Source organism: Streptopelia decaocto, assembly GCF_964273445.1.
Source record: "Streptopelia decaocto genome assembly, chromosome: 2".
In the NCBI taxonomy this organism is placed as follows: Eukaryota; Metazoa; Chordata; class Aves; order Columbiformes; family Columbidae; genus Streptopelia; species Streptopelia decaocto.
This window is the reverse complement of record NC_138655.1, coordinates 46,136,623-46,258,518: the sequence shown is the minus strand read 5'-3', so window position 1 is coordinate 46,258,518 and position 121,896 is coordinate 46,136,623. Positions and strand designations below refer to the sequence as shown.

The 121,896-nt window shown below is 38.0% G+C and overlaps 4 protein-coding genes across 4 annotated transcripts in view; 2 read left to right on the top strand and 2 right to left on the bottom strand.

Moving 5' to 3' along the window:
- Nucleotides 1-7,759: 7,759 nt before the first annotated feature.
- Nucleotides 7,760-15,024, top strand: LOC309436538 (transthyretin; the record flags this gene model as incomplete). The annotated part of the gene is made up of 4 exons (XM_082045797.1): nt 7,760-7,828; nt 8,628-8,767; nt 13,326-13,461; nt 14,917-15,024. The coding sequence occupies 4 exons, from the start codon at nt 7,760-7,762 to the stop codon at nt 15,022-15,024; spliced, it is 453 nt and encodes a 150-aa protein (XP_081901923.1).
- Nucleotides 15,025-17,254: 2,230 nt separating this feature from the next.
- On the top strand, nt 17,255-23,499 carry LOC309436539 (transthyretin-like; the record flags this gene model as incomplete). Its single annotated transcript, XM_082045798.1, has 4 exons — nt 17,255-17,323; nt 19,104-19,234; nt 21,476-21,611; nt 23,392-23,499. 4 exons carry the CDS (start codon nt 17,255-17,257, stop codon nt 23,497-23,499), a joined length of 444 nt encoding a protein of 147 aa, XP_081901924.1.
- A 4,601-nt stretch (nt 23,500-28,100) lies between these two features.
- Nucleotides 28,101-59,303, bottom strand: B4GALT6 (beta-1,4-galactosyltransferase 6; the record flags this gene model as incomplete). Its single annotated transcript, XM_082044669.1, has 9 exons — nt 28,101-28,340; nt 29,552-29,653; nt 30,537-30,659; nt 32,974-33,161; nt 34,348-34,464; nt 35,003-35,127; nt 41,096-41,209; nt 41,603-41,719; nt 59,189-59,303. 9 exons carry the CDS (start codon nt 59,301-59,303, stop codon nt 28,193-28,195), a joined length of 1,149 nt encoding a protein of 382 aa, XP_081900795.1. The 3' UTR covers nt 28,101-28,192.
- A 59,056-nt stretch (nt 59,304-118,359) lies between these two features.
- The window catches only part of LOC309435816 (opsin-5-like), a gene marked incomplete at its 3' end in the record, with an annotated part of 27,303 nt that continues 23,766 nt past the window's right edge, over nt 118,360-121,896 (bottom strand). Inside the window, exon 7 of the mRNA XM_082044560.1 lies at nt 118,360-118,971. Within this exon, the coding sequence (XP_081900686.1) occupies nt 118,360-118,971 (612 nt within the window). The remainder of the gene's footprint in view (nt 118,972-121,896) is intronic.

Genomic DNA, 121,896 nt, shown 5'->3' with positions numbered 1-121,896 from the left:
GGCAGAATGCCAACTCGAAGTGTGGTAACAATTCTGCTAGGTGTGAGCAAGCTGCTAGCTGCGGGGCCTTCTCTGGCCTGCATGGAAGAGGATTAAAATTCCTTCGAAACACGCTTAGAGGGGAAAATCACAGAGATGAAGGGGATTAAATGAATTTAGTTTACCAGTACATATTTTCCTAAGCTGGTTTCCAGTGGCTCCAACACTATGGGCTGTGATGCAGTTTCAGGAAGACATGGGATGCTGTGCACTGCATCCTGCAGTAGTGAAGGGACCGTAGTGCTGACCTGCAAACAGGAGGGCACTACCTGGCAGACGCCTTTGGGTAGAAGTGCTTGTGGGGCCCCAGATCAGCTCTGCACCAACACTGAGGCGATGAGGAGCAGGAGTGGTCCACAAGTTCTGGTCTGGGAACTGCTGTACGAAGGGCCACTACAACAATCACAGCTTATACTATAAGGATCTCAGATTTTCTTGGATTACTCTCATCAGGCAGCACAGAATTCCTCAGAGATTTGAAAACCCAAACTCAACCTCTGTACAAAAGACATCTCAAAAGGTAAAACACAACCTAGGCAATTTTTTCTGGTATGTTCTACAGCACAATCTGCATTATAGAATTTATAGATTCTAGACCCAAGCAAGGAAAAGGGTTTTAGACTAATTGCCTGAATATGAAAGACCTGTGGCTTATATTGAAGTTAAGTCATTGGTATTTAGCACTCACTGGACAAACACCCAGTGTCAAGGGATCCTTTGGACAGCTCTGCTACTAACTTGAATTGCTGCATGCAAGGAAAACAAGCTTTTATAGAAAGTTGCTTGGACCTTCACATCCCATGACAGTGAGCAGTGGAAATAATTCCACAATAGCCCCATGCTCATCCAGCGCTGTTGATCACTCCATTTCCACAGCAGGTTTTTTTACACAATATTTAAAATCACTATTGGACTCCAGATTTGTAAAACAAGATGCTGGAGTCAGGAACTCAAACTTCCTACCTCTCTGACTGAAGTGCAGATATACATCTTTTTCCCTAACTATAGGAGAGCGCCGACTGGCTGCTGTAAGCCAGCTACTGTTTCACTCCCTGGACACTACATACTGCATGACACATAGAGGGACTGCTCAATAAAGTGATCGTTGTTCTGCCTGAGTTTGTCCTAAACACACAGCAGGCCTCTGCTTCTTTATTATTATTATTATTAATGCATCCCTAGAAGCAGAACAAGTCCTGAACAGTCCTATGACCAAACAGTTTCTCAGCAATGGTATGCAGTGGGCCCACACAATAAGCAGACCAAGAAAGAGAAGCTATATGCTTCCCAGGAGGAACATACAGAGACACAGAGCAGGGATAAAATGCATACACTGACTACAAAAAGCAGATTTCAGATCTAAAACAGTGGCACAACGGTCACACATACTGCTAAGTTGTAGCCTCAGCTGATACAAATTTTATTTTTGTGCTACAAGAGGCATTCTGAACCTAGTTCAGAGATACTGAGCTAAGAAAATGCTATTTTTATCCTCAGCAAGTATTGCACTGAACTATTTACAAGCTTGCACTCTATAAACCTGAGCATGTACCTGTTAAGTGATTAGAATTCAGCCTCCCAGCTTGGCTGGCAGTAGGCAATGCAGTTATAACTGCAGAGGCTTCATCAGAAAGAAGCATACACTTGTTGCATTTGTTCATCCGTTTAAAGCAGCAATCTGTGTTTGCAACTATGTAAGGTCAACAGCACTCCATACAGAACACATACTGGAGAGTTTGTGTATTTACATATATGAAAACATACCCAATCCAGATTTGCCCTTACAGTATACCAAGCCATAACTGCCAGTTAATCTCTTGTTGACTTATGTAGCCTACAGCATTTCAAAGTGTACAAATGATTTTTTGACCCAGGCAGTACAAACCTAGCTCAACATAGCTGGCAACATGGTGAGAAGCACTAGGAATCTCATAGCTACTCATACTTTTTTATAGTATGCCTTCAGCACATACTTCCTACTCACAGAGTTAGCTTTCAGATCTACTGCAAGTTTAACCAGCAAGAGCTTTTGGCTCAGATAAGCTGGTCTAAGAGTAGTGGCTGGTCTACAATAGCTAGTGACTCTCTTCATTTGCTTATGCACCACAGTGTTTGCTGGTTCTGCAGCACAGAAGTGTCTAGCCTTTCTTCAACAGTTTTTCTTCTTGCAATGTTGTAGCATACTTTATTCTTAAAACTTGAGGGAGACAAAAAAGACAAAAAAAAAATCTAGATGTTATTACTGTATTGTACATAAGGGTCACAATCTGCCCTGTTCGTGCCCTTTTCAGATACTTCTATCTCTCCCTCAAAAGATACAAGGTTTTTTCCTCTCTGATCCATTTTCATGCAGTACACGTTTGTTTTACCCAGACCAGTGACACTGGTAAATGTATTTGGAAGCTGATGTGAAAGCTCAGTGAAACCCATGTCACCTACAAGAACACAGTTTATGAGATAAAATGATTAGCACAGCATTTCCTGAGAGCTTTTGGCAGGAATCAGGCACCGGTTCAATTAGTAAAAAGAAAGGCATAGATGTGTGACTGTCATTGTAGCTTAGTAGCTTCCCACTCAACAGCATGCTCAGTGGATCATATTCCAGGGCATCCGGGGATCTTATTCCAAGGTGGGGCAGATTGGCAGGAGGGACATAGAGACCAGGCAGCCCAGGAAACGCGACAGGGTGTAAAGGTACCCTTGGGCACTACAGTGACAGTTCACATCTCCACTAAAGAAAGAACTGAGTCATTTAAGTGACATTATAGGATGATTAGCCATTAACTGATGGCTAATTTGGCCCTGTGCAAATTTGAAGAAGCTTTTGAGGAGACTACCCAGGTGTCCCTGCATGCTGGAAAAACAGGCATTTCCACACATCTATTTGTATTCAGGTACCAGGATGAAGTGCCTTAGACTCAGCATTTTACAATCTCGAATAGCAAGATGCTGAGCAAAGTACATAGCTGCAAAAGCTTCAGCAAATATATAGATAACCTAAGAAAATATTATAATTTAACCCTTCAGAACCTTTGTGGTGGTCATAATAGGTAGGGGAAGATTTTCATTGTCATGTCTGATCAAATTGTTCATTTGACATCTGCAGTCCACTGAGAATAAATTGAGAATTTATGGAGACTCCCTTAAAAAAATGTCACGGCCTCTGTTAATATTTTTTGTTATCTGAAACATTGCATCATGTTGTAGATTTACTGTGTATCTCTTACTGTAAGAAGGGAACAAAAAATAAATTTATAACCTAAACCATCTAAGCATTCTGCTAAGAAAGAAATTGACCTTTAAAAATATTGATCTCATGGCAAGTTCCAAGCATCTTTCAGCAACAGGAAAGTTTAGGGCATCAGGGTTGGCACAAGGTTATGCAGTCAGCATTGTGTATTAATTGATTTGTTGTTTTACTTTTTGCAGTCACTTGTCTAGACTGATGGATTTGTATGTAGGCATGAATACATATTAAAGAACAGAAGTCTGTTTTAGAGGGATCACAGGGGCTACAGCGGTAGCTAATGAAGTAGTACCTCATAGTGATCAGTACCCAGTGACCTTGGGGTTTAAACACTTCAGAGCAAAAGCCTGCTGAGTGCAGGCTGTCAGGTGAATTCATACATTACAAATGCCCCAAAGCAACAACCATCTATTTAGATGTTTCTTTTTTTTTGGACTTCGGACTATGTCCCAGGATGCTCCCTGGACATAAACTTGAAATGATCAAAAACTGTGATTTTATACCTGAAGCTCCACTCAATCCATATGTCTTTTAAATTGTTTTTTAATAGTTTACACTTCCCTTTCAAATTAAATGGATTTGCTATAGGATACAAGATAAGGATGATTTTCTTATTTTTCTGTTTAGGATCAGTAGTGTTTCCTGACTTCCCATTGAAGAAGACAGTGCTAATCTTCTGAAATAAAGATATCTGAGAATGAGTATTAAAACTCTAAATACAGACACACTCCCCACAGAAAATCAAAATGATGCACACATCACACACACCTGAAATGTCACTGGTTTTAATGTAATTCTATACAAATCGAAATTCAAGCTCAAACATGAACATCCCTGAGCACACTTTTTAATTAGAAAAGTATTATCCCTGGCTTTCCAGGGAGGGAAAATGTTGCATAATTAACAACTAGTGAAATCAACAGAAAATCTCCGACTGGCTTCATCAGTTACTGCATTGAGCACTTGCTGACATGCCAGAGCTCTGCCACAACAACTCAGCAGCAGATACCTGGAGTGAAAATCAAAGAGTTCTTGACTCTAGTTCAGAAAATTCAGGCAAACTTCTTTGAGATGTAAATCTCAAAGTCTTTTCCTGTAAGTCCCTGTGGAATGTTACTCCAGAAAAGTGAAAGAAGGTGACACATTCAGGTCTCTATACTATAGAAAGCATTTTTTCAAAGCTCAGGAATTCATTAATTCTTTGAAGAGTGCTAGGGAAATCTATCCGGATTACTGAATGCCTTACTACCTATCAGCCCCTTTCACTCCACTGTCACAGGAGAAGCTTACAGGTTTTTATGGTCGAAGTCAGATTTCCCAGCCTGTCTGAGCATTTTTGTCATGTAGAAGCAGTTTTCTTTCTAAATAAAAACAAAAAAAAGGGAATGGAGCAGAGAATAAGGAGCTTATCTATGTAAAACAAGTATAAGTGTGAGACCACATGGAAGAGAAAGAAAAATACTGTAGAGCAGTTGGAAAAATCCTTGACATAAACAAGAGTATTAGTGGGACATGTTTATTCTTGACCTGAACACTATAATGCTTCAAAGTGGGGAACATACTTTCATTAAAAATAGGCATTAATTCTAATTCTTCAGAAATGAACTTCAACTGATGTGGAATTCAGATAAGCCTTAAAGCATTTACATATTTGAGGATTATCTAATATTTTCCATAAATGGGGGTCTCATATTTCTTGGCTTCCATGAGGCTGAGGTTACTGTGTACACCATGGACTCTTTGCTCCTCTCCAGCCTCCTAATCACCCTGTATGCTGGGTGACCACCCCTTCTTCTGGGTTTTGTGTGTCCCCCTAGCCCCCAAATAGCCTTATGCTAACCCTGTATTAGCTATGTAACCCTCCTGTTTCTTCCACACCACAATTTCTCTTTCTGAGGATGACTCTGGGGTTTGTTTTGTTTTGTTTTGTTGTTTTGTTTTTTTTTGTTTTTTGGTTTTGTCTGGGTTAAGTTATTCGGTTCATGAACTTCAGAGTCCCATTGCACAGAAATGGTTTAACAACCATAGACAACACTCAATCAGTACTTGTTGGATGCTCAGCAGTTACCCATCCCCATTTCCTGCCACAATCACAGATTTTCAGTCTCCACCAAGGGAGAATCATTCTTCTCAGCCAGCTATTCCAAATTCCTGAGCCCTCACACACATTTTATGGAAAGCACTAGCATACTGTGCTAATAGATTGAGGCTAACAATGGAAGGAGGAAAATTGACCTAGCATTGGTTTCACTGGGTTGTAGTAACTTTAAATTAGGTTCATATGGGATTTTAATAGAATTCTGTATAAATTCTAGATGCTCCATGGCCTTCCAATCAGAGTAATAATAAAGACTTTTCCTTTTTTTTTTTTTTTTTTTTACCTTCTTGCTGAGTTCACTTGTATCTTAGAACTTAGAGAAATAACCTAATTATCTGCAAAATGTGTGAATGGAGATTCACAAACACACAAAGTGTGATTTCCCTTCAGAATGCTGCTCCCGCTAACAGTCAAAGCATCCCTATCTAGGCCATGTATGGGATGGCGAGAGCTGAAAATAACAGCAAATTAAGGAGAAGAAAGAAAACAAAGCAAAACAAAACAAAATGTTTGGGGTTAGAATTTTCCATGCTCCTTATTCCCTTTAAAAAACAGCTGCCAAAAGGTCAATTCTATAAAAGAGGAAAGTAAAATAGATAATATGGCCAGCTGAAATGTACTATCCCTGTAGACTTGATTTTTAAAAAACTGCTACCTTGCAGGAAAACCTAGGAAAAATAATTATTTTTTTAAGTATTTCTCCTCTCCAACAGCAATTTTACATGCAGGCAGGTGCCAATATCATTAGCTCCTTGGCATTATTTCTTTGCAGAACAGCTGACAGCAAATGACAGGACAGTCTACTTGTGTTGGAATACAGATAATTTCCTGACATACAAAGCTTTACTGCTTCAGATAAATATTTACAAACATGAGAGGAAAATAATGAAGTCAAATATCAATACACAGATCAAAGAGCAGTATTTACCTTTCCGAGATCTGAATACAACCCACAAGCACTGGATTGCAGCATGATTCCTTACTGCTGGGCACATTGCATTGACTTTTACATGCACACAAAGCAAGCATAGAATGCTATCTACACACCAGCTTACTTTGCTCTAAGTGCAAAGGGCACTTTGATCCCAGTTTAGGAGATTACTGTAATATAGATTTTTTTCAAAACCCAGCTTTGTCTGAAGAGAACAACTGCATTAAGCATATTGAAAGCATGAAAGCCACTGGAGAATACCATCTACCACTTCTCTCTATGACCTTCATGGTAATCCTGTTCAAGGTAAGAAGCAAAATTGCCTTTTGTTGGAATATTGTGAAATCAGTAAAAACTAAGTGTGCCAGCTCCTGAGAACAGAAGTGTAGCCTCAGGCTGGTTTAGGACATGGGGAGAAGGAAATGCGAAACAGGGCTGTTTCTTTGTCTTTCAACTAGCACAGGGTACAGTATGGATAATTTTTATGTGATGCAGCTGAAGAAACCCAGCTACACCATGCCTGCTCCCCCACTTGACATCTTCTCCCAACTAAGGTTGCGGCTGGGTTCATCCCTGAACAACCTTTTATCAAAATGTACATTTTAGAGCATAACAAATAACATTTCCAACATAATAAGAGTTTGGCAACTAGGACATTAGCTAGATGCTAACATAAAATACCAGTCTCTGCTAGTTGCCTTGGCTCCTTCTGGGGTACATGGAGCAAGACAGGCCTCATTTCACTTTTCTGAGACCTCTGTCTTCCCAAGGGGACAGGTATCTCCAGGTGTCTTCCCAGTGACTAAGAAGAAATGTCAATGACTACTTAAAGACTAGGCAAGATGAATCCTCAGGAACTTCTGGTGAGAGGCAGATGATGTCTAGTAGGGGAACGGCTTGGGAATGTTTCCCAGCATGGACCATTAGCATTGCTTGAGACAGGTGATGCACAAGCTCCATCACCCGTATACCAAGTCTGCATCTACATGTGGGAACTGGTCTTCAGAAAGCACTGAATACATTGAGAAGAAACATGGACCAGGCACAGAGAAAGCATTGGGGCGTTATCATGTGTAACCTGAGGGCAAGGTAATGAAGATCTCCTAGAACTGGTTGGATTTCTGGGCAAAAAAAGGTCATTTGCATTATTTCGTGGAGGGCTTTCTATGAGTCTAATCTCCCCAGGCAAGGGTCATGTTTGTGTGCGTTACTTATTCTCTTTGCTCTAGTGATCCTGTGGTCCTTCCATTGACTGTAATGGCAGTGCTATTCATTGACTGACTTTAGGATTGGACTGTTTACTAAGCAAATAATCAGAGTCAGCAGATTTGGAGTCATATGGGTACCCAGTAAGCAGCCTTTTTTTTTGTCGGATTGGCTATAAAAATCCCAAATCCCCTCAGCTCGTAGCTGCTGGCACCAAGGCTCACTAACAGCAAGCAGAATGGCCTTTCACTCTGTGCTCTTTGTTTTCTTAGCTGGACTGGTACTTTTCTCTGAAGCTGCACCACTGGTGAGTCTCTTTTTATTCAAACTCAATCATGACAAGAATGATAATCTAGATTTTCTAGATGACTAGCATCCTCCTCACCCATGAAATTCTGTAACCATTAGACTTTTCTGGAGTGTTATTTTACTACCATTTTTTAAGTAGTTTCTTCAGAATTCTTAAAACTTTTTTTTTTAATTTTTTCTACTTATACATCTATTTTAGGATATTATGAAAGGGCAATGGATCTAGGACATGTGACCTTTTATTTCTGTCTGTTTCTCTCAGTTCATTACTCACATCCCCTGTCTTCGATGTAGAGGTAGCTCAACCTTCTTCACCAAACAAGAGCTTCTCTAAAGCACTAAAAAAATGTTTTCAAAGTATGACTAGGGTTTCCTTGTAGTAAAATGAGTCTTAAGAAACTATTATTTCAGCCCTAGGAATGTCACAGGTATTTCTTCGTTGGTTTCCTATGCTAACATAGGCTGCCTGCACTTTTAATAATTTACTATTTTATTACTTTTGACCTAATTAAGAAAGGTATACTTTATAACATTTTACCAGGGCCATATGCAATTCTAAATATTTATCAACCAATCTCTTTGAGTGTGCATGTGTGCAATAAAGTTATCAGCATAAACCTCTAATAGGCTCCGCTTTAAGAAACAGATGTTTGAAAACTAGAGTTGAATACTGTTTGTCAAAGAACTTGTTTTTAAGTCAACATTAATTCTGCAATAAGAATCCAACTTTTGTTTGAAAGAAAGTTTTTGCTGAGCTGGTGAACAGCTCCTACACAACCTCTCCTGCTTTCCCCAAGGTCACCCATGGCTCTGTTGATTCCAAATGCCCTCTCATGGTGAAAGTGCTGGATGCAGTCAGAGGAAGTCCTGCCGCTAACGTGGCTGTTAAAGTCTTTAAAAAGGCTGCAGATGGAAACTGGCAGGACTTTGCTACTGGGTAAGTTATGTGGTCTTACGGAGCCATTTTCAAGGTACCTAAGGCAGACAATTGAGAAATAAAAGGAATAGAGCTCTGATCATAAAAGCAATATGTCCTCTAGCACATGCCACACTATCACTGTTAACAGCACCTGAATTGTTGTCTAAAGTGGAATCTATCCATGACTGAAATACATGTTAATTGCAAAAACATGTTGAGATGCTCATCTTGCCTTTGTAAGGGAATAGGTTTAATAATTAATTTTTCTCCTAGATTCAGTACTATCTTTCCTTTCTATAAAAAGAAAAAAATATTACTGGAATTTTGTAGGTAATCCAGACTAACCTACTGTCTTCATATGCAATGGATATAGAGCTTTACTTGCAGCAGTCATACAAAATCTTCTCTGTAAACTTTGTCTGTACACACACAAATAATAAGCACATTAGTCATCTCTTCCTGTGTAAGAAACATGCTGGTCAGAAGAAACTCCTTGACCAGAAAGTTTTAAAGAGCCTCATCATAACACACACAGAAGCACAATTTCAGCATTTTTTGTGGTAATTGCTATAGATCTGCATGTTTTTTTCTCGAATGACATCTTAATACTTACAAAGCATCCTCAGAACATGACTGAGGGATGGGCAATAATACTATTCTCTTCAGTTTGAGGAAAGAGTATGGGTAACAGAGGAATACAGTTTGCTAAAATCCAAATAGGCAAGGTATTCAGCATTTAAGTTTCATTGTAACAGCTCATTGAATCAGATTTTTAAATATGTCAAGAGAAATCTCTACAAACAGCAGGATATTCAAGCACAGAATGACAAGCATAAGCATGGACAGGAGCCACCAGAGCATCCAAGTGTCTTTTACTAGGATTTTTATCTCATTATTTAAAAATCTCCAAACAAACAAACAGACAAAAATGAAACAAACAACAACAACAACAACAAAACAAAAAAAAAAAAACAAAAAAAAAAACAAAAAAAAAAAACAAAACAAAAAAAAAAAAAACAGAGGAGAAGACTAAAAGTAGAGAGATTCCTTTCTTTCTATCTGAAGGGTTTCTTACAAAACCCAAAACACAAAATACTTTTCCTCATTGAAAGGTAGCAAGAAAAGTTAGAAGACTGACGAAGAAACAAACACTTCCCTTCCCAAATGCTGAGTGCTGATTTAGGAACAAATAACTCTCAGAACTGATTGATACACTTTACCAAACAGAGAAGCCCCATGAAAAAGAATTACACGTTGTTTTCAAGGAAAGCGAGGACCAGGATACTGTCTTGCCCTTAGTATTTCTGCCATTATTAGGAAACCCATATTATTTCAGATATTTCTTAAACATGTAGTACAAAATACAGTTCACAGAGGAATAAGATAAAAGCAACATCATTGTTAAATTTCCTCACTTTTGGGGCATAATGGTGTTTTCTTGTTCAGTTTGCAACGCTGTTATCAACAAGTCTAAGGAGAAAAATCTCGCAGTTGTTCTTAGCCAAGCTATGCTGATCCTCTATTTCGGTATACCCCTAGAAAATCAAATCACTTCTTAACTATAAGTTGAGAAGATTAACCCTAGGCAGATGAGAAGCATTTTGCTGAGGGAAAGCAGCACAGAAACATAAATCCACAATTTCTGTTGCAGGCAAAGGTTTTGACCTTTCCCTTGACTTGCACCTTAACCAAGGCTGTTTTCATCAATACCTGTGACTTCAGCTGATGACACTTCATTTGAACTGAATTTGCACATGTGATTGCAATTTTTTTTTTTTTTTTTCTCTTGGGAAAACCAGTTTCTTTGTGTTAAAAAAGATGAAAAGCTGAATGAAATCAAGGAATGCAATCTGTAATGACTACTGTCAGGTTAATAATATTTTGAAGTTACAGTATCTAGCAGATGCATTTTGTACAAATACCTATAAAAGTGGGGTTTTTTTACCTTTTGGTTTGTTTGTTTTTACTTTGCTAAAATATTAAGGGAATGAAGCAAATGCACCTGGAAGGCAGTGAATTTAGAGTAATAGTATTTAAAAAGTGGGGAGGAAACAAGCATAGTAACAGCAGACTTTATTAAGAGGCTTATTTCAAAATTAGTCTAGCCAAAAATATGCAAGAAGAGACAATTAGAGCTGGGATGTACTCTGAGGAAGGCTTTGGGGCACAGAGACCTGGGAAGCATATGATCTGAGATCTATATGAGCTCCTCTCATGCCTAGCTTTGACCTTTTTACTTATTACATTTTTGGAAAATTAGGTCTTATCACATAGTTCATTAATTGCGTTCACCAAATGTAGTTCTCATGTAACCTAGGTTGTAAATCATTTAAAAAAAAAAATCATGTTCCTGAGCTATTTCTTCAGCAGTCTCCATCTGGGAGCAGGGTTTATCGCAGTGCAGTATGTGCCCCAAGAGTTCATAAATGTCATTGCACAGACAGTACAGAATTAACCTGGTCACAATATACAGCTAAGGTCCAGACAGTGAAAAGGGGGATCAGGATTGCAGTCTAGGCTGGAGCCTTAGTAACTTAACCAGAGGCTTGCAAATTTTTTGCTGGAAAAGCACAGCTTTTTAAACTTAACTATCCATCTTACAGCAGATACTAGCAGTCTATATCCTATTGAGAATGAGCAACCATACTATATTTATTCCCACACTCAGACAGAAATATAAGTGCTCTTCAGAAGGAACCACTTGTAGCATTTTGCTACCAGGGCTGAATGCAGGGCATCCTCTGCCTTCTGCTAATCCCAGACAGGCTCTGAATTGCACACTGTCCTGTTGGCTGTCAGTGCAGCAGTAATGCTGAAGGGCTTGCTCATGAGACTACTTGCTCTGAACTTAAATTTGGAAAGTTCCGTTAGCTCTTGGTAGTGGGCAAGACTCTTCAAGTGAACACTTTTCCAGTTTTCCAGCTGCTCTGCATGGTTAACATCTGGGTCAGCACCCATTAGGGAAAGCAACATTCAAGCTGCATCCACACTTCTCTCAAACTAAATCTTGTCTGTTTACCTGAACAAAGATTTTGAGGCAGACACGATTTTTCCCTTTAATTGGTTTGTGCCTAGACTATCCAACTTGTAAGCAGATGTATGTGAATTTTAACTTGCACTCTGAACACTTCTGCAGGATCTCAGCAATTCTGTTTTCACAGTTTCAAGGACACTCACCAATTAATTATCCACGCTTTTACCTTTGGCATTTTATCAAGGCAATATAGGTTAAGCCAGGAAGTACTAAATAAAGCAAAAGAAAACAATGTGTACACTTCACAAACAACCTGTGAGCCATGTTTCAAACAGGGCAGGTTTGGTTTACCCAGAATACGGTTGATTTCATTTCTGCTGGACCAGTGAGACGTCTGTCAGTCTTCAAAGCATTGAGTTGAAATATAAGAAAACCTGAAAATTAGCATGGGGTTTTCAATTCTATTACTTCTTAATTTAAGCAAAGGCAAAATTTTGATTCACCACCATTAACCAAAGATGACAAAAAAGATGAATGAGGCAGCAGCGGCAAGGAAATAAAAGCCGCAATATCTCAACTGATTCGGTCTCAGATGAGCAGCGTGTTACCACTTTCTGACCCCCACCACCACTCTTTCTCCTCAAGCTTTTGTTTTCTGCCCAGACAACCACTCCTTTCCATAAGATGGGCAAGTTCTGCTAGTTCTTCAAGTCAGGGCTTTCTTCATTTTTCCTTCAACTACATCATCTGGTTATGAAGTTCTATAAAGTATTTTCAGCAGAGAAAAAACAACAACAACAAACACCTGGTAAAAAAAAAAAAATTACAAATAAAAGGAGGGAAAAAAGATAAATGGGGTTTAGGAGCTAAGTATGTAAACATTCAAACAGCTGTCATACAAAGGTCACTGCTTTTCAAACAAACAGGGTGCAATGCCAGCTATATTGGCTTCTTGCTTCTGGACTTCATTCATCCACGTTTTTTTGTTATAAGCTGAGTACACAATCTCTCTGAGCCGGGAATTCCTATTGCTCATTTATATGGCACCCAGTAGAAGAGGCCCCTGCTCTTTGACCAAGGCATTGTAATTCAAATTAATAAATTATTATGATGTTAAATCGCTGTTACAAGATACTACCACTCAGGGTCACATAAAAACACATAAAACCCTCCAGTATAGGGGTAAAACCTATAGCCGCAGTGATAATAACTAGATAATAAAATAATTTTCCACTAAAATATCTCTCCTCTCTTTAATTATAATTTAAGATTTGGCATCTTGCCTTTCATTATGACAGTCCTTTTCCCAAGCCACTAACATCTGTTGTCAGAGGCAACTTGGCAAAAATTAAACATGATATTAAAAGAGGAGCCTTAACTATAATCCCTGCTGTAGCAAGAGAAATCATGAAAAAAAAGCCAGCCAGCTTTGATTTGTGATGTAAATGGATGAGTTGGTAGCAAGGGCAGGCTCTGCAATATGGAAACTTACCCTATAGGAGGGAATTATTTCAGGTCTCAGAAGCTATTCAATGTAGAATTTAGCTGTGCAGCACCTCTGCTATTTAATATTCCACACTGACTGTTATTTTACTGTTACAGGAAAACCACAGAGTATGGGGAGATCCATGACCTCACAACAGATGAGAAGTTTGTAGAAGGAATATACAGGGTTGAGTTTGACACCAGCTCTTACTGGAAGGGACTTGGCCTTTCCCCGTTCCATGAATATGCAGATGTAAGTATTTGCAAAGATACTTAATAACCTATATATTGTATAGTGGCATCAGTTGGAAAGAACAAATAAGGATTTGAAAATGCTCATTTTATAGGAAATAAGCTCTTCTTTAATCAGAGGGATTTCCCTCATATCACTCAGCCGAAAATCCACAAATTCTAGTATGACCTGTAATTACAGGATAAAACAATTCTTTCTGATGGGCCCTTTATTTTTAAATGTTGCACAGTACTGAATTATGCAACAGAAAAAGAAGGCATACAAATATGAAGCAATAACTTTACAAGGAAAAGTAGGTTGTTTCATCAACACCAAAATTTCATAAGCAGGCTGGCAATATAATCATGCCTTGTGTCTCTCTTTGCTCTCAGCCCTATACTGATTCATCATGTGCTCTATTCTACCACATTTACTTAGCACTTCCAAAAATGTTGTTTAAATTCTTCAGGCTTAACCTGCTATTAAAGTTGCTCCACATTAAGTAGTCTGGAATGGCTACAGACTGTGTTGTAGTATACTTTAAAACACAAGTTTTTGGAGCTCAGTGGAAGACTAAAACGAATGACTGAGGCTTAGGTCTATAAAAGTCTGATGTGTGGCTGAGGTCATTTAGGTCAAATAAACAATCTCACAAAATATTTCCTAACCTTTTGGATGTCTGAAAGCTGCTGGGGGCTATGGAAGAACTTCACCTGAAAAGGTGCTTAAAAGCACCTAGTTAGGACTGTTCCAGCTAGGCGGTTGAAGCAACTTTCTTTTGATGTAATACCCTAGAGGTCAACAAATTAGCCTGGGAAATGGGCAGAGTTCAATGACTGTCTGTGTACAAGGTAACTGAAGCAGACAGTCCTCATATCCCAGCAGTTTAGAGTTTGGCAGGACCAGGATGACACCAAGCAGAGCGGTGCAGCTGACATGCCTAAGGGACAAGATGCCATCCAGACAGATCTGGACAAGCTTGAGAAGTGGGCCCATGCAAACCTCCTGAGGTTCAACAAGACCAAGTGCAAGGGGGTAGATTCAGGCTAGAAAAGAGGAAGAAATTTTTTATGATGAGGGTGGTGAAACACTGGCACAAGTTGCCCAGAGGGGTGGTAGATGCCCCATCCCTGGAGACATTCCAGGCCAGGCTGGACAGGGCTCTGAGCAACCTGATCTGGTAGAGGATGTCCCTGCTCATTGCAGCGGGGTTGGACTAGATGACCTTTGAAGGTCCCTTACAAACAAAACTATTATATGATTCTTTGTGGACCTGGGTCCAAATCTCACAAATTTCTCAGTCTTCGGTGAACATCACAAAGTAATAGGGAGTATTACGCTCCAAAAGGGTAAAATCATTGAATGAACAGAACTGGCAAAGTGGGCTGCAGAGGAAATGGAATGTGCTTGCTAATTCTTCATAAGGTAGCTTTGAATGTACAGTGTTCATCTGATCACAAGGTTTCTCTTTTTCAGGTGGTGTTCACCGCTAATGATTCCGGTCACCGCCACTATACCATTGCTGCTCTCCTCAGTCCTTTCTCTTATTCAACCACCGCTGTTGTCACTGTTCCCCAGGAATAAACATGTACTGTCATTACACAAATACCCTCCTCCGCTAGAACTATCATAGGCTTTTAGGAGGAAGGTTTTTCCTACTGCTAATGCATAAGTTTTTGCTACATTAGGGTTTGGATTTTTTTTCCATTTTGTAACTTGGCAAACTTCAGACAAGTAATTAAATGTTACTTCTTTAAAACAGTTTTAATTCTATCAGTGAGTTTTATTGTGTTCTAAGGTGTGATGGTTTGTGTTCAAGTGCAAAAGACAGCTGGAAACCATGCATGGCACACAGATGCAAATTAACATTTGTTTTGGGTCTGTTATCTTCCTCCACTACCTTAAAGTCTCACCAAATGCATCTGCTCTAAATAAGAAAGTTATAGAGTTGTGCTACCCCAGAAAATCTGACCAAACACACGCAAAATAAGAAAATAATCCATGCTGCTCATAGTTTAGACACAGAAGAGACAGTCCCATATCAACTAGGTCACAGGATAAATAGGAGACATTCCAAATACCTAGCAGCAGAACAAACAATGCAGAAATACTGTTGAAATATATATATATATATATACAGAGAGCTGAAAGAGTTAAAAATCTGTGTAACTTTACTTAAAATTTAAGGCAAACCTCAGCATTTTGTCCTTTCAAGAGGAAAGTTTGCTGATGATCAATCTAGGAAGTTCTGAGGCAATTTCAACTAGCACCCTTTTAACAACTTTGATCTTTAACCCAGTTGGCTACTGTATTCAAGTGCATTCCTGTTAAATCTCTAATAAGTCCAGTCTCTAGCCATTCTTAAAGAAAGTCCTAAAACAGAAGCATCATCTTAACAGTCTCTTTTTATTTTTAGAAACAGCAAAAGGTAAACTGTAGAGTGACTGTGATTCAAATAATGTTGTTGATAAACTGACAAAAGAGTTTGAGGGCTTTAGCTGTCATTTATGTAGACCGATGGCCTATTATATTTATAATACCCTGAAGGAGAGGAATTGTTGTTTAATAGGATGACAGAAACTACAGAGATTATTACTGAAATCATACCATTCAGAAAGCAGCAGCACTCATCTGCAACTGACCTTGGAGTTTATCTCTACACCTGGAGCCTGATGGAGTAACTGCATACCAAGTGAATTCACAAGTTACAAAAGCTTCCCTTTAACAATTAACTAATTGGTTGCTTCCCCCCCCCCCCCCCCCCCCCGATTTCAGGACACTACCACAGTTACACAACTCTTGTAAGCAGTGCAAATAGTTCCAAAACAGCACCCACCTTAAATCATGCAGATTTCACGGGATCCTACTATTCCTGAAGCTTGAAAACCAGTGAGTTTTGTTTGCAGTGGGCTACGCCCAGCCCTCAAAATAGGACAAATATATCCATACAGTCATGGTGTCATTATAAAAATAATCAAACAAAAAAACTGCTCTGCCTGTAGTCATCCACCTGAGGCCAGGATAAACAAGTAAAAGAGTGTATGTGCATGTGTCTAAGTAAAAAGGAGAAAGACTAAGTTTAATTTCAAGAAGTAACAGTTCCTTAAAATGAAGCACAGACTTCTGGTGAGGAGTGACTTGCCATTGTATAGGGAAGGTCCTGAAACTTGCACTGAATCTAAGGCACAAGTGATGTGACAGGACTTGGAACACTGACTGTGCTCCAGGAATAGGTATGTAGGTATCTAGTTATCATGTTGAAAACCATAAGTGACATTTTTCCCAGGTGAGTGCATAAGATAACTAGATAGCCCACACATTATCCACTTACCTTTTATCAGAGGTGGGGCTGAGGCCGCCACAGAGAGAAATCTCATAATAGATAAACGTGGGTGAGTCAGGCCGAGCTATAACCACAGAGAAATACTCACTGAAACAGAAATTGCTGAGTGGACAAGAAATTTCTATTTCTCTCAACTGTACGAGATTATTACAGCCCTATTCCTCAATGAAAAGAGAAAAATGAAACAGAATAGACACTGTTTCCAAGAAAACACATCACTGCAGTTGAGCTAGGCAATATTCACAATATTTCCACAGTCAATGGTGAAGAGACTTATTCTTGCAGACAAGGTTCATGTTTGTATGGGTTACTTATTTTCTCATTGTTTACCAAGTAAATAATATGAACCATCATGTTGAAATTCATATGGGTTTTCTGATAAGTAGCCTCAGTTTAGAGGCCTTGATATAAAAAACAGAGATCCCATCAGTTTCTACTTGCTGACACTGAGACTTCCTAGTGGTAGGCAAAATGTCTTTTCATTCTGTATTTCTTGTTTTCTTAGCTGGCCTGGCATTTTTCTCCAAAGCCACATCACCGGTAAGTGTCTCAGGATTAAGGTCCTTCATACTGATGTAGTCCCAGCCTTTTTGTTGTTGTTGTTTATATCTTAATTAGTGTAAATGAAAAATAGGACATTCCATTTTATTGCAATTATTTTGATTTTACAGTATGTGTTGACTATAGTTCTACTGCTCTTTTTTCTGGTCCTTCTTCTCCAGTGACTAGTGAAAGAGCTTTATGGTTAGAGAAGCAGCACTTGTCATTAGGCTCAGCGACTACATGAAAAACAATGTGAGAGAAGAAAGCAAAAAAAAAAAATATATCATATTTACACAAAAGCCTTGGGCCTGTTGAAAAGTAACTAATAGCCCCTATAACACAATGAACAAGCTCCTGCTGTGAGGGATTTCATTTGCTGTTGTAAGATCCATGCTGGAGAAATGCATTCTGTAGTCCTCTCTCTTCCTGCTCTACCTACTACAGCTGTTACATGTAAACAAGAAGGGATCTCCACACTCATTGACACAAGCACAGCACTGAGCCAAAGCCAGGATCCCACTTCCAGAGAGCTCATTGACTCCAGCAAAGCCAGCTAGACAGACACTTCAGCCTGAAAATCTCCTAGGACAGACTTGTTTCTCTTTCCTTCCCTACTCATTCTTTCTCTCGAGCTCTAATTTTTGGGAAAAAGAATACATGACCAGCCTTTGTGAGGAAGCAGACTTCCACTCAGCTCACAGGGTGCAAAAGCCAGGAAAACGGCTGGTGGTACTAGAGCCCCCATTGTCAATGCCTCAAAAGACACACTCACAAGGAGCCTGTGCCCTGCAGAAAGGGAGCCAGAGGAGTCATGGCCTACAGGCGGTATAGATACATGCCCATACATCCATCTGATATAGGGCAGGGTTCCTGGCCAACAGGGCAGTCAGTACATTACAGACTATGAGAGGGGAAGTAAGAGAGAGTTCTTAGTTTTTAACATGTATATCGTGATCAATTCCACAATGACTAAAAGGACATCAGTGATTGCTATTTTGACATCATGCCTGATTAGCAACATCCACAAAGCACTGTTTTCTCCCTTTTCGTATACAGAATTAGGTAATGGAAGGTCGAAGCCCTGATTCAACTCTGCCATTGCATAGGTAAAGCACAACTTTACCTACAACTTTACAAGCATAACTACTGCTTGTGACGAACATTTTGGGAGTGAAACTACCATCACCTCTTCTTTGAAGGAAGGTTTTCCTCTCCTATCCCTGCATAGCTGCCAGGGGCTGACAAATATGATCCAACATTGTGTTAGGAGAGAGTCCTTGTGTGGTGCTTATCAGGTTTACAGCAGAATTAAGGTAACTCTATGGCAACAAGATATTAGTGGCTCTCACATCCAGAAAATTGTGCTTGAATTGCCACTTCAAAATGCAGAGGAAGTGTCGCCAGGTTTTAAACATTCCTACTACTTCTGATGATTATTTCCTGTTGAGGTTACAATTTAGTTACAACTTCATGCTGGAGATGATGTGTAGCTAGACCACAACAAAGAGAAAACAGAGATATGTTCTCACACACAGCTGCAGTGCCACCTCAGTGCACATGGCTACTCTCCCCAACAACTCCTGACATCTTCCTCCCCTGTTCCATCACACCCAGCGCGCAGAAACCTCCAGGCTACATATGTCTGCAGTACACAGTGATCATGTTGAGGACAATATGGTATATTCTGCAGATCTAAAGAATAAGATTCCTTACTGCTTTATTATGCACCGCTGCTTATCTTTCTTACAATGTAAAAATTCTCTCTTCCTACCTGAAGGGCTTTGCTGACTCTAAGCATCCTCTTTTTATAAAAATTCTGGATTCAGTCCAAGGAAGTCCAGCTTCAAATGTTCCAGTTAAGTTATATAAAGAAGCTGCAGATGGATCTTGGGAGCTGTTAAATTCGAAGTAAGTCATACCAAAATAATGAGTGAAAGAAGGGAAAAGCAATGGGAAGAGGCCAAATAGTAGGAAAAACACTGTCACATTCTCTAACATGTCTTTTTCACTCAGAGGAAGGGTAACATACTATTGAATTAATTTATTGCAGACTGCCTTTTAACTGTAATACAGTTTCAACTAAATAGATGGTTTTAAAATGCTTTATAATTGTGGTGAGCACAAGAAAGTATTTTAAACTAGCCCTTAATTCAATCATCGCTTCTCTTCAATTTCATTACAAAGGATTATATTACTTTTTAGTACTCACCAATGAACTGCTGCATTATTACCAGAACAATCAGGCAGACTCTTCTAGTTTGCTTGAAACTAAGACTTTGGCTATTTTCCTTCTTTCTAAATGGATTTTCATTTCATACAACAGCACGGCTTTAAAAAGAAAACATGGAACTATTTTTAACATATACCACGTTATAATTGATAGCTGTCTTTGCTTCAAGAAAGAGGAATCAGCCAAAAGGAGAAAATTTGGGGATAAAGCCTTCTCACCTCCTCCCCCATAGAGAAGCAATTACATCTAAAATAAGAAAAAGAATCTCCTAGATATGTAAATGATGTCATGTCTTTTAAAAATATAACTGTAGGATTTCAAATGTAGATGATTTTTTTTTTTCAATTTTAGTATACATTAAGATTTTAAAAACTCAAAAGCATTTTTTAAAGTATAATCTGCAATGAAATTGAAAAACTTCTTATGGGGTACACAGAATTAAAGCTCTCTCTCTCTGTTCCACAAGCAACTTCCCACTTCCACACCTTCTCCCCATGATACTTGCAAAGTGTCACCCTCTTTCCTCTGTTAGTGGTCTATTCTACCTGAAAAAGTGAAATAGGTGCTTACTTATCATCAAATGTGAGCTTAGAGACTCAGAATATACTTATAAAAATACTTGACTGAACAGCTGGATGTTGACAGAAACCTTAAAAACATACTTAAAATGTGAAACAAAGAACAAAGTAACCTTAAGGTATGCAAAAGTCCTGATAATACTAAATCAACCTCTCCAGCCCTGGTAATTTGTAAATAACTGAGTGTTACTGAGAGACTCTGAAATAACTGTTCTCAGTTAAAGATGTGTGGTTTTAGCTGAGAAAGCTTATTGAAGAATTGAACAATTAATGATGAATCTATGTCAAAGAAAACAGAGACATCTGAACTGATAACAAGTCTGATAACTGACCACAGAGTATCTTGTAAGACACCAATTATGTTCTATGACTTCAGTTATAAGCTACATTAAAGCACAAATTCTAAGTAATGCACTGGATAATGACATTAAAATCACTCAATTATTTATTTTTTACTGCAATTTGAATAAAATATGTTCAGAAAAAGATTTGTCAGCTATAACATAAAGCAGTTGTTTGTGACTACCAAAGTCAGGTACTAGCAGCATTGTTATTTGTGGATAACCTACGCAATCAGAAACCTAGTATTATATAACTTATTTCAAAGAAATAGGCTTCAACCCAGACATGTCTGAGAGACAGCATTCAATATTGGTTCTGGAGCCCCAAACCGGTTGGTGTTCAAAGGTCTCTAGCTTCATGCCAGTACTATGGCCTTGGACAGCCCTGATAGCATCTTCAAATCAAACAAAACCATCTGTTTGTGGAGGGTGAAAAAACAACTGATTGATATAGACAACAGGGAATTCCACAAGGCTACACTGTTGGCTGACCTACAGCCACTTCAAATAGTAAATCCTATATTTCACCCATCTGTAAAAAATATTCATATTGATAAAACAACTCAATGTATTTCAATAAGAAAACAATGGAAAAAAAAAATCAAGAGTTAACCCTACTTACTACCTGCAGAATAAGTGCATCATAGAGCTTCCACTTTGCTTACAGCAGTTAAGTTCTCCCTCTGAGTGAGTTCATTTAATTAACTCCAAGAGTCCACCAAGAGTCTACAAACAACACCAGCTTTTGGCTCAGCCCTAAACCATGCAGAGCAGTGACATGGCAGGCAGCCGTCTGCTGTGGCGATCGTGGAAATAGCAAACACCAAGATAAGCTCCGAAGCATCCATAGTACAGATGGACATAAGCTATTCCAAATCAATAGAAGTATTCATCATATTACTTAAGTCACACAACATCACTCAAGTTCAGTTGCTAAGAACTGCATTTTTCTCAGGCTTTTAAACAATATATAAAAGTGCATTCTCCTGCCATCACACAGACAAACCAATGACAATGGAGAGCTTCATGAGCTCACAACTAAAGAACAATTTGCAACAGGGATATACAAAATTGAGCTTGACACAGCCTCTTACTGGAAGATACTGGGCTTGAATCCCTTCCATCACCATGCTGATGTGAGTATTCATTTTCTCCTGTACTTCAGTTGCAAAGAATAGATTTTATATGCCCAGGCTTCAATTACTAATTGCACATGTTGAACTTTCTTTTCACTTTAAAACATTTTTGAATTAACATTTTAAATGCACAATCTCAAAGCTTCATAACAACATACTCATGAGAAAATCTAGTTACCATCTTCCCCATAACTCTCAATAAACTATTAGATACATTACTTATGAGGAGGCTTTCTGTCCTTCTAGCTCTACTTAAGCCTGTGAATCTTTCTGTGATTATTTCTAGACACCTGAGGGAGAACAGGCAGAGTACTCTATTAAGTCTCCTAAGAAAATGGATTTTTCTGCTTTTGGATCCAGTATTTGGTATGGCTGAAGACAAAGTTTATAACTTAGATTTTTTTAATATAATGGAAGTATTAAGTGCATTCTGGATGCTCGAATCCTCAGTTTACAAGAGGAAAAAACAACACAAACAGGCCTTTTTAGTTTGCATGGAACAGATAAACTGGTTAGATGGTGGCCCTAACCTGGTATTGAGGCCATCTCCAGGTTTGTGACCCTGTGGGGGCTGCCCCTTTCCCCACCACAGCATCATCCCTTTCACAAGACCTTTCAGCAGCAGCAGTCCAGTGCTAGTTGCTTGCTGGACTGTGACAGATCAGTGGCACCACCAGCTGTACAGTTCGCAAATGCTGCTCAAACGGCCATTCCTCACCTCCTTTGAAAAAACATGTAAACACCTGGGTTAAATTTTGTTTCTGCCTCCCTGAAATGGATAACATTCTAGAAAGTATTGAAGGTTAATGCTGGATAGTCTTGCCTTCAGTGATAACTGAAATAAGAGTTATGGTGAAAGATTTACAGTGCAAAAGCGAACTGGTTATACATCAACACAATATTTATGTCTACATCCCAGACTAGAATTTAATCCAGGCTGCAAGAACCTCCTTTCTTAAAAACAAGCCTCAGCAGGGATCATGTTTTGCTCAGTTCACTAGTTGTTTCATATGCACCTTTTAAATTAAGGTTGAAAGAAGCACAAGCTACACATCACAGAAAGTTAAACTGTGTCTATTTTAAAAGTTGACACCCATCATCTCACAACACAAAATAATCTACTACTCTGTAGAGGGAGAAATCAAAGGACAGGACATGAGCCGATCAGGGAAATGTTAAAACTGCTGTTGTAAATGATTCATACATAAGGCTATTATCACATTGTGGCCAAAGGACTAACACAATCCTTCTCTATCTACGAAATATGTAAGCAGGATTAAAGAAAATAATTGCTTCATATTTTGACCTGACGGTATTTACTGTAGCACTATGTTATGCTTAATTCTGTTCCTCAAAGTTCAGGACTTCATAAAAGCATGAAAAATATTCAAATACTTGAAAGAATGCTTGGTTTTTGTTTTTTGTTTTTTGTTTTTTTTTTTTTAATAAAGACAATCAATGGGGTTCAATGTAGGTCTTCAACAGGGAAAAAAAAAATCTTGTTTCCTTTAATGAGTACCAACAAGGAAACACCCATTTGGATAATAAATATATTTAATAAAAGTTTAAATAATGTAAGTGACATGTATGCTTTTAACAAAGGATATTTCACCTGTGGGGAAAAAAACACAACTGTGTAAGGCAGGCAATCACAGATTACACTGGTCAAATCACCACAAGAGAAGATATTTCCATTAGATGATATGATCACAACGGTTCCATCTAGGCTCATATCTAGAGATCATTTCTCATTTGTCTTCTATGCTTTTTCTTTTTCCAGGTGGTGTTCACAGCTAATGATGTTGGTTACCGACATTACTCCATTGCTGTTCTCCTCAGTCCCTTTTCTTACTCAACCACAGCAGTAGTTAGTGAGCCAGTGGAATAGAAGCTGACATAAAGCATGAAAATTTAGATGTGTAAATTAAAATTTCCACAAGTGAGAAGAACTTAGTTTTCGACCATATCAACAGCTTTAGATTTCATATTAAATCACTAACAGTAACAGTCATTTATCCACTTTGTTAACTTCAGGAAGAATGTGTGTTGACTTTGTTTTCAAATACTCTCCTGAATAAAACTATTCTGCATGTCCGCATTCTGTAAGTATTGCTCTTCTGAATAAAAGTTTAGGTTTGAAAAAACTCATTACATTTAAAAAAAAAAAAAATGCATTGAAGCTCCATTACTGGGATTCTGAGAATAAACCGAAGTCTTCCATGAAGTTAATAAAATATATTCCTTCCTGCAAAGGAAATGAGCCAAGCACATCTGAATGGTGTCTCATGAAAAGCAAGCACACAGGAAACAAAGTCCACCACCTACCACCATCTCTACCTTATTACTGAGGCCCACAATATCTGAAGTCACATCGGACAACCACCCAGGGTCCCACATAACCACGAGAGAAACTCACCTCTCAATTCTGATTTCTAAGATGTAGAAGCAAAACAAGGTTAAAAGTGACAGAAAGGTAGAACAGCATTTAAGGATGCTACACATATTTAAAAAGCATTTTTTCCTGCTTTCTGATAAATTATAACTGGTAACACTTTCAAGGGGAGTCCATACCCAGTGTTGCAGAAAAGTATATCCATCAAACATACTTGAAAAAGTTTATTCATGTTTCTTCATAAAATCCTGCAAATACTTTTGTCCTCAGTTGAAGTGCTCCCAAAAATTACTTGTACACCTCTAACCATCAGACACTTTTGTAATGGCTATACGATACAAAGAAAAATAAGAAGGATAACTAACAATTCCTGAGAAAAGCAGCTCCCTATTTAATGCCAGAAGAAATATGGATGAATACTTTTATTTCCCATTCTTGCAATCCATATATTTGGGGAAGATTATTCCTATGTACACACAAAGAGGAGCCATTAGGAGATTCAACAGAATAGCAACCCTATCTTGGAAAATTACACAAAAATGTTGAGTCATTTAGCATAATAAAACCAAAAGCTGAAAGCATACAAATACCAAAGGAAAAACAATTTGCTAGCCTAAGACTTGATCCCATCACAGCCTAACCTGATGTATTTGCTGGCCAGGTTTCCCTTCCTTTTGTTGTTACTTTGGGATACCAAGCACTACAAAAATGAGCACTTTGTCTATGTACAAAACACATGAAGATATATTCTTCACAGAACCCCAGAATAAACAAACCAACACAATCTTTAGAACATTATATTTCATAAAAGACAATGATAAAAAAGTACAAACATTTTCATGAACAACAAAAAAAAACAAAACTATGATAGTACACAGGAAATTCCCAGCATTTGTTTCAGTGCATTTTTCATTAAGCCTGTCTTACATACCTCTACAAATAAAATAATCTTAAGTACACTTCTTGCCAATACGCAATGGATCCTTTTTATATTTTTAAATAACTGCTTCATTAGTAACCCACTACAACATAGTCATTAGTAATCATAATGATAGAAAAATAGACTGGCAAGATCCAAGAAAAAGGACATTTTGCACTTTTCAATATACTGTCTATTGCAAAATGGATTTTGTATTTTATATTCTCCTACTTAAATGTGAAATACAGCAAATGGGTTTAAGAGCATATCAACCAGATTCCACTGTTAATATTTCTGTAACATTTTTATTTGTTAATTTGAAAGACCTTCAGAATCTTGTAAAATACTCCTTTCTTTTCCCTCCACATCCACTACTTGAAGAGATGTCTTTAATTTGCCTTGTCATCAATACAAAAGCCAGTGTGATTGGCTTCTCTCTACATTTTACAATAATCATGAAAATATCAAAAGCAATGTGCACAACATTAAGTTCTGCATCACATTTATTTCATTGAAGGCACTGTCTATGTTAAAAGTCACCACAGAATAGTATTGAGTTCAAGCAGGTAGTTTGCAAACACTATTTTTGATATGATTTGAGATGGCAACTTTTATCACTTTGTTGGGAAGTTTTAAAAGGTATTTAAAGAAAAGTGTTGGTTAACAAGTCATATTTTAACATCCATCTCTTTGGGGCACCAAAATGCAAACTTTAAGAACTCAGCTATATGTCATAATCCATTCACATACTGGTTTAAGTCATATTTTTCTAAGATCATACATGATTAATCACTTAAAGCTGTAAAGTTACATTAGTTCAGCATATGTGTAATATAGTATGTATATATGTATGTATATATACATATATATGCATTAGCATTTTTTAAAATTGCACATTAATTTCACAGAATGCCTAACAAATGGGCACAAACACATGCTTCAGAAAACAGTACAGACCTACTGTATCAAAGGATGTTTCATAATCGTAAGTGTTAAATTGTAGGTGAATTTGTACTGAAAACCAGAAATCACTTGAAAATTACAGCAGGATTTAAAATTTTATTCAAGAATTGTATTAGTCTGTTATGAAATAAGACTAATTTTATTTTCAAGATGTAATTGTTCATACAGTGTATTAATAATCTCCCCCTTATCCATATGCTTCAGGATTATCTATACACTCAATTATAGAAAAATATATCAGGAGATGATCAAACCACATAAGCATAAGAAGGATATTTTGTTCACTTTATGCTCACTTTTTGTCATTTTCATTGCATTTTATCATTCCTAAAGCATATTAGAGTAACTGGTAGATTTTAAGGTAATTCCAATGTGGTTTAAAATATCCCTTACAATTGTTCTCAACTACTTAAATTAAATCATTACATTCCTACTAAATATTTGGGATGCCTACAACTAAGCTCATAACTTTACTGAAGAATGGCTAAGGGCAAAATTTGCTGCTGGGATGTCAAAAAAATAAAAGCTGTTTATGGCAAACAAACTCAAATATACAAAGCACTACACAACCTGTGGCAGCAGTTTAGGAAAGCAACACATAGTAATGAGTTCAAGTTAGTATTCTTTGTCAACTCTCTTACAGAACACTCTATGGATGAACAATCCTTATTATATACTGCTTTCCATTCTTCATGGGAGCAGAAGTCAGTCTTTGGTTCCTAAAGAGTTGAGTAACCGTGACAAACAAAACCGTTAGTGGATCTTGGTCAGTATCTTTGCATTAACATAGAAAATAAATGATCTGGTCCTTTTCCTTAGTATTAAGAAAGGGTGTAAAAAAATATTGGGAAGGGATAACAATGCTTAGCAGTGGGATACTTTAAGGTAGCATAACATTACAAGCAAACAGAAGATATGTTTTTCATTATAAGCCAAGGAAAGAGGCTAGTTACTCATACATCTAACACCACAGGAATAGAGATACAGACAGGACCAATCCTTAGTGGGACTGTGCAACCTCAATCTCATTGAAAGTCATCGACTTGAGGATACTTAGTGCATCATAGAAGCACTCAGCACTCTAGGAGAATAGACCCTAAAATAGCTATATTGATTAATATATTATGGGTGGAATTTTAAGAAGGACTTGGTATTGGCCTGCTTTCAGTTCTGCTTACGCTACTATCATCATCAAAACAGATTGATCAACACCATGTTTCTGAAAATCCCACACTGCAAGCATTAGAACTATTAGAACTATATTTTCTTATTTTCTTAAAAATCTAACTTTTATATTCTTCCAAAGAAGACACATTTTTGGCTCTTCTGATTTTGGAGGAATAAAAGTGCTGTTTACTAGAATTAAAAAAAAATAAAGAACAATACCAAAATACTGTACGCACCCAGACACATTGTTTTAGGCATTAAAATCCCTGACATTGACACTAGTGGCACACTTGGAAACAGTTAAGAGTTCCTGTAGATCATAATACGCAACAACTGCAAGATTTTCTGTAATACACATGCAATATGCATATAAATAGGATTTCAGTGACAGGCAGGGTATCATACAATTTTGCTGGCAATAAATAAAATTGAAAGCTTTCTTTCTAGCAAGTTCATATATGAAACTGATTTTTCTATATAGATATGCAGGAGGCCTAGAGCTCAAAACTAGTATAACAGTTTACAGTCATAGCTGGCCAACAATTAATATTTCCTTCATTTCACATAAGGTATAACCTTTTTAAGCATACATACATTTTACACTTGTTCTTTCATGCTAATGAAAACCATTCTATAGAATTAAAATGAGAACACACTCAAATACATACTGCAGCATAAAATATTGAGCAATTTAAAAGCAATATACACACATTAATTTACATCACATATTTACAAAACACATTTTAAAAAGAAACAAAAGCATTCATTTAAATATGAGGGGGGTGGTTTAGTATAAAAAAAATCCTGGAACAGGAGGCCTCTGTCCTTACTTCCACAGAAGCTACAAGTCTCTTTTCTGCAGTTTATTTAGTTGAGTTTTAAGACAGAGAATATGAAGAATGAAGGCTTGAACAGTAGTCTCATGCTGTAAACATCTGAGTGGTAGCTGCTGGCTTTTCTTTCAGAACAAAGCACACGGTACATACAATCACTTCACTTCTCATCCCAAATACGCATCACCAAATGGTCAAAAAATCTCTAAGCTGCTGTTTATTGTTTTTGCTTTGTTTTACAGTGTCTATTAGTAGCTTCCAGTGTTAAAAGTTTATTCTGGAAGGGTATCTTGCCATTCCACTTCCATCAATAGTCTCTAACAGGAGCAAGTTCTGGTATGAGATTAACAGTTATATTTTTATACAATCTACTGACAAGTATTTTAGGAGTATATATTAAATTGTTCAACCCATCAATATACTGACGTTCTCTGGAATACCTCAGAAGTTTATATCTGCAGAGGAAGTGGAAGAAGAAAACATAAGATTTGCAAGAAAAAATTCAATTGATGTTAGACATGATACTGTAAGTAATTTCATTTTGAAATACTATTTGAATTCTGAAACTACCTCTCAGCCCTTTGAAATTACGAAATTATCCACCTGAGGTTTAAAAGTAAGCCACATTCTGTTTTTATTACACTTCGATTTTATGTTCACATACACAATGTTAACATTAAGACTAAATAAGAAAGAAGGCATTTATTATGTATACATCTCATGGTCCCAAACTAAACTGATTTATAAAGAACATTCAATTTTTTCATGTTCTTTTGCTATAAAACTCAACTATGGAGCTCAGTGAAGACTTAGGAAACTTCCCTGTTCATCAATACATACTTTAAAGTCTGAATTGTTTTGCATGTCATCCTTGAGACTCCTGCATTTGCAAACATGTAAATTTCAGGTCATTTAAAAGAACAGTTTCCCTTCCCGTCCCCCAGAATACCTACTTACTCAGGTCTATTGTACATGTCTATTTAAAAACTCCCAGAGAAAGAGACAACTATCAAATCAATAACAGCATTGAGCAGTATTTATCATTATCTGAAAACACATACCATAAACACTTTATTTTGCATTTCACATTCTAATTTTTAGGTGTAGCTCATCTACTACATTCTGCTTGCTATTCTGACCTAGAGTAGCCAGAAGCTACTGGCCAGTTAAAGTGTTTTGCATCTTTGTAGCAAAAAAATGAACCCAAAAAGTACATGTCAATGTAAGCAAGAAATGAGAAGACTTGTATCTCAGAATAAGGAATGAAATATCATGTTAAAAAAAAAAATCTTTGAGGAGTTTTAAAATCTCTTTTCACAGAGGAGCCATTTCCCCTAGCTGTACTGCTTTCTTTTGTAAAATATCCAAATTAACCAGCTAATGGAGCACTGACAGCACTAATGCCCAAACTATAAGAGAACAATGGCATTCTGCATCAAAGATTATGACGAAAACATCTTCTGAAACACAAACTCAGTCTCTCTCATAGCTAAATAAGAAATATCTTAAGATCAAACACAGTATGTTTAAGAAAATGCAAAGTTCAGCACTAAAGAGGGAACAACAGTGATAAGCACTGACTATTTGTATGTGTGGAAGATTTGCATGTAAGAAAAAACATTACATCTTCAGCTCTAGCATTTGAACAGTTCGCTGCTTTTCTTACCGTCCTAAAAACTGGACTTCACCTCTGTGATGATGAGGAATGGATTTGTACTTCCCTAAATCTCCCTCTGGCCTTGTTACATTGTATCCAGCATAATGAACCCTGCAGTATAACACAGAGACATCTATATGAAGAGCAGTAAAAATGTTTTCATAAGTTACAGCAAAAGTGAAAAATATGCATCAAATCTTGTAGAGCTAAGTCTTTGCATTCACTGACATTCTCTCCCTAAAGAAAACTCATACCACTCCTAACACAACAACTAAAAAAGCTGACAAAAAATCAATACATTTTGAAATAATAATATTTAGTATTTCCTGTTTGGTTCTTAAAGCAAACTATCACGAAAATATGAAAATAGCAAGGAAAAATATTATAAAACAAACTCTTCCTTTAAAATCTGTCTCTCTATATAATCTCATGCAGATACTTAGTTTCAACAACTCAGCTGGAACATTTTACGGTTTTTTACTGCCAGCTATTAGTAAGACAGTGAGCATTGTTGCACATTGTCCAATTTGGGACTATTAGTATAATCACAAATTAACCTCTCTCCAAAACACTGCTCCTAAGATACAAACTATAATTAAATTCATGCTTACTCTACATGTCTGTGGGATGCTATTCCATAATGCTAGCAGCAAGAGAGTTATAAATTAAAGTAAAAAGCAACGCACAGATGACTACAAGGAATGAGACTAAATATGCTTAATACTGCTATCTGTTGTTCTATCTATTTTTTGTTGCAAGACCTCTCTCTTATAAAGCCTGTAACTGTCCTCAGGCCAAGAAAAAGAGAACATCATACTTAACCCTTCAAATGGTATGTTCCGATATTTCTAAATTGAACTCTTTAGAAACGTTAGAATTTGTTCATCTAAAACAAATTTTTAAAAAGGTAACAACTGAAAGAAAAAACACCTAGTTACTCTCCAGGAGTGGATACCACAGAACAATGAGAAAGACATAAGCACTGAACACTCACCTGTTCCAAAGATCATCATCTTCTCCACCCCATCCCCAAAAGGCATTTGGAAACCCATTGATCTTCTTGAATTGTTCCACGGTCAGTCCACTTACACCACCAAAGAACTCATTGTATGGAAGACTGAAAACAGACAAATTCTGCATTATTAGCTGAACTTTCACAGGCAGCCCCTTTCTTTGAACAGCACCTTTCAAAAAAAAAAAAAAAAAAACAAACCCCAAACTAAGGACATGAACAGATGTTGAATGCATCCACTAATGGAAACTGGTTCACAGGTCACTGGTATTAGGTAACATATAGGAAAGCTGAATAAAATGTTTGCAGTAGTGTCTGTTTTGCATAAATGGTACTCTTAGACTGTAGCTCAAATTAGTACCACCACATAAAAGTTTATCGCATATTTCAGATGGTTGATTTAGACCCAAAGGTGAAGCGTAAAGTGAAGCCCTCAAACTATTTTAACACTACTCAATGGAAATAAACCCCCTCTCTTTCATCAACTGAAAAAAAATTACAAATCAGTAATGCATCAATTCAGTAATTTTAATTCATTACTATATTCCTCAGAACTGTTAAAACTTGAGGGGAACAGTTTAACACTACATGTTAAACCACAGCAAAATACATACTTATTTAAAAAACAATTTTCCAGGTTTTACATGCTGAAGCATGTATAGCATCTATAGGCTGTTTTGTCAGCAAGCATACAGTAATTACTAACACATATTATTAAGTAATAAGCAGCTGGCCAACATAAAGAGCTGCTATTAGTATGTAACATAACATACTAAGGCCCAGGAAGTGTGATTTCCAGTTCTCAAAACAATTTGTTAATTATATTTAAAAAAAAAAAAAGGTATATTTAAGTATTTGTATTTACTTCCATCAATATTGACTTGCATCCTCAACCCTGAAGCTGCTACAGTAAAGAGTGTTCTGCTTTCAGAAACAGCACACAATTTCACCAAATAAAAGTAATCAAAACATTTCTCAGGAGATGCTTCCAAACCTGAAACCTTCAGGAGTTAGGACTATCTACAAAAAGATTTACCAACGCTTAGGACACAATTGCCACACTGAATTGCCACTCCAGCATGCAAAGGGAAAGAAAAAGAAATACAGGGTCATGTAATTTCTGATCTCTGTGGAAACACAGGATTCAAACAAATCTTAACGTTTTGGGGAAAGCTGTTACTATATATATCCCTTTTAATATTTCAATGAAATAACAGGTGTTCTCAAAACAACAAGTAAAAAAAAAAAACAAACAAAAAAACCAAAAACAAACAGAACCCAAAACCAGACCACAAACCTCAAACAAACATCACCTCCCCACCCCACCAAAACCCAACAAACCAACAACAAAAAAACAACGCAAAAACAACCCACCAAAGAAAAATAAAAACAAATGGGGTATGACAGTTTATGGAACTGTTTGTGGTTTTTATTCATATGCATGTATGTATTTTTCTGTGGTCAATGTGCCCTTTTTTGTATATATGCATAAATGTAAATAGAAATATGTATTTATACAATATAATAATAAGCATTTTGTAAATACCTGTATTTAGACATTTTATAAATTTTACAAATGTATATATAAATTCATACAGTGTTTTATAAAGAAGTATAGTAATAGATTAAATATCTTACATATTTATATGTGTTTATTTATGTACATATAAGCACTTTAAAGTATTGACTGCTAATCAGCTGAAAATGTGAAGTCCAAACATAAGAGTCATGTTTTCAATTCATTGCTTTTGATGTGTCAGGTTGACCAGGTTGTCAAGTTTATCAACTTCACAAATAAAATTTCAGGATAGCAAATAAATACATGTAGTAAGCAATAAGCTACAGTTTCACATTAAGTGATTAAAAGAGTGTCACGAGACAGCAGAATGTTAAAAAGCAAGTAAAATTTCCTTCTGCCATTCTACATTAATGATAAGAGGTAACAACATTAATCAAATTTCAACAGAGACTGAATACATGACAAAGTGGTCTAGCAGTAAGAAAATCATTTAAAAAGCTGTACAAAGCAGAAATGAACTGTACATTTATGAGAAAATTAATACTTTTTCTTGTGAAAATTTGCTGCAGATTATCTGCTTATCTTTGTTAACAGCTACCGTAAAGTCTTACATAGCCAGAAAAGATTTCTAAGCAGGGTAAGTTTTTCCCCCCTGACACATGTAGCCACCTTTTTTATTCCAACATTGAAAATGATAAATAACACCTTCAAATTAGCAACATATCAAATATAGACACTAAACTTACATCTTCCTTTTAATTACTAGATATTATGTAAATAACATGGTAGGAGACTGTTTAATTGGTTTCACCTACCATACATACCATGACAAAATTCATATACACTTTAAGAATGTTTCTGGATCTTAAAGAAACAATGTGAATAGGTCTAGCTACTTACATGTACATGTATTTGTCGAGCTTTGCTGCAAAATGGCGTGGCATTTCTCCACATCCATAATAATTTCGGTCATTTTCAGGTAAGTGATCCACATCATGAAATATTATGCAGTCCCAGGGAGCATCCTTCATGGCCTCTTTGAAGCCAACATTAAAGAGCATTGCACGATTAAAAGGTTGTGTACCTGTCTTCAAACAGAAAACAAAGCAGACATTGTAAGAATCAAGAAGAGACCAAGTTTAAACAGTATGAAAAATACATCATCTACCACATGGAAAAAAATAATAACGGACAAAGATGCCTGTTACTCCTCTAGGTTAGCAGAGCAATAGCTCCAGTTAGCACCAACTACATCTACTGTGATTTTAAAAGTCTAGATATTCTCCCATCTTACACAAAACTTAACAGCATTAGCAACTTACAGCATTAGGAACTCTGAAATAACTAAATATGGGTGGTTTGGATTAATACAGCATGACAAGTTAAAGAAATACTGATACAAACTATGAAAGAAATACTCAGTTTTGTTTATTGTTAAAACAGTCAACTACTGAAAAACTTCGAATGACGTGACAATGTCTACAACTTGGTTACATATTATAATTAACGTTAGAACTTACTTCCAGTTTCTTAAAAACTTTAAGTCAGATTGAAATATTTTTTTATCTCCAGTACAATTTAAATCTCATTTTGAACAAACAAGACAACATAAGACCTTTTGATATTGCAAATGCATCCTACATGCCTAGATAAACCATGAAAAATAAGTCCTGTAATTTGTTTAGGGATCTAGCTATTTACTATAGTCAACAATGGTGCAAATTCCTAACGCTACCCATCTGAACTGCTTTATTCCTTGATTGCGGCTTGCAGAAGGCCCCGCTTTTTTTGTTAAGTGTTTGTTTTTTTTCTTTTTACTCCATATCCACTCCCTTCTTTTTCTGAAGACACCCTTAGCCAAGAGTACTAGTTGGTAATTTTATATCGTTAATGCCTCCATTATATTTTACCTATATAAACTGGACAGTGTACATTCTAATACTATTGTCTTCAACTGGATTTCAGTGAGCACGTGCTGTAAATCTGCCTCCTACAAATGACAATTTCCGATTCTTATACATAAAACAACGATAATCAATTCAAAAAGGCCATGTTATCACCTACAAAATATCAGTCTGTATTTGAAGAAAAGCAACATGCAACTAGCCACTGCTCAAACTGGGGAATGGAATTGAACTTTCCTGTTTCATTCAAAGGATTATAACAGTAGGATAACAATTTTAAAATTCTGGATTCAACCAAGTCTTGGTAGGAGTATGAAACCCCCTTTAGCAAGGAATCTTGGAGAGTCACTTCTCAAGTAAATGCTGTTACCTGTTCAACAACATAGAAGGCAAACTCCAGCCGCTGCTTCTGTAACATGGGTATCAGATGACGGAAAAAAATTGGAAGATGCTCATGGCGATTCCGAAAAGGAATAAGGATTGCCACCTTCAAAAAATAACATATTTTAAGCTTTTATATTAGCATTTTTTAATTTTAATATTTCAATACAGACCAAGTCTCCCATGGATTACATAAGCTTCTTAACTTTTGCATGTAAGTTGGCTCACTGTTTTACACTTTTGTTCCCACTAGGAAAGTGTTGGAATTTTGTTCAAACAATTATAAACAGAAAAAAATTCTGAGTAAAATATATACAAGATTTTCCTTTTATGTTCACTTGCTTCTAATTACACTTTAAGTAACATACAAGCAAGTTTGCATCCATACAATAAAATGCTTAGTAACAAGAGCTAATGAACCTTTAGAAGTTCTTGACAATCCATTTCAAATTTTCTTTCAAGCTTTAGTCTCTTCTTGAGCACAGAGAGCATAATACATATACTGTGACATACTACCTATTACATAAGCTATATGGCAGTAAAAGACTAACTGCTTGCACCAATGAACTAACAAACAACAACAACAAAAAACAACAAACAAACAAAAAACCAGCACCCACACAAACAGAAAAGCAGCATCTCACCTTCCACCGTGGCTTACAGTCTTTTGGTTTCCAGTGTCCCCCTGGTTTAATGTCTAAATCCTTTGAAAACAGTTGCTGAATTTCATCAAAACTAATTTCACTCATATTTACCTCAATAAGGCCTCCTAAAGAGAAGAAAAAAATATTCATTCATTTCAATTAAGACAACAAATAGCATCAGAAATTTCTATTTACACTACTGTGCTGGTTTGACTGAAAACAAATTATTTTCCTTAATGCAGTTAGAAACCTTTACTTTCATAGCTAGCACGGTCATTGTTTGGACTTAGAGAAGAAGAAGATAACACCTCAGCATGGAGTTAACGTTTTTTATTGTTGATTTTGCCAAGGACTTTTTCTGAGCTCTCTGCCCACAGGTGTGAGGCAGCTGAGAAGGGGGGCATAGATGGGGCAGACATTGACTGACATCCAGACCAATCACTAAGAATATTGCATCCCATTCGCATCATGCTTTGTATTTAAGGAGAGTCAGGATCTTCTGGCTAGCTCTTGAGAGCCAGGACAGAGACCTCTCTGGGGGAGTTCTGTTCAGGACTTGTCTTTAGTTTGGCCTTTTGCCATCCTGCTGTTTTGCAGAGGCCTCTGGGCCTTTCTGCCTTTTTCTCTCTTCTCTCTCTGGGATCAGCTGTTCAGGACCAGGGTGCTGATTCCTGAGACAGGCTGCTCAGTGAGGATGGAGTTCAGGAGGAATTGCATTGAGTATCTTTTATATTCTATTTTTTATATATATACACACATATATATATGTATTTACTAGTAGTGTATTAGTATTTTATTATTTTATTAAACTGCGTTTATCTCAATCTACAAGTTTCTGCTTTCCCTTTTGATTCTCTCCCCGACTTAGGGGTGGGAGAGGTGGATAGCGAGTGAGCGCCTGTCATGGTTACATTTCCTAGTTTGAGTTAATCCCATGACAACCACCCACAGATAAAAGAAACAATTTACACTATCTGCAAATGCCTACTGATGAGACTGGAATTCAGTAAGACACTGAATAAAGATCACAACATGGTAGAAAAATGGTTAGTACTTCTTATGAGAAAATATTTACACTTAGTTGATAGCTGAAAGTTGTCAGTGTTAGCTTATGGATGTGTATAAAGTTCAAAACTGGAAATAATGATTCATAGTAAATACTCTACGCCCAAAAGCAGAAGTAGAAGCAATCAAGAAAATGTGGGCAGAACAGTGTAACAATCATCAACCAGAAGCTCAAGTTGCTCTTGGCAACTACTGTACTGGATAATCATAAAAAACACTGCAATAACTATCTGACACCATAAAATATTCTACATTTTTTTGTCTAAAAATTTAAGTCTTTTGGTGAGGGCTGTAATTTTAAAGTCAATGAAAGAAATAACATCCATTTTCTTCCCTGTGCCCATACCCAAAAGATCCTATTTGTGTCCAAAAGACTGCTTCGTGTTGTAACACTAAATTGACTACCTAGCTAAATCTCCCAGAAATATTAAAATTTTTGGAGCTTATTGGAAATAACTATTGTTTTTAGAAGAAGGCAGAAGATACTGGAAGAGCTACTTTAGTTTTGGACATGATTAAATGTAGAACTACTTGTAAATGTAGAAGGTAACATAAAAAGAAAGTTACAGGAAAAAAATCATCATGAACAGGACAATAAGGAGAAGATCTTTAAAGAGCAGATTTAAAGAAACATTTGTTTCTTTTAGAAGAAAAAGGAAATTTGGCAGTTGCTGAAAAAAGTATAAATATACACCAGAACAAACTAATCCTACATGGCCTTAAAACAAAATGAAACAAAAACCAGTTTATATGGTCATTGTGGTTGTGACTGAAACTCTTAAATAACCAATAACCTGAAAAAAAAAAAAAAACTTACAAAAAGTAGAAACCAGGACAATAAAGAAAGAACCAGTATAAAGAGTATAAACATGTAGAAATTAAACTTACAAAAATAAATCAATAAATCAGTTTCAACTACCGAAAGACAGAAGTAACAAGAACCTTTCAGTTTATTTATAGAATCTAATAGGAAAACAAAGATAAATAAAGGTCAATTAGTAGACCAGAAAAGGAAGCAAACAACACATGACACAAAGGACTCTGGTGCCTTAGTCTTCTGAGAAAAGTTTAGATGTGACCACATGCTTTCAGAGTTTAAATAAAAAATAAAATTTTAAAAAGGAAAAATGGTGAAACAGTATTTATATAAGGCAGGTGCTTCTAACTTGGTAGGACATGATGAAATTCCCTCCAGACTGTTTAAAAAAATAACTACAGTAAACCCTGAAATATTGGTATCAGAAGTGCACAGGAGATAGGCAAATATTAACAGAAATCAGCAGTATTCCCCTGTTGGGGAGGGGGGATGGGGAGAAGAAAAGGCATCTCTGTAAATATCTGGGCTTAGTATTCACTACTTCCACTAAGGTCAAGCATGCTGCAATAAAACATGTATACAACCTGCAAAAAAGAAAGCTGAGGAAGCAGAAAACATTTTGAAGAACAGAATCAGAAGAAAAAATAACTTCAACAAACCAGGATGCATACTGAAATCAAGAGAGTGAAATTAATTTTAAAAAGCATGGATTGTTACTGAAGAGGCAATGAAGCATACACACACAAAAGAAGAAATACCTGACTATGCCGCAATACACAGAAAGATATTTTGATGGTTTATAATGGATTGTTTATTAATATGAGACAAACTATATTGCAACTGCACAAAAATGGCAAGTCTCATTCTGGAACACACTAACTACTGTTATATGAAAGATAATCACTAGTTTGTTTTGTCATCAGGGTTTTAGCCAGTTGTGATGCTTCAAAAGGAAATAAAATCAGAAAGTCTACATTACAAAAATGAAGAATGACAAGAGCTTTAGAAACTATGTAGTCTAGAAAGGCTGAAGCTACTTGTTTATCTACAAAGGAAGAGACTGACAAAACCATACATCTTTGCCAAGACAGAATAATTTGGTACACAGATAGTAACCAAGTTTTTTCCAAGCACCAAGAAGGGTAAGGGAAGATCCAAATAATTTGCAAGAGGGAAGAAAAAAAAAAAAGAAGATAGTAAATGCAGGTTGAGTATTAGGAAAAGCTTAACCAGGCAGTTGAATACTATAATATACTATACTTCTGGAGACAACAGAACTTCCTCCGCTGATTACTTTTTTAAAAATACAAAATAGGTATTTCTAATATCTCTTTAAAATCGTTTAGGTATATTCAACCCCAGTGTCCTGTGGTGATCAAACTAGAAGATATTTCTTATAGCTCATTAAGAGGCAGTTTTTAGACAAACCATGAAGTGACTTGGGTAAACTGTTTATAACTTTTTAACAGGAGGGTTTTATTTCATATTAATGAAAAAAACTGATCTGCTTTCCTTTTACCTCTCAAGTCGGTATTAAAATTATGCTGATTAAATATTTTTTGTACTGCATCTATCTTGAATTAGAGGTGTCTTGCTTATGAATAAGCACAGCAGTGCTCAATCAGTGGCTTATAACCCAAAAGAGTGAGTCACACAGAAAAGGCACTAGTTGGTCCTATTTAAAAACATATGTACTTGGGACAAAATATGATTTTACCATACTCCTTCCACAATACAAAGTTGGCAAGTTGATGTAAAGAAGAGTAGTTGACTTTTATAACAACCTTAGACTATTAAACAGGTCAAAATATATGTGATTCAAGAGGCTTTCTTCCCTATCTCAGGACCACCTACAACATTTCATTGCATTAAACAATCTTTGTAGAAGTTTTATTTAGATTATAATTACATAAACAGATGGTGATTTTAAAGGTATACCTGAAAACCAAAGGGTGAGACATACATCTCTTTGCTGAATAGCAACTTATCCAGTGAATTAGTTTCCATTAAGATTATTATTTCTCTATTAATTTCAGCAGGACAGAATAAGTACAAAGATGCACCAACACAAAAGAAAGAGAGTAACAATAAGGAGATCTATAGACAAATTCTGGCAGAATTACATATAGCAAATTAAGTTGATAGCAAGGATGGCAGCATAGAATGCATCCCTACTCTGGCAATTCTAAACACCTGTTAGTTGAAACAAATCCACATCAATGACTTAAGATAACATGCTATAAGTAGGCTGACCTACTAAGACACCTTGGTGCCTTCTAACTTGCCTCATCCCTCCACTCCTGGACAGCAGACTAATACACAGGTAGAACTGGTAGCAGAAGCCAATACAGTGTTGAACTAACTAATCCAGCAGAATTCAGCTGCTAGATCCCTTGAAAGTTTCATTAAAAATACTAATTTAGATGCTTTTTTCAATCAACATAATCATCATTCTTGTTTCTCTGGTTATCCAGTGTTGACATTTTTCAAACTTCTCATTATTTCCCAAAGTAGCTAAAATATTTACTATTGGAATAATTTAGTTTTATTTGGTTACATGTGCAACATTGCAGAAAAGAACATCCACATGATTTAGAAAGTAAAACCCTCTTTCTGGAGGGAAAGAGATTGAAATAAGGGTATAATCACATTGTGGCTAATTGCTACTTGGATTATTAAGACAGTTTTCTACATTACTTAAATTCATAAGCAACAGCAACTGACATACTTTTGCCTATAGGCACGTTTGTTTATAATACAACAGACAAAGTTTAGAATTCAGCATCATTGAAAAAAAACAAAACAAGCACTGTTACTGTCCTCTTCACTGGATAAACTTATCTGTTGAGATTAAAAAGGAAACTAGAATGGAATCTCAATTAGCCTAATAAAATCCACTATTTTTCTTCGAAGAAACTATGATCAGGAATTCAGTTTGGCTGTCAGCAACATTGTTTGATATGATATGGATCTGAACTGCTATATTAAATGCTTAATTACTTGTTCATGCTGAATGACAGCCCACGGCCTAATCCAGGTGTTAGACTAAAAGACAAGAAGTTAGAATATTGGACGGTGTCACAAATATCTTCAGAAATTATTTCTAATTTTCTCTTACAATTCTGTAGTTTACTTGTTTGGTTTTAAACATAGCAAGTAAAATAAACATGTTAGCATAACAGATACTGAACAGTCACTTCTAGTAACAGACCAAGGACTGCTTTCTCTACAATACAGAGGAAAGCAAACAATGCCCAGAATTTTGGCTGAATCTGAAAAGTGGCAAGTTTGTAGAAAATTCACATGAAAATTTACAGTTCTTACCAAGAATTTTTAGGAGTGTTCCCAAACAAAACTATACTTTGTCTACAGAAAGAAGATGAAAGGGTCATACCACATCATTACATCAGAGTAAGGACACTGAATTACACCAAGGAACACCTCCAATATCAGTTTGTGTAACTGCTTTAGTTGTGCAATCCCTGCTTATAAGACCTACACACACTGGGATACTGCTGCTGAGCACAGCTGTGGTATTACAGGTTTTAGAAAAACCCAGCAAAGCAAAACAGCAATGGTGCCAAAGTACTCAACTCAGTTTCTTATTTCTGCATGAATAATCAGAAGTTTTGATTCTAGGCTTAAAGATAAAGTTACAGTTACCTAGCAAGTTCTGTTTAATAGCTTGAGACCTTAAACAGCTGGGTTTGAAAGCTTAATTTTAAAATTTCATGACTTGTTATTTAAGTACTACTTCCTCATTATGACAGGGCTTTAGCACTTCTTTATTTCCATCAGTTCTCGCTTCACCATCTTGTTCAGTTTCCTATATATTGCAGTATCTGAGATTAGCTGAAGATTTGAGAACTTGTTTCTGACTCATGAACCTTTGTAATTAAAAAAACATTTCCAAAAAAGAAATCTAACTGTTCCCCAAAATACTTTTTACAAGTTAGAGTATTCCTACACATTAATAAAAACATTTAGAAGTTAATTTGTAGAAAGTAAAATTATGTAAATAAAATTTAATTTTTTATTTAAAATTTAAAACACTTTAGGCGACTAGTAAAGAGACCAGAAGTTTTAGTAACACAACAGTTAAGGCAAAATTCTGCTAAGCATTATTGTCCATTCTCAGATGTATAAGTTTATTTTGTCTTAAGTACAATTCAATTTACTAGATAAACATTAAGGTCAGTTTAAAAACTTACTCATGTAAGGCAGCTTCTCTGGACAAGCCTGGTAAGGAGAGTAAGTGAAGTTTTCTGGAAGATACATTGTTGTTTGAGCAACACAGTCACTAGAATTGTTTCCTTCTGGATAATCTTAAAAAGATAAATTGATGTTTGTAAAAATCTGTGTTATCCACTGAAATTTGTAACATATCATGCAGGTGAGAACATTAATTTGTAAGTAACAAACTCCTAGCAGCATGATTAAAAAAAAAAAAAGCAAATAAAACCAAACCAATCCAACAAGTTTTCTGCACTAAACAAAGAATAATTTAATTAATCTTTTTCACAGCTGTAACAAATATGTCTTACCAAAGTGAATGGATAAACAGCAGCTATTCAGCCATCACTGCAGTTAGAAAGAAGTAGGACTTCAGTCTGGGTTTTCATAAGCAAGCTATGTCACTAAGGTTCAGCATGGTTTTGTTTTGTTTTCGTTTTCATAAAGCTCTTTTTAAAATGAAATTAAATAAGAAATATTCTTACCTGTGCCATTCAGTGTAGTATTTTTGTTAGTGTACAATCTGATCATGTGTCCTATTGTTTTCACATTTTCTCTCAACATTATACCACGAGCTTGCACCATAAAGAGATACGTGTTTGCTGATAAAACAAAAAGTAATTTTGAATTTGAATTAAAATAAGGTATTTTCAAATTAACATCAACTTATAATGTGTTCAATATTTTTTACTGTGTCTGAATCCATGGCTAGTGGACATTAGTCCTTCAAGATGAAGATCTACAGAGTGAAACCTAATAGCAACAAAACAAAATAAATGGATTCATAACCAGAGGTCTGTATAAAGACCAAAAATTATAAAAAGTCATTACACACTTTACATGACACTTCCTTTCTCTTTGCTTTACAAAAACACAACTGGTAGTGCCAAGAAACAACTGAATTTACCAATAAAAAGGTTTTCATATGTAGATACATCCCTCATATGCATTTACATATACATCACAGAAACACAGGACAAAAAAAAATGTATTAAAAAACATTTTAGTCCCATAGATTAGTCCCCCCTTTTACTAATAAGTTAGCACAACTTTCAGTCAAAATGTACTGCTGTTCATTCACGCCAACATCTGTTTCGTTACACAGCTGCTACAACTCATTGCCAATCTCAAACTATTCATGTTTGATAATTATATGTGAACTATTTATTGTAGGCATCAAGGGTGAGCAAATCAACATTCTGTGTAATTAAGCAACTCTCTAAAAACAAAAGCATGAAATATTCTTCTGTCTCAGCATTGCACTCGAAGCTTAAAATCTTATCTCAAAACAATTATTTGTCCTAAACAGAAGAAAGTAATTTGTAAAAGAAGGTGCATTTATGTCTGAGTAAGCAAATGTCTATTCAGGACTCACAGAGCTCCAAAAAAATAATGTAAACAACAACAAAAAAGGACAAATTTCCTCTGCAGAAGAGTTTTTACTCCGGGCCACAAAGAGGATCAAAGGGATCACCTGTCACTTCACCTATGTTAAGCATTCATGTGTCTGGCAGATACTTGGCTCACTGTAAATAGTAACCACCCTAGCCAAAAAATGCTCTGAGACTTTGGAGGAAAGGCCTAAACATACCAGGAAAAACAGCAGAATAGTCTCAATCTGACCTACAGACATTAAAGAAAGTTAGAATATTATCTCAGTAACTTTACTTCATCAGATAACCCAGCACTGGTGGCATGACATAAGTAACTCCAGATCAGCTGATACCTTCTTACAGCCCAACACAAAGAGACTAGAGATACAGAGAATTTTTTAGAAAGACTGGGGCATTTCCAGAAGAATACACAGTGACTAATTCCACATTAGTAAACAATACTACTGACACCCACAGAGATACAAATACCAACATAATCTTTTAAAGGAAATTATTTGCAAACCCTACAATAATGGTTTTGTTTTCAAAATAATACATAGGGGTTCATCCTGGCTTTCAAAGAACTCCATATTAAAACAAGAAATATTATGACTTAAAAGACAGGTTCTGAACACGTCAGGCACTATGCATGGCATGTAGTTCTCAAACTCTTGGCCAGCATGACTAGCTGTTTTGTTTAACAAGAGTTTACACTTGTGTAAAGGTTACTCAGCTGCTAGGACCCTGAAGTTGTCTCAACACCTCACAGCCACTAAACCAGAAACAAAACAAAAAAACTACAACCTTGGCCTGATGACACAGGTAGGAAATCCAACAAGAATGATTCTTACTGGAATCCAAGACAACTGGATCCAAGACAACAGATGACGTTCGGATTTTCTTACAGAAAACGACTGCAAAATCATCTCAAAATTTTAACCCATTTAACTGTAAAGCAGCACTCTGGGGTTCAAAGTATTATCTTACATATGTCATTTTCCATTCAAATTCTGGTTTTTTTAGGGTGTCTTTGTTAAACATTTCAGAGAATCTCTAAAAATCTTGAGTTCATATATGAAGTTACCTACTCAAGAAACCTTTTCCTTTAGGAATCAACATAAAAACAATTTGATCTGTTCCTCCAAGAACAATTTTTTATCTTCAAACAAACAATTTCAAAATTCAAAAGTTTTACTTTCAGGGAAGCCAAGTAGATTTGCGCCTTTCAAACAGGATAAAATTTTCCTAATTATCAAAGAATTACTTTCTTCCAGCTTTAACATATTTCAAATTGGTATCCTCCTTTCTCTTTTCCCCACATATTATTGTACAGCTTTTCTCTTTGTTATCTTTAATATAAATCAGTTAGTAAATTTTGATTTCAGAGAACTTCTGGAAGTCGGTGTGCTATATTCTCCTTTTTAATGTAATACTAAAAGCAAAAGTCACTTGCATTTTTAACACTGCAGAAGAGCAAATTTATAGAAACATAACCTTAATTCACATATAGTGGGTGTGGTGGGTTGACCCTGCTGCCAGGTAGGTCCCCACCCACTCGCGTGCTCACTCCTTTGCAGTGGGATGCAGGAAAGAATTAGAAGGGTAAAAGTGATGAAAAACAAAAACAACGAAAAAAAAACTCCAACCAAACTCACCACCGTGAGACAGATGCCCTGCCAGTCCCCAAGCAACAGCTACTTTGGGGAAAAAAAATCCACCAGTTTTATTGCTGAGCCTGACATTGCTTGCTATGCAACATCCCTGGTCACTACAGGTCAGCTGTGTCAGCAGCATCCCCTCCCAACCTCTTGCCCACCCCCGCCCTACAGTGGAACACAGAATAGCCTTGATGCTCTGCAAGCACTGTTCAGCAATTGATAAAAACAATGTTTTTATCAACACTGGTTTGGTCACAAATCCAAAGCATGAGCCTCTGGAAACCTATGCTTAAGACCTCTTTCTAATAGCCCATAAATCATTTCATTAGCTGCTGCTTCTTCCTTTTTCATCATCGACACTACAAGCCCCTATCTGCAAACTTCCTAAGAATGACACCACCTTTCTTAAGGAGAAATATCAGTGCTTTTTCTTCTAGTTACATCTTCACCAGCCTTAGAAATTTCTTTCTGGCTGCTGCAAAATCACATTGATTCCAAATACTTCAGCTGTTAGACAAACAGATGTCACTTACTACACCCCCAGTGACAGAAACTATGGACACTGTGCAGCCAGTGAGCATATTCTCCAGCATTGCTCCTGATATGGTTGACATGAAAGATTTGCCCCAGAAGTCACTGCAAGAAACGTTAGAAAAATCTACTCACATACATTACTGTTGCAGTCTTACGAATCTGATACAGTACAGAACTGAGACCTCCAAACAAGTTCACAAGGAAGTCAACACAGCCATATAACTGTTCTCAATTCCTATGGGAAAATTTAATTGTAGCCCAGATGATGCAGATATAAACCTTGATAAAATCACTTTCTCCCAAAGCATTTGCATCTCCCCTTTGCTGAAGAACAAGTTCCTTCTTCTGACAAAGCTGAGAAAAATTAGAACAAAAACATCAGACCTTTGTGAGAAACAAAGGTAGAAAAGAACCTTCTCTCTAAAGTAGGCATGCTGAAAAGGCAGAATAAAAAAAACACACACACACACACACAAAAAAAAACACACAAACCACAAACACCACACACACACCAAAAAAAAAAAAAAAAAAACCAACGACGGGCAAAGTCTGCTGCCACATTGGCCTAAGTATTGAAGAGCTGCTCTTGCTAATAGGAATATCTAGTCTTGCCATGTTTTCATCAGGCTATTCTTGTAGTCTGTCCCAGTCCAACACATCCTCTTCCTGGCTGATCTGCTTGCCAATTCTCCATCCAGCTCTACCCAAATACATAAACACAATGAAACATCTTCCTTTCTATGCACTCTTTGTCTCAGCTAGCTGAGTCTCCAGCACAATCATCGTTTCAAGGGGTACAAACCTGACCAGTTTATTCCACTGTCATTCAACAGCTGCTTAGATAGTAGCAGATGCTTGAGTAGCCAATTAATTACTTCAGAAGCTAAAAGCATCAGGCAAAAATTAGAGATAATAATTTAGCCCTAAAAACAGATCTCATCTACTGGCACAGGTTTGTCAGCAAAGACCTGTGAAAAAAAGCACAGTTCATATATCACATCAACCCACAGTGACAGCAACAAAAGATTCAAGATAATCCAGAACACCCAGAAGCATCGCAGAGAAATACATCTTTTCCTGCTAGAGTGGTGAGAGAACAAGACCGGCCATCAGAATACTAAGGGCTGGAGCTTGGTGGCTTCCACAGCAATCCTCTTTTCAGCTGTCATTGGTACTTTAATACTGTTCGTCTTCCTGAGCTTGGCATGGGTTTCCACAAACCTTACCTGTCATCAATATGCTGTCATCAATATGACCCTTAATGTATTTGGGTGCCCGTATAGTAATGCATGCAGTATGGGGAATAAACATGATGAGTTAAGAAATCTGCATGGAGTTCCAGGGCTACAGTCTTACTGGGATCACAGAGACATGGTGGGATGGTTCCCATGACTGGAATGTTACAATGGAGCGATATAGGCTGTTTATGGAGGGCAGGAAGGGAAGGTGAGGAAGAAGAGTTAACCTTTATGTGAGAGAGCAGCTGGAGTGGATGGAGCTCTGCCTGGGGATGGAAGAGGAGCCAACTGGGAGCTTCTGGTTCAGCATTAAAGGTGGCATTAAAGTGGGTGTCTTCTACAGGCCACCTGACCAGGAAGAACAAGTGAATTGTGACCTTTATAGACAGATGGGAAAACAGCTTCACATTCACAGTCCCTGGTCCTCATGGGGGACTTCAACCATGTTGATTATCTGCTGGAAGGACAACACAGTCAGATAAAAGCAGTCCAGGAGGTTCCTGGAGAGCTTTGACAATAACTTCCTGACACAAGTGATAAAGGAGCCAACAAGGAGAGGTGCTCTGCTGGACCTCATACTACTTACCAAGAAGAAGCTCACTGGAGATGTGAAGATCAAAGGCAGCCTCAGCTGCAGTGACCATGAGATGGTGGAGTTCAGGATCCTGGGAGAAGGAAGGAGAAGGAAAAGCTCACAACCCTGGACTTCAGCCTCTTCAGAGATCTGCTAAGTAGACTCCCATGGCATAAGAACCTAGAGGCAAGTGGGTACAACAAGAAAGCTGGGTAATATTCAAGGATCACCTCCAAGCTCAAGAGAGCTCCATCCCAATGAATATGAAGTCAGGCAAAAATGCCAGAAGGCCTGCATGGATGAACAGGTAGCTCCTAGCCAAACTCAAACATAAAAAGGAAGCCTACAGAAGGTGGAAGCAAAGACAGATAATGTCAGAGGAATACAGAAACAATGTCCAAGCATCCAGTGATGCAGTTAGGAAAGCTGAAGCCAAAATGGAATTGAATCTGCCCAAGAACAAAAGACAACAAGGGTTTCTATAAGTACACAGTCGGCAAAAGAAAGGCTAGGGAAAACGTGGGCCCATTGCTCAGTGAGTTGGAGGACCTGGTTACACACGACATGGAAAAGGATGCAGTATGAATGACACCTTTGCTTCAGTCTTTACTAGCAAGACCAGACTTCAGGAATCCCAGGTCCCAGAGATCAGGAAAAATGCTGGAACAAGACAATGCACCCTTGGTGGAAAAGGATCAGGTCAGGGAATACTTAAGCAAACTGGGTATATGTAAGTATACCCTGATGTTATGCACCCACGAGTGCTGAGAGGGCTGACAGATGTCTTTGAGAGGGTACTCTTGGTAATCTTTGTCCAGTAATGGTGACTTGGAGAAATGCCCGAGGACTGGAAGAAAGCAAATATCATCCCTATCTTCAAGAAGGAGGACCCAGGGAATGACAGGCCAATCAGCCTCACCTCAGTCCTTGGAAAGGTGATAAAGCAGCTAACCTTGGAAACCATTCTTCAGGTACATAACCAACAAGGAAATCATCAGGAATAGTCAGCATGACTTCACCAAGAGGAAGTCATGCTTGACCAACTTGATAAATTTCTGCAATGAAAGTACTGTCTTGATATGTGAGGAATGAGCAGTGGATACTGTCTTCTGGGACATCAGTAATGCCTTTCATACTGTGTCCCATAAGACTGTCATAGAGAAGCTGTTGATGTACAGGCTGGATGAGCAAACAGTGAGGTGGATTGAAAACTGGCTGACTGACCAGACCCAGAGGGTGGGATCAGTGGCACGAAGTCTAGCTGGAGGAGCAGGGCAACGAAGATGATTAGGGGAGTGGAGCATCTCCAGTATGAGGAAAGGCTGGGGGAGCTGGGTCTCTTTAGTTTGGAGAAGAGGAGACTGAGGGGTGACCTCATTCATGCTTACAGATATATAAAGGATGAGTGTCATGAGGATGGAGCCAGGCTCTTCTCAGTGACAACCAATGATACGACAAGGGGTAGCGGGTACAAACTGGAACACAAAAGGTTCCCCTTAAATTTGAGAAGAAACTTCTTCACAGTGAGGGTGACAGAACACTGGAACAGCCTGCCCAGGGAGGTTGTGGAGTCTCCTACTCTGGAGGCATTCAAGACCTGCCTGGACGCCTTCCTGTATAACCTCATCTAGGTGTTCCTGCTCCGCCAGGGGGATTGGCCTAGATGATCTTTCGAGGTCCCTTCCAATCCCTAACATTCTGTGATTCTGTGAGTGACCAGCAGTGTACCTCAAGGGTCAATACTGGCTCCAGTCCTGTTCAACATTTCATTAGTGATCTGGATGATGGGGCAGAATGTACCCTCAGAAAGTCTGCTTATGACACAAAACTGTGATAAGTAGCTGATATGCCAGAAGGTCATGCTACCATCCAAAGAGACCTCAACAGGCTGTAGAAATGGGCCAACAGGAACCTCATGAAGTTCAACAAGGAGGAGCACAAAGTCCTGCACCTGGGGAATAACTTCAGGCACCAATATATGGTGGGGGCCACACAGCTGGAAAGCAGCTTGGCAGAAAAGGCCTTGAAGGTCCTGGTAGACACCAAGCTGGACATTAGCCAGCAAAATGCACCTGCTGCAAAGAAGGCCAATGGCAACCTGGGTTGCATTAAGAGGAATGTTGCCAGCAGGTCCAAGTAATCCTGACTCTCTACTCAGCACTGGTGAGACCACACCTGAAGTACTGTGTCCAGTCCTGGGCTACCCAGTAGAAAAGAGAGATAGGCATACTGGAGAGAATCCAACACAGAGCCATGAAGAACATGAAGGGACTGGAGCATCTCTCCTATGAGGAAAGGCTGGGAGAGCTTGGACTGTTCAGCCTGGAGAAGGATCAGGGAGATCACATTATTCTATATAAAGGGCCGGTGTATATGTATATAATGCATATGAAGGGAGGGTGACAAGAGGACAGAGCCAGGCTCTTTTCAGTAGTGCCCAGTGACAGCACAAGACACAATGGCCACAAACTGAAACATCAGATGTTTGACCTGAACATCTGGAAACACTTCTTTACTGTGAGGGTAACAGCACTGGCACGGGTCACCCATGAAGGTTGTGGATTCTCTATCTGCAGAGATACTGAGAAGTTGTCTGGACACAGTCCTGGGCAATTGACTTGAGGTGACCCTGCTTGAGCAGGGGGGTTGGACCAGATGACATCCAGAGGCTCCATCCAATCTCAACTATTCTGTGATTTTCTTCCACTACTGTCTTTCTGTGTTTGTACCAACCATCATACCTGTCACAATGCAAGGTAATGCACAAATCAGGAAAGCAAAACTTCACATTTAGCTAAAGAAAATATCTAAAAATGTAACCACCTAGAACTAGTTGAATTCATATTCTCCAGACTTCACTGTACACGGCCCATAGTGAGTAAGAAACAGCACTTCTGATACATAATCCTGATGGTCACATTGTTTACAAGGCAAGCAAATGGGAAGCGCGATGCAAGATATAAAACAATAACACCCATATAGGACACCTTGGAATAAATACTATACTAAATGTTCCACCTAAGCAACTGCAGGGTGAGCATGAGCTCATACCTAATTCAGATGAAATTTACACTAGCAATTGATCCAGACCTGTATAGGCAATCACAGACACACAGCTTCAAGTCAGTCATCAAAAGTCCTGGTTTCAGAGTATTATTTAAAATTCATTTTGATAAAGCACATTAGGGCATTAAGGGGATCATCCTGTATTTCAGAGGAGACCCTAAAAATATCAGATGGATCATTTTTTGTCTCCAGTCTTTACAGTTCACTAGTTATTAGTAGTTTTATATGTTAGACTGAAAACAAGACCGGGAAGACTGGGGACGGGTGGGGACATGGACGGGAACAGAAAGGGGGAAATGTAGTAATCCTTATAATACAAACAAATATCTGTAAAAATGGCTCAATGTTTTACCTCAGGTAGTTTCCTGTTATTTAATCATTCACCCAAGGACTATTTACATCTTTTCTAAACAGAAAAATCCCATTCACAGATCACTCTCCATTAGGGAATCAAGCTTATTCCAAGTCATACACCAAAGATGAAAGCACTTCTTACAACACTGCATTAATCATCCTTTAGCTTCACATAAAAAGCACAAAACTCAGTTTTATACACAAACTTAATAATTTATCATGCTGTACACATACACCAAAGCAAAGCCGAAACAATGTGCCATGCACTTAGAAGCAATCCAAGTAGTAAAGTATACAACAGAACAAATAAATTTAAAACTGGATCAGACTAACATTCTGAGGAACAGTAGGAAGTTAGAACTGTGATTATTTTAATAAGAATGCCAGAATAGCATTAACAAAATTACAAACTATAATTTCTTAAATGCCAAAAAGAAAATATGAACAGACTTGGAGACTACAAAATTTCATTTTAAAATGCAGCTTTTATTAAAAAAAAACCACACACACAACACCAAAAAACACACAAAACCCACACACACACAGGAAAAAAAGACTTACATCAATAATGCTTTCAAAGCAATTAGCAAAAGACGTTAACACCCACACACTTAAAAAGCAAAAAGATCATCAGAGCACCTCTAGCAACACTATACATTGATCTACCAAGAAAACAAAAATACTGAAAAGCCCAGATAGGAGATACTTCATAGAGAATCCAGTGACACCGCTAAATTCCAATGCAATAAACAGAGCTTTGCAGCAAACAGACCTTGCCAAATGACCATTGGCCCTAACATTATTCATCTGCAAGTCAACATCTGTTTTCACAGGACTTCTGAAAAGCATGTTCAACACATTGCACAAAAATTGACAGGGACTTGAACAGGTTAATAGAAACTTCTCCACTAGTAATCGTAAATGGGGAATCATCTCATGGGGACATTTCTAGAACAAGTCCCACACGGATCTCTTCTCATCTCAAGGTTGTATGATATTCTCAGCAATACAAGAGTTATAAATATACTACTGGCAGGGTTCATACACAGCAAATTAACACAAAAGTGTTAAAGATTAAATTCTACAAACTAATCTAAATATACAGTAAGTGGAGCTCAGCTGAAGATTGCATCTAAAACATCACAGTCACGATTTTAGGAGCTAGGAATATTTTCCACAGCTACAGGGACTTTAGTCTATAAAACATTCAATAAACAATTTTGCAGTGAAGTATGATACCCAAAGTAATGTAATACTACTATAAACTGTTTCCTAGTCACAAATTAATATCTACAGAGAATATAGATAAAGCCTATTTACTACAGTAAATAAGTAAATCCTATTTACTGTAAGTGCTCAACTTCCATAGGATTTTAGTGTTACACATTAGTTGGTAATTAGAAGGTGTTTCTAAAACATATGCAACAACCAGAAAAAAGCAAAAAAATTGTATGCATTGAAACATTTTTACTTGATTTGTTGTTGAATATATAATACCAGTTTTTGTACTATTTGTAATTTAACAATAAATCCAAACTTATTTCATGGGCATGGCGAGACTGCATTTGCATCTGCATATCTATACCTCCTTGTAGGGAAAATATATTAGAAAGATAATGACTTCAATCTACTGAAAATATCAACAACTGCAGATATATCTGGAGGTTAACAGGGATCATTCATATGGTGCAGATGGATGAATCTGTATCAGCTACAATAGAGAGTCTTCAAAATTGTTTTTAGTGGTGGTGTTTTTCAATGTGCATTCACTGCCACGAAGCACATGCCAAATGGAGGAGTCCTCTGACTGCAAGTCTGAGGATTTCAACACATGTCAGTTCAGTGCTTATTTGAGCCAGTAAACGAGTAAATCTCATGGGTCAAAACCTCCGTTTATTGGTGAAAAAAAAAAAAAATCTATTTCTCTAGCCGTATTTTTAAGCATGATACATTACACAACATTCAGTATAACTTCTACTACATTCGACACTATTCTGTCCTCCAATCTGAGGCTATTAGTTGATTAATTAGCAAGTTCTAAAGAATTCCGTAGGTAATTCCGAAACAGCATCCTACAGAAATTTTTAAAAATCAGCATTGTTGTAACCACTAAAAATGCAGTTTATATATTTACGTGGGTTGTGTGGTTTTTTCTATCTTTTTTTTTTTTTTTTAACTCTACTCAAGGTAAATTCAACCAGGAAGGCAAGTATTTTTACATAAATATTTTTATTTTAATTTCTACTATTTTAGCAACATTTCAACTCCAGCTTTAAAATACTTAACTAAACTTAGTTAAAACATTGGTTCAATGAAGACTGTTCTAAACAAGATGACTTTGGACACCAATAGTTACATGACTTTATACTGACATTTTAAGCTTAAGTCTCACCAATTCTTCCAGAATTCTGTTTTAAGGAGTTCAGCCATTGAGAAAAATAGAAAACTGTAGGATCTTTAAATCAAATATTCCAAGTATTATAATAAATTAAATAAATAAAAAACACCACACACATAATAATAATGTGAAGATAAAGAAGGGCAACTGCAAATTTAAGAAGTTGAACCAACCATTGGGGATACTTTGCAAAAAGACATCTGTTGTATCTGAAAGCCCTGAAACCAATCTCTGCACTGTATTCACAGAAATATAGCACCAGACCCCACAACAATGCACAACCCATAACATCATTGCATTATTTGAATACAAAATATTACCCAAAATAGAGGAAGAGCTGTAGAAAAACAAGCAAATATAGTCACTTGCAGAAATGGTCTTAGTAAAGACAAGCCAGTAGATAAGCTATCTTTCCCCACAAACAGAGGTGGAAATGGTTAGACTGACCCATATCAGTGAAGCACCTCAGTTCAAATAAATTTTCCCAGGGCACAGTTTCTCCCCGCCAATGGATGAGAAAAAACACATTCAAATAATTGGCTAGCTTAAGTGAAAATCCATTTCACATGAGGTCTCGTAATTACTTTGTCCTTGTGAAGTTAGCTGCACACCATAAGTGCCTGTATTTTTTTTCCCCTTTTCTGACTAAAAGCAAGACCACAAAATAAGTACTCCATGAAATCTTATGCAGGCAAGTTCTCTGACTAATAACTAAGGGCTTTAGGAAAAGTATCAGATAAAGATGCAAAACAACTGATTCAGAAAGAAATATGCATGTTTAGTCAAAGTTAATCTGTCAGTAAAAGTGCAAGACAGTCATGAATGACTGAACTGCAATGATTTATTCAGCATCAGGTGCTAGGAATGACTGTGCTGGGCCAACATCATGGAAAAATCTTTGCACCTCCCAGAATAAGGTAGAAAACTTACTCATGAAACTGCCCAAGTTCATCACAAGCTCAAGCTATTAGTCAGAATGCCAAGGAACTTTTTGATGACTGGAAACCAGTGATCCAGCAGAAGAATGTGTAAGCCTCATACTCCTCTTTGCACAGGGAAAAAAAAAAAGGGGGGGGGGGGGGAAGACCCTATTAATCAGAAAGTTGAGTAATATGTTTCTGTTAAAGGGTTTTGTTATAATTTGTGGAACTGAACTGAAAAGCTGCACAACAAGCAAGGAAAGGACCACTGCAGTGAATGAAATTCCTCCTGCTTCCAAATGAAGCCTTAATAACAGGTGAAACTTAACAAAGCAATATAGTTGAAAATAGCTCCCAAACAACAACTAGGTCTGTAATACAGACATCTCCCTGCAGAAATTATGAAACAAAGGGACAGGTAAATTTACACTGAAGAAACTTTTAAGAGAACCATGAGAACAACTCCCTAGAAAGGCATAAAAGAAGACAATAGCAGCAGAAAAAACATTAACATTGACAACATCAGATGATATTTCCACACAGCATCAAAGGAGGAAAGTAACGAAGGATCTGTTTTGTTTTCAACAGGCTAGCTGTATTATTCCTGTTTCAGTGCAGCTCTTGAGCTGCATTAAACCTATTGCCTTGAAGACAACAGACCCCTCAGAAAAGGTATTGTCATCTGTGTATCACTGTGGCAAACACAGTCAACAGTATGCTGCCCTGTATCAGCAACAGCGTAACTAGCATATCAATAGGAGCAATTATTCTCCACTGTTCAGCAACCTGTGAAACCATATTTAGGGTACTGTGTCCAGTTTGGGGATCCCAGTAAGAGACAGACATTAACATACCAGAACAAGCCCAGAGGAAAGCTTTGAAGATGGAGCACATGATGTACAAGTAGAAACTGAAAGAAATGGGCTTGTTCAGTCTTTAGTAGAAACAGCTAAAGGGAGGATGAATGTTTCCACTGTCTTTAACTATGTAGTGAAAGAATATAGAGAAGACTAAATTGAACACTTGGAGGTACCCAGTGAAAAGACATGAGGCAATGAACACAAGATGCAAGATGGGAAATTAAAATAACATATTACAATTTTCTCACAGTTGTCAAACACTGGAACAGGTTTCCCAGAGAGACTGGAGAATCTCCATCCCTGGAGTTATTCAAAACTCAACAGGACATGGCCCTGAGCAATCTGATCTAGTAGGATCTGCTTTCAGCAAGAGGTTGGATCAGATGACTACCAGAGGCCCCTGCCAATCTAAGTTGTTCTATGATCAACCAGCAAGTCTTTAGAAATATCACAGCTGCCAAGAACAAAGAATATTAGCACAAAGGCTGTGCTTGTATCTATTGGCTCAGCACCTGGAAGCACTGACAACCATTTATCTTGCTGATAGAATTTTCAGCTCTTTCCTTCACTTCTGCACAAGTTTAAAAAGGAGTGATATCACCCTTTCCTGTTAGGAAAATTATTTCCTAGTAACAGAATAGATTGATATCAAATTGTGAGCTAAAACCAATGGAGATATTTTCACATTCCACCTAGCCTGCATAGCTGCCCTTTGGGTAGGATTGCCAGAGAAATAGTGAAGTTTCAATAAGAGAAGCAGAAGACCAGAAGAGAGAAAACATCAGTTGTATTTTCCTCCTCAATCTCATTCCACTATTCAGGATTTCTAGTTACTGATGTCAGACTGTATCTTCCATGATTGCTGCACTGTTCCATAACCAGTTCTTACGAGAACTATACAGATCATGTCCAAGCTGGCTACATTAGACTGCAATTAGCTAAAATATTGACAGCTCTAAGGTACTGTTCCAACCAATCTGGCAAGAAAGGAGTAGCCCAGAGATGAGTAAGAGATCATTTTCTGAGATCAGTTATATTGTCCAAAGTGATGTCAGTTATAACGCTGACAGAAAAATGGGGAAAGCAAAGAAAAAAAATTCTGGCAATACTCAGATTGGCTTGGCGGTGAAATTAGACCAGCAAATGTTCTCTCTTGGTCACCACCACCTTGCTACTTTGTCTTATTCTTGTCTTTGGATCCTTTCCATGATGTAAACTTGAACCTAAATATGTGTTCTGAATAGCTGTCAGCACCAGATGTCAACTATTCAAGTCCCTCTTATCAGTACTGTTATCTACAACATTGAAGAACACACTGGTGCCAAAGATCCCTGCTCTCAGCTAGCTTCTTCAGTCTCTAACTTGCAGTAGACATGGATATTCATAACTGCCAGTGAAGTTTCAGGATCACTAGGCATCTCCATTGACAAATTCAAAACCAGCACCTTTAGTTCGTATCTTTTCATCTCATGTACCAGAGAAGGAGCACCAGATGAAGTACTGTCAGAAAAGCAGTCTTTCTGGAGAAGCAGCACCTGCTACCTGCTTCCATCAAATACTTGAGACTATCATATAGAAGTTTATTATTTAAACAAGATTTTTGAATTTCAAACATTTAAAGTGTTTTCTACCATTTTATTTTGCCATCCTAACCCTCTAGGTTTTGCTTCAAAATATCCATTCAAACAGGGAAGACGAAAACCAGAAAAATAGTTGTTTTCTCTAATCGGCACTTGGAAATCTATTTGCTTCCATGTTTGAGCTCCTCTGATTTCTGAAAAGACCACCAGAGCACTGGGGTAGTGTTGTAGCCATCTCTACCCCACCCCATCGTCTGGTCTTACAGAAGAGGGGAAAAGAGGCACACGAACAACCCCAACATAACGTACAAATTCTTCTCAACCACATACACCCTGTAGGTTTATATTATGTGGAGTATTACATGTTTTAGTCTCAAAACACAGAACAGTGTCTGAAAAACTGAAATTTAAATGCTTTTCCTCTCCACGTCCTTTTCCTCTCCTGTCCATTTAAAATGCACGGGATAACAAAAGTTTCTATTTCTCAATGAACCAACATTCTGTAAGGCCTCTACAAAAATAAAGTGATACACAGGTAATTATTGTGCAAATTATAATATTTAGACAGACACAAAACCTGAAAATAAGTAATTATTTTTCCCTCTAAATAAATTGTCAGTATTCCAAATTGACCTGAACTGCATTTGTCACAAAATCAGCAATTCCACTAAAAAGCGCAGTAACTCCATCTTCTCATTAGCATGAAAGAGGGAATGTGATAATGACCCCTTTGAGAATTCTACCAGTGCTAAGAGTTTACTTGTGTAGACATCTCCCTTTAATAAGCCATGAACTGCCTGCTAGGAGGAAATTCCACTCCATTAGCCCTTATGAATTCAAATTTTCACTCAACTTTGACATCTCAGGAAGCCATTCTGCTACATCTTCACCCTCCCACCTTCCAGTACACTGCTGCTCCATTTGGGAGTGCAACTCCTCCCTCTCTTTTCAGTTCCTTTGACCACCAAGGAAGAGAAACCAGCCAGGGAGCAGCTCCAGTTCCCTACACTACAATTAGAACTTTCCTCCTCCCTGTCATGGTGCCTTGTGGCTTGTTGACAAATAAAGTCTCCTGATGTACCAAATATCTTCACTAAAACATGTCGGTACACATAAATTATGCAGAACCCAACTATGACTTAACTGCAGAATATATTTCGTGAAAAGCTGCTAACAGATAAGGTGGCTGAACTTCCATAAGCAACCTTAAGACCTCCTCCTCTCCATACACAATCGGCTTTGATTTAGATACCTATTCCACCACACCCAACGGAAAGAAACAAGCACATATTGCAATATGCAAATTACATCAGCATTCAGCAAGGATTATTAGACAAATCACCTATCTATAAACTTGGGGGGTAGGGTGTTACTGGATTTTTTTGCAAATCTTCAATTCTCACAACTTACATTTTCCTCAAGAATACTGAGAGGATGCCTGTTGGTTTTAAGATAATATTTCACCTTCTTCCTCTCCATTCTATACTGTAACATTTCCAGGAGCAAATTTCTGGGAAATTGGCATCACATCTGCAAGCCAAGGGGCTTCGATTACCAGTGTAAAATTTTCCTACTGCACTTTACCATGTTCTATATTCCTTCCCCCATTAAGACCAGCATAGGATGGCAGCATTTTGAACTGCCAAGAAGTGTCATAAACAAAGAATAAGCCCAATATTGTAAGGTTTTGATTTAAGCTGGATGACTTCACAGCACAACTGTATACAAAGTTAGGGCAGCATACTACTGAACAGTAGCCAAAAAGAGCTGTAATCTTGCAAACCAGTGTAACTACTGATGATTACTGATGATTTTTATATTGTCAAACCACAGCTTGAAAGGCTAACTACAGTATATGTCTGCGACAGCAAGAAAGACCAGTTTAAGTTAATACTACTTTTTTCCTTAAGGTTGATCAGACCTAAATAACCTACCCCAAGAATTCTTTTCATGTATACTGCTGATTTCATTTTACTTCTGGTACAAATGAAACCTAACAGACATCTAAACCCAGTGGCTAAGTAGCAAGATGCAGTCAGGAAAGCACCATCACTAGAGGCACTGATTTTGACCAAGGTACTGCATAAGCCTTGTAAGAAGAGAATATATTTCTAAGAAGATATCTGTTGAAGAATAAACATTTAAATAATGAAGTAAAACTCCAGTTGCATACGTTATGCAAGATGTTGGTAGTTTTGCTTACAAAGATGCAGAAAATGCACTTTTCTAAGTCATACACCAACTTGCTCGTTCTTGAAGTCTACTCTAATCTTGCAGTAGTGTTTCATAGAACTAAGATGTCTAAATGGATCCTAGCAGCACCATTCTCTCTCACAAGACTAAATTATATCCCTTTGAGAGGGGCAAGAATGACAAACAAGAAACTCAAAAACTCCAACCCATGATATTTCCCCAATTTTTTTTTATATTTGTTTGAACTGTAACCATGATTGACAGGCACGTCGTTATTGTATGAAGTGCCATAAGTATGGGAACAGTAATTGCATCTTGAAAGGGTTCACAAGGTAAATAGAAGATTGTGAACAAGAGAAAGCCAAACAGCATGAAGACACCAATCAACAGGAAACTATTGTGTATATTCAGCAGCCAAATCAATGTAGACATTTTGTGGCAATGACTGCAGTGAAGTTTTAAGAACTGAGGGCAAAGAGCAAAATGTTTTTAAAGGTATTTAAGTAGCACCTGATAAGCAAGGAGAAGCATATCCCGGGATAAAAAGGAGAACACTGCCCATCCAACACACATCCAATACAGTGAGCTACCACAGAGCATCACAGAGGATACTGCTTGCTTTAGCTCAGGGTAAGGCTAACCCGTTTGGAAAGGATCATCCAGCAAGAAAAAGCCTGACAGTCTCCCAGAAACAGCAGAAGAACAAACTAATGAAAACAGCACATTTCTTTTTGTCTAGCCCGAATTTCACACTTATTTAGCTTTTCTTCAAGAAACTGTTTGTCTCCCCTCTTAATTGGTTCTTTCAAAAGTGGAAGTTAACAAACTGTAAAACCTGTGAAGAGCGATACCACTGACAGCAATAAATGACAAATATTCAAACTGGTTCTTTGCTCACATGTGCAGTATTATTAATGCAGTTACTAATTATTAGAATTCAGGTGACCCTACCTTTCCTGGTTTCTACTTTTAATTTATAACACAATGCAACAGTGAGCTGCTTTTTTGCCTCAGTCTTCTGGCCTGGGAAGCAAGAACAGCATTCACCTACCTCGCGACTGAAGATGAATCTTCCAGCGCATTTGAAACCATCAGAACAAAGATGCGACGTTAACACCCGCTACCGCCGCTGCGACGGGCCCTTGTCAGCCGCCCCGACCCTCCCTCAGCAGAGAGGCCTGCGTTCCGACCCCCGAGCCGCCCCTCGCCTGCCGCCGCCAGGCGCGCCGGGCCGGGGGAGGCGGGTGCGCACCGCCCAAGCCGCCCCCCGCCCTCACACTCCCCTGCCCACCCCCTCCCCTGAGGGGGCGGCTCCCGACTCACCGATCCCGGGGGCCACATAGATGAAGTAGAGGCAGGAGGAAGAGAAGGAGAAAAAGAAGATGAAGGCGAGCATGGAGCGATTGGAGACCCGCAGCACCTTCCGAAGCAGTGGCATCCTCCCTCTGCGCCGGCGGCCGGCCGCTCCGCTCAATCCCGGCGAGCCGCGGCGGCGCTTCCCAGAGGAAGGCGGCCCGTTCCTCCCATGGATCGGGCAGAGAGAAGGTGACGAGTGGGCTCCACTCGCCCCCCACCTCCCTCTCTCCCGCCGCCTCCCCAGGCGCGGGCGGGCCGGTGGGGGCCGGCAGGGGCAGCGCCGCGGCTCAAGGAGGGAGAGCGGCGGGCGCTCTGTGGCCGGCCCGGCTGTCCCCCTCGCGGGCAGACGGAGGGGCCCTGCCTTCGCGCTGCGCCTCCGGGCGGGTTGAACCCGCCGCCGCGGTTCGCAGGTGTCGGCCGGAGCGGGGAGGGGTCCCTAGCGCTGCCGCGGGGCTCGGGGAATGTTCCCGCCGCTGCTCATGCTGCCGGGAGCCGCGGCTGCCTGCCCTCCCGCCTGCTGCCCCCTCATAAGCGGCGGCGGCGGCAGCAGCAGCATCCCCGCTGCCGGCGGCCAGTCACCTCCGCGCCCAGCCCAGCTCCGCCGCTCCCACCTCCTCCCGCAGCGGCGGGACCCCGCCCCGCCGAGACCCGGCTACTGCGGCGGTTGGGGCGTGCGCGAGCCCCGGCGCGGCAGCAGCCGACTGCAGAGCTGCGGCGGGCGCGCGCTCGCCCCGCGCTCCGGCGGAGGGGGCCTGGGCGGGGGGGGGGAGGGGGAAGAAAGGGGACGTTGGAGGTGCCGCCGCTATACTGCGGCGCGCGCGCACCGCCCTGCGCTGCGGAACCAATGAAAGGCCAGGGAGAAGGGAACGCACTCTCCCCATTGGCTGGTGCGGGGACGAGCGTTTGTATCAGCGGGGCAGGGGGAGGGGTGCGAGGCGGCCTGGCCGGCGCGGCCGGGGTCCGGAGGGGTCCCCGCGGGCGTTACGTGAGGGCGGGGCGGGAAGAGCCGTTGGGGAGCAGCGGCGATGAGGGCGGCTTATCTCTCCCGGCGTTCGGGTTGTGTCCGGCCGTCAGGCAGGGGACACCTTTTTCGTGCCACGCCACCTCGGCCTTTTCGCAGGACACGGCGGGGTGAGGGCCGGGTTCCGCGGTTCCGCGGACGGTGGCACCGCCGCGCCTCTCGGGAACTCGACCTGCCCCGTCCGTGCCCGCTTTTTGGCAGTGGGGCTAGCCTCTCCCTGTCTGCCCCTTAACAGCCCGTAGTGGTCCTTTGTCAAGTGCAGCCACAGGCTTACCTCTTAATGCAGCTGCAGAACAGTTGGAAATGGCAGTCAGGGCTAGCACACCCAACAGTTCTCCACAGCGCAGATGAGAAAACCTTTCCCTAGCTACAGTTGTGCTTTCATATTTGATGAACTCATATGTGATGATCTACGTGCTCCGTTAGGTGTTTGCTCTCAAGCCCGTTGCACAAAAAAGGTATTTTAAAAGTCAGTAATATAAAGCTTCACGTCAAGTAGTTGTTCTTGCTTGCTTTAGCAACTAACCTTAGCTACCACAAGTCGCTAGGTGGCCTGATCAAGTCAGTGATCTCCGTGCCTCTGCAGAACGCTGTCACCGATGGGAAGATGTGTGCCAAGTGGCTGGCAGCTGGCCAGGATGTGCTTGAGTGCACCTGAGATGGCAGCAGGATCTGGTTGCTTAAGAATCCAGGTCTGTGTTGTTAACTGGTATTGAGTTTACTCAGATATAGGGTAAAAAGACTGGAGATATAGAATCGTTTCCCCCCTTCCTCCAAATATAACTTAATCTCAGTCACTGTACTCGCACTATGGTTTTTATGCAATATGCATTACTGGTAACTTCATTCTGTTTTAGCAATAATTGAGACAAAACATTCACCCAGCACAGCTCATGGTCCAATAGAGTTTATCCTGTAGCCTAAGGGAATGACCTTATCACTTCCTTCACTTCTGTCACAGACAAACAAAGAGTCTGTAGGCTTCCTTATCAGTGTTTTTGTATCATAAATGTAAAAAGCCTAAGTCAGTTGACATGTAAATGTCAGAGCTAGAAATACAAAATGATTGGTTAATCAGTGAAGTAGTGATGCAAAAAATGCAGGTTTACTCAAGATCTTTTCCTTAAGCAGTCAAAACCAGGCTACTCTATGCTCCAGTCTTGCTACGTGTTGAACAGGAACGTTTCTATGCACAGGAGAATACAGTACACACAGAAACTAACAATCTATAGCCACATCATGGGATTTCCAGATTATCACTTTGATGCAGAATATAGACACAAGAATTTCCCAGTAATGGTTTCCATAGGAGAGATATTCTCCTCCTTCAGCTCTGAAACAGATATCTGTCAGTAATATTTTGTTAGATGTTATTACAATGGTTATCAGACAGATGTATCGACTGAGTGATGCATTTTGTCACAAAACTTTTTCTGAATTGCCAGTAGTAGCTATGTAACTTGAGGTATGTCATTTATTTTATTGAAAAGAGTGTAAGACTAGCTATAAAAATACAATATTTTACTACTATATACATATATTGCTTAAATTTGAAGCTTCAGCTGACTGTAATGTAGAGAGTCTGTATGGACATGAAATTTGGTTTATGAAGTAAAAATTTACTGTATCTTTATGGTTTGCTGCTATCTCACATTGAAGTAAAATTTATTTTATATGTCATCCAGTGTTACTGCTTTATTTTTACATACTAAAGCTATTGATTTACTCTGTTAACTGCAATAACTGAGTATTGACACATCCTTCTCCAGTATTCCACTTTTATTAGTGTCTTTCATACTGTTTTAGAATATTTTTTTCTATGCTGTAAACATAGAGGAGGACGTTAGAAGATCAAAGCAATGACAAACTGCAGGGTCTTGTCAGAGACAAGAGTGAGATCCGTGGTACATGAAATCTTAAGACTGGCCCTAACTTTTGTGTGGAGGAACGTTAGGCAGTGCCATACACATCACAGTCTCTGAATGACTAAAAGCAAGTGCTCTGTCTTCAGCTCAACAGAATTAATTTTGTTCTAATTGCTTAGACCATTAGGTGCATTTTTGTAAGACTTTAAATGCTACCATGATAATAATGAGAAAACCTGAGGGATAATATCTTAAATGTATAGAGACATGTGTGGAAGAATATAAAAATGGAACTTCAGAAGATAGATGTGTCGTGTTTAATTGAATCTCCAGCAGCAGAACGTTGAAGTAGCAGCAGCATGACTCACACACAGTTGTGGTAGATGACTAGGTGCAGCTATCTGCTTTGAAAAGAATATTTGAAACATCCTCCATCGTCTCTAAATATTACTTTCTTCAGTAAAAAGATTACTGCACAATAAGTAGATAACTTCTTTGAATAAGTTGCAATATTGCAATTTACTTATTGTAATAAAAGGAAATTCCATTGCATATACGTTGCTCTTTGCTGTTGTTCATCCTGCAATGGAATTTTTGCAGAAAAGTTTTTAAACAATTGTAGGTTACTCTGGGAGAAGATGATATTTCACAAAAACTCCTCCTTCATTCCTGTTTTCAATCTAACCATTCAAAAGTGAATTTTCTATGGATCAGCAAACATGAAATCAAACAAGATCTCACCAGAACAACAAGTGCAAAACCGTCAATGTCTCTGAAGCTACAATAATCAACACATCTGTCAGTTGTTCCAAAAAGTCATATATTTCATCAAGTCCAACAAGCACTGCCATAGGAAGTACATGTGTGAAACTAAACTAAAGTGCTTCCGTTGTCATTTATCTGTTTAAAACACTTTTTTTCAACAATAAAATACCACATAAATCTTGCAATTTTTAACTGTCGTCTTTGTTTCTGCAAGTTTAATCATTAGCACCAACATCATTTTATCTTCTCTTCATTTTGCCTTTATATTCCAATACATTCATGTTTATTTAGTCTCTGGTTGCTGGCTGTCACTTTGTCTTCACTTTCCGCTAAGCCAGCCCAACCATCTTGTTTAGGCTGTAGTTAATAGCTCATCAAGCAGAACAATTCTTTCACAGTCTTTTTGCAATAACTCTCTCCCACTCAGAGCACCTGTTTCCCAAACAAGCCTGGTGAACTGCAGCCAAGTCACAAACCTCCCTTGGTTCCAAGCGACCCCCTGAGCCACAGGCAAAAGTACATGATCAGCTTTCTCCTCACCACAGAGAATTCCATGAAATCTTCCCCATGGCTTGACTTAGTCGTTTGCCATCACTGCTTTTGTTTTCTTCCTTGCCTTTTCTGTTTTCCTAAATGATAGTAATAAAAAATTGGTAAATGAGAGTAAAGTGGTTTCATTATTAATCCTACATGTAGCAGTTACTTTTTTGGTGTTGTTCATAAGAACGTTTGGGGTTTTGTTTACTTGGATTTAGCAGCTTGATTTTTATTAACACTTTTTTATATAGGGCAGCTGCATTTTAGGATCTTGTAAAATACCTGATACATGATCCATCTTGGTAGGTCAGTATGGAGTTAAAATGCCTTGGGTTATAAAGCTCAGGGTAAGAAGCATGAGAACAGGTCCGACAGTTCCAAGAAAATGCACAGTCTGTGTAAGCTTTTTAAAGGTGAAGATTTTTAAGATAAATATTAATTACAATTTTTAAAGATTAAATAAAGTTGTGTCAGAGTGATCTAGACTGTAACCTAGCAAGGAAAGTTAGTGTCCCTCAATGTGAAACATGAACACATAAAACATCCATAAATACTGAGAACTACAGAAATGTACTTAAGTGTGAGGTCACATGACCTCACTACATCAGCTATAATCCCATTATTGAATCAAATGCCAACTTGAAAGTGTTTTGAGAATGTTTTGGATTTTTCTGGTGGTAGAACTTTGAACCTGAAACTTATTTTTAATAACCGCAGTCTCTGATTTCTACATTCAAAGATAAGTTTGTGTGTTGTTGCCACCATAAAAGAGCATTATCCAACAAGAAGTCCTGTGAACCTGTCACAGGTGGAATGAAAAAACTGAAACATTAGGTAAGGCCTTGTATTCTTCACTTTCAGCATTCCTCCCATGTTTCCCAGGCTGCGATGTTTTGCAAAATCATACTCTTTTATCTTCAGCTAAGTTAATAGATAACAACTTGGTTCACATTTCACTCACATGTAACTTTTCTAGCTGCTACTGCTTTTTTGTTTGTTTGAAGTAGATCCAGATGCCATTTCTTATAAAAAGCTTCAATTAGTAATTTAGGAAAGATTATCTCTATGGAAAAAAAGGCAAATTTTTCTAATTCTAATCTTGACTCTATAGATCATAAGCCATGTCCATTCTAGAGCTAACCCATGCAACACAGAGAAGAGGGAGGAAAGCTGTTCGTTTTCATGAAGAGACTCACCTTAGGATTTAATGTTGTTTTAACACTGCAGATAACCCAAAATAAAGTCATTTCTCTCTGTAACAGTTAAATCAAAAATCAGAAAATAATATTTTGGAGGGGAGGATTTCTTTTGAAATTTTATTGTTAAATGTTAGAAGGCTACTTCTATTAACATAATTTACTAGCCATTATATATCTGTCTACCAATAACTACAAAAGGTGCAAAACTTCTCAGCCAAATTGTAACACACAGTTTTATAAAGTCAATAAACAGGAATATATAATAAACTATTATATGCCATATTAATATTTTTATCAAAGAAAATAGAGCATGGGGGAATAAGTTTTAAAGTCAACAAATGAAGTTAAAATATTCCTATTTAAGAATATGTCAAGATTTTTCTGCCAGCAGAAGGCCAGTTTATTGAAGTTGAAATATTGTAACACACCAGCTTAAGTGAAGCTTTTCTTGGAAAATGTGTCTGAAGTTCAGAATGGCAGTTCAGAGGGTTTCAGTCCTTATTATCCCTATTTTCAGACAAGTATGTGTTCTATTACAGAATGAGAACATGTGCAGACCCTTGCTTCTGAAGGGTTGGAGTTTGGTGCCCCGTGACTTTTATCATTTTTAGATTTTGATTAAATCTATCGTGAAGTCTCATCTGTCTTATCTTTCCAATGACAGAGCACTGGTGTTCAATCAATTTACCCGAGTCAGTTTGGAGCAGTTAGTAGTTCTTATCACTAAAAAACTTTGTATTAATAGTACTGCATGGGACAAATAAAGGGAGACACAGTAAATAAAGAATTAACCATAACCTTTGGATTTACAGATGATCCTTTTAGCAAAATCAGTAGGAGCAAGGGACAAATCAGAGGCACAGAACACATCTTCTTGTATAGTCCTTTATTGATATTAGTTAAAGAGAGTGAAGAGAGACCTGTGCAATTAGATAGAGGAGATAATACAGTCACATAACTTCAGACTTTCTCACATAATCAATCAAATGAAAGAAGGACCTTTAGATTTTACAGACCCTGCAGCTGCCATAAGGAGCCTCTGTTAACTTGGCTGTGTGATTATTCCCCATGTTATCAGAGGTACATGAGATATCCAGAATCACAAATAATCAGTCATTACTGTGGGAGAACACTTATTGTCTTAAACAGTGCTGTCGTGTATCTTTAGAAGAGTGAATTTAATAAGGATGATCATATTGAGATTAGGCAATTCATAATTTTGTATGTCACGGGTATTTGCTATGCCATAACATTATAAGCATCTTTATGTGGAAAAGACAGTATCTTGCATTAGATCACGTAGAGATTCCTTTAAAATGGTGAGTGTGTAGTTGTTTGAAATCTACAAAGCAAGGTTAATGTGCCAGTAAAAATGTTTTAATTGCTGTAAAAGTGCAGTATGAAGAGACATTGATAAAAGAATAGGTTTACTATTTGAATATAATCAGTGTTATTTCACTGTAATTTGTACATGTGAAAAATAAGTGCAAAAGGAGACAAAATCACCACTAACCAACATCAAATATTTTTACAGAAATCAGAATTTATGTGTCCTGAATTACTGGCATCAGAACTACTCTGAAACCTCTATTTGCCACATTTGTAGTAATAGCTGTTCCTTAAAACATTTCTGAAAAAGGAGTGTGACTAAGAAATCCTAAGAGCATACTGCAGGCTAAGCTTACGCTCTTGGATTGCTTCCCTAACCTCGCTTTTGGAGATTTCATTCCAGTCTTAAAAATCAGTGTACAAAACTAAATCATGCAGTTTGGCTGTTAATCGCTTCAGTGCTAAAATAAATTAATAGAGGACTTTGTGGAAGGCTTGAAGACTTTTGGTTTGCTTTGTTTTTCATGGCTAAAATCTATCCTCTGAGACACAATTCCTTTGCATATATAAATAGAAACAATCTGTTCCTGCTCTTTCTACTGCAATTAGGAAAAAAGCAATCAGAATTTGTTAAACAGACTTCGGAGAGAGTAGAGTCTTACGCCTTGGAAGACAGATGTTTTCTGATTAAGCTTTCCATCGCGGTCTCATTTAGAAATTGCACAAGTCACAGATAACTTTAGCAAAGGTTAAAGCTGGTGCAATTCCACTGCTTTGCGCAGTTCTCAATACCAGCTTTATTTAGTTTGGGAGGTAGCGTTTAAGTAGTTTGAACCTCCTTAAGAGCTGAAGCAAAGCTTCTGTCCCCAAAAAAAGCTCTTTGGCGTACTGCAGACCTAAATAATAGTCTAAAGTTTTCCCGAAGTCTAATCTTGCTGCTTTTCTGGTTATGCTATGAAAAAACGAAATGCTAAAAGTGAATAAATGTATTTTCATGAATACAATCTCATTTACACAGGATACATACTGATAGTTGTGAAGGGATGGTGATGCTGACCATAATTTTTGTTGCTCCTGCTACAAAATCTCAGTTTATTTGCTTATAATTTAGGTAGCCATTAATTTGTTAAGATAAACAATTCTATGTAAAGTATCTTTCCTAGGTTGAACTTTTCTCAAACCTAGGAAAAAATTCTCTATGTAGATAAAACAGAAAGCAAAAATCCACCAAACTCTTCACCTCTCATACTCCTCAAGAGAAAAACAGCAAGACCATTTGGTCGTAATTTAAATTATCTATATTTTGAAAGAGAAATAGTGGCCTTGCTCAGTCATGGGCATGGACACCTTCCCAAATGTTGTCAAATAGTAAGCATTTGAAAAAGTGCTGCTAATTTTTTAGAACAGGTGAAATCCTAAAGAATCTGCCCCCACCAAGCATGTGCCAACCTCTCAGAGTTTCAAAAGCTAACAATGAAAGTATGTTTGGCAAAAAGATTAAAGATTATAACAGTATTGCAGTTACCCCTTGGAGAAGTGAGACATTCTGGGAGGAAAGGATAATATATGTAATATATTCTACCTGATACAGCAAACACCCAGTCTTTGAAATTCTAGAAATAGTTACAAATTCTAGTGAATGTTCCAGACAGCATAAGAAGAACACCAAACTGGAAGGATTTGGTTGGTTTTTTTTGTTTTGTTTTGTTTTAATCATATTTAGGTCTAGATTTAAAATAGATTTGGTGTCATGATTCTAGCTTACCTTTGTTAGAGTTAGCTAAAAACTCCATAACTCTGTGGCTGAAATAGCCTTTGGCATAACCTACGGCAACATGAGACCTGATCTAGGGTTGTACTACTATCTGAGGGTCTCCAAGGTTCACCGCAGTTGCTTTTTTCTACTAATGGTACGCTTCCTTTCCCAAAGAAAACAAATAGCAGGTATCCTACACAACTCTGAGGCAGTCTTAGGATAGCCATCTATTCCCATTATTCATTACTGGTGGTGTAATGGTGCCTAAAAGTCCCAGTCACAGAAGAGAACCCTGGGATTGTACTACGATCTGTATAAATGAAAAAAAGAAAATAAATGCTACATCGGGGTTTATGTGTGTTCCATTTTCAGCAATTGGTGCTTCCATGATAGATGTTCATACACACACAAACACAGAAATGTCTACAAGTTGCAAAACTATAACTGTTTTCATCTACTTCTCAAAGCCAGTAATTTGTCTTGATCTGAAACACAATGACAAAAATGAAGTTCATGGAGCTCCATATGTCTAATAAGAACAACCAAAAACTGCTGTGGAAATCAGTCTGCCAAAAACTGATTTGATGTTCTAATGGTGTATCATTGCTCAGAGAGTTTTTCACTAGAGAAAACTTGGTAACATTATTTTTTCCAACTTCCTGTGGTAAAAGCAGTAAGAAATACTGAATTCTTTTGAGCTGGTTATGAAATTATTTTTTGTGTTCTCAAATATAACCAACAACAGCCAGGTCTTAAATATATTAAATATATATATATATATATGAAAATTTATTTAGGAATAAACGTTAAAAAAAAAAACACAAACAAAACAGCATCTTAAAGAAATACTTGATTCTGAACTTTTTCTGACCAAGCATCTACTTTTTTCCCCCAAGATCTTTTGGAAGAACGACATTATGAGCATTTAAATACAAACTCAGAAGAAGGGAAAATGAAAGGATACAAAAGAAAGAGGTTCTGTGTTTCAGTACACTTCTTGAGATAATCAAACAGACCAAAGAATGAGTATGAAATGTTATTTAAATTGAAGATTAGTGACATGATATCAAATGTACATGCAAGCAGATACAAGCAATCTGGAAAATATGTTTTGTGATATTTTTCTGTTAGGATAACAAGGGCATTTGGTTTATTTTGGAGTTACCACTTTCTTTCTCTGTTTGTCGTAAGGTTTTCTGCAGCTACTCTTTTCATATTGCTGGGTACCCTCCCCACAGTTTCCAGCTGACTGGCTCAAATAAAAGGTTCCAATTCACTTCTCCCAAGGGAAAAAAAAAAAAAAATACGCAGCTTAATTTCTGTGGAACGCAAACAAAAAGTCACAGGAAAAACTTTGTATTGAAGAAACTATGCACAGAGCAACCAACCAATATTGACACAGTTACCCAACATCTATGTGATCTGTTAGTATAAGTTTCTAGTTGTTTTCCTTTTATTTTTTTGTCCTAGTTTTGTTATTTAAGTGTTTTTCAGTGCACTTTCTGTGATATTTGTTCTTTCACTAATTGTATTTAAATTGCCCTACTTTCTTCCATGATCTCTATTTCATTCTCTTCATTTCCTGTTTCTTGTTTCTTTTATTGTCGTTTCAGTAAATACAGAAGTTCACAAATAAATATGTGAACAAAAGAAACATTTGAAAATAAATAGTCCTGTAACACAAAATAAAATCAGTAATTTAAAATATTTGTGGTTCAACGGAAAATACTTTATGTTAGAAAATCATGTGTTCATTTTGATTATTCCTTTATTCAGTGTGGCTTAGTTCAAAATCCTTAGCTGATGATTTTAGAGGTTCTTATGTTCAGCTAAATCTAGAAAGAGTTTAAATGACCCAAATGCTGTAAGAGGTGACACTATACTATCAAATTTCCAGAGCTGTTCTCATTATCCTAGATGCATAGGGGATTTAGAGAAAGGTGGAGATGAAATATCCAGAAAATATGCTGTTGCAGTCCTGCAGGGAACTTTGTGATGTTTGTGTCCACACAGGTTTCATTGATGGATCAGGAATTAAGCACGAAATGCGTTTTATAAAGTGTTGTATAAAAAACTTCTCTTTTTCAATAGATGAATTAATGGTTGTGATTCCTATCACCGCACCTCTAAAAAGTATAAGTTAAAAGGGTACAAGGAAAAGTGAAAAAAAGATGGACAGAGCTATGGGTGGCTTTTGTACAAGCGAAACTTGAAGGATCAGAACACTTCAGTTTCAAATCAGACAGCTGAACAAGGTAATTAGTGAATGATTATTAATTTTTATCCTTCAAACACAGAAACTGGGAATCCTTCAACTAAATGATCAGGCTGCGAGTTTAAAGCATATAAAAATAAGTATATTTTCCTTGAATGCAAAATTAAATTTTAGAGCTGGCTGCTACAGGGACTTACAGGGGGCAAATGTTAATGTGGTTTGAGAAAAATGAGTCAAACTCAAAGGAGATACATTTAATAATTACTGATGAACTCAATGGTTTTGTCTGAATTTCTGGTTCCAGTAACTCCCAACCTGCTGACTGCAGAAGCTGAGGAGTCTCTGGGTCATGGAGAGGCAAATGTGTTCACCCTCTTTCTTGACAGTCATTCTGTCTGGGGCAGCACAGTGAGCTAAATGAATCTCAGCCATTATGGACATATAAACATTTTGCGGTATAAACAATCACAGCAGGTTAAACAAGTAAACAAACTCTCTGTTAGTGGAATGCAGTAAAACACCATTCTAGCACTGAACCTAAATTTGTGAACTATTTGCTGCTTTTGGCATAGTAGAGTTCTTTCACACATACAGGAGCCACATTGCAAAGCTGTTGTGCCACACAGATCTGGATTATGGAGAGCCAAAGTTTCAGTGGAAGTTATCAGACAACCTGCCCCCAGAGCAGAACAGCAAGGATGAAACAGGGCTAAATAACTTGCAAATTTATGACCCGGCATTATTTATGCTCTTGTAATCCATGAGCCATGCTGTGGCTTCTGTGATTAGATCAGTTCCGTGTTCATTTTTAAATACTTTTCTTTGAAAGGATCAGCAACTAAGAATCTGTATTACCTACAGCTACAATTATTGTAGCTTTACTGAATATAATGGAGATTAAAGATTACAGTTCATATTGAACTATTATGTTCAGCACACACATGAAACAATACAAAAGGTAGTAACTCCAAATGATAAGGATGCTTGTAAAAGAACAGATTAGCAAGAGGAGCTATGTCTAAGGATCAGACTTATAATCCACACGGCTGATTTTGTAACTGACTGGACATTAGGAGGTCTCAGAGTGACTGAATACATATGCATTCTTAGCCCCAGCAAATGCAAAACACTAAGTAGATTTGCATAGGAAGTCTAAGCCAAGGCACATGGTTGCTGTTGCCTGGTCCTGCTTTGTGTTCCATGCAGCTGAGAAAAAAAAAATAGGTCAGTGCATTTTATTGTTCAGAAATCGTTTTGAGTGGCAAAGCTCAGATTCATGATCTCCCCTTTATTCTTGGGTCACCTTTGTGTCTAGAGACTGCTTCTTCTTCTAAGTCTATTGGTATATGTGAGTATGCGTGCTGAAGTCAGGATGATGCAGAGCAGAAAGGAAGGTGGAATCTCCTTTTCCTAAAGAATGGGGATCAGAAGAAGAAAACCTTCCAAGTTCCTGTCACAGAAGAGTTTGTCTCTCTCCACTTCCAATTCTCTCCTTTTGTCTCCTGTGAAAAAAAGATGCTCAAACCTGCCTCATCACTTCACTTACAACAGTTTGACTGCTCTCTGGCTCTTCTTTCCCCTAGGCTGGGAGGTCTGCCCAATCACCTTAGTGAAGGCCACACACAGAAATAGGATGCAAGTACCCACAGCATCTAGGCATCCATTCTGTTCCACCCTTACTTAACTAAGCTGCTGAGGTTACAATCATCTCCTGACTTAGGCTAAGCCAGTGCAATAACTTTTCACGTGTAATTGTGGTTGGTTTTCCCAACTTTTCGTAAAATAACGTAGGAACTTCCCGTATCTGAATACAGAAATGCTAGCTACACAATATAGATTAACAGGTTTTAAAGGCCTACTCTTTGTTTCAGGAGGTTCTACTGACTCGTTTGATGGTATGTTTTTGTTTGTTCTTAGGATCTATGGTTAGAATAGTGTTCTGTAAGGTGGTTTGCCATACCAGCATCACAAACTGATCATCTCTCACCACAGTCAAGAAAGGGCCACTGGCATATTAGCACCTTCTTCCCCTTTACCCCTTCTCTCCCCCTCCTGCTTGTTCATTAGCCATGATCATGCTTCCAAACATTTATTAATGTATCTATTGCTATAAAAACTGCTATATATCGCTGTGAAGATCTATAAAAAAAGCCTTACGCTAATAGGCAAATGAAAAGTGAAGATGTTTGTCCCTGAAATAAAGCAATGATAAGGCTTTTTAATAATTTTTGGAATTGTTAGCTCTCAAGTTTTGCTTGTAATGCATTCAGATTTTCTGATCAGGATACAAACTGAGAACGTTGGCCTTGCTTGTGATTCAAGTCTCATTTATTCTGTTCTAGGTGACCTGCCCAGGCAAGAGAAGGACAGATAGCTTTGGATGTTTCCACGGCAGGAACAAGCAAGGGCGCAGATTTTCTCCGCATGTGCTTTGCTTTTCTAATTTGCCTTTTTCCTGGAAACAGTCTTTGTTGCTGCATGACCAGTTAGGTGACAGTAAATGTTCGTTTAATCCATTGCCATTCTAATGGACAGACTTTAGGTCTCAGATAATGATTGAAATGTCTGTAACAATCACAGTCTTTCAGATTAGTTTTTTGTTCTTTGATAATACAATATTCCAGTCATTAAAAAGGTATATGTGGTAGAAGAAGAAACAAAAACATTGATATCTCATTTATTTTTTTATTTTTAAATCATTCTACCAGTATAAGTAGGGGAATGACATATTAGAGAGCAGCATAGGGAAAAGGGACCTGGTGGACAGCAGGATGACCATGAGACAGCACTGTGTCCTTGTGGCCAGGAAGGCCAATGGCATCCTGGGATGGATTAGAAGGAGGGTGGTTAGTAGGTCAAGAGAGGTTCTCCTGCCCCTCTACTCTGCCCTGGTGAGACCCCACCTGGAATATTGTGTCCAGTTCTGGGCCCCTCAGTTCAAGAAGGACAGGGAACTGCTGGAGAGAGTCCAGTGCAGAGCAACAAAGAAGATTAAGGGAGTGGAGCATCTCCCTTATGAAGAAAGGCTGAGGGAGCTGGGGCTCTTTAGCTTGGAGAAGAGGAGACTGAGGGGTGACCTCATTAATGTTTATAAATATGTGAAGGGTGAGTGTCACGAGGATGGAGCCAGGCTCTTCTCGGTGACAACCAATGGTAGGACAAGGGGTAACTGAAGGGGTAACTGAAACACAAGAGGTTCCACTTAAATTTGAGAAGAAACTCCTTCTCAGTGAGGGTGACAGAGCACTGGAACAGGCTGCCCAGGGAGGTTGCGGAGTCTCCTTCTCTGGAGACATTCAAAACCCACCTGGACGCCTTCCTGTGTAACCTCATCTAGGTGTTCCTGCTCCAGCAGGGGGATTGGACTGGATGATCTTTCGAGGTCCCTTCCAATCCCTGACATTCCATGATTCTGTGATACCCAATCAACTTGTTCCTGCCAGGAGTGCAGTCTTACCTGTGGCAGTGAACTCAGTGAATTTAGCACTTCTAAAAGCTATTCCAGAACTCTTATTCATTTAAAAAATTGCAGAACTAATAAGATCTCAAGGATTTCATTTTAATGATTTCACTACCATCCTGTTATTTTATTACAGCTGTGTTATTTTATTACAATAAATTCAAGCCATAACTCAACAGTGCTGTTTTTCCTGGAAATAAATGAAATCTGGACTTGTGTTCATCATAAGTGAGCGTGAAGTGCCATGAAAGTGCACATCAAACTCTGAGTTACAACTGCCACATCTTCATAATCCAATGAAGCTTTAAATCTGCTCCTCAGACATTAATTGTAGGGTAATTAGTTAATCCTTGCATGATTAGTTCAGCCTTCATTGGCTCCTTTTGCAGGCCACTACCTTCTGCAAATTGGACATCATGGCATTGCAATAATGCACAGAGATCTTCTGATGTAAAGGCACGGTATTAACTTACATTTCTAAATGTTTCATCAGATGGTATTTAGCTGTCATTTCCTAAATTATATAGTAAGTGTTGGATTATTTTCTGCACACATTGCATTTTGAGATATTTCCTCGGTATACAGCATTAGCTTTTCTGTCAGGAAGCCAGAAATCAGACTCAAGATTCTCTCAGCTGCTGTACACTATCACAGTTCCAGTAAGCCAAATATCAATCAGCCTATTCAGCAAATTATAGAAGACAAACAAAAATGCACTCTTTAGCAAGGGTCAATATTTGCTGTTGCCTCAGTTAATAAAAAAATAAAATCTCATAGTGTCTGAATAGAAGGGAATGACCTTTCAAAATAAGAAGAGGGAAGGAGCAAAATCAATAATCTTTACTACAGAATGCTTCCCATTGAGAAAGAAAAAAACCTGTGATACAGACAGTACACATATTAGGAAGAAAAAAGAATGAAAGAAAAAAAAAGAAATAAAAAGGTACTCTACAGAAAAAAAAGGAGGGTGGATTCTTAAAGGGAATATACATATACTTCTGTGGCTTCCAACAGAGATAAATGAATATTTTACCACAAAGTATCAGGATATATATGATATCCATCTTTCAGTCTATGGAAATTGAGTGACTTCTTATTTTAAAATATTACCTGAATAACCAGCAAAAATGTAGGATAAAGCCCTTGGTTACTGGAGAACTGAAAACAGAGCTGAAGGAGAAAAGCACCTGATTTCTCCAGAGTGTCAAAAGCTAGAAATTATTTAGTGGTGAGTAATTAGTGTGAAACCAGCAGCCTGTCTCCATTACCTTATGCCGTGTAGGTCAACAAGAAGGACAGAGAGACAGAGACAAGTATTTAAATTAAAGATTATTTTTGCTCAGCTTGCATAAATGCAAATCATACTTATGTTATTTGCCTTTTCCATGAACAAGGCAATGAAGTTTCACATTTCTGGCTTTAGAATTCTGAAATTCTTTAAATATCTAACTTAGAATGAGATAAATAACCTTCAGGAAATGTCTGGGGTTTGGTTTGTTTTGTTTTCTCTCTCTTTCTACTCACTGTAAAGCCTAGAAAACTTGTTAAAACATTAGCAATTTAATCCCATCTTTAGATCTTAGGACTTTTAGACTTTTCTAATGGACAGCCAGGGAACCTCAGACTCTTCAGAAAGACTGAGGTGAGAATGAAAGAGAACTAAAATTGGCCAAAATGAATTGTATGTATAGTACTTGACAATGGCTGTATGTTGACTGAAGTTCATTTTAGGGCCAATCCAATCAACAGAATTAGGACTTTGTTTCACAGCATCTTCTTCTGATCCTGTCACTGTCATAACCCAGCTACCCTGCAGGGTTATGCATTGGCAAATGTTCAGGCTGCTGAAGACAGATCTGAGTCACAGTAGCACCTACATTCCTCCTCTGCTGTCTTACTTCTGCCCACTTGTTTAAAGTGAGTGTATGTACATTATGAATGTCCATAGAATGATGTTTGCAAATAGTAAATGAACAAAAAGCACCCTGAACTCCAGTAGGAAGGGTGACAAACCAATCAAACATCGGAATTACCAATTTATGGTTTATTAGAGTATCTAAATACTCGTGGAAGCATATTATGTTAGATCTAATGTAGTAAAGCATTCAAATGTTCATGCATAAAAATGTTCATGCATTTATTTAAACGTAATAGTAACAAGAATAATGATGATACAGACAACACAATTGCAATTAAGACAGCTGGCAATGTCATGGGGTCAGGTGTCTCTTGCTGAGAGGATGTCACTGTGCTAGTGAGAGCCTCAGCTGGTTTTGTCCTAACATCAGCTTTTATAGTTGTTTTATCTACAAGCAATTACTTAAAGCTGTGATCCGAAAACAAAACTGCAAACCATCCGTCAAAGAGACTGATTTCTGTTTCTCAAAGTACGAGAGCAAAACTGCAAAAGGAAGAGGTGGAATTGGTCACCACAATCACCTCCATCGATTGCTGTAAGTTGTCCTTTCTCACCTACATTAGCATACTGCAGTACCATTTCTAAAAGCGTTTCATTTGCCACATGTATTTTGTTGCATTTCAATTTCATGTTGCAAAGATCCTGTGAAAGAACATTGAATTCATGGTCACAGGTCACACTTCATAACCTCATGACACTCTTTAATAGACTGCAAAGTGACTAAAGCATAAAAGACACTCTAAAAGCACTTTATGGGAGTTATTTGCAGCAAGTGTCAATTGTTAATGACCCAACACAAAATGTCATCTAGATTTCACATATTAATGATCCCTTGTAACCTAGGTAACTCATTTTAATTGCATTTGCAAAAACAGAAATGCCAGCTCTTTAAAATGAACCAGTAAAGTGGTGTTCTTAGTAATAAGCCAGCCTAGAAATTAAATATAAACTCCAACAAGAGAAAACTGACCTGAAAATTTGGAGCTTTTACTTCTGTTCTATGTCAAATATTGTCCATATTATAGTCATTTATTTTCATGAAAATAAAATTTTCCAAATGAAAAATATTACCAGATAATGGATGTATCATCATTAAAAATTGCAAAAGTAGAAAAAAAATACACTTCTGCCTGGTTTTGTATTTAGAAATCTCAGATACATAGTCTGGTAGATTAAAGTCCTTTGAAATATTGTGATATAATAAGACAATAGGAGAGGAGGTTATTTGAATTGAATTACAAAGGAATTATGTGGGTTGCCTTGTAAGCTGAACAAAAAATTATCTCTTATCAACATATATTAGAATCATGTTGCTAATCCTAACTCCATGGATCTCAATGAGACTTTTGGAACACTTGGTTTATTTGTCATTTAGATATCATTGCATTAAAATATGCTTATACATCCACCCACATATATGTTTGTTTTTAGTGAAGATCAGGTAAGTAGCTGGATATACTGTGTACTATGAGAAGCAAGCAAGTTGTTAAATCCACTAGGTTAGCCCCAAGTCTACACATCTGTTTTTTTCTGCTTCATAGTGTTAGGGAGGTAAAAGACAGATTTGTCAGGCTTATAACATTAATTACATTATTATGAAATAGCAATTGAAATCTCATTACAATAGACATTTTCATAAGCAATGCAGGAAATAGACTTCCTTTTTTCCCTTTAAAAAGAAAAACAAAAAAAGAAACAAAGATAAAATGCCATACTGTTTTTTCTCATGTCTGCCTTTTGATATTTTAAAAACCTCTTTCTGTACCATTCAAAGGGAGGAAAAATCTCCCAATTTTTTTTCAGCAAAGTAATGTCAAGAAGAAAACACAATAGTCAACAGCTGAAAACCAGACAAAGGAATATTATTCCCATTTTATTAATTAAAAAATAGAGCAGAAGTAAAAAGTATATGCAAATATTCAAAAAAAATAGATCAACCATAAGTGCACCTTTATTTTTTAAGAAAGTGCTATGTAATGACAAAGTAGATTGTTCTCAATGCTTATATACAACCCCTTTTTTTCGGTTGAATGGGTTGTGCTCTTTTTTCCCCAAAAAAACAAATTGGAGGAAATTCCCAAAATACAGACAATTTTAATATCTGTTAATTTATTTCTGATTTTGTTTATTCCATGTTGTGTCTGAGTCATTTAAATTTAAAATCAGTAGTATTACAAATGACTCTCCTACTTCTCACATATTTGTTATATTTCTCTGAAATATAAAACCATTTTTTCTGAAAAGCTGCTGAGTGCTTGGGTTTGACAAGGACTAATTTATTTAAGCTACAATACAGCCGTTAATTTAAAAGTGTATGGTCCAACATGAAAAGCATGGTGAAAATCTCTGGACATGTTCATTGGAAGGCAAATTCCAGGCAAATATCGTATTTAAAGTGCGCCATTGGGACTAGAGATGAAGCAAATCACTCATTCTGGCAGCTGCAGTATTTTTTGCAGACTTTTGTTTTTAAACCAAGTTAATGAAAGGTAGTTAGGGTGCAATGCTCAACATAAGCCCCAGCACTTTTGAAAAGTATAACCAAAAGGGTATAATAAAGGAGACTGCAAATTGGCATATTGATTATCTTGATGACCAAGATAATGAACAGCACAAACACTGGTTATTATATGAAAATGGAAGATGCAATTAGTGTTTCAACGGCACAGCACAATTACAGTAATTAAGAAAATCTTTCTGTGATTTTAAGGCGTTGTGCCAAATGTGCTAATATCTTTCTTGTCTAGAAAGTTCATTTGTGATGTTGCTTCTGTGTTATCCATAATTTGGCTACTTGGCACTGAAAAGCATCTGATTTAGACTATCTGGGTTTCCCAGTTTAATAGTTTTGAGTGTTGCTTATTCTGAAAGTGGAGAGTTTGTGCAGAGCCAACAAGTCCTCCAGAACAGTCCAGTACATTCCTTCAGGTTCAGGCACCCCAACATTCCCCCTAATAAGAGGGTGGGCGAATTTGTGAGTAGTTCAGATGATCACTGAGGTCATAAACCTGTTTCTCACTTAGTTAAACCAGTTATCCAGATTAACTCTGTAACGAAAACACTAGCGTTTCCCAAATATGAAAGGAATCATGTAACTTTTTTCTAAGCATCCATGAGAACTCTGAGAAGACTAACTATACCATTCCTCGATCAGTCGTGTTTAATTTGGTTACCCTTTCTGTAAATTCAGGCAGAACAAAAAATTCATTTTACCTGCTAAGATTAAACGTTACTTATAAAGGACTTCATCAGCTAGGACTTCAAAATATTTTTACAGAGATATTGCACTAGTGCACATAATTAAAAGGTGCCACATCAGTTATACAACTGGGATATTAGGAAAACTAGGTTCTGTTTAATATGCTTGCTTGAGTGTATTTTCAAAACTGCTGAAGTAGGCATAAAATTAGGTACTGTAAGAGGATATATTCCTACTTTTTTCTTCTTTTTTTTTTTTCTCATTTTTAAGTGTAAATCAGCAAGAAGAACTACAGAGAAATAAGAAAAACTGCCCACAAGTGGATATATTTAACTCCTGCAGCAAAATCCTTTTCAGCTGACTTTGGAAAGGGAACCAGGTTCTGTTGCCTGCTTGTGCAACACTGTGCCTCGCTTCGGTCTGTAACCAGTGAGCAATTAGGCCATGGACGCAACAAAGTGCAAGTATTGCACAAATAGATTGCTATATGAAGAAGCATATGCTCCTATATTATGAAGGAGTAAATCAGTTCATGTGAAAGACTAGTCAACTGTAGCCTTGAAATAAAACAAGAAATAATTAATATTTTTTTTGTCTCACAAAAAGTACATCATATATTTTAAGACAGTAACACAAGGCAAGCTCTTAAAGGTAATTATATATGCACATCTGTTTACAGGGAACTTAAACTTCAGTGTCTCCTGAGCATACCACTCCCATGAACAGTCAGCTCATTTCAGAGGAACAGTATATCCTATAGGAATCAACCCACAGTAATACTGTACAGAACAAAAGGTGAACTCCAACTACAAATACCTGACTGGAACATGAGCCATTACTCAGTTTTTTCTTTTAGAGGATACCAGCAGTTCACTGCAGCGTAAATTTTCAATAAAATTCAATTCCAGCTAAAGAAGCCTTCTGATTTTCTATATTTTTCTGAATCTTTCTAGGTTTATACAACTTCTCTTAGCATCCCAACACTGCTCCAGCAGTTAAATCAGCACAGGACATTTATTTTAGTGCAGGCAAGAGAGACAGGCAAGAAAGAACCACTTTCTAGAAAAAAGTGGGGTTTTTTGCAAATGTCCCTTTTCTCTGTTCAGCTACCTTTTTGTTCTCATCCACCTCGTCCTTTTCAACTTTTTGTATTTTTTTGTTGAGGAGGAAGGGGGTGGCTGGGGCTATTTTTAAAAGCACTTATTCACAGTCTTTTTTGCTTCCCTATTCCCATCAGGCTGAGTGCTGGTTATTAGTGGAGCACGATTTCTGGCACACACCACAACAATGCAATCACAGCATCACCTGAAATTACCCTAGGAATTTGCCAAAATTAAAAGATCCACACATTTAACTTGAATGCTTTGGTTTCTTTTTAATGAGTTAGATGCATAATTCAGAGTTTATTTTAAATAAGTATTTAGTACGTTCTTTCCTTCTAGGTTCTCTTAATCACTTGCATGAAGGAGGAGATCATAGCATTTAGCTTTGTCAATAACCTCAACCAGTGTGAAACTAGCAGAAGAAGGAGAGACAGAAAGAGGCACTGAGGCAGAAGTTATTTCTTAGTCTGCGGTATTCATTAATATTTTGATTCATTTTTGTTCTCAGTCAGTCAAGTAGAATACATTCTATTTTTATATAGCTTCTTACTGCACAAATCTCTCTGAATTTCACTTACATGTATTTTATAACCTCTGGGCCAAGCTCTTCTTTCACATCCATCTTGTGCTGAGGAGCTCTGCTAATTTCTGTAGAATGATCGCCCCTTTCAAATAAAAGAAGAATGTATCTTCCCTTCATTCCGTCTCCATTAGAGCAGAGAGCGAGCAGCTGCTCTGCAGGGAAATATCTTCTGTCTACAATAGAGAGGTAGATATGAGATACCAGCAATAGTGTTATTCTGTTTAAGTAGGAATTGCAGAACTATTAAAACCAGACAGGTGTGCAAGATGTTGCTTGTTTTAGTAGTTGTGCATTCCTCTATGCCAGTGAAACAACATCACATTCAGAACAGTTCATCCCACTTAGCAAAGCAGAGGAATCTAGCTTTATCTCCATTACATCCACAGTACACAAGAGAATCAATACTTCTCAGCTAAGTTTTCTCATTTGCTCCGCATCACCAGACAAAGACAGTACAAAAGTTAATTCCTTTATTATATTTAAGGGAAGCCCACAGCTCCCGTGATCATCTTCAAGTGGTTGGCTCACTGATCTTGGTTACATTTAAATGCCGCAATCTTGCACAAAGATTGCTCTTAGTCATTATATTGGAATAAAACATGTTCACTTCCTAGCCACTTTGGATCTCACTATTATTTAATAAAACCAATCTGACTTAAAAATGAGACATGGAGAGAAGAACACCAGTCACGGAGAGTGACATGTTCTCTATCTATTATTTCAGTTAAGAAATGCCACAGCACTACCCCTGGGCAAATGGAAGGAAAAAAAAGAGGACAAAAATTAAAGTTCCTCTTACACATCTGTTGTGCCTCCAGGTATAAATACACTGAGAAACCCTGAATTACAGTCACAGGACAGCTGTCCACAAGTGGACTTGGTCATGGCTCAGGAGTTGAAAACAAGAGGAAGCTTGAGGAGCAACTAAATGTGTGGTCTGATTAGAGTATACCTATAGTTAATTGACAAACCTGCATATGTTGGCTGAACCTAATAAAGACAGATGTTTTCTAAGATTCAGTTATGGTATTTTTCCTTGACATGGGAACTAGAAAGTCACATATTAATTGCTTCAAACTGTTTGAGATGCTGAACATCCTATACAGCTTAGCATGTGATGCTTATTACAGGATTTGCTATTGCTAGCTTCTGTGAAAGTTTTCAAATGGCTCCCACCTGAGTTAAGAAAATGGGAAGTCATGATTTAAGATAACTGCAGCTAGGCAACTTGCCTGCATATCAAGCAGAATAGCTTTGCAGTGCTGTGGAACTGATCTTGTTCTCCTTTTAAAAAGATGAAAAATATGCAAATGTCTTTAATATAGATTATAAGCTCAGGATATTAGCAATCTTTTACTTCAGTGTAATATTCTTGCAATAAATGTTTTCCATGGTCAGCGAATAAAAATGATCCAGGCCATTAATTTCCTTTCAGCTTTTTTGAAAAAGAAAAATCTAGCAATGCAAGAAGATCAAAATATACAATAAAACAATGCTTGACCTGAACTGCCAGAAAGTTTTCAGATAATATGTTAGATTTACCCCAGGTTCTGGGAAAATAAATAAATAAATAAATGTCGTGAACTATCTGGAGGTAACTCAGGCAAACCCACTCATTTGTTCTTTGTGGCAGTCAAAACCCCTAATTTTAGCCTTATGTTGATTTTAGCAGGGCACTGTGGAGAGCAGAGCCCCACCCCTTGTGCCAGCACTAGACTATCGACTTAGTATTTGTTAGCATGAACCTTCTGTATATATTCTGTTCTCTGCAGATACCAGGAACTCAGTGATTTGTGTCTGTCTGAGGAAAAAAAAAACCCGAACAAATAAACTTAAACCAAAGCTAGTAATTTTAGAATAATTAAGGAAAATAACCTATGAGATTATGATCATCTCCCTGAACAACCCTGCTTCTCAGAGGAAATAAGTAATTTCTCTGTGATAAATGGAAAACATTCACATTCAACATATTGTAGGAAAGTTTTGCACTCAAAGGGGCGTTGGCACACTCCCTAGTGTGGCCTGTGCCGTAGGTGTTCCCTCATCTTGTTTTGATGACCTCATCGTATGATTCAAATTGAGTTAAAAAAAAATGAGCAGGCATGAGGAGGTTTACGTTTTGGGAGGCAAACATGTTAAGAAATCTGGAAGTATCAGGTGGCTTGGAAGTAAGGTTTGCATGTTTATACTTCAGAAAAGGATTAGATAAAGAACTGAAAAATCTCATGGAATTGTTCCAAAAATAGTAACAGCATAGGACATTTTTTGTCACTGCAGTTACCATAGATGGTGATTGGCCAGATATTAATTCCTCAAAAGATGTTATACTGATTCTATATATCTACATGGTTACATATATATTTCCAAACTTAACTTTTATTTAAAACATTTTGTACAGTAAAATGGAGTCTGATACAATGTCGAGTTGGCTATCAGTGCAAAGCTGAGCACTGCAGTGAGCTGAAGGGCCAACCTATATGAGAACTAGGTAAATAAATGAGCAAAATGACATCTTCAGTTTCAGCTTGGTGTCATTTTGCCTCTATGTTTTCCTAGTCCTAGTCTACATCACTTCTTTGTGGTTTATTATCCAAGTGAAACCCCCGCAAAAGCTGGCCAGTGCATACAAATACCCAACTGAACACACAGTTTAGAATTTGTATAGACAAACTGGGCTTTTGTAGAACAAAATGTTTGGTAATCGGTGTCTAGTAAGCATTAAAAAGAGCTTTAAGAAAACTCTTGATTCCCTGTCAGTATCCGTATCATCACGTTTTAATATCCCATGGGAAAGTTTCCACAAATGCTCCAATGAAGTTCAGCTTTAGGTTTGCAGAAGATAAACTTATCCCAGGATGTTTTTACTGAAAATTTAAGGGGTTTTCTGTCCACACCTTTAACACAGAACACTGTTTTTTCTCTGAAAGCTTGTCAGATCAGATCCATACTATCTGACACTGACATTTTCTGACCTTTTCTGTGACTGGTTCTCTTGTAAGCAATGCCCACACAGAGTGAATCAAACCAAACATTAAAATACAGACAATCCCAATATATTCCTTTCAGGCTTCCCGTTCACATCTCATTTTCTCTGTTCTTGCCTATTCATTTGTAAATTCTTTGTCTCTCATACATTGCAGTGTTCATTGCTGTCACTTAGGAAATGAATAAGGATGAAAAAAAGTTTTGTGTGCACTGACTATGCAGAATGCCTTCTCTCTGAAGCACATATTGGCTCTCCATTGGCGTAATTACTCTTGTCCTATGATAAATCCCAATCTCTTGTCATTTGTTTAACTCATAGAGATATTACTGATCACTACAGTTGCACTGGTACAGGCAGTCCTGCAGCTTCAGATCTGGGGTTGCTCAGTGACTAAGGCTATCATCAGCATCTTGTCTGCTCAGCACTTTCTGGTTGAAGTTATATAGGAACACCTTGTGGAAACAAGCCATACAAAATCCTTGGAGAAGCATTCAGCTTCTGAATCCCATTTTGTCTCAAGATCCTAGCTTGTGTATCATGATACTGAATATGCAAGTGTATCATGATACTGAATATATTTTTTCCTCAATACCCCTGCATTTTACAACTTCCTCTACTTTGTAGATGGAAATTTGAAGTATAGAAGTAGTAAGGGTTAGATCTGCCAAAGGAAATTAATTACAAGCTGTTCTAGCAGCCATATCAGGGTGTAAACCCCCATTTTGAGTTTCCACTCACACCTTGCCTGACCTGGAAACGCATAAAGTCCCTTGAGAACTAAAACTGCACTATGAAGGTCACTAAATCCTGAGGATTCCCCCAGTTGTCCAAGCCTTTCCAGTGCCGAATAGCTAGGATCTTGAGACAAAATGGGATTCAGAAGCTGAATGCTTCTCCAAGGATTTTGTATGGTTTGTTTCCACAAGGTGTTCCTATATAACTCCAACCAGAAAGTGCTGAGCAGACAAGATGCTGATGATAGCCTTAGTCACTGAGCAACCCCAGATCTGAAGCTGCAGGACTGCCTGTACCAGTGCAACTATAGTGATCAGTAATATCTCTATGAGTTAAACAAATGACAAGAGATTGGGATTTATCATAGGACAAGAGTAATTACGCATTATCAAAAGGCTTAGGAGATCCAGTGCAGAAAATGTATTTTACCCACAAAGGAAGATCCCAGGTAAAATCCAGATGCCATAGAGTTTACCAGTTTCAGGGCAAAGTATGAAATCTAAAACTTTCATAATGCCATCAGGTCACTTACGTTTCTGTCTTAGCCCCTGTGAAGTACTCTGGCATGGCTGTATGCTTGAGGGATAGTGTAACATTGCCTGAAATTATGAGAAACTGTCTAGGGAATAAAAAAACAGTCCTCACAGTCTTATAACTTCAGCATCTTTTCCTATGCCTTATAAATTTATCCCTAAGATATTTTCACTGTGGCACAAGAACTCTATGCATAGGTATTAGAAAATGCCACCTCCCTCACATGTTATTTTCCTCATATTTTAATAAGCATTAAAATACTTAACAGTGATATTTAGACCATCATGACTGACTTTTGTACCTCATCACCGTTTTTCCAGTTCTCTACAGATTCAGGCAGATGTATGTATAATGATTACATGTTTGTTGTATTCTCACAGTTTGCTTTTAAACACTGCAATTAGAGTCAGCTTTTCCTTGAAATGAAGCTGAGCCTCAGGAGAATTATCTTTGGCTCCCTGCAGGTGTCCTACCCTGTAAAGGAAACATTCTTCTTATTAAGAACACTAGTCTGGTGTGTGTTCAGAAGAAGAAAATTTATTGGAAAAAATCTTTCATGTAATGAATGTGCCTACAGTTTTCTGGTTGATCTTTTTCAGCCACATTTGAAATTACATACTAATTTTATACTATATACTAAATGAAAACAATTTGAATCTTCAGTCAAATTAAAAATTACTTTTTGTCTCTACTTTTAGAGATAGAAATGACTTCTGATCTCTCTACCATCCCGTTTCTCCCTCAAATTTCCATTCTCAAGAGCCTGTAGCTTTGTCTCCAGTAAAAAACAACAACAACAACAACAAACAGAAAAAAACCCACCACATTTGCATCTTGTTAGGATTGACCCAAAAGAGACTTTCTCCTGTTAATGTTAAAAATGCATGAGATACTTTGTGAACTCTTTATCTTTTTCAACTTGCTCTCTGATTCTGTAGAATAGTTCTGTTGAATGGAAGAGGACTGCTGATTTCTCGTTCAAAAGCAAGGCTTTGGACCTCTGTCAAACTGTTTTCACAACATAGGTGAATTTCCATTCCTGATCGGGAATCTATTTGAAGGGACTTTTAACAAATTTTTCCATTAGTATATTCCATATAAAAGAGAACTGATAGATTATTTCCTCAACAATAAATTTGTATTGAAGAATGGGATACAATCCTAATTTTGAACTTCCAGAGTTCCAGAAACATGAAATGTTTATTGCTTTTTCTCCTTACACTAATACACTGTTTGCCTTTAACCCTAATTTAACTTGATTTTCTTTCAAATTTTAGTATCTCTGGATATGGTTTACAGTTCTTTATATTTATGTCTTTCATTAGGGGGCAGCAAAGAAAGAATCAGAAGATTGAAGTAGGTTTTTTTTGTTTTGGTTTTTATAACTCAACATTAGAACCTGAACTAGACACTAGATGTCATTCTAACACACCAAATAATTTCTTTGAAATTATGCATTTTTCTACCATAAATGCTACCTACCTGTTCTTTGAGTTTCCATTTAAAGCTAAATGCTTACTCTATTGTTTCTTCTTCCTCTTACTTTCAATCCTCATCCATTTCCCTTTGAAGTCCCCATGGTATAAGATGGCTATTTTCCCGCTAGAAGTATTCAGTATTGAGGGCAGTAAATTCCTCAAGTTTTCTTCCTGTTGAAACATAACCTTAAACTCCTGCATGTGTCTGGGTACTCTTTTTACAAATCGGCTGATGTATTTGCTGAAGAAATTCTCACCCTTGTTTGTTCAGGGCTCTTTATTGGAAATTTTACCCCACTCACCATTCAGTAAAAGAAAATATGAGGATCCCCAGTCCATGATGATCAAAAGCAGTTACTTTAAATCAGCTAATCAATGAAACAAGTCTGCACAAATCAAGCTGATTTTGATTGAGGTAACCTAGGCAGGGGTCCTAGAAGCTCTTCAGTAGAGAAGTGGGGAGTATCACGGGAAAGTGAAGAACAGCTGAGGGCAGCCAAGGCTCCATTTGACATGGATCAAGAAGGGAACAGCGGTCCACAGAAAATGTGTGGGGGGAAAAAAAATAGGGAAAAATTTATTGTAAACATTGTTTGTAAAATTCAGTTTCATCTAGAAAAACATAGCTTGTTGAATGCACCAAAAGTGGATTAACTAAGCACAGTGAGAAACTCACACATTGAGAGCTTGCTTCTCTGTTCATACGGTGTTTCTGGCCTATTTTATAACAGATTAAACCTTCCTTATGGTAATCCATGAACCACCATAGCAGGAAAGAGTGGCAGAAATGTTAAACTATGGGTATGCTCTCATAAACAATTGCGCCCATGCAATTTATATTATATTGCATATTGTTCTACAAGTGAACACAATTTGTACCAACTGATGAGCGAAGCAATTAAGAATGACTAAAAAAGGTAATGATGCTTATACTCGTTTGTATGGAATCTCTGAACCCGTGCAATTTTTAAATTGATAATTTGGGTAGATCTATATATATATACACACAAACACATTTTTACAAAACATTGCAAAGCTACAGTGTGACACCTGATGATTTACAGCTACCCAGAAGGTCCATGAAGTTAGATTGCGGCAGAACAATATCTACATGGAAAGTTACTTATAATTTTTTTAATTGAGGACATGGCAGCAACCTAAAAGCTTTGCATTTCTATCCAGTTCTTAATTCGTGCAGCCACTCCTTTCTCCTGAGAATTATATTCTTCACAGGATATCACTGACACATGATAAAGGAGGGGAAGGAGCAGATACTATTGCAGTAAGGAAAGATGAACTTCTAGCCTATTGATATTTTATGTAGAAACTCAAAACTAGTAATTCAATAATTATTTTTAAAAATAGAAATCAGCACAAATTTCCTCTTGACAGTAGCTCACTAGTAGAGTTTATCGTAGATTTTTCTCAAACCAGAGAGGTGCGAAGACCTTATTCATGCATGCAGCTAATTCTTCATTTCAATAATTTCTATTTCCAAATATTGTGGGACACAGAGTTCTCCTAGACTACCTGCACTGTGTCAGAAGTTTCTTCTAGTCACTGAAAATGGAGTATGAGTTTTCCTCTCATCTTTGCTTCCATGGATTTCCTCTGATGGACATGGGGTAGGTGGTGCATTTCCTCAAGCATCATGACAGCTATATATGATCCCTCTGCACATCTCGAAGATGAATTCCATATTTTACCTTCTTGATGGACTTAGCCTGTCTGGAAGGAGGCATCTCCATAGCAACTGAAACAGTCCTTCGTGTGGGTCAAAGCGGGAGCAGGGGTTGGTCTTAATACTCTCTTTATGATTTTGGTTGTATATGCCAGAAAACAGAGTGACCAGGAATAGCTGATGCCCAGTTCTGCCTGAAATTTTCTTAGCTGAACCACTGCAATATTTCAGGGTTATAGAAATTAGATTCCATTACATAAAAATGTTTCTCATGCTGTTTGCAAAGGGGACAAAGGAACAGAGAGTCTGAATGTAAAAATTACAAAGAAGAAAAATATGCCCTTCAGATACAGTGAAATGTTTTTGTCTCCCAGCCTTTCAATCAGGCAATACAGAGCCGTTGTCTTAACCCAAATGACTTGCACTGATGCAGTTTGAAACCAGCAAAGTTAACTGTCTTAAATTATTCTTTCTTATATCATAACTTCTCTTTGATACAACATTCATAATATATTGAAAAATTCTTGGGATTAAATTATCCTCCTAACAGCAGTTATCAGAAGCTAACAGGAATCAAAGAGATCAGTTACATGATTTTCCAATGAAAGATAGTAGAAGTGTTGCAGTTTTATATTTTCATTTGTCACCGCTTGTCAATTTAGTGTTGGCAGCAAAATTATTATACCCTGGACACTTCAATCTCAGAAATTTATAGAAAGTATTTCAGAAATATTGCATGTTGCATTTACAAATCCATCAGTGTGAAGCTATTTTAAAAGACAATCATCATTTCAAGCAATAATCATGACCGATTGGCAGACAAAACCTTTATTCTTTTGTGGAAGAGAAAATCTCTGTTAGTGTAATTCGGGGCTTCATCTAGCAATTGTAGAAGCCTACAAAATATTTTTTTTCCATCCACCCATGCATAGAGAAAGCAAACTAAGGGCTTAAATGAAGTACTGACATACATGTGGGATTCTTCAGCATGGTCAGATTTCTCTGCATTGAGCCATTTTTACATCTTTGTTACAGAGGTGCTTCTGCTGTGGCTCTACCAACATAGTTGTGTTGGGGTGATGCAATATTTGCAGAAAAAAAGATTTTTCACCCATTTAGCTCTTCTGCTTCTCCAAGGTCTGCAAGCAGCTAAGACTTACTGTAAGCACTGTGGGCAATGACATTGTTTTACTGGCAAGCTGATATAAGTCTAGGGTTTAGGCCAATTCCACCCAGTTTGAGCCCTGTAGAAAGAAGTGATATTTCTCCCCACTCCTGGCAGATGTAGCCACGTCACCAGAATGTTCATACTGAGAACAGAAATTCATGCCTTTATCATATGCAGGATATGTTGTCAATGCTAGTCAGATAAAATGAAGTTATTTGTGCAAGGTGGTTTAAAGACTTGGGCCAGAGCTTGAGGGAGACTTTAGAATATAAATCACTTTTTACTGTTTTATTTTACATGAAGTGTAGGTGAGTGCCTGGGTATGAAAGCTTTAGGACTTTTGATCTTCCTTCTGCACACCTGAGACCCAGTCAGTCTCTTGGGCTGCATGTATAATTGCCAAAATTATTGTTACTGTAATTAATGAGCACATGAAAAGATGGCTGGTTCTAATAACTCACCTTGGACTACCCTGTGCAGTTGTTAAATTACCTTGAGCCCTGCTGATGATGATCATTATATAATTGCTGCACCTCAAGGGACTGAGACTCACTTGAGTATCGGATTATGTCTTCATTTTTTGGCTTACAATGGGAAATGTACCTTTGCTGAACATGAGGAGATTGAAAAAAATGCTGTCTAAGACACAAATGCCAAGGATGGGGAGGAAATTTAGCTCCTTCTTTGGCTTTGCCATTAGGAGTTTTTCTTTAAGTGGTTAGCTTCCATTAAATTACCACCCGAACAACCATGCACTTTTTGTTGCTTTCATAAGAAACCAAATACTGCAGCTCATTCCACCCTGTTTTGCATCCTACTGGAAGTCCCTTTCTTCCCCCACCCTACACTCCCCTGTGTCCTCCCTCAACTTATTCCTCATGGAAGGAGCTTTTAGTGTTCCCTGTCTCTCTCTATTATTATCCTCCACCTCTTTGGCTCCACCAGATGGATATGCCCCCTTACACATACATTGTACAGTCTATATAGCTTTTCTCCCATCTTTCCTTCTTCTACAATTCCATACTTTATGTGATCTGGTTCTAGAAGGCAACTGAGATGTTCACCTGCTCACTTTCAAGTGATCATTTGTATAGAGCTCAGTGAAATAGACATAAAATAGCTATGCAGTGGCTTTTCATTTTCAAGGAACAGCACAAAAAAAAGCAATGTAGATTATTCCTAACAGAGCTAGGATTGCTGTTCAAGGTTATGCAGCCATAAAGGTTGTCAGGCTGGCTTGGTTAAAAGTGTGAGCACCTTTTCCAAAGATAGTAACTCTTTGGCTTGAGCCACAGACACAGTGTTAGGAAGGACCTTGCCACATCAAAACAGGGCAGTGGTTAGATGGTGAGTTTCACTCCAGGAGTGTGCTGGTACAGGATGTCTCTCCTAGTACAGGCTATATGACAAATGGAGGAAGAATCATAGGAAAAAAATACAACATTTGTTAGCTAGGCAAAGAAAAAATTAATTGATAGCTGGGGAAGTATCTCTAAAACCAAGTACCATACACTTGCCTTCTAGGTCGGTAACAATGATGCCCCTATCACAACAAAGAGAAACGAAGAGCCTTCATAGTGCAGCCACTTCCTTTGCAAAGCATTTGTGTTCTATTTTCCTAGAAAGCTGCATGAGAAACTTGTTTGATCACTGACAGAAGGAGTGGCAATCTTCAGCTGTTTAAAGACTTCAGCAGCTGTTAGCACTACATTGTCTCTGACAACACAGACCAAAATCAGTCCTGTATATTTTAGAAGCATATTTTTCCCCTGCTGCATCTGGAGAAAAGCATTTTCTGTCTGTCACCGCTTTGTGTCGTGCAGCTGAGCAGCCTGATCTCACCCAGGCTCTCACAGCATCTGCTTCCAGGCAGAACAGGCCATCCACATTGCAGCTACAACACGGTACTTTGTCCTGCTCTTGTCCACAAAGCGCCAAATTCTTCGGCTATACAAACTGAAAGTGCTTTATACTCGTCTCTTGCATTTTAAACTGAAATTGCCTGGGGCTACTTAAAAAAAATCAGTTAGAGTTGAAAGGCCCCTCACTGCCTTTGGCAGAGAACTCGTGTTTTCCAGCTAAGAGCAATACCTGACAACCTGGGGGTAGACTTGATGGGACCAAAAAGTCATCTCTGGTGTATTAAGAAGCCATCCATAAAGGAAGTCTTAACTCTCTCCCCACATCTTGTGGGTCTCCTTACAGTCAGGCGACAGGGCTGACCAAAGAATGAAGCCTGCAGCACCCGAGTGCAAATGCCGTGCTTCAGGCATCGAGCCATTTGTCTTCTGTTTAACTGAAAGTGGGAAAAGAGTGGAAATATACATTTATTCTGCAAAAACTGATTTAAATTTTTAAAAATCCAGAAAGCTGAAAACTGAAGGCTTTGGTTCATAGATCCATAGCTCAAAATTAATTGCTAAAACTGCTACCACAATAGGATCTGTTAATTATGGCTTTCTGGTTCCTTGCGCACTAGAGGACACGATCATCTCCATTTGCTGTTTGTATACCACAATGCACTGAAAATAGAAAATAAAAGTTACACATGACCAAGTATTGATTAATTGTCTCTAAGAAAAAACAAAAGGACAAAACAGCATTAACCAATTATACAAATCTTAAAAAGACAAACTCATGGAAACAACATTTCCTTCTGTTGCAATTTCATTTGGAACAGCAGGCTGTGCTCCTGAATTAATTTTACAGCTGAGACACAGCTAATCCCTAAATAAGCCTGTTACAGCTGGTGAGCATAACAAAAGAAATGCTTGCCAATAGGTGCGCATGACATCTGGAGCTTGAAGACATATTCATGAGGAAAAGTATCTTTGGCAATATATTAAAACTTTGGGAGTAGGTCCCACAGAAAAATGTATCCACAAAAATCCATACCTACTATAGATCCTCATGAAAAGCTCATGCTCACATCTGCAAATATGAGAAAAGTTATTTTTATGATTCCCACTGATATAAAATTATGCATAAAAAAGTGAAAACTCTTTAAGTGAAATTCTTCTACAGAGAGAGCTAAAATGATAGATTAATTTTAATTTTAATGTGCTACTACTGAAATCTATTTTCAATACATTAAGCATTGAAGTACAGCAGTCGTTCAGTTCAAACAAGATTATATGTAGTACAGGTGAAATCCTGGCCCTTTTAAAGTCATTAGCCTATCTCTTACTATTTGTAAAGGAGACCAGAATGTTACCCTGCATATTCAAGTCCTTGTAAAACCTAAATATGGTGATAGGTATAAGAGGAATTTGCTCTGGAGCACTTGTAGGTATTTAATTTCCAAGAAATACGGAAATTTCATGAGTTTCACATCTGAAAAGAGGAAAAGTAGGTTCATTTACATCCTCTCGCTGTCTGATAGACACAATGCCAACCAGGAGAGTAAGCTCACTGTGTGAGCATTGGCACTGTTCTTACACCCAGGCAATAACAGAATTTTAACATCCATAGGCCAATTCAAAGCCCTGTCCTTAGTGGAGAGGTGAGGATAAATGATATGCTAGCAGCAAGGAAAACTACATCTGTCACCTGGCTGCTGTTTGTACTGCTCTCCTAATTAAAATGACATTCGGACAAACACTTGAGCATGTGCTAATATAGGTGGCCACTTCAACAGGATGATTCTCATGCTTAAACATTATTTGCATAATTAAGTGCTTTGAGAAGTAAATCTGTCACTCAAAGAAAGAAGTATGAGATGATTTTTAAAAGTCAGTGGTTAGTAGTTTCTCAAGCAAAAAAAATATTTCTGTTGGTCAAACTATGCAGAGTTGCACAACTGTGGAACAGATTCGATTTCAATATGTATGACTAAATTCAAGCCCTTTGAGAATAGCTAATTATAGTCCCATTAAAACTATGTGTTCCACATCATTTAAGGAAAAACATAAAAGTAACGTGAAATTTAATGACAAGAAAGACATTCTTATTTTATATGGGAATGAATTGCTAATAAGGACTTTAATGTGAATAAATCGATGCTTTAATGCTAATTATTTCAATACAATGTGTACTGTTAAACTTAACTACATGTTGGGGAGCAACTAAAACTTTAAATGTACTGGTCTTTGCCCAGTGGTCTGAAAAATGCACTACATAGTCAAAAGCATGAGCCAACTGTGTAAAACATTTTGATATTGTATCATGGGATGAACTGCATGATTGCTATGAAACCTGTGGAAGTAGCAGGGCTCAGTATCATTTTTGCCTTGCTTTGACAATGGCATGTCTACAACCCACAAAGTTTATAGTAAGCTCAAATTTTAAAAATCCAGTCTGGGATACTGTCATTTCTACTTATGGAGAAGTTGCATTAGATTTGCAGCTACTTTGCCAGTAGCATCTATGAAATAAAATACTGTTAATGATGCTGAAACTTTTGATCTTGGCTTAATACACTGGCAAGTTCAATTTCAACATGTATGACTGCTTGTTGCCTTTGTAGCCTTCCGATAGGGGTGATCGGACCTCTAGTTTAGCTTCTGGAGTAGCACTGGAGTGATGTAACAGCCAGTCAAGTCCCTGTCTTGTCCCAGAAAAGGGTTTGTTCATCAGGGACATGCAAAAAGAGGAGTTACAAAAACCAGCTGTGCCAGCTGTGCAACTTGCTTATGCAAAATTTCCTGTGAGAGCTTTGCGAAAAACTCATATATTTTGTTGTTCTTGCTTCAGGTTTGGATGGGATATAGTGGTTTCTGGTGTCAGTATTTTCTCGGGAGAACATTAGTTGTTCCCTAGGCTGCACTAACTTGTCTGCAATAACCATGCAACACAAGGGTGATAATTTTGAACGAATATATGCCATTGGGACAGTTCTTCAATATCTTTAATCTTCTGAGGTTTGCTTATCTTTGCCTAACACAGGAACCGCACGCAGCAGTGGCGGGACTGGAAGTTGGCAGTTGCCTGTGAAGCGGCAATTGCATTCCGTGTGGCCAAGATGAAGTGAATCTACGTTCATAAAAGGGTGTGAAGCAAGTATTGGGCTGTTTCAGGAGAGTTAATTTCTCAAAGCTGATGGAAACTTTTCTTCTGCTCTTACCATGGTCACACATTCAAACAAAAAGGTGAGTGAATGTACATCAGTAGAGAACTGGTTAGGGCCCCATGTGGTGTTTAAATCCCAAAGTAAGGGAAGCTCCATAGGAAAAGAAACCATTTGACAAGACAAACCCTCTCATCCTTTGTATGTGGCTCTTCTTTTCATCTTCAAGCAGCTTCTAGGTTTAAAGTAGTTTTCTCCTCTCTTCTATGGATGGGAAGAACAAGATGATGATTCTCTTTGTGAACTCTCTGAGCTGTCTCTTCAACATCAAGATGAAGAGGTCATCTGCACAATACAAATGTGTCTTTCAACTTCTAGTTAGAGAGGACTTTCCAGTGTGGAAGCAACCAAAATCATACTCCTGGGAACTTTTTAAGATAGTCTTTGTAAGTTGATTAACAGATCAGCTATGAGAAAGCACAGTGCAGTGCAGTCCAGAGTGGATCTGTACAGTCAGTAACTACAAGTACTTTTGTTAGATCTCCCAGCAATCCCATGGCTAGACCCTGAACCTCTTTTAATATGCCCCAGCAGACCACAGTGACAGCAAGAATTAATACGGGTTCTACATTTTAAAATCCAAGATAATAAGAGTTCAAATATTCATAAAAGTACATGTGTACCATAAACTGGGGTGAACTCAGCCTGTTATGGCAGCAACAGTTCAGTGCAAAGAAAATAGAAAACAGTTTAGGATCACCATCTATACACTCCCATATTTAATTTAAAAAGCATATTAAGAACACCTCAGCTATCTGTTGAATCTGAAGGCCTCTAGCAAAAGCTGGCTGATATCTAAAGGCAAAAACAAAACCTGAGAAGTTGCAACGTTGTCAGATTTGTGCCACTTTTTTTAAGTTTACAATCAGATGTTTTCTCCTTAGTGTGTCAGTTTTACTACCAAAAGACCTCACACTTGAGTTTCATGAGTTGAAAAATTCAGCACTGTTAAAAAAGGAAGAAAACCAGAAAATATAAATTACAGTATTTGATGCATCATACAAGCAGTTTTATTTCAGATTTTTTTTCTTTTTCTTTTTTCTTTCTTTTTTCTTACTGTTTTTCATTGGAAGACTTTGATTATTACTCCTCTGGTTTCTTTTGTTGCATAAAATAGAATGATTTTTCTCATTTGCTGATGATCTTTTTTGTTACAGATTAGGAGCAATTCCTATTTTTGCTCTCTTAGCAGCCTTAAATTTCAAGGCTATCAATCAGGACTATTTTTATTCATTTTTCAAAGGAACTGATAAAAAATCAATACCTGTACTATCAGCATCTGGCTGATAAAAAGTCTCGTCAATAGAGTATGAGCCAGTTAACTAGTATGCATCTTACAATTGCTCAGCTTTAAACAGCAGATTGAAACAGTCCATTAAAATATTTGCTTTCTGTCACAAAAAGAAGCATTCAAACCTTCAGGTCATCTGAGGCACACAAGTGCAGCAGAAAGCCTCAAATTACCCCTCCGAAAGAGTGGCTGTGAAATGTGAAGAATGGGTAAAACCTTGGGAGAAAAGTATTGCACGTTTGTAACACCTTATTAGATTACTAGACTCTCTGGTGATTATCAGTTAATTCCATGCTAAGAAGCTGTAAAAGATATGAAAAAGCATAAATCAAGATAAAATAAGATGTAAGAATCATAAAATAGTAGGTGGCTCTTCTTTCTTGTGGCTGGTGTCGTCTCCAAGCAACTCTCAGTTGGCAATAGCAGCTTAGGTCTCAAGGATGTCTATAACCTTTTTTATTTTTTAAGTGAACAGTTTGAACTGTTTCTTATAAAAAGCAGACAGTATTGCTAAATGTTGTAGAGTTTCTCCCCTGAGGAAAGAAAATGTTTCTGTTTCTCTTGCATGGGTTTCTCAAAATAAGTGTCTTCTACCCAGGCAACCTGCTTCCTAGATGTGTGAAGTGATAACATACATGAGACTCAACTCCAGAGGGCAGAAGTCTGTACGAACTCAGAAAAGCTTTCTTCTCCTTAGAGAAAGATTTAGACTTCCAAAATAGTTTGCTACAGGAATGTTTTTTGGATTTTCAGGGTACACAGCACAGACAGGGTACACAGACGTGCTTGTCTGCTTATCCTTACTATAAGTACAGCGCATCACAGCAACCAGAGCCTCTATTTATAGTAATAAAATTCAATAGGATGCAAAGACTGAGGAGGAAAACAGATTGGAGGTTTTGCTCATCTCTTGCAGCAAGAGTGGCTTTTGATGTTTTTCTTTGAAGAAATGTACAGACCAAATTTCAAATGAAGAAGGTAAGTACGTAAATTGTGCTTCTCCGAGCCAAAACTAAGCAGCACATTCTTTTCAGTAAAGTAATTGTAGGATTATGAATGTCTCCAAAAACACAGATTTAAAGACAACATTCTATTTGCTATTCATTATGTTAATCCTTCAGTTTTGTTATTTAAGTTCATATTCTGAATCTTATTGCTGTCCATATGATTTGGTTGTTCACTGTATAAATAAAAAGTAAATCCATTGAAGTTATTTGCATATCAGAATAGTTGACTGAGCACAAGACTCAAATACTGAATTTTAATCTAGAAGACATACCAGCAGGTAAAACATACCAGCAGGTACTGAGCTAAATCCAAGTTTAGCTTTTGCCACCACTGAGAAATGTTTATAATAAACAAATGTATGATTATTTGCCTGCAAGAAATTTTACTTCCTACTAGTCAGAGCACAGCAAGTGTTCTTGAGCAAGAGTTTGTTCTCATTCCAGACCCTTGTGTTTTGTTTTGTTCAGGATTATTACACAGTTTATGATTTAATTCTGTATTTTGTCACCTGTTTAAAGTAAACTTTGTAATAGGTTAAAAAAGAGATATAGAATCGACATTTCACTTTCTGTTCAACCTCAGTATCACTGCCTGTGTAGACACCCTCAAGAGGGATCGTGCTATGGTTTCTTTGTTTTAAATTAACTTGTGGTTGTGCACCACATTAGTTTAATTAGTGTAAGTGCCAGTAAGTCAAACAGCTGTAACGGGTAATTATGCAATTACACATAATTACTTCACTAAGATGAGTTATAATGCAAGCATTCTTATTAAGCTTGAAAGTCAGGAGGAAAGCAGCATGGACAAGCATTGGTCTGGTATTAGCCAGCTGTAAGATGACACGCCATTGATTCTGGCATCATGAGTGTGTAGCAGCCGTACAAGGAGACAGAGCCAAAGAAATTAATATTCATTTGAAAGTATGTGTAAAAATGTGATCTCAAGTACTCAAAGATGTACTGGAGTTTTTAAAGAGTCATGGTGGCCATTTCAGTCTGTTAGAGCAGCCATTCAACTGCTTAGGGCAACCAATAAGTGCATTTCTTGAATAAGAAGATATCTGGTCACCAACAGCTCTGCCTCTGGTAAAAAAACAGTTAAGAAAAAGTCAGGGCGGGGGGAAAGAAACATGAGAAATTAAACTGGTGAAAATTGCAAGAGTGAGAATATGTAAGAAATAAGAAAAATGGGTGAACTACTGTGACATGAAAGTTGAAAAAACTTCTTTACTTTGAGGGTGACAGAGCACTAGAACAGGCTGCCCAGAGAGGTAGTGAAGGCTACAAGCAAAACCAAGAGCTTTCTTCTTTAAACTGAATTAAGGGTAAGATTACTGGAAGATTAAGTATAAAGCACAGAATTTTGTAACTGTGTCTTTGCCTTCCAGTCAACTTCCACCCAGGTCTCCAGTTCTTTTCCATGTCTGTTGATGTAGGCCACAGTTTCTGCACTAAAACACCAACACATTTGTATATAACAATGGCAAGTTAAAAGGGCACAAAAAGAATAATATTTACTACTCTATGTAATTAACATTTGGAGAAAACAAGCAAGACACTGGAGTCATCTGAAAAGTGGTTCCCTGAAGCTCATTACAACTGATGGTTAAATCTTGTTCCACTAGAACAGAAGAGCAGCGCTGAGCATGTGTATGTGTCAATATTTGTTTCAGTGTGCAAATGTATATATCAAATAGAAAAAGAAGCTTTAAAACTGAAAATACCATTCCCTTTTACAGAGATGCTGACAATTCAGGATCTCAGGAGTTTTGATCACCATGGATAAAATTTCTAAATAAATTAACTACACGGGAAACTCGAAAGCATCTTCACTGTCCACCTCACCTCATTAGCTAAAAGGATGATCTGCTACTAAACATTCACTGGATATACTTTCCTGTATCAGAATGCACAGAAAATTGTGTATTCACAAATAACCTCAACTTGGAGACATTCATTGGGATTTCACGTGGCTTTTGTACAGTTTCAAAAAGTAGCAGTTGGTTATTTGTAAACATAGAAAGTTCTGCACTTTGAATCCCATGCTGACTGGCAAAGGAGTGTTAACATCTAAAATTAGCCACTGCACTGCTCCCCTGGTGTTGATTATATTTCTGAATCATGTCCCCATTATAATATACATGATTGGCACTCCATAATAACGATTTTCTGAAACCCCATTTTTGGCATAAGTGGAATTTTTGGAATACACATGTATGCTTGTATATCCAAAAAGCCACAATGGGATTGCAATGTAGAAGAAGACATCTTGGCTAAAAGGAGGCATGAAAGCTGAAACGGGTAATTCAAAAAAGTAATATGGGTGAAAGGATTATAGGGAGTAGAATGAACATGATACATTACATACCAGCATATAGTAACTGAAGCTGGACAAAAAGAGCCTAAAGTGAAAAAAAAAAAATCAGGAAATGCAAACATGTGAGTCTATCTGGGTCTTAAGTCAGGTGGTACAACAGTAATTTAAGACTCTATCAAAAATATTTAAGGCTAAAAATATCATGGCTGCTTGTTAATGGGGTTTCCAGAAAACCAGACCTTGTCAGCAATCACAGAATCTACTTGCAAGCAGAAGGACCCCCAGGTTGGCATTTTGGCCTGGCACAACATTATACAAAAATTAGCATCCTAGATGCAACAGAAAACTTCTGCTGGTGGTAGTTTTCAGACGATGTGGACCAAAAGGATAATAAAGGGGATGTTTCTGAAAGAAAAATTGATCTGGTTACATGGCCACTGTCCAAATACATGTGTGTATGTAGATTGTATATATATTTATTTATATATGCATACACACAAACCTACCCACACATATATATATTACTCCAGCCAGATGAAATTTATAACATGTAGAAGAAAAGCTACACTTCCAGTATATGGGATTGTCTTACTGTAAAGGGAAAGGGTAAAATACTTGCAGAAGTTTGGAGAAAATCCACGGAAATACCTCAGAGGTCTCAGAAGTCTGATCAGGTGAAGAAACTATGTTTTGATCCTCAAAGAAAGTTTGTTTATGCAGTAACTTCAATCACATAAGTTATTATATATAAAGCAAAGAATTTACAGTAAATATCTACATTGTCACAACCAAAACAATTTTTTTTATAATCTGACACTTGTTACTAGTACTTGTACTAGTAACTAGTAACTAGTACTTTAGTTATCAGCTGCCTGTATAGCTTAGAACAAAAGAAATTTTGGTGGATTTTTTTCTTGAAATGAACAGGTTACTAAATATATGAAAAAATGTAAAACTTGAAATTAACAGATCATCTTTAATCAGTTAGCCATTTAATTACCAAAAATCTCATTAAGAATCAACATAGGTGTAAACAATGAGCACAGTGTTAAGGAGTGAGATATTTCATTCCAGTTGAAATGTAATCATGGTGATATGTTTAGAAGAAGAATATATAATGCTGGATTATGGTCTGAAACTTTACTGATGTGAGTCGAGGATAAGAAAGTGTTGCAAGTCGTTTCAGGCAAGATCAGGCTGTCAGAGAAAGGTAAATTTGTTTTTGACCATTCAGATCAGATACAGGGAAAGTACCAGTCCAGTCACATATGGAGGTGCACAGGCTCTATAATAAAACTTCCTAGCAAGGGCTTTCAACCATAAGATTCTCTATGCATGTACATAAAATTCATCCTTGGGTAGTGGAGTCAAACACCTAGGAAGAGCTCATCCTCCTTGGATGAGCTGAAAGAGAACTATTCTTCAGCTGTTCTTCTTATGTGTTCTTTAAGCAGCAGAGCAATTCCATTTATTGTTTTGTTGTCTAGCTCAAGATTCTGTGGCATGACAGGAAGGACCAGAACATTCTTTCCCTCCTGAACTTGTTTCCCTGAGGATTAAAGACCCCAGGACTAGGTCATCCCTTAAGAAGTAAGTTACCACTACAAAACAATTTCTAAATTAAAACATGCAATGCTGAAAATGTATTTTTACATAAAAATCAATGTGTTGGGGGAGACTGAGGGAAAGAGAATATGTAAAATATCAGGATCTGTAGGATGTGCCCCCTTCCCACTAAGCTCTTAAAATTGGAAGAGACCTCTGAGGTCCTCTAGTCCGACCTCCTGTTTCAAACAGGGTCAACTTTGAAGTTAGAGCCAGTTGCTCACACCTTGTCCAGTGTAGCTTTGAAAGTCTTCAAGGATGGAGATTACAAAGACTTTCTGGTTAACCATCTGCAGCGCTAAATCCCTTTAATGATGAAGAATTTTTTTCCTTATGTCCAGCTGGAATTTCCCCTGCACCTTGCTGTAATGTGTGCTCATTGCCCCTTGTCCTTACATTTTATACTTCCAAGAAAAGTCTGTCTTCACTATAACCCCTCCTTAGGTCACTGAAGACTGTTAAACCCACTTCTCCTTAGTCTTCTTTCCTCTAGGATGAGCAAACCCATGGTGGTAGAATAGCACCCAGCTTGACATTATAAGCCTTGCATGGAGTTAGCGGCTCAGACCTAGTACTAGGGTGTCATGGACACTTGCACTGTAGATCAGAGCTGGTTTGCATCCATGTGGTGCAGTCTGCAGGCAGAGCAGGCTCATACCAACCTGCAGTCTCTCAGGCTGGCAAAGCTGTAAGGATACTACTGAGTTTCCAATGAATATTTAATCCGGTGGCACTCACTAGAACAGAGCACAGTAATAACTAGTTTTACCAGCTGAGCAGCATTAGCAGGGAGTTAAGAGTCTAAGCTGCTGGAACTGAGCCCAGATACTTGGCTGCTGTGACACTGCTTCACTTTAAAAGGATCTACCATGAATCATCATATCACTAAAGAAAATAGAAAACCCCATTTTTGCTATGGATCTGTATTTCTGTAGCAGGGGGACCCCCCCCATTTTAGGTGAAGGCCAAATGAACACAGAAGGAAAAGTTGATCCCTGGTCAAACACCTTGCAAGTATTGTACATTCATTGTACATCTCACTTTGTTAAAAGGGAGAAAAAAAATCATCTTCCTTGAAGAGAAAGGTCAACAACACATTATAAAATACTGAAACTGATGTACCAAGAGTACCTTGACAACATTAGAAAACAAGTTACTGATTACCAAAGTGACTAGTTAGTTTTTGTTGTTCTTTAAGAATGTAGGACAAAGCAGATAACATCCCTCCAGACTTGTAATTGTTTCTAATACAAGCAGTTAAGCAGAATATGTAATTTATCACCTTTCATTCAATTAAGGACTAATCAGATTCCATCTAATTTTAAAACTCCAGTAGCAACAATTGTGTCACTTTATTTTCCCATCACCTCTTTAATTGTATCACTCCTTTAGACTTTATTTGAAGTTATCAGAGGGTGTTAGATATGATTCTGATAATGCATTTTCTTTCCAATTTATTTAATTTAGTGGCAACACTTCCCTACTGTGCTCTGGCATTCTTGGTAGAGTTTCTGGCACTCCAAGATTTTGTATATCAAGCCTTGCTAGCTTCCTCTTAATTCTTCTAGTATTCGAGGTGGAATCAAACTCTGAGGAATGGAGAAAGGAACAAGTACCAGACTGTTGGGTCTTGTAGCTACCATTTTCCATGAAGCTGTGGAAGTAAACAGGCACTGATATGGGGGGAAAGGTATAAAAAAAAGTTAAAAAATAAAAAATAAAAAAAACCCTGACCTAAATTTCGTATAGTAAAATGTAATAAGGGAGTGTTGTTTGTACACCTGCCTGCCTTTTTGAATCAGTCACTGTAGCATTTTGTGAATGTGCCAGGTAGGTTGGCCGCTTAGGATAGCACAGTATCTCCCAGAGATCTGTCTCCTGAGATTTTCTGTGGATCAAGAATAGGTCACTGGGAGCTCTGAGTAATTACAGACACTGTACAGTAGCAACATACAGACATTCTGGCTGGACTAACGTGACTTGCTTGAAGTGTGCTTTTGCACAGGCTAACACTTCTGGTTAGCAGCAAAGCATTATGGAATGTTCTGTCACCTTTAACTGAAACTGAGACTGCAGTTGTGTCTCTGCAAGACTGATGACGGTCTCTTATCCTCTCATCTCTGCCAGCTTTCACTTGAATGATTGTTGGATAGATTCTTTGTTTCAGGATGACTGACATTGTAGGAAGTGATTATATGCACGGGTGCTTGCTCTAGGAGTTTAGTTGGAGGCTTAGTCACAGTATGTTGGTTCTGGCGGTCATAATTATTAACATCAACACATCATAAAAATTGGCTTACTAGTATGATACAGTGAATAATCATGAAACAGTTATGTCACACATGGCGGATATGCACAGATCTCAAATACCTCAGCCCCTCTTCAGCTTCAAAGAATCAAACTCGGCATCACATGAGAGGTGCTTCACATCAGTATGTGAAGATGTGGACCAAACAACACATTCTTCCTGCGTATCTTCTCTGCCACGTTTTTCCTTCTTTTTCTTTGCTGCTGCTCCAAATCAATAAAATAATTTGATTTGAAAATACCAGAATCAAAATCTCCTGACTTGATATTTCAAATGTAAATGCAGAGAGCCAATAGTGAATTCAAGCGCACAAGCCAGGAAAACATTTCCAGCATGCTTTCAGGTATCTGGACACCCATATACATCTTCGTTCTCAGAAATATATATTCGCTCATATACACAAAAGCTTATGTCTGGCCCAGTCAATATTCCTACATTATTTTCCTATTTAATGTATTACTACTACATTATTGCACCTGTCTGTTAAGCTGACTAAAAACATTCCAAAGAAGGGAAAAGAGAGGAAAATATTTATTTAAGAAAACTGTGTAAAGCTGGCATGCAGTTTTCCATCCTCAGCAGACAAGTGCATACATTAGGCAGCTAGAGTCTGTTGCTGACACCACTCAGGCTTCAGGCAGATGAACCAGGCCTGCAGAGATGCAATTTTCTCATGTTCCCTGTTCCAAAATAGCAATCAGAAGTGCCATTCTTATGTAGTCTTCTTCCCTTCTTGCCAACGTTATCTACAAATGTAGCACCATTTGAACATAAAGCTATCTGGAAGGAAACACTTGAGAATTTAATACAACTACAGTTGCCTAAATATTCCCCAGGCTAAGCAGCCAAATTGGGCCAAGTTGTTAGCCATTGCTAAGAGATGCAGCCAGGGTTTTAAGGCAAAAGTTAATTCCTCTGTTGAGGCTGAAAGAATGCCTACCATAATCACTGACTTCAGTAGGTTTCTTCAAGACTTGCCAGCAGCACAGTGAAATCTGACAGTGCTCATTACATCAGAGCCTTTAAGCTGTTGCTAATACTGTAAGGAGAATACCGTAGTGCTTTACTTTATGTGATGCATTAAACATCCAAAAGGCTGACTGAGATATTGGGTTCCTGTTTTGTGACAGGACATCCCCATCCTGCCTTGTCTGTTCCAGCAGCCCTTCCTCTCAATGCTCATTTTTCTCAGCCTAGAGAAGCCTCCAAGGCTCTTGGGGGGATCTTTGTTACAGTAGCTGATGTCCCTGCTTCCAGAAACAACTCTCAGACTTGAATCTTTATGAATCTGACTGTTCAAAAGGTGTTACTGTGCTCGTAGACCACAGGGCAGTGGGGAAATCAGCCCTAATTACTCCATTTTGCAAATACAAACGTATTTTTTATATTACTATGAAGTCATATTCCAGAGGCCCTGTGAAGTCTTCTACTTGATGAGAGATGGATGTCTCCCAAGTGATTCTTTAGCAGGGTCTGCTCTACAAATTTTTTTGAACATTTTTGAACAGTTTCAGGGTTTAAAGAGATAAAAAACACCTTGTTTGTGTTGAGTGTGAGTGACAGACAACACTAACGAGTGAGGAATTGATGGCAGTGATTTGCTGTAACTCTGAGAACTCACTGACACTCAGTATGCTACATTGCATGATAAATGCTATGGCAGTAAAATCAAAGAATATGTCACTTGCTCCCAGGCCTGTGTTCTCCATCACAACACCTCCCTGTGAATGAATACCTTACTGTAGGTTTGTCCCTGTGTCTAGGTAGATTTTAAGGTTATTCATTAAAAGATTACCTTTTGATATATTCTCAAACTTGAGACTGTCCAAATGTTACACTACCAGTATCCACTAGGTAATATTTAAATGCAAGAAAATTGAGGCAATTTTTGTAGAGAGTATAAAATCATAGAATAATAGGATTGTTTAGGTTGGAAAATACCTGTAAGACCATGAAGTCCAACTGTTAACCTACCGCTGCCAAGTCTACCACTAAGATATGTCCCTAAACACCACATCTACATGTCTTTTAAATACCTCCAGGGATGGTGACACAACCACTTCCCTAGGCAATAAGGATAAGTTCTGGCAAGCTTGGCAAATGCTTTTGCATGTGTTGTATAGTTTACATTTTAAACCCAAGCTAACACAGAATCTGTAATGCAAAATAGATCTTGAGGCAGGGTTTGGTGGTTTTTTAATCTCTTAAGGAATATAGTAAAAGAGAAAGAAAAAAAAAGATAGAAGAAAAATAAGCTTTTACACAACACGTCACTATCCTTTAAAATCCGTTAGTTAGATCAGAGAAATTGGAGTTTGGAAAGGTGTAGTGTGCCAAACTGGCCTTGCTCGGACCCCTCAGCCACACAGAAACTTCAAGGTGAGAGAAAGGGGAAAGAGCTGGTTACATTTTTCTTGTCTTTTTTGGTTTGCTATAGCTGAGTAAGATCCTACATAGAAAAGCTTTCCATATATAATCCTCCAGCTCAGTTGCAAGTATTCTGTTTAGCTAGGAAAGAGTCATGCAAAGAACGGCCTGTTTTCCTCTAATGCATTTCTGCTAAGTCACTCAACCTCACTGTAAGGAGTGTTTCAAGGTGGCTTAGTAAAATCTCTTTTCACGCAAAATGCACTGTCTTGAATCAACCTGAACAATTCCTTTCCTCTCAGCACTCAGTTGTTTTGACTTTGTTAATCCATGGGCAGTACATATAAAATAAAGTCTGCCTCACCACAGAGAATTTGTTCCCTCCTATTTTTTTACACTAGCCACTGTGGTACTATGGCAGATTTTGTTATCTTTCTCAGATTAAAAGTTCTGGTATGGAGGAAGAGCTAGGCAATGCAGAGCCACCCATTTTCAACTAATTCTGTGAAATGGATATGGGACAAGGGAAATAAAAAAATGCAGCTATATTTAGTTTGATAATTGTTCTGCCTGTGAAAGACTCACTTTTACACACTTCTGTCTATGTACTGTATCTGCTTATTATGCTTCTAGTAGAGTCTGAGTCCTAGATCTTCTCACCCCTGGAAGAGGGCAATGGGACTTTAGGATGAATTGGCTCTCTGCTCTCATCAGCATGTACATCAGAAGTCTTAAACAAAGGCATAGTACAACAAACTCAGTGGAAATGAGAATAATTCCTAGGTTCCTTGCCAGCTACCACTCTTTTTAAAAATTCAAATTAGATATTCTACAGCTGTATATTTTTAAAATCAAAGTACCTTATGGAGGACTGTGAACTTTGATTAACTTCAAGGTTAAAAGCCATGCAGATTACCAGTGAAAAAGTGCTTTCCAGACATCTTTTGTACTCCACCTTCTTTCCTGCCAAGGTACTTGGCAGGGTAATGAACTGCTGAGAGACTGGAAGCTTTCTGATTTTTTATTTGCAGGTAAACCAACCATTTGAACTACCTTGGACCTGAAGCCCTCATGATTTTCTCATCCTCAATTTTAGCAAGTAAAAGATAAATTTTATTTCACTGACAATTATACAGTTATTGGGACCGCATTCTGGAAAACCACCATGAAGGGAAATTAACATTCTACTTGCTCCATCTTTCGTCTCTGATATGAATATCTGTTCTAGAATAAGCCATCTCTAGGCCTCTTACATATTAATGTTAAATATCAAGGTGTTATCTGTCTCAAACTACCTAGCAGAATGCTAAAAAAAATAGATAGGCTGTTTTCATGGTCTCAATAATATATTAAAATGTACAGTGGTTGGATTTAAGAAAAAAATCTGAAAGCCGTATGAAAAAGCTCTTCATTCAAAGAGCAATACATTAAAATCAAGCTATAAGATAACATTGACCATAAGGAAATAGTAGGCAATTAGCCAAAAGCAATTAGGACAAAACTCAGTCCAGATTGATTGATATGCAAATGTGCTGGACTGGCCACTGACCTTTTGGATAAAGTAAGTTTTAGTAGATACAAAAAAATACGTGTTTCATTCTCTAGGGGGAAAAAAAGTACAAGTTTGACTATAGAAATTAATCAGTAACCTCTAGATTTATCTTTGATGTTTAAAAATCGTAATGCACATATTTTATAAGGATAATGAGACAATTTAACTGGAGAAGAACATCTCCTACTGGGGGCATGATACAATTTTACGCTTTTTTCAGACTTCAGAGGAGTCACAAACTAAGTTAATATCTCCATAGGGATGGTAGATGTCATTGGTTACTGGTGTACAATCTGGGCAAGAAAATACTCAAAATGTCAAAATATTTTGAAAGGTCTTTCCACATTTTAAATATCTTCCCAGTATGACATAAATTCACTGTTTCTATTAGAAAACTATATTCTTCCATGCAGTGATCATAAATTTTGTTGACTACCTTGTTGGTATTGCCTTTTTTTAAGAATGCCTCTTTTTAGGAATGTCACGGAAGACACTGCCACAAACTCCACTAAGTCAAGTCAGAGTCCATCAGTCACATTTTTCTAATTCACCAGGCCAGACACCTTGTCAGAAAATTAGACGGTTTTATTAAGTTCTGTTCTCAATAAACCCATTTTATCATCTTGCAAATGAAGCTTAATAACTTGAACAGAATCTTTCCAGTGATCGAAGTTCAGCTGCTTAAAAAAACCAGAAAGCTATGGACCTTCTGCCTTTTAAAAATGCATAATGTTGATCCTTTTCCAGTCTTCCAAGACCTTTCCTGTCCTCTACTAATTCTCCAGATAAGTGCTAGTGGTTCACAAACTGTATCAGATGCTTTTTCTCATTTCATTGTAAGATGCTTTTCAATATTGCTTTGCCAATAAGCTGTAACACATCTCCATTAGCTAAATGTACTTGATTCTGCGCTTCAGCCTCTTGTGAACTCACCTCCCTTCTATAACCACTTAGTTAAAAGTGTCTGATTACCTTAAATTTTTGCAAAGCCTGAAGTGAATAAATAATTGAATTCTTCAATATGCCTTGCTTCCACTTTTATCCATTCTTTTCTTTTTGCCAATACTTCCTTTGCTTTTCTTTTACTTCTAACAGAATCTTTTCTATTTGTATGCCTCTTACTAGCTGAGATCTACTATGCATCTCCGTTTTCTTTACATTCTTGAATTCTTCTTTCATAAACACAGATTGTTTTCACTTCTGATATGATATCTTTTTGATTTTTAGGTCACTCAGGTTCAGGTTTATCATAAAAATGCCCTCCCTGACAGCCTCATGGATGTGTTGCTTTTTTGAAATACATTCTCCTTATTCTATCACTATTCCTCTGTAAAATTTTGTAAATATATATATGTATATATATAGATATATATTTAATTTCATTAGCTTTAACCTACACCTTCTTCTGTGGTACTTCAATCAATTCCTGCTTATTACTTGAGACCACAGAGAAAATAATTTCACCTCGTACAATATCCCCCCATAACTGGAACAATACTTGATGTCCAGCTTGTTTTGAAAACTGTGTTCCATTTTTTAATAAGTTTGCCGTATAAGTCTCTTCTTATCTCCCAGTAGTTATTCAACTAGCTTAAGTCCTTTAATTCGCTTAGTGCTGTGGGTGTGTAGGTTCAAACCAAATCAAACACCTTCCACTTTTTCCCAAATAGGTGATTTGTGGCCAGTTTCTTAGCAAAACCTCATACATGCTCATTTTCAATTTAAGCCTTTTCTTTCTGAGATACAAAGCAGATATTTTCAATCTCGACATAGAGGACAAATCTCTCCTATTTTTCTGGAATTCTTTCCCCAAAGATCATCGTGTTTTTCTGCTGATAGTCTAGTCCTGCAGATAGATTTTGCCACCTCTCTGTGGTCCAGTTATGTCATACCTTTCATTCTAGTTTCTTCTAATTTCCCAGTGTCTGTAGAGGCATCTCAAAGGGCCAGTGCACTGCCCTCTTATTTTCCTCCTGACATTCTTACAGGAATGAGGGATTTATCCTGTGATGGGATGAGGGGAGCTGCCTGCAGTTCCTCTCTCCAGTCTTCCCCTCGTGTTTTAGCCTAGATCTACATTTAGCTAACAGTGAAAAAAACAGTGTCTGAGGAGGTTCTTTGTTCTTCAAACACATGAGAACATCCAGTGTTCAATATGTTAAACATACAAAGTAGTTTGGACATCCATTAACTTCTAACTTCCACATTTAACAGGGTATTGAGAAATTTCTGCTTTGCAAAGAGCTTAGTGCTCTGGGAATGCCCATATTGCTTTTTGAGCAAGGCATAAGGGAAACCTGGATGCTTGGTTTGTCACAGAGCATGCAAAATGCTGCATGTTGGAGCATCTGCTCTTGCATTGGGGTGTACCAGCAGTGGGGTACTAGACAGTCTGGGTGCTCCCAGAACCACTCAGCCTGGCTGCCTGCCAGCTGTGCACAAGGCATTTCTGTGAGTAATGATCAAAGAAATATGGGCAGGTGATAGAAGGATCTGAGAGACTGTTGTGATCCTTTGCACTCCCAAGGCTGCCACTGAGGAGTAGCAGAGAGGTGCTCACTAGACCTCAAGCCAGAAGCTTTATCTGTGCTAAGGGCAATTTCCTTCCATGGTAGTATCAGCACAAAAAGTCTTGCTGAGGCAGATGTTGTTATACCAGAAGAAGATGAATTTTGTGCTAGTAAAACCATCTCATAATTTCCAAGAGATAATATTCAGTACAAGGCTTAAGAGATATCAAAGTCACCTACCATAAGTGGTTTCTAAATTAAGGTTACAAAGAAGAGAGTGGAGTTACACATTGTCTGTGCCACAGAAATTCAGCAGCTGCAGTTTCAGCACTTAGGTACTCCACCTTTTACAGTGCATGCAGCATCACACCACATCACCTCAGCTTGTGTACAATTTTATTCCATCGCCCTCTGTTAAGTTTTCTGAGAAGATACAAATACCTGTATGCTCTGTGAACAATTTCACACAGATAATGAACTCTTCAATAAGAACTTTAAACTGTATTTTTATTATTAATTTAGCACCTGCTACTTGAATTTAGCATGATTATGAAGCATTTTGGAAGTGGTGTTTGTTGTAGATAATTGTCATTGTTTTTATTTGCTCCAAGGGCAGTTAAAACCTCATACTCCAGGGCACACTGCAGTGGCAGGGGGAATCCACCAGCTTTCCCAAGGAGAGACTTACACAAACATGGCTTAGTACTGCATCATAAAAGTTATAGTGTGTATGGAATTACCTTAGCTCCTCTCTAGCTTTGAGCCTATAGGATATGCTTGCTAGAACCTGCACCTGCAGAAGAAAAGGTCTCCAGAGTTCATTTATGCAATCTCCTTTGTAAAGCTGCATAAAATGTCAAAGGAAAAATTTCCTAACTTCTAAACAAACCTTACAATTTTGAAAATCATGTTTTCTTCTTTTGGCAATAATACATACAAAGTTTTTTATTAAAATGTTTGTGTTAGAAAATAAGGTTTTGATTACTGATTTCCTTTTCCCTTTCTACACTTTTTCTCTGTCTCCTCCTATAGGAGGACAGACGAAGGCAAAAGGACAGGCAACTAGAAATTGAAAACTTCCAATTTTTTAACTTCCATATTTCAATAAAAAGCATGACTGAACACATTCATTTTTGAAGATATGCAATATGTTTTCTAATTAGTTTGGTTGCTTTAAACATTGACCAACTCATGATCTTCAAGTGGCCAGGAGTCCTGCAAGGGTCAGAGCCGCCAACATAATTCAGACAAGCATAATAGAGGAAAAGATCCCTTCTCTTTCTTTGCTTCTGAAACATCAACATATCCTTTGCAGTCTAGTGGAAACAAAAATAATTAATGTTGAAAATTACTTACAATTCAGTATCTTTGGATTCCCTGCAACATAACCCTCAATTAAAATTTGTGATAGGCAGAATGATGTAGAAAATATGGTTCTGCAGAGTTCTGAACTATGTGGGTGATTTAATCTCCAATGGACACTTGATGACCTTTGAAATTTCCGAAGTAAATTAAGTTGCTCCATACGTAACATATATTCACATACCTAAGAACTGCACGCTGAATCCTGAGATAGTCACTCCATGCAGAGTTAACAAATTCAGGAACATGTCTCTGAGCCGGGTTAAACGTACAGGCATCAAGGTGCAGATAACAATACTACAGCCCTGGTTTGGTTTCTGTAGGACTTGGGAAGTGAATGCAGACACGATCCTCTTCTTTATCACTGAAATTAACTAACCAGGTCTTCTAGTTTTCCCAGCATGCAAGTACTGGGATTTTCTAGGCACATAAACCCCGCCAGGCTTTCAAATCAGAAACACATTGTTAAAGATTTAACAAAGACAGGAGTTGAATCAAGTTTTTCTAGCAGACTATAAAGGCAGAGGGGTTTGTCCTCGGCTTAAGCAGAGTCTGCAGTCCTTGCCAAGAAAAAATTCCTGTTGATCTCCTTGCAGATCTCACATATTCCTTCTTTACACATGACAGCCCATCTAACAGGATGGAGGTTTTAAATCCTCCATCCATGCTGAAGGAAGAGACATTGTCTTCACTCTCTAATGAACACTGAAGAGTGAGTCATATTTCCAAAGAAATTTCCTGGGGAAAAACATCTTCTACCTTTTGTTTTTAAGACTAGATAAATAATGAATTCATAGCTAAAATGGTTTTCCTTTTTTTCAGTCTTGTTGCATTTTTAGTGTGTTACATAGATCACTCAGCGGCTCTGTATTTTTCTTCACCTTTCTAACCACCTGTCACCACCCTCACATATTGTAGCTTATACAGCTTTTTAAAATTAGATGATAATTATGTTAATTATGGAAGCATTCACCGAAGCATTCAGAAGATGCAGTGTTACAACAAAGGGAAATAACAGTTTTGTAAAATAAGCCATAATGAGTCTGTCCTGTGTCAGACAGTACAGTCTGTACAGTCAGAACATCTTTCCTTTATCTCAGTTCTGGTTTTCTTTTTTTATCAAAATCCGTTGAATACTGATACCAGGAAGCTGGCACCAGTGAATGTATGTGGTCCAACACAGCAATCTGCCTATACACGGTGAGTTGCAAGTGCAAGACCACAGACGTGGAGGGAGCTGATAATTGACAGAAGCAGAACAGCGTCAGCTCCCATTCAGCTGGGCTGGACAAGGACCAGACTGAGAAGAAAATAGGACCTAATAAGTGTACCTTCTGGAAAATCACTCTGCCTTATGGTTTGCTTAACATCTTGGTTTCATGGGTCTGGTCAAATTTGGTTTAGCTGGGAGTGCTGGTTATTTTGATCTGCTGAGCAGGCAGTGCTCTGGTTCAGGTACTCAGGAAGGATGAAGCTGCTGCAGGATTCCCTCTGCTGCACAAAGTGGCCAGCTGGCAAAGTGGTGAAATTCACCCAGAAAATCCACATTCAGAGCAGATGTTGCAATGTCTCTGCTTCAAGAAAACTGAAAAAAAAAATGCATGATAAAACTGTCATGCAGTTCCCTACCACAGATATCCTGACTCAGGACTGTGGATTTTGTAGGAAAAGATGACGGGAGAAAATCCACTTGCAATTGGGAGTAGAACTTAATCCCACACAGGTAAGAACAGAAAAGAATACAATCTTTTGAGAGGACAAATCACCTACATGAAGACGTGCAGAATGCTTCCCAGCTTTCTTTGCAAAAGTATTTAAATGTTGGGGAATTTTCTGTCTTCCAGCTTTCTGACTCTGCCTCTTTACTGGAGGTGCAGCCAAGGCATCTTGAAGGAAGCCCCTCCCTGGGTAATCAGGCCATTTAGGATTGGCCTGATATAGAAAGCTGTTTAAAACCCAACTGTGATGAGCTGCAGTGGGAGAATCATGAATTGGACAGTGAATGAAAAGCAAAGTGTTTCTAAGCTGTGGCCTTAGCTAGTATTTTAAAGCAGCATAGTAGTTTCTGTTGTATGCTTCTGTACATCAGAAAGTACACTGACTGTGACCAAAGCCCGTAGAGAGGCTGTCTGTGTTCATACATGTAGACTTGGAAAAACTGCCTGTAGAAAAAAACATAATTTTTCCCGAACAGTAGGTATTCAGTATTCAGCAACAGCCTTGTCTCGGCATGAAGCCTGATAGGAAGCAGTGTGTCATAGCAGAGAAATAAGATAATTGAAAAGGAAAATGTTTTAGCACTCAGGATGACTTCTGCCAGTCTCTCTGAACTAAATCTCAACAACTGACTGGAAGGCAGTTGTCTGCCAGTGTCTTTCTGTCAATGGAATAGGTTGTCCCTGACCCTCTTCAGAAAGTGAGACACATCAAACAAAAGACAACAAGACTCATCCGCATTTCAGCTCACAGCTATTAATTTTACAGTGTGACTCCTCCAAATAACAGATGCGTAGCCAGAGCTGTTCCTGGATTTCAAGTGATGGGAGACCAATTTCCAGTACCTTGACTCCTCTAATTACACTGACAAGTCTCCTGAAATCTCTGCTGTGGTCCGTCATCTGAAACAAAAATGCAGACAATTCTCAATAGCGTCTGTTAAGCTGAGAGGAATGAGAGGATTAATTAGTTGCAGTTCATAAAAAAATAAGATTAAAATCCATGAGTAACTGCAAAGTGCAATTGGCAATAATGATGCAAATCACCGCAGTGCAAGAAGGACAGAATTGGTCCCAGACATTTTACATTTGGAACAAAATATATTGATAGCGCTAAGACCACAGACCAGGGACAAGCCTGGATCACCAGCTGGCTCTTCCGCTGAGCTGGCCTGGACAGCTGCCTGCCTCTCCTCAAGGCTGGCAGAGGAACAGTTCTTCAGCAGAGGAGCATCACCTCTAAATCTCCAGGAATCCAATTGTCCTCATGGGTCTTACCGAAGGGCTGCACCAGGGAATCTTTCAGCTTGCTGGGGAGGGTTGTGGCTTCCTTTGGTGTCAGGGTCTGTCAGATGTCCTGCAGAGGAGGGAGTGTGCAGCAGATAGTACAGCTGCTGGTTGGAGGGCTGCTGGGCAGCTGCCCCCACCACCCTGCCAAGTACCATTGGCCATCGAGCATCACACAGGGACAAAGGGTTTCTCTGATTTGACACCTTTTGAATGGTACCAAACACCCTTATGATTCCAGACTGAGAAAGTCAAAGCCTTTCAATTCAAAATTGCTATGTTATCAGTTTTGACATTTCCAGTAGTGTTTCTCCCACACACACAAAACCATTCAATGCTTTCACCTATATCACAGTTGCATTTTGCAATTCACTGCAAAATATATCCCACACATTATGGTCTTTTTTTTTTCGTGGGTGAAGTGACCTTTTGTCTCATGATTGCACTGCTTGCACAGTCTGAGAAGGCAGAACTGGTCCAAAATACAGCTGTTGCTTGCTTATACAAAGATGGTATGCAAAGAGTCTCTTTCTAGCCTTCCTAGGGGCACTAAACTTGTAGCATGCCATTTCCTGTCCAAAGAGCCTCTCTTCTTGGCTTTTCTTTCCAGGTGTCCTTTATGCATGACATAAGAGGAGAAACATCACTAAGCTCTTTGTTAAAAGCCCATCTCTAGGAATAGACGCACTTCTCTTACAGAGGGGCCACAGCATGAGAACCATGTTCTGCATTAATGCCTTTACTGCTTCTTTCTACAAATAGTATTTTTATCTAAAGGGGAAAAATAATGGGGATATCCCAGTGTCCCTCCCAACCCCATTGCAAGAACATGTCATCTTGGCAGGTGTGCTAGAGAAAAACTTTAATGGTACCTTGCTAAAAGAAAACCAGAGAGCCAACAGGAAAATGAAAGAATGAAACATATAGCATGTGCTTCTGGCCTCCACAGACTAGCTCAATTTGGATAACAATTGGAAAAGCAAAAACTGTCAATCACAAATGTTTGACATGGCGCACAGAAACTGGTCTGTTCACAGCTTTTTACTACCATTTACATTGTGATGGGAGTGCCAGGTGCCTACTGCAGAGCTCCCCAGGGGTGTGCTGAGTGCTGAGGAGCAGAGAGGAGGGGAAGAAAGATTGGGGTAAAAAATAGGAAACTGATGGAAGGCAGAGAGCAGAGAGGAAGAAGAAAGCCCATCAGGAAAGGGTACAGTGTAAAGGAGAAAAAGTGCCACAGGAGGAGCTGGAAGATGGCAGAAAAGTCATGAAGAGCTATTGCCAGCTCTTCTGGCTGAGATGGACCGGCTAGTTCAATTGCCTTCTGCAACCTCTGACAGACTCTCCTTCCACTGCAAGGACATCACTGCCCAGCACATAAAATGACATAAACAGCAAGCATAATACACCCAAAACATGCCGGATCAACAGCTTACAGCATACATTGCCTGTCCACAATGGGTAGAGTAAAACCAAGAGAAGAACGAGTCTCTCCACAGTGACTCCAGGCAAGTTCCTCAGCCCTCCTATGGGAGTGAGAAAAGACTCGGTGTCTCCCACCTGGTTTGAAATCCTTTGCATGCACAGGAGAAAGCATTTCCCACCCCAAAACTTACCATCAATGCATAAATGAACACAAGTTAAAAACTTACCATACAAATGCATAAATGAACACAAAAGTTAAATACAGAAGGGGAGCAAGGTTGCTGTGATCATGGAACACAGGCACACACACTTCCCATTCCTGCTGTTCTGGCCCAAGGACTAACTATCCCCAGGCCAGAGCCACCCGTTCTGCTCCACTCTCCTCAGCTCAGTCAGCTGAGCCTCCTCATCCCTTCAATCTGAGCAAAGAGGGATTTTTATGCATACTTGCAGTACAAGGCCTTTGTTAAGTGATGTGTGTGCAATGCAGTCATCTGTTAGCATGTAAGCTTGGCCTATGTGCATCATCAACCCTCCCAGCAGGTGGGAATGACTTTCTGTTCCCTCTGGTCAGGAACAGGCTTAGATCAGTGACCTTTCTGAGCAACTGAATTCTAGAAAAATAATGTTTCCCCTTCAAAAAACCATAGCAGGCAGGTGGGTCCAGCTACATCTTCCATGCTATGCTACACTAGTAACCTCACTGGTTTGCCTTACCATTTCTGTCACTGACATCGTAAATGTTGTATTCAGTGTACTTAAATACAGTGCTAGCAACAAAAATTATAAGTTCATTTGTCAGGTGAGAATAAGTTTAATTGTCTTATCTTTAAAAACAAATATTCTGTTTAAATTCTTTTAATATTCCAATAAGCCTTTAATTATTCCATCAGACCTGAATGCATAAAAATAGAGTCCATGCAATAGATGGCATTTGATTTATACACTTACTAACGGTAAATTATGATTAACCCTGATGAACAGCAGATGGCCAAATTGAAAAACTTGCAAGTTTGAAAGGTTTTTTGAGACTTGGTTGCTACAGAAAAAGCTACCCGCACAAGAGGGAAAACTTTTCCCCTGCTTAGTGGGAACATAGTCTGAGTGCACTGTCATTGTTAATGTCTACTATATGGGGAATTCTCTGCATAGGCACAATGTTCTTCCCATTAACTTATAAAAGGAGCTGGCATGGATTCTACAGTCATTTTTAAAACATTTTGTGTTCTACTCAAAGTTAAATGTGACCTTCTGCGTAAATGTTTTACTCTATACTTGGAGCCGACAGCCAGGTTCAAACAGTCCAATGCCAATTTGAAGTAACCTAAAAAGACACAGGTTTGTTTTTTTCTTCACATTGACAGACATTATGTAAATATATGCTTACATATGTCCCACTAAAAAACTAACATCTAATGCAAGTCAGCCTTGGCTTCCACTACAGGGAATGCTATATTGAAAGTGGCTGTAAATCCAGGCACGGAGACTCCAGACTTCCTGACTTACCTATCTAGATCCATTAGAAAAATTACATTTGTGGTTTAGACTAGTAGCTCATAATATTATCTCACCATGTAGCTAACAGACAGCACAGTTCAAAGACCAGTCACAGCACAAAAACCCCCAACATTTTTCTGATCGTTTTAAAGAGATGCATGTTACAGCTGGAATTTAAAACATTTGTATGGAAGCTGGGCATGCAGCCCCTCTGCACAATGCGGATTATATTTTTTTGTCTTTTGACAGTGCAATGCTTTTAGGCTTGGCAATGTTATGCCAGTTAAAACCCCCAAACATACGCCTTTTTTCAGTGAGTCCTCCAGAGATTTATTCACATACTCAGCTTTGTGCACTGACGTCAATGTGACTTGGAACAGTAAGGACAAGTTGATCTCTGAACATAGCTTCCACTCTTATTTTTCACCATCTGAAAAGGTCAGCATTGCCTAAAGGTCCTTGAAGCCTGATCCCACCTCACCTGAAGTGAGAGACAGCAGGTGCAGGAGTTGCAGCCCCACAGAATAAGGTACCTGTTTGTGCTGCACTGCTGACCCATATGTCTTGGGAAGTCTTGGAGAAAACACACACTGAGAAGACCTTCTGAGCATTCAAAGTCCAGCTGCCTTGTTTGTTTGCTTTTTCGGAGATCCTGAAGAAACATCTTGAGGGGGTGTCTTTTCTGTCATGCCTTGTAAACATTTTGCACTCTTCATCAGGTCATGTATTTTAAACATAAATGCATCTGTGGAGTCCAATTGAATGTATCTTAATTATTGTTCATATATAAAAACACTGAAGATAAAAGCTTCCTTGGGGTGGGAGGGTGAGGGGAGTTTGAAAACAGGACAGAGAACTCTATGTTCCAAGTAAATTTGACAAATGCACTGTATAGCAATCAAAAATCCCTTAAAGTTGATAACTGGAGACTTTCACAGAGTTTAACATGGCTGTTCCTTTTGCAATCAGATACTTTTTCTCGAAGTCACCACAGAAACAGGAGGAAAATATGTTGTTGATAAATCATTATCATTCTAAAGATACAGGTATTCCACTGAGGCTTTGGTAGTGTCTCCTGGGGAGCGTAGGAAGAACTGGCCCTGCAGATGGCAAAGTTCAGAGGAAGACTACCTTATCGCCCAAAGTAACTCCACCCAGAAAACAAAGTTATAATCACTTTTGATGAGAAAGATATGGCAATTTGGCTGTAGCCTGGCCAAAATGACAGCTTGGTACTTCCAGCATGTCATTGGCAATGTGCCTGATGGCAGCAGCAGAGGATATGGTGCTCTCTGATGGCAAGCCATGAAACAGCAGCAGTTCAACAAAATCCTCCCTAAGCAGTAGAAGCAGCCATTTCAAATGCCCTTTCTCCAACACCCCTTCATTTTCTTCTCATTTCTCTTCCAAGGGAGAAAAAAAGGAGCCCAAGAACAAGGGAAAGAAGAGCTGAGCCTGTTCTTACTCTGCAGCAGTGTCCTTGTAAGTCAAATTTCTGAATTCCAGGAGGACTGGGATCTTCATGTGGGATAGTTTTTACAGGTTTCAGTGATTTGCACCAGCAGAGATTCTTGCCCCTTGTGCTATTTCTGGGTCAGGTCTTCACCCTCCTAATTCCAAGGTCCTATACAGGAAACTGGGAATAATAAATGATGTCCTAAGGCAAGTTCTAAAATTACACCAAAAGGTAAACAAAAAACTATCTTGAATTACCAGAAATATTTTTATTTCATTCACGTGGAATGAAGCAGAAACCTGCCTGTTCATCTCAAAGAAAGGAACAAAGTGACCTATACCTCCTAGCAAATGCAACATGTGTGGTCATTCAGCACCACTTTTTGGAAAACGGGCATTTCAGTTAGCATTTACCTTTTCAGTTGCTATAACAATTAAACCAGCATGATCTGGTGTTTTTAAAACTCTACACTGAGTTATTTCTTTTGAACAGACAGACTATAAATGTACGTAGTCTAGAAAGCGCAAAATTCTTTATGGAAAATCTCTCAATGGTTAGTGTATTATCTTGAAAACAGAGTGAAAGGATGTTACAAAACACAGAGAGGATTTGTCTGACATAGGTCATGATATGAACACAGCCCCATGCACTAATGTTGGCATGGCAGGAGTCAGACAGCATTTATAGCATGTCCATGCTGTAGCACATGACCCATCAAAGACTATGAGAAAAAACAGAAAAATAGTCTAGAAAATGGGGTAGTAGAAGGACTCTTTAGAAAAAGTTACATTCATAAATCCAGTATAATAACAGTACAGTCAGAGAGCTTCACACAAGAAGCTCTAGAGGTCTGCAGATGTACGATGCACAGGTATTGCTTCCAAGGTGATTTCCAAGGTATCAATTTCAGTACTTTTTTCTCCCTGCACAACCACCTTTACTGGTTTCTTACTGGCCTGTCTCACTTTCGCTTGGAGGTTGCTCTTCAAGGACAACGTTTCTTGAAGAGGCCATTCCATAGTGCTTGGCCTCTCCTGGCAGCATTTTGGATAGCTTTGAAAGCATTCAAAAGTATCACTGCACTTTTCATGGGGGAAATAAGAACATTCTCCAGCAACTGGCAGAGAATTACAGCTGAATTCATTTTCGGCCTTAAGTGTTCTCAGGTTGGTGTTTGAAGCTGATATGTAGTTCTGTGGTGCCTTGACACAAAAGCAACTCCTGATGCACAACTGTTGAAGAACTGTGAAATCTTTGGAGATGGCATTTCGGAAATTTGGCTTCAGGAGGAGATAGATAACTGGATTGTAGAGTGTGGAGGACTTTGCAAAGACAGCTGGCACAGCAAAGGCTAACGGAGGAATCTTATCTATTGATCCAAAAGCTACCCACATGGCAATGATGGCGTAAGGGCTCCAGGCAGCAAAAAATCCGATGCACACAGCAACACTCAGCTTGCAGAGAAAAGGAGAAAACAGTGAGTTTAAAAATTGCATGCAAGAGAAAAATAGCCAACAAAATAGTATACACATAAAAATACGACCTGATTGAACCTCCTTGTTAAGAGTCTTCCCAAGTCTTCCATCATATCTCAACTGCTCTCCAAACACAGATTTGTCTAGCAAATTAATTCTATCTGAAACTTAGTTCTGCCTGAAGCTTCAGTTAAAATGTATCAGCTCCTACATTTCTCTTCCTCTTCACTAAAGTGCCAAGAAAACTCGTTTTCAGCTGCTAATTGTGCCACCTGCCTGAGCTGCCCTCTGCAAGTGCGAGTACAGAGCTGCTAACTAGCTCAGCTAATTGCAAATCCACAACTTTTCTCAGTGAGGTTCTGGCTATAGATTGAAGGTTGGAAAAATCATGTTTTTTTTTTCTATTAAGACAGATGACATTATTGTTTTCAGAGAGAATGAAAGAAACTCTGAACACTAGCACCAGAGGAACACACACTAGACTCTTTTAAGACATAGAGAGCTCCTCCAAATGCTATTATTTTCTCCCTAAGTTTGATAGTCTCACAAATTTTATTTTGTAAGAAGAAATGCATGGTGATTGCCAAGAAATATATATCACAAGTTTTATAAGGAATGTCTGTGTCATTTAACTGTTTTTGCTATTAGGCTAAAATCTGTTTATGAATTCTTGCATTTCTCTACAAAGCCATCTGCTATAATAACAGTGGCACAGAAATTTGTGGGTGATAACCTGTTAGAGCTTCCATGAAGTCCAAAGTTAGTGTGATTTGACAGAACTGTAAATGAGGTATTATGACAGAATGAGACTAGTTAAGAAACAATGAAGAGGCAAACCCATAAGACAGGGTAGACTTATTTTTTCTCTTTGTTTCCATAGCATTATATTTCTTGACTGAAGGTCTGGATCTACCTATGGATATACTGGTGCAATATGCATGGGTTTTGTAATCCTCAACTGTCCATGGTCAGTATTCAAGACTGAAACTAAATGCAGTCTCTCTGGCAAGCAATATGCCTTGGCCCTTTAGAATCACAATAAGAAGAAATGGGTACTAGAATCAATTGATGCATTTCCCAAATGGCTTATTTATGACAGCAATTAAGCTTTGGGATTGCAATAAGCTTTACCTTGTTCATGTGGAAAAAATAAAATAAAATAAAATAAAATAATACAATAAAATAAAATACAATAGGCACATATTTTCAAGGAGCTCATAGCCCGCTTTCCAGACTGCATCAATACAGTTTCTACAGCAAGGAGGGGATCGATCTTGCACAGCTTGAGCTGTCAAAAATCTTACATGCTAAATCTAAAGCAGTCTAGGTTCTTTACAGTGTCAATGGACAGAGAGACTTCTATGTCTAAAACAGGTGTGACAGATTGTTCTCAGGTCTTTCTCACTGACAATTTTCAAGATGTACTTAAGATAATTACTAAGTTTTAGCAAAGCACAATTAGGCAAAAGGAACTCCCTTTGAGGTATTTAAGCATATCAACCATATGTATACATACATGAATGTAGAAAGAGACTTTGTTATCATTACTTATATTGTCATGCCACATATTGAGAAGTCTGGAGTTTAATACATCAGAGCAGAAAAGGACTTAACACACTCTGCCTATGGTAAGAAGTTTCAAGACAAGTCCTTGATGAAGTGCCTTCATCTCCTTAAGATCAACAAAATTACTGACATGGTTCCAAGAAGACAGGTATGAGGAGTGGACTAACCAGTGATGCCAACACGAGATGGCAAAGAATGTCAAGATTTTCACACACACAACTTTGGAACTCAGATAAAGGTCCACTATATCAACCTGTTTACTATAGCAAAGAAGATTTAGAAAATTCTTCCATCTAGATAATAAACTTACTAAAAATACATTAAACTTATCATTATACTTGTATGGAGACTACAACATTATTGCTTAAGATTGTCAGGATTATCAAGAATTTCATTAAGGAGGACCAATGTACAGAAAGCATGGAAAGGAGTTTCTGCTCAAGTTCAGGAATGATATTTTAATGCCCACAGATTTCTTGTAAAACCCTGTGCCCCTACAGATCTTTCACCAAGCACAGAACGATTGGAGCCTGCAGGCACAGATGAGTCAAATCTGCAGGCTGTCAGGGCCCATCCATCCAACACGCCTGAAGCCAATGCTAGGAATAGGCAGGGAAGTGGAATTTTGGAGTATTCAGCATCTCGTGTGTCTGGACTTGAAGTATCTCTTTATACAACAGAGAAATTTGTTGGCATACGAATGTTCCTGGTACAAAATTATTAATAAAAGATATTTCACTGTAATAATAATGAGAGTTTAGAACAGAAAGTCGGAAATAAATTTTCTGCTTGTTAAGAAATATATTGCAAAATGGTTTTGAATAAGAAGACATGAACATTAATGAATTAGAGGAATTCAGCCTTCCTGATATCATGTCATTTAAATTGAGAAGATGACATGTTGTTCTTCTTGTGGATCATATACGGTCCATCATTTGTCTTATTTGTAGAACCTTTTGCTTACTTCAGCAGCAAAATTCGTTCTTGTCCGCAAAACAGAAAAGGATATTTGCAACAAGCGCTTAACTTTTCTCAATTTATTTATGCAATATGCTTATTGCAGCACAGCTTTAAAGGATTCTCAGTTCCCAGAGGCTGCAAAGAAGGAGAAATGGGCTTTTAGTAGGTAATTAGATAAGGCAAAGACAAAGAAAATAAAATGGTGCTTTCTTCTTTCACTTTTAAAGGAATTGATATGGGTGAAGCTATTCTGCTGAGAATATAAAGTTTTTCCTACAAATTGTTTCTGACAGAGTAAATGCAACTATTTTCAAAATCTGTGAGACTCAGTCCAAATGCTATAAGCATAATGCTTATAAGCAGCAAATTAATTCCAAT